This window comes from Salvelinus alpinus, chromosome 29 (assembly GCF_045679555.1).
Source record: "Salvelinus alpinus chromosome 29, SLU_Salpinus.1, whole genome shotgun sequence".
NCBI lineage: Eukaryota > Metazoa > Chordata > Actinopteri > Salmoniformes > Salmonidae > Salvelinus > Salvelinus alpinus.
The window spans coordinates 39,198,938-39,320,833 of record NC_092114.1 but is presented as its reverse complement, the minus strand read 5'-3'; the positions used below and the strand labels follow the sequence as shown (position 1 = coordinate 39,320,833).

Below are 121,896 nucleotides of genomic sequence, written 5' to 3'. Positions count from 1 at the left end.
AGACATTTATTTTCATGGCCCATTAATATTGTTTGACTCTAATTGATACACTCATTAAATTGTTTACAAGGCTTACGAACGGTGGGCTCATTGTGTTTCAGGCACTTACCTCTCAGGCTGTACTATTGCGTAATACGGTTTTCCCTCCTCTTCTGACTGGTGCTGGAGGCCCACCGAATCAGGGTCAGGATGGGGTCAGGAGGAAATAGTAAGCAGACAGGTTCTTGGGGGAAGTGGCAGCTGCTCCAGTGATCCCATTAGGCCTCAGTAAGCCTGTGTGTCAGTCACACCACACCTCTCAGGCACCAGAGCACGTATGGGTCAAACTCTCGCATCTGGACCTGTTTGGCTGGGGTGTCTGATAATATTCTGTGCCAATAAGTGTACTGTAATCCATCCATCCCAAGCCTATTTTGTCCCTCGCGGTAACTTATATCAATATTGAATTCTCTTTGAATTGTGTAATGAAAACATATGATTTTCAGTGAAAATAATTGGGAATGGCAGCATAAATATATCCAGACTTGGTAGTTTTATACCAGGCACTTATAAGTGATGTCAACAGCCAGAGTTCGCTTAAAAGAACAACACAGCCCTCTGCTGGTGAAAAACAAAAACAACGCGAAATAGCTTTTCAGCTCAACGTTCTCATTAACACCCTCCCAATAACCGTATGGTATTTTCCCTCAGACTACAATTATTTGAGCCAAATAGATTTTCTTCTCACTACTGTCCCATTTCCAATCACCTCCATGGTTCCCAGAAGTAACACTTGTCTGTCGCTGTGGCTGGCCCAAAAAAAGTGTTGCCATGGAAACACGGACAATGTAATTTTCGCCCTTGAGGGTCTGCCGGCGTTTCCCCCCTCTGTAATCTGTTTCCTCGGCCGTCTGTGAGTCTGTCTGCACATATCTGACTTGGTATCATGTTAACCAGGGCTCTAGGGCACACCTCACTAACCTGAGAGCAGACATGCTCCAATTGGAGAGAAAAAAATCTGGATGAAAACCTATTATAAAGGCCAGAGAATGTTATCACGACCCAGAGCCATATATGGATATGTACCCCAGAGGGCCGAAGTCTGAGTCATAGTAATATCATGGTGAATTGAAATGAAGCTTCAGCACACACGGGTGATCTTGATGCTCCATGAAATCTGTGAAGCTGTTGCGTCGAGATCCCTACTGTGCTAGTTTCTTTTCAATATAGTACCGTTTTTATCCAGGCACTTGGTAATTCAATAGCCCTTAGACGTGTTATACTTTCACAATAAGCATCATGGTGAACAGAACAGACTTGCGAACTACAGGTTGCAAAATATATTCCATCAATATATAAAAAAAATGTAATACCTTTTATTTCTTCCCTGGTAACTTTCAAGACAAATACCAATAATCGGAGACATCCAACTGGGACGTGCCCTTACGAGCTGATCTTCTAATCATTAAAGTGAAGACTGTTGTTATACATCTGGTGGAGCAAACCCTACTCCTGGAGATCAAATGGGTGAGCAGGCTTTTGCTCCAGCCCTGTTATATCTCACCTGTTTCAGCCGATCAAGGTCCTAAGGAGCAACTGATTACTACAATCAGGTGAGTTATAGGGCTTGAACAAAACCCTGCACAAGGGTAGCTCCACAAGAGTGTTGGTCATGCCTCCTCTACAACTTGATGAAGGTAAACTCCACCCACAAATCTTCTGGTATTTGTTTCATTAGTCCATTGTTGACATGTTTTGCTAGGTAGCCTAGTGGTTAGAGCGTTGGGCCAGTAACTGAAAGGTTGCTGGATCAAATCCCCAAGCTGACAAGGTCATTCTGCGCCTGATCTGTCGTTGTAAATAAGAACTTGTTCTTAACTGACTTGCCGTGTTGAATAAAGATTCCAAAATCATCCCTGTATGATTCATTTTGGAAAAAGCTGTATCATACGATGCTAAATGCATCATATGGGGATGATCTGTCATTAAAAAGTTACATATCTTGAAAACATGATTGCTGACAAGCAAAACATTTTGAGATTATGTCAACAATGGAACAAATACCAAAATAGTTTCTGGGTGGAGTTTCTCTAAATCTATGTGTGCTATGGACAGACATGCATACGGTACATACTGTTGCATACGGTACATACTGTTGCATACGGTACATACTGTTGCATACGGTTAGAGATGTAAATCAAAGTCATCAGCTTATGTTAATCAGAAGACAAAAAAACAAGTCAGCATGTCATAGATCTGAATTCTCAAATATCAAAACAGCCTTTTATAGAAGATTAAAACAACTACTAAAGACAGTAGGAACACAGAAAACCCATGCTCCTCCTTGCGTAAACATCTTTACTCAACGGGATAGAACCAAGCTAAGCAAATCCTTGCTCGATTCATTTTTTTGTGTGATGAGAGTATTGCAATGCATATTGTTACTGCAGATATGAATTCGGTGAATTCTCCAATACCACCTCCATTAGCCCCAATCAACAGCAGGTTATTCACAACCCGATATCAAAGTACTTAGCACATGAATTTATAAACCTGCTGTCTGTCACTGTACATGTACTTGTTTCCAGACTTATACTGTACACCAGAGAGTAGCCTTTGTGTAGCTGAAATAGTTCCAACACAGTTAATTTCAGTCCCCGGGGTTTCCACTGCTAACCCGAGTCCTAGCTTTCACTCTTCGCCAAACAGTTGCGCAACAGAGCGAGCGTGGATGAACACTTTGAAAAATGTCAGTTTAGGACAGCCTCTAACTATCACGTAGATGAGACCCACCCCACTGTCCATGACAGCCCCAGTCGCAACTAAAAACCTCCACAAACACTGTACAACATCTACTTTAAAAATCATACAATCCCCATTATACAACAGTCTTTTTTTTTCTTTCTCCGTAAACAAGCCCCAAATTCACTGTGGTATGATTAAGGCATTTAAGTGTGTTCTAGTTTAGGGGCTGTGACCCACTCCTGCTGTATCAGCAGCAGCCACAGTGGAAGTCTGCGTTGGGGTCCAGCAGGAGGTTCTTGCGGTCGCAGTGCAGGCAGTCCAGGTGGTACCAGGCGTCGCAGTCGTCACACTGGACCCACTGCACCGTGTCCTGCTGGGGCAGGCGGCAGTTTGGCGCGGCACACGGCTCCACCCCCTGGGATACTACCCCCTCCTCTTCGTCTTCTGAGGAGGACGAGGAGGAGCTCGAAGAGGAGGACGAGGAGGATGTGGAGGAAGATGAGGAAGAGGAAGGAGGGGGAAGGGAGGGCCGCGGAGGAGGGTGCTTCCTTGGTCGGCCCCGCCGCTTGCTGGAGAGGGGAGAAAAGCAAGGTGTGAGTGTCACATTTGACTTTCAATATATTAACTCGATTTCACAAAAAAGATCATTTGAGAATGTGAAGAGAACGGAGCATATATATATTTACAGGGAAGGAAAATGTACAATGAAAAAAAACACTAGAGAAATATCACTGTAGTTTGGATGCTGTCACATGGGGGCATTCTCACCCAGCCGTGACATGAAATCTGGCAAACTGCCCTGGCCGTCCTCTCTCCTCTTTGCAGATCCTAAGGGACGGGGACACCAGCGAGTAGCTCTCTCCTCCCACCACCATAGGGGAGTACACTGGGGAGCTGTGAGCCCGTCGCCTTCCCCGCCCAGAAGACGGCGGCGGAAAAATATTCTGCTGTCGAAACACAGAGACGTTCATATTTGGGCCAGTCCTTTGATGGTTTGGGTCGATCTCCCGCCTCTGATTGATGTTGAAGGATACGTGGTTGAGTTTGCCGTTAGCGACGATTGCGTGACAGTTTGCAATCGGTTTAGGCACAGGCTTCAGTTCAAACTGGCGTCGTACATCCTGGTCCGTTTTGACTAAAGAAGCGTGGAAACCCTCAGACTCTGACTTGTAGAGGCGTCTTCTCTTCGTCCCTCTCTGGCCGTCCTTCACGCTTCGGTGGTTCCTGGCCTCGTCCGAGCTGTCATCCTCCAGAAGTACAGTGTGGGCTGACTTGCGCCTGCTCTTGGATGACGCCGGGAGTGACTTGGATGAGACCACAGAGGTAGTGGGTGGAAAGGGAGGAGGGGTGGAGGGTGGGACCAAGGATGTAAAAGGCGGGGAGATGGAGTTTGGGTCTGTGATATTGCCGTCACTCCTCTTAAATGTCCAAGGACTCCCATTGATCTTGCTCAGGCTTCCAATGGAATTCAGAATGACAGTCGCCCTGTTGATTGACCAAGTGGAGAGATCCAAGTTGGCCACCGCCTTGCGGTCCAGGCTCGTTCTGATTCGGTTCTTCAGGTCGGAGGAGAAGGTGCCGGCCTTGGGGATGGTGATGGCGTCAAAGTCCAACGGCCGCACGCTAACCTTCTGGAAGAGAAAGTAGAACTCTGGGCTCCCTCGCTCTGATTGGCAGCCGAAGGTGAGTGTGTCACCATCTGAGAGCTCCCATTGGACACTTGGCTGCAGACGGACCTCATTCACCCAAGTACCTGGCATGGGAAGGTGGAGGAGAAAGCTCATTAGATGAAAGGCTTGTAGAATAGAGTTGAATGAGACCTAAGGAAACTAAACACAAGTGTGTGGAGTTGTAGAACATGTAGATAGTTTTTAACAAATAAATACAAAAGTACACTGTAATCATGTGGGATGATGTGGAACTCACCATGGCTGCTCCGGTCCTTTAGCTGCACCTTCCAGCCCCCCTCGGCCGCCCCCTCCACCTCCCTCTCAGCATGCAGCTCGGCATGGATCCGGGACACAGACGTAGAGTCCAGGGTGACATCACACAGCTCTGCCGCACGGCCCAGCCGAAACACTGAGTGAGTCAGCGCCGGCCGGAACGTGTACAGGTCCCGGGCCGAATCTGTGGAGGACGAGCCGATTCTCAGCAGCTGGAAACACGGCTGGACTCCGGACAGCATGGCCACGACACACCGATCCCCACCCCAGTCAGTGACAGATACTTTCTTACATAGAGCTTTCCATGGCTTAAATAGCACTTAAGTCAATAAATGTGATACAAAGCTGTCTGTAATGCTGGTAAAAGCTTTGTTCTTAGTATGTGGTGTTGAATGAATTTGAACAGAGTAAACATTCAAACTCTTGTTTTAACAGTGAAAGTTAAAACAAATGTTGTATACAATCTATAACCTGCACGGTTAGTTGCTGAGTAACGTCATCTAAATATCAGTTGTAATGCTAATGGTTACAGTTGACTAAGCTAACTAGTTCATAAATTGACACTAAAAGGCTGGGGGATAGAACTGGCAGCTTGAGGTAGTTCAATCTGAAAAGAAGAGGGAGATTCTAAGACAGCATGCCCACGATTCAACAAACTATATTTTGAAAGCGGAAGCAAAGTACTTTAAGCATATTTGTTCATTTCAGTCTCCTCCATCTCTCCTAACCGAAGTTATTTGTAAGGATTTTGTTTCTATTAATAACGTAAAATTAACAGTTGTACAGAAAGACTCATGTGAAGGCTAAATTACAGAGGAGGAACTTCTTGACGCAGTTAAAGCCTTTAAGTCCGGGAAAACTCCAGGCCTGGATGGCAACTCCAGGTCTACAACAAAATGTCACTTGTAGGCACCCCAAAAGGCTAGGGCCAGCTCTGACTGCATGTATTGGTATAGAGGTGGGTATGAGCCACTGTGGCCCCCTCATCATGAGTTCAGATTGTGGCCCCCACCCCGATCAAAGTTGCCCATCCCTGCCCCATCTAGTGCATTCATCTGGATCTGAGAAAAGTTACATAAATGAAAAATATGCATCAAAATAGACTTTTACATGTAGTTGAATAGTAGTAGGTGCTACCTTGGCGTTATGATCATTCACAAATATGATGCACATTGTTATATGAAAAACAAAAATTGCATGTAGGTAGCTAATAGCTAACGTTACTGGATGCCTGACAGACAGTGTTCGTGATTTGCTCGTGTAACTCAAGGCTCGTGCCATGCTATGGCACAGGGACAAAGCAGGGGACAGCAAGTGAATCACTTTTGTTAGCTAGCTAAATTACAACGACTATTTTTGCAAAGATGACTCTACAAATGTCAACAAACTGTAATATATTGTTACACCGATTAAGAGGTGCATATCATTAAGAACTCAAAATACACTACTAGGAAAAATTATTTCACAATCAAGGCGTAGACAGCTGGATAGTTCCTGTAATCCACATTGAAAGTCATAACGTTACCTCCACAAAAGTGGGTCGAATCCGGTGCACTTGAATTCTCTTCCACTGCCTAAATATGATGCTAAGGATGCCGATTGTTTAAAACTGTCGATATACTTTAGTATTTTGATCACTTTTGACTTATGTCCAATTTAATCGTCGTTCTTTGCTAAACAGAGGTTTTCGCGTTCTTTTCGCCAGGAAGTCCTTTGAAATTTGGCGCGCCAGCCGGGCTTTCTTGCGCGAGATTCCACGCCACTTCCGCCCGCCTCCGTGCTGTCACTCACAGCTATGGCACGGTTTTTAATGAAACTCAGTCACTGCACAAAGAGGTAGCTACCTCCCCTGCTACTACATATAAAACTTTCAGGTTAGTTAGTTAGAACAGTGCACTGCAGCACCTGCTGTAGCTACAGATTGTAGGCCTACTACACCAGATAATGTTATATAACCAAAGATTTTTGGTGTCCATTACTAAATGTCACTGGTTTAACTAAACAAAACTTCTCCATAGATCTTTCAACTAACCTACAAAAAAAAACTGAGAAAACTAAGAAAGGTTCCTCACCATTTTAGCTGCCGCACATCTAGAATTTCCCAGCATCTTTGCCGGAACTAGTCGTTTCTAGGCGACAGTGCAACTAAAATAAAGATACATGCAAGAGGCATATCTCACTCGATAAAAATCATGGATTTACTATTTGAGTTCTCTGGTGTTTGTAGAACCACCTGCAACTGGACACTGACATTTATAAGATACCTGTTTTCCTGAATCGAGAATGAAGACAGTATCGCCAAATGCAGGTTAATCGAACAATTGTTGGTATAGTTTTGTATATAGGCAAACCTGTAACATCTAGTAATGGACAACACAAATCTTTGCTTATATCACATCATCTGGTGTCACAATCTGTAGCTACACCTGCAGTAGGCCCTATGTCTACACATTACAGGAGGAAACTCGATTCACTTCCAGAATTTGACTTCATTATGGAAATGTCTTTCCCAATCCTGCTACACCAAGAAGGTTCCCTAGTGAGTTTACCTCAGCTTAATATTTTTGTTCCAAAAACGTAAATCATTATATTGGAAGAATATATTTCAGACATGGCACTGACACAAGACACAATAAGTCTCTTCAAAATCCTTTAATGGACATTGCTCATTCATTACAGAAAAAAACAACATATAAAAAAAATTCTGTGCATGATGCCAAAAGTATAACATTTTATAAATTGTTAATTATAGCATACAAGGGTATAGTTGTTTCTACATGATAGCGAAGTATTATAAAAGTCAATGATAATATAGCTGGGGAACCAACAGTAAGAATTCTGGACTTAAACCTAAGAGACAAGTTTGGAAAGTCATTCATTTTAAATTAAACAAAAAAATAAAATGCAATAATAACAACCAAGGTTAGCATGCATCGTTTAATTTGCAGAAGCAGTTTTCCTGAATATATCTGACATTTTCCCACCAAGGGATCTGAAATAAACCTGCCAGGTAGGTATAACATTCAGCTGATTTCAGCTATGTACTGCGGGCTAGTGAACTCAACCCTGAAGTAGGTAAACTGGACATATATTGCTGAATACTAAATACTACTGAGTCTTGTTTAAAGGATGCACATACATGGTAGGCTCAATAATGAATGGTCAAACTTTGTTGCCAAAATCACACATTATTTTCCTGTATATAGCATAAAGTCGCCCCAAGACTTACTCTCACCCCTGGGTGACCATTTGCTTGCATACCATGTAGGCTGACATCAATATTAAGAAAATAGAATTTAATGCAGGTGCAGGTCGACAAAAAACTTGACCTCTCTTTCTAGCATTCCGACACGTTTTCTCCCTTTATTCTTTATGTTTTTTCAAGACAAACATTTCCTACGTCGTCACATCATAGTAATGTACTACCCATTCCAATGAACCTCAAAAAAAAGAAACTGGTACACTTGAAAATTGCAGAGCTGATTTTGTAATGGCTTTTGCGGGCGAGGTGTACATTATTCCAGTCTTAGCCATAGTAATATTGACAATGAGAATACCTCATTGACTGCATGAACAGACACCAACAGGATAGGACCTACAGTGCAATTTAAATAGTACAGTATTCCTGCTGTCTCACAGGCAATATACAGGTCAGCATGCAGCAGTAGTTTTTGGGAATACTACAGCTATGACAGCAGTTATCTGCATAAGAAGACAAAATATTAGTTATAGTCGTGATACTAAGAGTTCTGACGAAATGTTCAAGCGCGTCAAGCATTTTTCCAAAAACATTCTCAGGCGCTGATACTATAGCGTGATAGGTAGATGATATGTGACGCAACAGAGAGCGGAAGAGAAAGGGAGACAGAAAAATAGACATTTTACTGCTCTTATGTCTTCTCAGTCACTCAGTCTAAGGCATCTCATATATTATGTGTATCAGTATCTATCTACTGTGAACTTAGTGAAAGGATAAATGACACAATTCAGGGATATAAAATGTTGCATAACTTTGCAGTAAGAAACAGTATTTGCTATGCACATGCAATATATCTAGGCTATATACAAGAGTGCTTGAAAGTGAGCTTTGGGTAATGTTTGTAAGGTATAGTATGTGTGTATGAATTGTAGATATACTTTTTTTTTACCCAGTTGAAAAAATAATACTAATTTTGGTGCTATAGCACGGATATTGCTCAAGATTCAATCAGAAGTAAATTATCTAAAATCGGAATGGGTCAAATATACCTCACCAGACCATGAATTCAGTAGCTTTGTTACCTGATATGGAAGGGATAGCTTTAACGATTAGGTGGCTTTTACATTGTCTTTAGTCAACGTTGTTATCCATCCTAATCTAATCAGTGCAAATTCAGCACCAATTTAACACATATCTATAAAATTGTAATACTCCACAAAACCAAGATAATAGCCGATAGAATATCAACAATCAAGTAGCTACATCATATATGATTCATTTATACATAAGATATTTATGCTGTCCAGTATTCTCATGTTGCATTAAAAACAATTAAACCTTCATTTTAAACAAAAAAGCAAAGTAGAATCATACTTGTATTTTGCAGGTATTATTATTTACAATAGCTGCAATAAAATAAAAAACATTTAAAAACATTTTTGTTACACGTGGACTTTTTCTCATGTAATTATATTTGTGCTTTTTCTTTCTGACACCAATCATGTTTGACTTACTCTCTTGAGTTCCTCTCATGGATATCCTAAATCGGTTACAACACGAGGTAGCGATATTGCTAGCAGATGCTGTCCCCCAACAACAACTACGCGTTACACCCCTTCATTACCTTTGCTTTGACATTTTTAACATGGTCAGCTATACACCCACCTATTATCGAATACAGAATGCCTTCGTTAATAATATGCAGAACCTGATTGGACTAGAGTTGAAACCAATGGGAGGCCTTAGTGGAATGGTTTGTCAGATGTTGTAATGGATGTAATAATATACTGTTTCTGAAGCGAATGGGCTGAGGGTGGATGTCTTTGTAATGTATATTTGCAGCAAATGGACTGATGTTATCTGAATGGTCGGCGAACGGTTCTGAGCAGATTGAATAGATCCGGGTTACAACTCGAATAGATCTTAGACAATACAATCATCACGAAATTGCTGGATAAGAATTATGTTCTGTTTTGCATTGTGACTTTGCCGCCTCATTGTAATCTAGTCATTCATCCTCGCCTATCTGGAATACAATGCGTTTACAAAAGATGCTGCACTGAATTGAGATTAAGTAGCTACTGTTATTCGTTTAGAGATTCTGGGTGGGATGTGTGGTTCAAATAAATGAATCTGGCAATATATATTGTGTTAAAAGAGAATGTGTAAAAACCTTCCCCCATAAAGACAGTGATGAATGCAGCAGCAAATACATTGAATCTTAATAACTTGCTGGCTTTGTGGGCGCTCCAGTCTCAGTAAGCAGTGTTTTCAGTCTGTCAGGAAAGTAAGTTGGCTTAATTGTTAGCATTTATCAATTCAGCAATCAGTTCCTTTTGGCTAACAGGGCCATGGAGTCAGGCAAAATAGGAATTAAAAAAGGACATCATGCATGTAATTCCTTCTCAATAGGTCTGCCTTACTTCCTTGCCTTTATTAAAGGGCAGCGATCCAAACGCTCAGGTCCCTTCCAAAAGGATCATTGTCATGTCCCATCCGTCAGAGAAGTTCTAGAAGCCTCTGTTCCAAGGCTTGTTCTGCAGTGGCTGCGGTTCTAATGAGAAACGTGTCCTGATGTGGAGGGGTTTAGAATGACCTGATGTGAAGTTGCCGTTGTATTAATTCCAGGTCATTTGTTTTGCAAGATGAGGGATGTAGTAAACATTTACTGTGCTGGGATGATGTCATCAAAAGTGGCAGAGATTGGACACCTTGTTACATGCCCAGGGACACTACTAGCCTTCTTGCATAGCATGGTGTTATTCAATCTACTAGCTTGTGTCAGTTAGCAAGAATGATGTAAGAAGATCTTGGGGGTTTTAGCTCTCCAACTCTGCTATTCTATAGAGGCTATATGCTCAGACAAGCGCTTTCTCTGAGTTGGTGCCAAAGCCTAATGCCATGCCTGTACTTTCTGTTCATGGTGTCTCTCTGGATGTAATGAAATTGTAGCGGTATAGGCCTATGTCAGATACTCTGGGCTTATGTTTGTCAGAAGCATTTTTTTACCGAGATTTATCTAAAAATAAAGTTGTCTTTATTTTGTTAATCTAGTATTACAATGTTATTCATATAATTAATTTGGTCTATTACCATATGTCATATATTTTGCTGCTATGTCCCCACATACAGCTGCTATGTCTATGTTCCCACATACAGCTGCTATGTCTATGTTCCCACATACAGCTGCTATGTCTATGTCCCCACATACAGCTGCTATGTCTCTACATACAGCTGCTATGTCTATGTTCCCACATACAGCTGCTATGTCTATGTCCCTACATACAGCTGCTATGTCTATGTCCCCACATACAGCTGCTATGTCTATGTTCCCACATACAGCTGCTATGTCTATGTTCCCACATACAGCTGCTATGTCTATGTCCCTACATACAGCTGCTATGTCTATGTCCCCACATACAGCTGCTATGTCTATGTTCCCACATACAGCTGCTATGTCTATGTTCCCACATACAGCTGCTATGTCTATGTCCCCACATACAGCTGCTATGTCTATGTTCCCACATACAGCTGCTATGTCTATGTTCCCACATACAGCTGCTATGTCTATGTTCCCACATACAGCTGCTATGTCTATGTTCCCACATACAGCTGCTATGTCTATGTCCCTACATACAGCTGCTATGTCTATGTCCCTACATACAGCTGCTATGTCTATGTTCCCACATACAGCTGCTATGTCTATGTTCCCACATACAGCTGCTATGTCTATGTTCCCACATACAGCTGCTATGTCTATGTCCCTACATACAGCTGCTATGTCTATGTCCCTACATACAGCTGCTATGTCTATGTCCCTACATACAGCTGCTATGTCTATGTCCCTACATACAGCTGCTATGTCTATGTCCCTACATACAGCTGCTATGTCTATGTTCCCACATACAGCTGCTATGTCTATGTCCCTACATACAGCTGCTATGTCTATGTCCCCACATACAGCTGCTATGTCTATGTTCCCACATACAGCTGCTATGTCTATGTTCCCACATACAGCTGCTATGTCTATGTCCCCACATACAGCTGCTATGTCTATGTCCCCACATACAGCTGCTATGTCTATGTTCCCACATACAGCTGCTATGTCTATGTCCCTACATACAGCTGCTATGTCTATGTTCCCACATACAGCTGCTATGTCTATGTTCCCACATACAGCTGCTATGTCTATGTCCCTACATACAGCTGCTATGTCTATGTTCCCACATACAGCTGCTATGTCTATGTTCCCACATACAGCTGCTATGTCTATGTCCCCACATACAGCTGCTATGTCTATGTTCCCACATACAGCTGCTATGTCTATGTCCCTACATACAGCTGCTATGTCTATGTCCCCACATACAGCTGCTATGTCTATGTTCCCACATACAGCTGCTATGTCTATGTTCCCACATACAGCTGCTATGTCTATGTCCCTACATACAGCTGCTATGTCTATGTCCCTACATACAGCTGCTATGTCTATGTTCCCACATACAGCTGCTATGTCTATGTTCCCACATACAGCTGCTATGTCTATGTCCCCACATACAGCTGCTATGTCTATGTTCCCACATACAGCTGCTATGTCTATGTTCCCACATACAGCTGCTATGTCTATGTTCCCACATACAGCTGCTATGTCTATGTCCCCACATACAGCTGCTATGTCTATGTCCCCACATACAGCTGCTATGTCTATGTTCCCACATACAGCTGCTATGTCTATGTCCCCACATACAGCTGCTATGTCTATGTTCCCACATACAGCTGCTATGTCTATGTTCCCACATACAGCTGCTATGTCTATGTTCCCACATACAGCTGCTATGTCTATGTTCCCACATACAGCTGCTATGTCTATGTTCCCACATACAGCTGCTATGTCTATGTTCCCACATACAGCTGCTATGTCTATGTCCCCACATACAGCTGCTATGTCTATGTCCCCACATACAGCTGCTATGTCTATGTTCCCACATACAGCTGCTATGTCTATGTCCCCACATACAGCTGCTATGTCTATGTCCCCACATACAGCTGCTATGTCTATGTCCCCACATACAGCTGCTATGTCTATGTTCCCACATACAGCTGCTATGTCTATGTCCCCACATACACTACTGGTGGTAAGAGCATTCAATGCTCATAAGAAAGATAGATCAAATATATTGTAGCTCTGTCAAAAATGTTTACATTTTTGTCATGAGAAGAATTCTGGGATTCATTTTTACAGGGGTATAAAAAAATGTACTCAGAAATCAGTGTGCTCTCATTCCTAGTAATCTTAATGTATTTTCATTAATCATCACAATGCATTTTCCCTTAGTCCACCAAGTTATCTTAGATATTATCTCTTAGGCCAAGAGAGGCATGCATGCACTATGCGGTCATTAATACTATCAATTGCCTCTTGGGCCAGCTAAGGCTAAATCCTGGCTTTTAAGTCTAATTTAAATGCATGTGTAACAGGGGTCAGTCTGCTGCTAACAGCTTAGCTTCCTCCACTGTCCGACTGCCCCATACTAGGCTCGAACCAGTGATCCTCTGCTTCGCAACACACGTGACCGCCCTGCGTGACAACGTTCCAACGTGTTGAGCCTCCCAAAAGGTATCAATTGGATGGCTCCATCCGCGACATTTCAAGCTAGCTGTGGAGGGAGCTTACGGTACGTTCTTAACTCTGTTTACACATGCATTTCCTGTATGCACAGAATTCATGCGTTCTAATGAGCTAGGGTCTTGTATTTTTTCTTTAGGGATTAAGTCTAGTGCATTTAGACTGGCAATTTTTACACCAAGCATTTTTGTGTCGTTTTAGTTTATAAAAGCAGTGATCAGGAATTGGGTTATGTCTGCGTGTGTGGGGGGGGGGGGGGGGGGGGGGGACGCTGAAGAGTAAAGGTTGTTAGGGTGTCCGGTGGTTTGTGTCTGTGCTTTTAGGAATGCAATGCCGGAGCTCTCAGGTGGTGGTGCTCTCTGCAGTGGCATTGGGAACTGCCGGGCTGATAGCTTTACCGGCTGCCTCAAGTGCTGCAGACAGCTCGGCGCCCCTGGATGCCATTTCTGGCGTGGTGACACCCATCAGGTCTTCTTCAGTGGCGTCGGCCTCAGACCGGGCCTGGGTCACGTAGCTGGGGCTCATGGCCGAGTCGGGGGTCCGGTTGGCACTCTGGTCTCCCTCGGGGATGATGGTGGCGGCCACGCTGTCAGAGTTGTTGAGGAGCAGCTTGTGGGAGGTGAAGGTCTGGGGCACGTCCGTCTCACATTCGCTGTCCAACGGGAAGGCGGAGGAGTTGAACTCTACCCCCGAGTCGCTCATCTCCAGGAAGTTCTTGTCCGAGGAGAGAGTGTGGTAGCGGCCTGCTTTGGATACCTCCAGACCCTGTGGAAGGAAAGTAACGTGGGGGGGAGGGGAGAGTAAAGAAAGAGTCAGCAAAAAAGGAACATGAATGATTAATTTTGTTTGTTTCTGCAAATGTAGTCTAGGTACTGCTTGGCGTGGAGACTGGTTATTTTCAGCCTTTTATAGAAACATTACCCCAGTATTTCTGTTTGTCTGTCTACAGTTAAAACATTTGCAATTATAATGGTGGGATGTGTTTTCCTCTTGCACCTTAACATGCTCACCGGTAGACCACTTCCCACCACATTATGTGTCCCTGAGCCCTGCTTACCTTAATGGTGACCTCCGTGCTTTCTGTAGCATTGCTGTTGTCCCACGTAGACGCCAAAGTGGATTCCTCAGCGAACCGTGTATAGGCCTCTTGAACAACCTACCAACGACAACACAAGAGGGTCGTATTTTAGCAGGAAGCCACGGAAAGCACATTACAGCAGCAATCACAAGTTCACTTCACCATGTACGCTGCGAATCATAAAGAATACTTACGGGTAAATAGGAGTTGGCACACAAAAAGCACATGTACTGCACGCTAAGCTCTTATATAGATTTATAAGATCATCAGGTGTATATATAGTGACACATTGAGAGACTGGAGTTGTTGGCTCGAAAATAACACCCTGGAAGTTTAGAGGAAAAGGCTTCAGGGAACCATCGTTCTTGAGGGACAGGGAATCGCATACTAGAGTGTGTCAGGAGAGAGATCGAGGTAGATCAATCGATTTTCATGTCGGAACACTCCGGAAACTGCTGTTGCGACCGCAAAGCCAATCAGACAAGCTGTCCAGGTTTGTCGCTTAGTCTCCAGAAATCTATGGCTAAATCCATAATGAAGAGGGACATGAAGCTTCGCTGCATTTGAATAGTTTCGTCTAAACCTCCAGAGGGAACACCTTACATAGGGATTAGAACAGTAGAGGCCCCTCACATCATGTCACAATATATTCAATACATGTAAATTATCTACGGTACACCACGTTCAAACACAAAAATGTACAGCATCAGGTGTACAAAAATTACACAGACACACACATAGACACAGACAAATACGAACAAACATAGAAACGGCACACCTTTGACACAAATTCTGCTGGGCTAGTAGCTGATTAAGCAATATAACCCCCCCCCCCCCCAAAAAAAAACAATGATTGTAATCAAGAATAAGATCTTACATGGATGTACAGTGTCGCGAACTTTGAATAATTACTACAGTGCTTGAATTGGCCCGGCTTCCCAAACCCAGATTAAGCCTGTAACTGGACTAAAAATCACCCTCAACAGAGATTCTCCATTGAGCATGCATTTTAGACCAGGAGTAACCTGTGTCCAGGAAACCCATCCAGTGTGTACACTTAAACTACATGATGTCATAATGCACAATGCTCTTGATGCAGTAATTGATGTGAAGGTCTATTCACTCATCTCCACAGTATTCCAATACTAGAGAACACTAATTGCTATAATACCAGAGTGTACGGCTGTGATAATCTTAGTCCAGGCGGCAACTTAATCCAGTGTACTATACAGCCTAATCCCACATTATGTCTGTATACTCTGCATGTACTGTAAGTGTGCTACTAACTACGTGTAACAAACTCCCTCACGACGCCAGGTCAGCGGAGTCAATCACCACCTTCCGGAGACACCTGAAACCCCACCTCTTTAAGGAATACCTAGGATAGGATAAAGTAATCCTTCTAACCCCCCCCCCTTAAAAGAGTTAGATGCACTATTGTAAAGTGGTTGTTCCACTGGATATCATAAGGTGAATGCACCAATTTGTAAGTCGCTCTGGATAAGAGCGTCTGCTAAATGACTTAAATGTAATGTAAATGTGTAAAAATCCTGCAATTCACAACGTATCCACAGCATATAATCAAGAAAACAAGTGGTAGATCTAGTCCAGTATCACCAAGCCGATGAATATGTTAATCACTACTGCCCCGATCTTAGACAAACGCACAGCAGATGCACACACATCAGCACATACTCGCACATACTCGCACATACTCACACATACACATAAATACATGTTTACCTTGTAATTCCGCATCCAACAACAATATATGTGGATGTGTGCTTGAAAAAAGCTGAATCGTATTGGACGGCTGCATCTGTATGCTTATTTGCACTGAGGCTAGGACTGCAGTTATCATGAATAAATAACTGCTGCAGTTATTTGTCAGTTTGGAGATTAGCGAAAAGAGGGAGGGGTGAGGAATGGATGGCACAGACAAATAATCACTGATGGTGGTAGGAGGCCCACACAACATAGTGACACTATGACCATCCCCAGAGCGTTAGTACAAACACCAATACAGATTCATCCACTTAACACTACAGAATGAAGCCAGAACACAGTTCTCTCACCAAGCAGAGGCTCCGTCGGAGGCTCCTTTAATAGGGAGAAACGTAACGCAAAGGCAAAACGTTAACTAGATTTCCCCCCAATTTGTAATTAGGCCGACATCTATTGTGTGGACCAATTGAGATAGAGATTAAGATGGGTGGACAATGGCAACATTGTGGGCTGCAGACAGAACACTTGAAATTACAACTATGATGGAATCTGCCATATGGAGAGAGTGATGACTGATGATATATGGATGATCTCATTTTGTGTGATTCAAAGCACCACACATCCAGGAAGCAGACATTGGGCAGACCGGTTTCGTTCCTTGGTGAATTCCAGCAAATTAATCAAAGTTAATTAGGACCTGAAGTTTAATTAAAGCTAATTATCTGAGGTTTATAGGTCAAGACTAAAGACTAACACAGGAACGCACACTGATGGAGGAAAAGAGAGCGGGACAGGCAAAGGTACACACAAACACACACAAATACAGTTATATGTACACTGACATCTTTCTTTGACCATACTTAAAAGGATAGTGCAACATTTTACAAAATTCCGTACTGGTTACCTTACCCTGTAAGCAGTCTATGGACAAGGCATGACAGCAACCCATGCTTTGGTTTTGTTTCACTTTTTAGCATTTGTGGCACAAATCCAATGCAAGTCAATGGGTACAATATTACAATTTTCACGCTTCATGTCCAAATCATCTCTAAGTAACTACATTCATTTACAAAACCAATTTTAAGATACTTTAGGATGAATTGGACATGAAGAGCGAAAATACTAATGTTGTTCCCATTGACTTGCATTGGATTTGTGCCACTGATGCTAAAAGGTTAGCAGTTTAAACAGTGGCCAGGTGAACAAAACCAAAGCATGAATTGCTGCCGTACCTTATCCATAGACTGCATACAGGGTAAGGAAGCCAATATGTAATTTTGTAAAATGTCTCACTATCCCTTTAAGAGGTCTTACCACCACCATTATTTCTCTTACAATCACTTTGCAATCTGCGACCTGTGTAATAGAAATATGGCATTATCATTTTGGAATCATATTGAGCCATTGTCGCAGTGTGCTATGGTCTACGAGTATATTAGGCCTGGAATCATAGTAACAGGATTCCAAAATACATGAAAATGGCCGATAATTGTAAACTAAGTAAACTAAGTGTTTCGGCGTGAGAATAGCATACATATATGATAAAGCAGATGCTGTTTAACTATAGTACAGGGGTTGGATCATGGTGTCTTAACGTTTTCACCCCCGTTGAGGAGGCGTTAGGGTGAGTTACCTTGACGAATGCGTCTCCATCCCCCTTGCCCGCCTGCTGGGCGATGAGGGCAATATGCCGCGCCTTCTCCGCCCGACGGCGCACATTTATCAGGCAGGAGAGCAGACACACCAGCAAGAGGAGGACCAGGAAGCCCAGTAAGGAGAGGATTGCAACATACAGCGTGGGTAACTTATAGGCTAAAAGAGAGAGGAAAGAAGAGAGAGGGGATGGAGAAAGGAAAGACATGAGGGTAGAGGATGGACAGGAATATGATAAGGAAGATAGGGGAAAGACAAGCAGGCAGAAAGGAACAAAGAAAAGAGGAAAGATGGATGAGAGGCGAATGTGGAGAGTTACAACATCAAAACAAGAGAGTGAAATATACAGTGCCATCGATGACAAGAAGAAGAAAGGGAAAGGAAAGACCATTAATAGAGGTGATAGATGGATCTATATGTTAAAGCCCTAGTCTCCTCCCTGACCCACGGTTTACCTTCCACCTCCAGGTAGATGTTGGTCACAGGGAACCCCAACAGGTCTGTCACTCTGAAGAGCCCCATGTCACTAACCCGGACCCTCTCCAGAATGCACATGGAGCCTTCTACAGTCAGCCTGCCGTCCAGTGATGGGTCCAATGGCACCACTAGCTCTCCTTGCTCTAGTATGACCCGGTCCTTCCGGTCCCAGTCTGGAGTGTACATGAGGTTGACTTTGGTGTGGTCCACAAACAGGTTGATCTTCAAAGTACTGCCATATGATAGGTGGACGAAGTTCTGGTGCTCTTTGGAACAAAGGGGAAAGAGAAAAGGTTGTCAAATAATTCTGGTTGCTCTTATTTTGACTTGTGTCTTCAAGCTTTGTCAATCCTATTTTACCCACACCACTAACCACAATTTCAAACCCCCTAGATCAAGTATTATCTCCCTCTGACATTGACCACTCCCTCTCGGACTTTGGTCTTCCTCATCTCACCTTTCACGTTCAGGCATGACCTCCTCCTGACTTTCCCATCGCGGTCCAGTACGGTGAAGCTTCCCTCGTCTGTCCCCCGCACCATGCTTAGAGTCACCCTTTTCTCGGACACACTCAGACGACCCTTGTACTCCTCTGGGGGGATGGAAGTCTGGTTGAGCAATACCACTGCCGGTGGCTCCGTGGTCTGATTGGCATGGGCTTGACTGGACCTGAACTCCAGGGTGATAGGGCCCAAGATGTCACCGAGTGGGATGTGGTATGTCTCACCGTACTTGACCACCTGCTCCAGCGCGCAATCTGCCAGGGAGCACACAACAGCACAGCACTATGCCTCAGAGCTCTGGGGGAGTATTTTCTTCCTATATAGTTGCATTCGCATCAGAACAATGATCGTAATCGATTGCAGACCAAATGCAACGACGTCAATAATGCCAAAAAAATACGCTCATTTCGATTGACGTCTGCCTCTAAGGGTTACACAGTTTGCGCAGAGTTAGGATACAATCTTAGATAGTGAATGTGTTGGATAAACAGTGGTTTTAAGAAGTATAGAAACAAGTCGATTGCAACGTTGAGAAGAACATTTTGAAGAATTAGAAGAGCTGAAGAATGAATTAACTGTACAGTAATTAGAAGAACAGTACCTCTGACGATGAGGATGATGTGTTTGACATCGGCAGGCACCTCAGTGTTCTTGATCACGTACATGCCCTCTTGCTCCTCCCCCACATCCTCCAGGATGAGGTGCTTGAGGGAGTTGAGCTGGGCCCGTTGGCCCACCACCCGCCCGTCCCTCATCAGGACCACCTCGGCAGTGCGGTTGGAGGCGGGCTTGAACAGAACCTCAGTGCTGACTAGGGATGGGAGTGGGATGTGCACATCCTCGCCGAAAAAAGCAATCTTGTGTTCTTCTTTGACTGAAGAGAGAGAATGTAAAAGAGGTAGAGATTGACAAGGGTATGCAGAGTTTAAGGAACAATATGTCAGAATCAGGGTAAAGTTACTGATGGTATTCATACTTAATCTTCAGGTTTTGACAGTCACTGAAAAAAATCTGTAGATCATGCGTGACTTTACCTTTCAGGGATGCAGTCAGAACTGTAAAGTAAAATATAGATTTATTTTAGCATTACTTTACGTTCTTTGTCAATGTTTACAAAGATCCTTCAAGAAGTTAGAAATCATTTGTACTACTGGATGAGAAACTACTAAACGTGGCAAATATCACAAAACCTTTTGCAATGTAAATGGCCTACATTCTCACTGTAAAAATAGAACTGCTGTCAACATCAAACCCTCCATAAATTAGTGAGGGAAAAAAAAGGAACAGATAATAAATGACTCAATTCATTTTGTACTCATTTGAATAAAATCTGATATAATCATGTGACTGTGTCAAACATTCTTTATGCTCTTTCAACCTCTCAACCTATATCACTGGTGAATAATTCGCCAATATGCTTACCAGTGCATAACACGGCTCCAAACACGGCAACACCAATTATTTTCATCTTGATTGAATCTCTGAAAACACACGATACATTATTATTTTTTTACAGCAGGATATTTCTCATCTAAATATGGATTTAATTATTGTACATGCATGCACAGTATACAAATACCTTTCAAACTAAATTGTAGAGATACAGTATGAAGATGAACAAAACATAATAAGGAATAGTTTAAATCTGGACATGCAGGGCTCAAATGTAATAATCTACTCCTAGTAAATTCTACTGTAACTGGGAGTCTGCAGTGGTAATGACATCATTTCCTGAGGTTAATTGACAGGAGTGGTGTGTAGTTCCTCAGGGCATTAGTCAGCTCTTTTGTGTGATGAGGCTGACCACCATTAGACTAGAGTGGACATGAGCCTAGGCTTGGGCCACCATTCTGCCTACAGTGACAGGAGATGGGGAGTAGGGGAGGGGGAGGATCTAAGTGGCTCCAAGGATCCTAGTGTACAACCATGAAAGAACACAGAGTGCTGTTTAATAAGCATTGCCTCTTTCAGCGGCACAAATGAAGAAATTACAGAACTGTCTATTTGCATCTCATATTCGGGACACAGGCTGAAAATCAAAGTGTAGCCACAGTTTTGAAGGCAATGGGTTTCCAATGGGTTGTATTTAGTACACTAAAAACTAGGGGTTCAACAAGGGTTCTTCTAAGATCCTCAAAGTTCTTTGAAGAACCTTAGGGTTCTTGGCATTGAAAATGGCCCAAATGAGGAGGTGGGGTTCATTGAAGAACCTCCTTAGTTGGTGGGGGTTCTTGCAGGAACCTAACAGCCCAAATGAAACATTTGGATTCAAGGTTGAAAGGACAGCAGGCACAGGTACTTAACTGAAACATTTTAAGATCTCAATTTAGGTAAGGTCTGCCCCTCGTATGATCTAAATTCATATTGTTTTATTATCTTTTCATATTTGTGCAAATCTTTCTAAAACAGAAAAAGAACACAATTCAATGGATATTAATCAACAAAGAGGTAAGACTATGTAGGCTATAAGAACATGTTGAAGGATAGCTGTATTGGGTGCAGATGACTGAACTGCTCACTTTTGTGTCTGTGTCTGCAGGTATACAGACGAGGAGGCATACAAAGGTATGTCAATTAGTACTGGTATGTTATGCATATCACATTTTCCATCCTCCTCTCTTACCTCTTCAATGAATATCCCAGAGGCCTCTACATTATGGACAAGTTATGCGTATGAAAACCATTATCAAAACAGTTTTTTCATTCACATTTACCACAAAAACCAAGGTATGAATACTGTCATGTGCATGTTTTGTTAATCATCTGTTTATTTACTATTTTTTGGATTCACAGACTTCACCCTCCCTACAACTCTGATGAATATAACAGGTTACCTGTTTGATCACCATGCACTGCTAAATCATTCTGGCTATGGATACGGAGAACATCAACACATTAACATCAACACGCCAGATGATATACCCATTGGACTTGGGGCTCTGCTGGGAGTTTACCTCATATTTTTTAATTTTAATTTTGCTTTGCCTCTAAAATCATAATTGACACTGACAACTAAAATATTGTGTTATTGTTGTTATTGTTATGCATATTATTATTATTAACAATAATAATAATAGGTGAGGGGAAGTAGTTAAAAAATTAACCCCAAAAGGTTCTTCAAATGGTTCTTTGAAGATTCATTAAAAGGGTTCTTCAAAGAACTTATAGCGGTTCCCCCACAGTTTCAAGTTGAAGAACCCCGAAAGGATACTCCAGGAACGTTTTCTTTCTTGAGTGTATCAGAGTTTAATAATAGTTCCATACAATATGCCATGCTAATTGAGTGTGAATGGTCGGCTATTATGTTGTACACTTACATTAGCTTATTGCATACTGACCAACTGAGTTGTGCACGATGAGTTGTGCACTTTTTTCAAACCTGGAAGTACAAAGGATGTAAATCAATCAACAAAAGGTTTTGCTTTTGAAGAATGATCAGCTGCTTTGGCCCATTGCCTGAAGGCCAAATAACTCATGGTCGAAAGTAGGCTGTGCTGTTTTCAGAACAAGCCATATATGGTTAGGTCACTCAATATTTGTTTTGTGGGATGTATAGGTGAACTAAAGGTGTTCACCCAAATTTATCGCACATACAGTTGAAGTCGGAAGTTTACATACACCTTAGCCAAATACATTTAAACTCAGTTTTCACAATTCCTGACATTTAATCCTCGTAAAAATCCCCTGTCTTAGGTCAGTTAGGATCACCACTTTATTTTAAGAATGTGAAACATCAGAATAATAGTAGAGAGAATGATTTATTTCAACTTTTATTTCTTTCATCACATTCCCAGTGGGTCAGAAGTTTACATACACTCAATTAGTATTTGGTAGCATTGCCTTTCAATTGTTTAACTTGGGTAAAACATTTTGGGTAGCCTTCCACAAGCTTCCCACAATAAGTTGGGTGAATTTTGGCCCATTCCTCCTGACAGAGCAGGTGTAACTGAGTCAGGTTTGTAGGCCTCCTTGCTCACACACGTTTTTTCAGTTCTGCCCACAAATGTTCTATGGGATTGAGGTCAGGGCTTTGTGATGGCCACTCCAATACCTTGACTTTGTCGTCCTTAAGCCATTTTGCCACAACTTTGGAAGTATGCTTGGGGTCATTGTCCATTTGGAAGACCCATTTGCGACCATGCTTCAACTTCCTGACTGATGTCTTGAGATGTTGCTTCAATATATCCACATAATTTTCCTGCCTCATGATGCCATCTATTTTGTGAAGTGCACCAGTCCCTCCTGCAGCAAAGCACCCCCACAGCATGATGCTGCCACCCCTGTGCTTCACGGTTGGGATGGTGTTCTTCGGCTTGCAAGCCTCCCCCTTTTCCTCCAAACATAACGATGGTCATTATGGCCAAACAGTTCTATTTTTGCTTCATCAGACCAGAGGACATTTCTCCAAAAAGTACAATCTTTGTCCCCATGTGCAGTTGCAAACCGTAGTCTGGCTTTTTTATGGCAATTTTGGAGCAGTGGCTTCTTCCTTGCTGAGCGGCCTTTCAGGTTATGTCGATATAGGACTCATTTTACTGTGCATATAGATACTTTTGTACCTGTTTCCTCCAACATCTTCACAAGGTCCTTTGCTGTTGTTCTGGGATTGATTTGCACTTTTCGCACCAAAGTACGTTCATCTCTAGGAGACAGAATGCTTCTCCTTCCTGACCGGTATGACGGCTGCCTGGTCCCTTGGTGTTTATACTTGCGTACTATTGTTTGTACAGATGAACGTGGTACCTTCAGGTGTTTGGAAAATGCTCCCAAGGATGAACCAGACTTGTGGAGGTCAACAATTTTTTTCCGAGGTCTTGACTGATTTCTTTAGATTTCCCCATGATGTCAAAAGAGGCACTGAGTTTGAAGGTAGGCCTTGAAATACATCCATAGGTACACCTCCAATAGACTCAAATTATGTCAATTAGCCTATCAGAAGCTTCTAAAGCCATGACTTTCTGGAATTTTCCAAGCTGTTTAAAGGCACAGTCAACTTAGTGTATGTAAACTTCTGACCGCTGGAACTGTGATACAGTGAATTATAAGTGAAATAATCTGTCTGTAAACAATTGTTGGAAAAATGACTTGTGTCATGCACAAAGTAGATGTCCTAACCGACTTGCCAAAATTAACAAGAAATGTGTGGAGTGGTTGAAAAACGAGTTTTAATAACTCCAACCTAAGTGTATGTAAACTTCCGACTTCAACTGTATCTCATCAGTTTGACATCCCGTGTCGCTCTACCTCACATATTCGCGCGCGGCATCTTTTTTTATTATTTTTATATCGCTCGGCGGTAAAACAGTGTGCAGTCTGTACACCCGTGGTGCGACAAGGGTGTGTCACGCTTCGCTGCATGGGCTATCCCAACAAGATAAAACACAGCTTTGGTAATGATGAGGAATATACTGCACTGAGGAATTTGGAAGACATGGGGAGACCCCTTCTCGTTCCAGCTACGATTTCTGTCATCCGTGTGGATTTTGGCAAAGCTCGCACTCTCTTTTTTTGCGCGCATCACACGCGCACAAAGGCTCCCTTACTCGCGTCCCCCGTTCACCCCTTCGCACAAGACCAAGTGCCATTGAAAAACCTGTATTCTCTCTTCAGTACATTGAGTATGTGACCAGACCAAACACTTACTTAGCGACTATGCAAAATTTGCCATCTGTCGTTCCCATTAATTACGTAGCCTAACGATTGGGTGTCCTGGCAGGGTATCCACGCATTGGGCAGGACGTCAAACAAATATTGAAGAATAACCAATTTCACATTCAACTACTTACCATTCGTTCATCAATTACATAAACGATTGAGGGGGAGGGTGGATAAAATATATAAAATATAATAGGCTTATGATTTGTCTTTTTTATTCCCAGCCCTATAATAAACTGCACCTTTGATGGGGAGAAGAATAGCCTAGAACAAACGAACCCGCCGCATATTGTTTGTACTGGTGTTTATTGTAAGGATATAGGCTAGAATCTGAAGATGCAGAGGCCGTTACAGCTTTCGAAATAGCATAAATAGCCTATGAAATGCTGCCTGGTGCCCAACAATAGTCATTGTCCCCGTTTCAAATGTTCTATTATTAGCCTTTGTTTATGGGAAGTGCTATACTTTACATGTAAAATAATCATGAGATGTTATGTTTTTGTAGGTGAAGATGAAGGTAATTACTGTCATCCTACCCGTCTCTGCTGCATTACCGGTATCACGCCCTAAATTACCCATATTAGATATAGCTGTTAGACATGCATAAAAAAACAACCAGATAACCTGCCAGCAAACGAAAAAACTGCAAAATTTAACCCATACATTTCTCGGTGAAATAAAAAACCAGTAGAACTGAGCAGATATAGATGCATCATAATTGCTGGTAATTACCTTTCAGACAGGCTTGGATCCGAAAACAGCAGATGGGACTTACGGGGTACAGAAAGTAAGGTTTTCTACTAAATGTAGTTTTTTTTCTTCTTAATATCTTCCCCCTCTCCCTCACCCCCAACCCGTCAAAGAAAGGGACTTCAATGGTGTTACGAATCGGGATTATCTGGAGAGCTTCGGTAGCTGTCGGCTTGTGGTCTGTTAATGATCGGTGGAGCTCGTACCATTCCGTTAGAATCCGGAGGTTCGGCTCTGGAATGCCGCCACTCATATTCATGTGGGATTATGATATGGTATTATGACTTCACATCTTGTTTGTCTTGATGTTTGATTTTAATAACAACAAATATAACAATTTTATTCCAGGAAAGTACCAACAAATTGAATATATATATATATAAATATAGTTTTACAACTTTAGATATCCTGTAGGATACAATATCTCACGTATAGGTGGGTTAGTTACATTGGTGACTGATGAATTAAACAAATTCAAAATGGCCCTCCATTTCACGACCTAATTAGTTTTTCATTTATCCGTTTTGACTCTTTCCCCGCTGGTGGTGAACTGTTTGTACTAGCATCAGTGGAGCCAAGGGATACTCCAATTCCATACCTGTTGTTTATGAAGCACAATGTGACAAATACAATCTGATTTGTCTGTCACTGCTTATGCCTTTTTGGGCCCCATCACAGATCCAGGCGGAGGATTCAACATATTCTAATCTAGTGTTGGACAAGGTAGCAATATTTTTGGAAGAGCATTTGGGGTTATCTGCTGTTCTCAAGTGCTTATTCATATTCATACTCTTCTCTAATCACGTTTTACTATTTTCTTTGCCTTTGCCCAACAGTTTATTGATTCAATATTTGTTTCTATTGACCTGATTTTCAAAATGTTGCAATGCAATGGTGTTACAGTAAGTGTTTCTAATAGATTCCTTGTGGGTGTATTATTGCTTCATTATAACACACTAATATCAATATTTTCCTTCCAATAATAACAACAGAGAGGTTTTCTAAAAATGCCTTTTTATTTCTCCCCGGAGGCACCTTGCTTTTCACTTTCTCACGGATCAAAACAATTATAATCAGAATAAAAAGAAAAGAAACATGCAAGAAAGTTGCAGTTTCAGCCCTTCATAGTGCAGTACAGATGTCAACAATACCGGACACTATAGCAGGGTGTGGACATATAGACGAACTGGCTTGACCTAAAATAACAATGGCTTCTATTTGAAAATTGGTTCAATGTGTAAACATTTACTGAAATGTTCGGTACACACAAATTTGCTGAGGTTCTTTCAGATAATCTTGTTACAAAACCTTGCTATGGTCAAATGGAATTAAATTCCTAGACCTCTCCCTATTATGTTCCAGTTCATTTTCAGATATGATCCTCCATTTATGGGTGTGCCTCCTCTTCTCAGCTACGTTCTATAGTATTCCTCCGGTTTTCTTTTGGTACTTTTCTTGTTTTTCTCTTTTTGTGGTATTTTGTTATTTTTTTCAGACTTTTTGTAGGACTTTTCTTCATTCTTCCTCCTCGCTCGTGTTGCTTCACTCCGTCTTTAAGCGTCCTCCTCAGCCTCCTCCTCAAACTCTCCCTCCTCCTCGGCGGTGGCGTCCTGGTACTGCTGGTACTCAGACACCAGGTCGTTCATGTTGCTCTCTGCCTCGGTGAACTCCATCTCGTCCATGCCCTCTCCGGTGTACCAATGGAGGAAGGCCTTGCGGCGGAACATGGCGGTGAACTGCTCAGAGATACGCTTGAACAGCTCCTGGATGGCTGTGCTGTTGCCGATGAAGGTGACGGCCATTTTGAGGCCTCTTGGAGGAATGTCGCAGACGGCGGTCTTGACGTTGTTGGGGATCCATTCAACGAAGTAGCTGCTGTTCTTGTTCTGGACGTTGAGCATCTGCTCGTCCACCTCCTTCATGGACATGCGTCCACGGAAGACAGCGGCGACAGTGAGGTAGCGACCGTGACGCGGGTCACATGCGGCCATCATGTTCTTGGCGTCGAACACTTGCTGAGTGAGCTCAGGCACGGTGAGGGCACGGTACTGCTGGCTCCCCCTGCTGGTGAGGGGTGCAAAGCCAGGGATGAAGAAGTGGAGACGGGGGAAAGGCACCATGTTGACGGCCAGTTTACGGAGGTCGGCGTTGAGCTGACCGGGGAAACGCAGGCAAGTGGTGACTCCGCTCATGGTGGCCGACACCAGGTGGTTGAGGTCTCCGTAAGTCGGCGTGGTGAGTTTGAGGGTACGGAAGCAGATGTCGTAGAGAGCCTCGTTGTCAATGCAGAAGGTCTCGTCTGTGTTCTCCACTAGCTGGTGGACTGACAGGGTGGCATTGTAGGGCTCCACCACAGTGTCTGACACTTTAGGGGAGGGCACTACGCTGAAGGTGTTCATGATGCGGTCGGGGTACTCTTCACGGATTTTGCTGATGAGCAGGGTGCCCATGCCCGAGCCAGTGCCCCCACCCAGGGAGTGGGTGAGCTGGAAGCCCTGGAGGCAGTCGCAGCTCTCAGCCTCTTTCCTCACCACATCCAGAACCGAGTCCACCAACTCTGCTCCCTCAGTGTAGTGACCCTTTGCCCAGTTGTTTCCTGCACCGCTCTGACCTAGAAACATCAGAGGAAAGGAGGGACATAAGACCTCAAACACCTGAAATGACAGGACTGTTTCATAATGACCTTTTCCCTGTGTTTCATTTTCCTATGTGCTAACTAAAAGTGAAATGTCTCTTCAATGTCCAAGCAGTGCTAAACCCAAACCCCTCTAGTTCCTTACCAAACACAAAGTTGTCTGGTCTGAAGATCTGCCCGAATGGTCCGGATCTGACAGAGTCCATGGTGCCGGGCTCCAGGTCCACTAGGACCGCTCTGGGTACATACTTGCCACCTCCATGAGAGACAACGATAGAGAGACACACACCAGCTCAATACTGCAGGGAACAATGGGTTATTTGATGTCAAGGGGAGTGGAGCTCCTATCTGTCCACCAGGGGGAGGAAAAAATACATCACCTCCTGTACACCACTAGTCCACAAATTGTGTGATCCTATCCAGTATCCCCTGCCACATTGAGATGTTCACCCATTACGTCACATTATAGATGGAATTTAAATTCATCTCAATTTCAATAGAATACATGCATATATGTATGCATGTTTGCATATATGTACATGTCTGTGTTAGCACCAAAGACGTTCTTCTTTTGAAAAGTTCTTTGTAACTGTAGAGGGTGGAGATGTGCTACCTGAAGCCTCGTTGTAGTAGACGCTGATCCTGTCCAGCTGCAGGTCACTGTCTCCATGGTAGGAGCCCGTGGGGTCGATGCCATGTTCATCGCTGATCACCTCCCAGAACTAAAGAGGTCGAGACATGTCAACCGAGAGGCTTGAATTGACACAGGCCAGGCCACAAGTGCAGGTTGCGCTCAGTGGCTGAACTACCAACAGAATGAGAGGTCAAGTGGTTGGGAAGCTGAGCTAGTGGTAGTATATTTGGTCATTGTTGTTACTATATTATTACATTAGAAATGTCATCAAAAAATGACTATTGCTGTAAAGATGAACAAGACCCTATACCATACAAGGTATCCTCTACAACACATAACATACAAAACATCATGCAAGACACACTATGTTAGGTTGAAACATAAACCGTATGGATATTCAATACATGAGATGATTCCCAAACTATTCAAAATGTCATCCAGTTGGGTTGTCTATCCTGGCCAGACGTGTGCTCCTGACCTCCCAGCTACCACAGGTGGAGGGGGAAAAATGCTGTCCAATTCTCTCAGGGAGTGTAGAAACCACAGGCAAATCCAAGAGATAATTGCCCTCGCAGTCACAAGACACTGAGCAGCACGTTCAAAATCGCATTTCTCTTCCCGAGTTGGTGCTTTTGTAGCTAGGCTACAGAGCCCCCCCTTGTGCAACGCACAGCGCAATCACAGTTGTGGTGTGCTCGGTGTATTCGTTAGCTCAGCTTCGCAGTCACACTATTTCGAAGTCTGAGAAGTGTGTGTAGATGCAAGTACACATCCACGCGCGCATGGTCGTGTCACTACTACTGATGTCACTTTTCTGACCTGGGAGGGCTGCATCAACAACAAGGGATTGGAGTAATGTGGAGAAACATCTCGCCTTGGAGTGGAAGACAAGCTCAAGAGATGGGCGTAAAGAGCTGCTTAAAACAACTCTATACGTACGTTAGAATAGCTACCGTCCATGAAGATGTGTTATAAACGGCTGAACAAGAGAGAGAGAGAAGCAATACTCTGTAGGCTAACACGTGAGCGGGCTAAGTGGAACCATCCCAGAGGAATTAGCCTACTGGGACAGATTGATGCAAACTCAACTGACCCTGATCTGAAATAGAGAGAGCGAGAACCTTGTTTAATATGAAACACCTCTTTGAGCTTTCACCCCACTTTACAATCTATTCTTGAACCCCTCTCAATATCAAGAAATATTAGTGAAATGGCCCATTCTTGTTCACTGTGCTGTCTGGTAATACACATTCGCATTTAACACATCAACAAGTTAGGGCTACCAAGTTAGCCTATTGACACACTCCATTTCCCATAAGAATTCCATTCCCTACAAAGGGTAGGCCTGAATAGACTTGTGTAGCTATTTGGTATAGACAGCATATTTAAAGAGTTATTGAGGCCTTGTGTATATTACATTATGTTGATGACATTTCGCTGGCCCACTGGACCCTCTATGGCTGGTGTTCCCAAATGGTGTTGTGTAAAATAACCAAGTTGTGGTTAAAAACATATAGGCTACACTAAAGTGTTTACTCGACTCCTTATCACAAGCATTGGTCATTTAAACGATGTCATGTGCTCTCATAGTCCACAGCCTGTTCATATCCCTCCACAGAAGTCCCCTTCACAGTTGCTGGCGTTTTATATTTATTATTTAACTAGGCAAGTCAGTTACAAACAAATTCTTATTTACAATGACGGCCTACCCCGGCCTAACCTAAACGACGCTGGACCAATTGTACGCCGCCCTATGGAACTTACAATCACGGCCGGATGTGATACAGCCTGGATTCGAACTAGGGACTGTAGTGCCTTAGATCGCTGCGCCACTCGGGAGCCCGTTCATTAATCTCTCCCTTGCCTGCTTCAGCAACTTTCCCCTTTTTTTCCCTGGACGTTGATTCCAAGAAATAGATTTTTCTTGGACGTTGATTCAGCTCCAATAAGACAACAGCTGTAGTGTCCCCGCTATTCTATTCAAATCCCCATCGCGTTAATAATGGTTTATTTTACTGGTCTATTATGCGTACTCAGCCAAGAGGCGACGTGTCAATGCGCAACAGGGCATGCGTTTTGTCGTAAAAAGACCATTACTCTTTAACAAGTTATGTTTAAAGTTTGACTCGTGCCACTGCCTAAAGATGACTAAATAATATGATAGGGGGCTATCTAGAGACATAGCCTACTTACCTAAATGTGTAATGCAAGGGAATACGCATAGTCTACTGAGACTAAAAGTCTAGGACATGTAAACTTGTCAAACCACAAAAAAAAAATTGTCTCGAAAATGCAATCTTTGCTCGTCAACATCTGTAAACCGCGGGGGGTGAACTAGCCTTTGTGAAGCTATAGTTTTTCCACCGTTTCATAACTTTAGGACTAAGTGTCTTGTGTATAAATGTCTAGTTGTTTTTTCATCTGTGTTTTAAAGTCTTCATTTTAGACATCTCTTTTTCGTAGTCTATTGAAGAAAATGTTATTCCAGACACGAAACAATGAGCGTGGCAGAAAGAGCAGACAGACGCCTAGCGAAATCACGTCTCAATAGTCCCGGGGATATCTTAGCAAAATAAAATAACTGTAATCGTTTTTCCAGTTGTGCTTTCTTATAAGACTAGTTTACATTGGCAAAAGATAAATGTATATCCCATAAAGAACAAAAACGACGTAGAAGCTTTACAACTGGACTGAAAAGCAGACAACAAAAGGCATATTCATTCCGGCACTCTTCATCCATTGAAAACTTTAAATGGCCTCATGTTAGAAAAAGAGACCATAACGGAATGTACTGCATTGAATGTTCATCATTTAGGCTAAGTGGATTTTTTAAAACTTTAAATACCCATAGCCTAGAATACAACTTTTTGAGAAGCAACAAATAGTTTGTACAATGCATTATTTATTCATTCCCAAATGTAAGCCTAGATATTGTTCGTTTTAGTTTTTAAGATTCTTACCTTGGCCCCAATCTGGTTACCGCACTGCCCGGCCTGAATGTGTACAATTTCCCTCATTCTGTAAACGTGAAGTAATAGAAAATAAAAGAGAATAAATTGAAGTGCTGTTATGTCGACGCTGTTGACACACTCACCACTGTGAAGTATGTGGATGCCACCTTTGAGCAAGGCGGGACAAAAAATGTTAAAGCCTGGACAGTGGCCAAACCGAAGCTTGCGCTAATGATTGGTCAAGGACTTCGGAAACACAATCTTGATTGGCTGAGGAAAGAAAATCTAAGGGGTTTCTCTACCGTAAAGAAAGGGGCCGGAAGTAGAGAGGGAGTGCCGTGACCCGTCCTGTCACACTGCCCTGTTGAAGCTGGCAGGACATGGAGTCAGCGCCATCGCGATCAAAGATTTTCTAATCTAGATGATCATGAATTATATGATTTGCCTCGAATCCTGTAAAACTCCTATAAAATTGTCTATTAATGCAAAAAGGTACTGTTGGAAAATAATTTCCCCCCTATTAGATGTGAAAATAGTTCCTAGAATAAAACAATAAAAAAAGGGATATTATGTACAGCAATTGATTCCCTGATATTAGATCAGCCAAGACAAATGACGTACATATTAATAACCTTACTACAATAAACCCAAAATTATGTTCATCATCCTACATTTTGAGTTTAAAACAAATATAATGATTATGCAGAATACTTTCTTCTGCTGTTTGGTTATAACATCCAATGGCCAAATGTAGCATGGTTACATATATATGTGTTGTGCTGATTACCCAGGTCACTGCGTCTGAGGCCTTAATAAGACAAACATTCAACGGGGTGGTTGTATGAAGCAACACATTTAAGCTCCACACCAATCAAATGTATTTATAAAGCCCCTTTTACATTAGCAGATGTCACAAAGGGCTTATACAGGAACCCAGCCTAAAACCCCAAACAGCAAGCAATGCAGATGTAGGAGCGCGGTGGCTAGGAAAAACTCCCTAGAAAGGCAGTGAACCTAGGAGGAAACCTAGAGAGGAACCAGGCTCCGAGGGGTTGCCAGTCCTCTTCTGGCTGTGGCGGTGAAGATTATAAGAGTACATGGTCCTTAAGGCTAGATCGTTCTTCAAGATGTTAAAATGTTCATAGACGACCAGCAGGGTCAAATAATAATCACAGTGGTTATAGAGGGTGGAACAGGTCAGCACCCCAGGAGTAAATGTCAGTTGGATTTTCATAGCGGAGTATTCAGAGGTTGAGACAGCAGGTGCGGTAGAGAGAGAGGGGTGTCACATCAAATAAATAACAAATAAAAAAGTGCAACTAAAGAGCATAAATTCAATACTTTTGTTGATCTAGCTAAGTAATTCGAAATTGTATCCTATCCAATTTGTAAGTCGCTCTGGATAAGAGCGTCTGCTAAATGACTTAAATGTAAAATGTAAATGTAAATACTGAAGTATTTCACACTGATCATTGAATGAAATTCAATTCACCACCGCAACACCAGATGGCGACAGCACATTTTGTAATGGGCGTGAGACGATGGATGGACGCTTTTGACGGGAAGGACTATAACAGGACAAACGCTTCATATTTGCATACAGTCATTGGACAGACGATAGCAAGAATAACGCTGCTATTTTGAGAGCAAAACAATTCTATACATCTATACATTTGCATTCTGCATTAGTTCATTCTGTCAAATTGGTAAGTGAATGGGACATACTTCGCCTAATCTTTCGATTGATTTGATTCGTCTCGGATTGCAATGTATGTAAACAGCAGTGGGGTCTGGCAAAAAGGATAGTGGAATTGGACATATTTGTATCATTTCGTAACGAGTTGCTACACCCTTGCATGTTTTATTTATATCTCATTTGCATGTGTGCTGATACATTTGTTGATACATATATGAGCTTGTCTTTCTATGCTCTTTATCAGCAAAATGTCCTGAGTGATGATGCGCAACATTTACGCAAATTAAATTAGATGCCAGTGTTGTCTCGAGAACTTTCTCAAGGCTCCTGTCCCCTTGGATTTTCATGGAGAAGATCACAATAGTTCTAATACTGACTACCAGCTCAAATTCGGATTAAATATTAATTGAAATATAGAAAACGTTTAGTCGCATTTGTTACTTACAGTAGCTATATGAAATTATTATTAGGCCTACTGTACAGATTTCAGTCAAAGCTGTCAAGCATGACTGATGAGTTAAGCTATAAATGCTTGAGCAATAGGCCAATGTACGAATCTTAAGTAGCCCACTGTCAGGCCCATTGCCAAGCATTGAAGCTTGGTATATGAAATTGTTGAATTAAATTGTGTGTGTGTTGTTTTTTGGCTTTCTAGAATCTGAGGGAGAAGATAACATGTTCTACACATGTGGTCCAAATGAGGCTATGGTGGTGTCAGGTCCATTCTCTAATCAATACAATTCTATTCTCCATTTACAAACATATTACATTAAAGAGCTGTAAGATGGTAGTAATACTCTCATGCGTATCTCACCATCCTTTCGCTCTCTCGCTCTCCCTCTCTCGCTCTCCCTCTCTCGCTCGCTCTCTCCCGCTCTCCCGCTCCCGCTCTCGCTCTCCCTCTCTCGCTCTCCCCCTCTCGCTCTCCCTCTCCCTCTCTCGCTCTCCCTCTCTCGCTCTCCCTCTCCCTCTCTCGTGCTCCTTCTCCTGCTCGCGCTCCATCTCTCCCTCTCTCGCTCTCCCTCTCCCCCTCTCGCTCTCTGTTTCTCAGGGCTCTGCCGTTCTCCTCCAGTAATGATTTCTGGAGGCAGAGTGTTTGTGCTTCCCTGTGTTCAGAAGATCCAGAGGTGTGGTCTCTTTTCCTGTTCATGTCTGCAAACACATATATTGGCCGTGCGTTGCCATTTGCCATTGTTTTTGGGATATTATACTACAGCATTGTGGAATGACTAATATCCCTCCTTTCCTCTCCTCTCTCCCAGGATCTCCCTGAACACTCTGACGCTGAACGTGAAGAGTGATAAAGTCTACACCCGGCATGGGGTTCCCATCTCGGTCACTGGTATTGCCCAGGTTTGTCTCTCCATCTTTCTCTGTCTCCATTTCTTCCTGCGCCAATGGAACTGCACTATTCTGTTACATCACTTTTAAGCCTTGTATCAATGACCGCAGCACAGCTGTGCTAAAAAGTGTACCTCCACAATCAGGTGGGCAATAATGGCCCTAGTTTTGAACACAAATGTAAAGGCTCTCTTTAAGTAAGTTGGTATCAAGTAGCTAATTAAAACATGCCAACTGTTTTGCTTATATCATTCATTTATACACTGGTATTAAATGATTCAATTCCTTACTCGCTTGTGCTTTGGACAGAACTGAGTAACCTTGCCTGTTGGAGTGTTAGTACAACTACTACTGCTGTGTAGTCGGGTAGGATACAGCAGATGCTTCTGTTTGTTTAGCAATGTGCACACCTGAGTCATGCTCATTAATCACCAACAACAGACTAAAACAGGGAGGGACTACCTGAACTTGCTCATAAAATGCACATTTTTGTTTTCTGTTTCAAAACATTTAAAAATGTTTTCGGTTGCGTGCCCTAATGAACTATTAACCTGTGTGCTCTCCTCCCTCCAGATGAAGATCCAGGGGCAGAACAAGCAGATGCTGGCCGCAGCCTGTCAGATGTTCATGGGGAAGTCGGAGGGCGAGATCGCCCAAATCGCCCTGGAGACGCTGGAGGGTCACCAGAGGGCCATTATTGCCCACCTGACTGTGGAGGTAAACTTGACCTTTTTAGCACAGCTGTGCTGCAGTCGTTGGTACAAGGCGAAGCCGAGTACCTGCCGAGTACCCAATCACAATGCTTGTTTTGACCAACCTGTTGTAGAACATCTGTTTTTCAAGATGTCACAAACAGATCTGGGATCAGGCTACATTATAGCAGCTCACTCATTTTAGTGCAATATAGAAACATTTCGGCACTATTTGCCTTCTTCATGGTTGCATGAGGTAAACTGGATAGCACCCTTACTGGCCACATCCACAGTTACAGATAAACAAACAGCACATTATAGCAGGTCACTGGTTTCAATGCTTTAAAGCCATGACCAAACCCAAGAGCTATGGCCAGAGATACACTCCCCTACCCATTTATTTGGACAGTGAAGCTAAAACTTTTAATTTGGCCCCATACTCCAGCATTTTGGATTTGAGATCAATTGTTTAATATGAGGCGACAGTACATAATGTTATCTTTTAATAGAGGGTATTTTTGTATGTACTCTAGTTTGGGAAACAGACGCCTCAAAGGTCCTCAATTGGCAGCTTGATTAAATAGTACGCACAAAACACCAGTCTCAACGTCAAAAGTGAAGTGATGCTGGCCTTCTAGGCAGAGTTCCTCTGTCCAGTGTCTGTGTTCTTTTGCCCATCTTAATCTTTTCTTTTTATTGGCCAGTTTGAGATATGTCTCAGAGTCACCTCTTCACTGTTGACATTGAGACTGGTATTTTGCGGGTACTATTTAATGAAGCTGCCAGTTGAGGACTTGTGAGGAGTCTGTTTCTCAAACTAGACACTCTAATGTACTTGTCCTCTTGCTCAGTTGTGCACCGGGGCCTCCCACTCCTCTTTCTATTCTTCTTAGAGCCAGTTTGCGCTGTTCTGTGAAGGGAGTAGTACACAGCATTGTACGAGATCTTCAGTTTCTTGGCAGTTTCTCGCATGGAATAGACTTCATTTCTCAGAACAAGAATAGACTGATGAGTTTCAGAAGAAAGTACTTTGGTTCTAGCCATTTTGAGCAGGTAATTGAACCCACAAATGCTGATGCTCCAGATACTCAACTAGTCTAAAGAAGGCCAGTTTTATTGTTTCTTTAATCAGAACAAAAGTTTTCAGCTGTGCTAACATAATTGCAAAAGGGTTTTCTAATGATCAATTAGCCTTTTAAAATGATACATTTACATTTAAGTCATTTAGCAGATGCTCTTATCCAGAGCGACTTACAAATTGGTGCATTCACCTTATGATATCCAGTGGAACAACCACTTTACAATAGTGCATCTAACTCTTTTAAGGGGGGGGGTAATAAACTTGGATTAGCTAACACAACGTGCCATTGGAACACAGGAGTGATGGTTTCCAGCTACAATAGTAATTTACAACATTAACAATGTCTACACTGTATTTCTGATCAATTTGATGTTATTTTAAAGGACCAAAAATTTGCTTTTCTATTCAAAAACAAGGATATTTCTAAGTGACCCCAAACTTTTGAACGGTAGTGTATGTACCATATGCAAAACAGCACATTGCATGTTAAAAATGGCTTGTGACATACCATAACAAACAGATCATAACAAACAGACCAAAATAAACAGACCATATCAAACAGGCCACAAACAGACCATAACAAACAGACCATAAACAGACCAAAACAAACTTACCATAACAAACAGACCGTAACAAATGGACCATAAATAGACTATAACAAACAGATAATAAACAGATCATAACAAACAGACCACAAACAGACCATAACAAACAGACCATAAACAGACCATAACAAACAGACCACAAACAGACCATAAAAAACAGACCAAAACAAACAGACCATAACAAACAACAAATCAAACTGTTTTATATATTTACAGTCGAACCATAGTCATATGGAAATCTATTTCTGGCTATGTGCTCAACTACATAGTAACATGATGGAGAGGGAGCACTGCATCTTTTCATTGTCAAATGAAGGTATATCAACATAGGCCCTAACTCTGTTATTTCCCCCCCATCAGGAGATCTATAGGGACCGTAAGAAGTTCTCGGAGGAGGTGTTCAAGGTGGCCTCGTCCGACCTGGTCAACATGGGCATCAGCGTGGTCAGCTACACGCTCAAAGACGTTCACGATGACCAGGTGTGCTTTCTCTCTCTACTTTCAATGGAGACTCCATTTTTTGCAGCTGCTCCAATACTAGGTAAATAATGGACACTAGATGGATGCCAGGTAAATAATCGACCCTAAACTAAAAGATTGTTGTTGTCTTCCTCTCTGTGGTTCAGGACTACCTCCACTCCCTGGGGAAATCCAGGACCGCCCAGGTGCAGAAAGACGCGCGCATCGGAGAGGCCCAGTTCAAGAGGGATGCTGTGATCAGGGTGAGACACCTCTCCCTTCTCTCTTGTCTCTCATTCTTTCTACCTTCTCTTCTTCAACCCAAAACAGAACATACCTTGCTCTTGTTTATTTCGGAATTCACCATCATATTTTCTTTTGCTTGGTTTCCCTTATCCGTTCTTACTTGATTTTTTTTATTTTGGGGGGGGGGGGTAGACCAACTTTAATATTGCAGATAGATTGTAGTTTCCATCAATGTAATTGTCTGCATAATTTACAATCCCCCATATATATATATATATATATATAGAAATATATATACATAGATCTCTCCTTCCAGACTCACATTAAGCATCTCCAATCCAAAATTAAATCTAGAATCGGCATCCTATTTCGCAACAAAGCATCCTTCACTCATGCTGCCAAACATACTCTCGTAAAACTGACTATCCTACCGATCCTTGACTTCGGCGATGTCATTTACAAAATAGCCTCCAACACTCTACTCAGCAAATTGGGGACAGTCTATCACAGTGCCATCCGTTTTGTCACCAAAGCCCCATATACTACCCACCACTGCGACCTGTATGCTCTCGTTAGCTGGCCCTCGCTTCATATTTGTCGCCAAACCCACTGGCTCCAGGTCATCTATAAGTCTTTGCTAGGTAAATCCCCGACTTATCTCAGCTCACTGGTCACCATAGCAGCACCCACCCGTAGCACGCGCTCCAGCAGGTATATTTCACTGGTCACCCCCAAAGCCAATTCCTACTTTGGCCGCCTTTCCTTCCAGTTCTCTGCTGCCAATGACTGGAACGAACTGCAAAAATCACTGAAGATGGAGACTCATACCTCCCTCACTAGCTTTAAGCACCAGCTGTCAGAGCAGCTCACAGATCACTGCACCTGTACATAGCCCATCTGTAAATAGCCCATCCAACTACCTTATCCCCATACTGTTATTTATTTTTCTCATTTGCACCCCAGTATCTCTACTTGCACACTCATCTTCTGCACATCTATCACTCCAGTGTTTAATTGCTAAATTGTAATTATTTTACCGCTATGGCCTATTTATTGCCTTACCTCCCTTATCCTACCTCATTGGCACACACTGTATATAGACTTTTTTGATTGTATTATTGACTGTACGTTTGTTTATCCCATGTGTAACTCTGTGTTGTTGTTTGTGTCGCACTGCTTTGCTTTATCTTGGCCAGGTCGCAGTTGTAAATGAGAACTTGTTCTCAACTGGCCTACCTGGTTAAATAAAGGTGAAATGAATAGATACATTACTTTTCTCTTTCCTGGTACTCCATCTCAACCTTTCCTTCTCCAAACTCCTCGTTTCTTTTTTTCCCCTCTCTCTGTCTCTCTCTGTAGGAGGCCCATGCCATGCAGGAGAAGATCTCAGCCCAGTATGTAAATGAGATCCAGATGGCCAAGGCTCAGAGGGACTATGAGCTGAAGAAAGCATCCTATGACATCGAAGTCAACACCAAGAAGGCGGAGTCCGAGATGGCCTACCAGCTACAGGTATGTCCATGATATTACACTAAGACATGGATGTATTGTATTGCACACCCAATCTCGTTATTTGTTTGTTCTCAAAATGGAAAGCAGCTCACCAAACCAATTGAAACAAAACAACACAAAAGTAAAATGCAGAATATTCAAAAAAATATATCGAGGTCAAACATAACCTCTTAAAAATGGTCATAAAGATCGCTACTGAGATCTTGGTCTTCCCGTTTGAACCCTCCCTGTCAGGTGGCCAAGACCAAGCAGCGCATCGAGGAGGAGAAGATGCAGGTCAAGGTGGTGGAGCGCTCTCAGCAGATCATGCTCCAGGAGCAGGAGATCACCCGCAAGGAGATGGAGCTGGAGGCTAAGGTCAAGAAGCCCGCTGAGGCCGAGAGATACCGCCTGGAGAAGCTGGCCGAGGCCCAGCGGTGAGTAACAGCCACAGGGTCTCCAAATGACCTTTCACAAATTATATATTGTATTTTGTGAAAGATGTATTGCATAGATAATGAAAATATACTAGATAATTAATGCGTTCTATGGAGTATGAGACAGACAAAAAAACACATATACAAACTATACTGAATATGTACAATGTACTTTATCCGTACTGTATACCTCACTGGTCAACCAAGGTGTAGGAGATCAAATAAATGTTTCTCTTCCCACAGTGCACAGCTCATCATGGAGGCAGAGGCTGAAGCAGAGTCCATTAGGGTGAGTGAGCATCACATTGTTCGAGATAGATTCTGAAAACTACATTGTTATTATAGGACTGTTACTGTTCCAAGCTTGTTTTACCCCTAAAATCAGCTCATCCTTGTGTCTGTGACTCATATAAGCAGAGAGAACTTTAATGGTAATAGGAGAAGTCCATGTTCACCACACTCCAGCCATTTTGCTTGTTCCATCAATACTACTAAATATTGCAGTTAACTTACGATAAGTTACACCCAAGGAAGCTGGAACAACATAGTATGACCGTCATAACAAAATGTTATTCTCTCTCTCTCTCTCTCTCTCTCTCTCTCTCTCTCTCTCTCTCTCTCTCTCTCTCTCTCTCTCTCTCTCTCTCTCTCTCTCTCTCTCTCTCTCTCTCTCTCTCTCTCTCTCTCTCTCTCTCTCTCTCTCTCTCTCTCTCTCTCTCTCTCTCTCTCTCTCTCTCTCTCTCTCTCTCTCTCTCTCTCTCTCTCTCTCAGATTAAGGGAGATGCGGAGGCCTTTGCCGTGGAGGCGAAGGGGAGAGCCGAGGCGGAGCAGATGGCCAAGAAGGCCGAAGCCTTCCAGCAGTACAAGGAGGGAGCCATGGTGGACATGCTGCTGGAGCAACTACCACTAGTGAGAAACAAACCTTTCAAGAGACGGAAGATATGCATGAAAAAGTCATAACACTGATAGAAAGTTCGTTCGCACACATAGTTGTAGAGCCCAAAATCGGATCACCGGGCATAGAAACTGGATGGACACCTCTCGTATGTGCCTGTGCCCTCCTCTAGATGGCGGAAGAGATCAGCAGGCCTCTGGCGCAGGCTCAGAAGATCACCATGATATCCAGCGGCGGAGGCGAGGTGGGCGCGGCCAAGCTCACAGGGGAGGTGCTAGACATCATGACCCGCCTACCAGCGGCGGTGGAGAAACTGACCGGAATCAGCATCTCACAGGTGAGACGGCCTAACCAACGATGTGTGTGGTGTACAGTAATCCCTCGTTTATCGCGGGGGTTACGTTCCGAAAATGACCCGCGATAAGTGAAATCCGCGAAATAGAAAACTTCTTTTTTTTTTACAATTAGCAACTATTACATGTATACAAATACAGTGACTCACGTGTAGGCCGTTTCACTGCTCTTCAGACTGGGCCGCTGCATCCTGACTGCGCTCTGCAGTGTTCTCTTCTTCTGAAGCCCGCGGTGCAGGTGTGTTTGTTCGGGAGAAGAGCATAGTGATAGGCAGCTGTTGTCGCTCTTTTTTCTTCTTTGCAAAAAGATCCTTGTACACCGACATGCCACCATCGATTACGTTGGAGAACTGTAATGAACGGCTCATCAAAGGGTCCCATTCCTCAGCTACTCGCTTAAGTTCAGTGGCCATTCGCACCATGGTTGCTAAGCGACCAAGCGTTAGTCCTTCCTTCCTTCCTGGCCAACTTAATGTAAATTTGCCAAGCTGTTTTATGTACGTACACATAACTGCACGAGACGACAAAATGATAGCACAATTCGTAGCATGTTTTGATACAAGAAGCGGGAGTGAGTTTTTAGCGAATCAGAATGCAGAGCACAATGCACCAAAAAAAAATAAAAAATGCATTATGAAAATCCGCGAAATAGCGAATCCGCGATAAGTGAACCGCGAAGTGGCGAGGGATCACTGTATTATATTACAAGATGACTTCTATTTGTCTGCGTAACAACATTCTCAGTCGGTCTCCAATTAATTATACCAGTTGTTACCCCCCAAAAATTATAATAATAATGCTTTATTGTCACATACACCGGAGAGGTGCAGTGAAATGTGTTGTTTTACAAGGTCCGTCATGGTAGTACAGCGCCCTCGGAGCAAATTAGGTTTAAGTGCCTAACTCAAGGATATATCAACAGATCGGGTATTCGAACCAGCGACCTTTCAGCAGCTGGCCCAACGCTCTAGAGTTATATTTCACAGGATAGGATATATGAATAACTTGCCAGATAACTGTGACAAACACGCGTGTACATGTGTAACTCTTCATTTGACGGTTTATGAAGAGTGCTAAAGGTTAATATGTGTCATCGTAAGTATCATGTACAAGATAGTATATCATGCCAATTGCAGGTTAGTAATGTTTGTATTGTTGGTAAACCTAGTTGGCTAGCTCACTGATCCTACTTTGTGAATCCTTACTCCTTCATTTTCTCTCTCTCTCCAAATCTCCCCCCAACCCCACCCTCTCGCTCTCTGTCTCTCTCTCTCCATCTCCCTCTCTCTCAACGTTGCCCCTCCATCCTCTAGGTGGGGACTCGTATGGGCTGAGGAGAGGCTCCGGGTGCTCAGGTAGACCTCTCATCATACCCCTGCCTGGCTGTAGTGTCTGCGTATGTGTCTACTGTCACAGCCTTACCTTCGTCTCCTCAAGGATGTTATACCAACGATATATCTGTTTCTATGATCAACCCTTTCTATCGACCCCCTCTTCTTTCCATGTGTCTTAGTGCCCCTTTTCTCTGCTTATCTCACCTTTCACCTCTAACCCGTTTTCTATTTGGCCCTGGATTCCTCCTCCTAACTGCCTGTGTCCACTGCCTTGCTGCCAAACCCAAAGTGCATCTTAACTGGCGAGTTCAATGCAAGCGCGCAATCAACTCGTCCCATCCAGTGTTGTCATTCGCAGCGCTCGTTCTTACTCATCAGGAGAAAAGGGGACCTGACCAAATCCATGTTTCAGTCTTTCATTGTTTTTAGTGTTACTGGTTGTCGTTTTAGTCTGACAAAATGTAATTGGTTAAGAGAAAATGTCATGGCTCTGTTGGCACTAAGTTTGAGTTACAATGAATGTAAAAAATATTCACCATTCAAAGTATCCAATATTCTAATCTATACCTGCAAAGGCTCTTGGGAGAAGTAGTCTGAATAGGCCAGTCAACTCAACTGTTGTTTCTCAATATATTATTATTTTCTATGGATTTCTATCTGCGAAATGTGTGCTTTCCCATTGATGTGTGTCTACAGTCACTATTACGATACGTAACTTGCGTGTTTTTGATGTTGTTTTCGTTGTACTTTCTACATCGCTCACAACTGAGTTATCCTATTTAATCGATATTCGTTAGAAAGGACCTTTTAGTCAAGCAGATTATGTAGCAGTTCTCACAAATGTGACTTGCATTACTTTTGTCCAGAGTGCTAGGGGACTGGTTTACTGCACTGTTATAGCTGTCAAAATGTAATATGACGTTATAACCATGGAATTATTGCACTTCCGCCTAACGCTACGTACTGTAATGTCAAGTTGTACTATTTATGTTAACTGATATGTACTGTTAGCATTGAAGCTACATTATTCTTAAGGTGGTCCTCAGGTCAACGGAAATAGAAGCTGTGATAATGAATAACAAAGGGAGTCATTTTCAGTTAGAAAAATGTTGATTGTCGTCAGGAGAGGAGGTGTCATGTAAAAAGAAGAAATTCTGAAAGCATGTTTTCTCTTTTTGGGAACCTTTTGCAGCCCAAACTAAAGCTAGCTGTGTCGTATTGTACTACTAATAGACATAACTACTAATGGACATAATAGCATGATATACAAGCATTGAGTACATGGCACATACAGAGTATACATCCATTGTTGCCCTCAGAACAGCCTCATTTCATCGGGGCATGGACTCTACAAGTTGTTGAAAGCGTTCCACAGGGATGCTGGCCCATGTTGACTCCAATGCTTCCCACAGTTGTGTCAAGTTGGCTGTATGTATTTTGGCTGGTGGACCGTTCTTGATACACACGGGAAACGTTTGAGTGTGAAAAACCCAGCAGCGTTGCAGTTCTTGACACAAACCGGTGCACCTGGCACCTACTACCATACCTCGTTCAAATGCACTTACAGTTTTTTGTCTTGCCCATTCACCCTCTGAATGGCACACATACACAATCCATGTCTCAATTGTCTCAAGGCTTAAAAATCCTTCTTTAACATGTCTCCTCCCATTCATCTACACTGATTGAAGTGGATTTAACGAGTGACATCAATAAGGGATCATAGCTTTCACCTGGATTCACCTGGTCAGTCTATGTCATGGAAAGAGCAGGTGTTCCTAATGTTTTGTATACTCACTGCATTTCACCAGAGGAAAGGCAAGTGGTCATTCCTCATCCCTGTATGCATTGGCTGGTGCAATCAAGTTTCCCCTCTGGGGGATTAATAAAGTACTATCTTATCTTATCATTCAATCAATGTCTCAGATCAGTATGTTCAATGGAAATCATCCAGATAGCATAGCGTGCTAGCCCTGTGTGTCTCATGGCATTGTAGGGTCTAGTGAGATGACTGATTCAGTATAGGAAGTGAGGCTGACAACCAACTTGCCTTATCCCCCACACACTGTCACACTTGACCTCATCGTCACCACACAAGATCGCATCTTATGTACTGATGATGTTACACAGAATAGTCTGTAATGTATTGAATTGTATATTTAATTTCATTGATTTTTTGTTGTATTTATTTATGTGTTTTTTTTTAAAATGTAATTTGTCAGGAGCCTGAAGGCATAACCCATAACAGGTACTACTGCTATGGATAAGTAACCAAACCAGAGACTGAACCAGAGGTTCAAAATATGGCCAAAGCATCAAAATAAGGGATATTTTGGATGTTGTAATTACTGTAGAAATGCCTCTACAGGACCTGTTTTAGTGAAGTATTTTAAGATGTGTGTTCAATTTAGCTTGAAACATGTTATACTGTACTCAAAGATAAGAAAATCTTATCTAAAATCAGCCATTTATGTCAAGTTGTCACATTTATCATCACATTTATACTCTTAAGAAACTTCTGAGCTCAGCTCTCGGCCTGGCTTTGTCAAAAAGGGTTTACCTTCAGTTGCATCACAAGACAAGAGTAATCAAACCTCCTTATCCTGACTAACACAATGTTACCCTGTTTCTGTGTTGCATCTTACTATAACCAGGACATAATCTACTTTCATGGTTCTCTTGTTTTACCAAGAAATAATACCAATAGTTGCTTATTATATATTCTTAAATGGCATGTTTCAGTGAAAACCAAACCAAGCTTGGGAAAAAGTTACTTACTATACATTTCATGAAAATAATGAGATGAATTCCATGGCAAGCAGATTGTATCCAGGACTGGTTTCATGTCGTTTTCTTTGAGTTATATTAGAAGTGTGTTGTTTACTTTGTTTTTGAAGACTTGCCAAAATTGTAATGTGTCTCTGTATTGTTTTCAAATTGCTGTGCACTGGTGTCATGAGGAACCTTAGACATTTGTATTTTGTAGGAAACATATACCCTTAAATCATATCAAATACAGAATTCCTTTGATTCCATTAACCACAACCCTCGTCTTCCCTCGTCTTCTTTGGTGCGTGTGTGTAGGAAGGTTGTGAAATGGGCATGGGACAGGGGACAGGGTATGGGAAATTAGTGTCCCAAACACAATATTCTATTTTATTTCAATGTATAATTTACCTGTGTACTGTACATTGATACAATACCTTCAAACTGACTGGCCACAGCATGCAGGAAAAGGTGAATCGGACAGAAAGATCGTCACCTCCGACTGTCTCACTTTATTGTCCTTACAAGGAGAAACAGTCTGTTCATATGAATGTGTACTGTGCATATACAGCGAGTGTAGCATAAGGGTAGTTAATAACGGCATTAGGAGCGATAACAATAAGAATAATGAGAACTGTGTTATTTCAAAAGACACATAATGAAGTACAAGGAGTATACATAAGATCACCGGCCAATCACAAGCCAGCTCAATAAATACAGAGCAGAATAGAGCTCTGTGATTGGACGGGTTACAAATACATGTCAACGATTCATACTTTTGAAGTTATTTTGTTTTCTTTTTCATATGTATTTAGATCTCTGTTTTTTTCTTTACAGAGGCAGTACATCATTCCCTTTTTTGAAAGAAAAAAAGTCACTTCTATATACAGTACCAGTCAAACGTTTGGACACACCTACTCATTCCAGGGTTTTTCTTTATTTTACTATTTTCATTGTAGAATAATAGTGAAGACATCAACAATATGAACTAACACATATGGGATCATGTAGTAACCAATAAAGTGTTAAACAACTCATCCCAAACCATCTCAAATTGGGTTGAGGTCAGGTGATTGTGGAGGCCAGGTCATCTGATGCAGCACTCCATCACTCTCCTTCTTGGTCAAATAGCCCTTACACAGCCTGGAGGTGTTGGGTCATTGTCCTGTTGAAAAACAAATCATAGTCCCACAAAGCGCAAACCAGATGGGATGGCGTATCACTGCAGAATGCTATGGAAGTTATTCACATAACACCTCCTCCTCCATGCTTTATGGTGGGAAACACACATGCAGAGATTATCCGTTCACCCACACCTCGTCTCACAAAAACCCGGCGGTTGGAACCAAAAATCTCCAATTTGGACTCCAGACCAATGGACACATTTCCACCGGTCTAATGTCCATTGCTCGTGTTTCTTGGCCCAAACAAGTCTCTTCTTCTTATTGGTGTCTTTTAGTAGTGGTTTCTTTGCAGCAATTCGACTGTTACTTGAACTCTGTGAAGCATTTATTTGGGCTGCAATTTCTGAGGCTAGTAACTAATGAACTTATCCTCTGCAGTAGAGATAACTCTGGGTCTTCCTTTCCTGTGGCGGTCCTCATGAGAGCCAGTTTCATCATCCAATTTGTAAGTCGCTCTGGATAAGAGCGTCTGCTAAATGACTTAAATGTAAATGTAAATAGCACTTGATGGTTTTTACGACTGCACTTGACTGACCTTCATGTCTTAAAGTAATGATGGACTGTCGTTTCTCTTTGCTTATTTGAGCGGTTCTTGGACTTGGTCTTTTACCAAATAGGACTATCTTCTGTATACCCCTTACCTTGTCTAACACAATTGATTGGCTCAAACGCATTAAGGAGAAAAGAAATTCCACAAATTAACTTTTATCAAGGCACACCTGTTAATTGAACTGCGTTTCAGGTGACTACCTCATGAAGCTGGTTGAGAGAAAGCCAAGAGTGTGCAAAGCTGTCATCAAGGCAAAGGGTGGCTACTTTGAAGAATCTAAAATATTAAATAGATTTTGATTTGTTTAACACTTTTTAGGTTACGACATGATTCCATATGTGTTATTTCATAGTTTTGATGTCTTCACTATTACTCTACAATATAGAAAAAAGAAAGAAAAACCCTGGAATGAGTAGGCGTGTCCAAACTTTTGAGTGGTACTGCATATCTACATAGATTACAGTATCTTCCAATGGATAATAATGAGGATAACATTGATAGTTGCGTACAATAAGAATAACGTAGGTAGTAATACTCCGTACGAAAGGTTTTTAAAAAAACAACAAAAAACTTGTTAAAAGTACCTAATTGTTTCAACACAATCCGCCTTTCTCCCCCGCACCCCTTGCTTTGCAAGAATGAGTTGGGAATATAGAAAATCATCATTCTTAAATACAAAATCTGCTGTTTCTAGATGTTTCTTCTCACTCACGTTCCTTGCACAATCTTTTCACTTTCCCACGCCGTTCGTTAACACATTCCAACGTTGGTAGAAAAATACATACATATGATAATATACATACAACTAATAAATGAAACCATGAGAAACCATGAGGGAAAAAATACAAGATTGATCAAGTGCCTTCTTTATATCAGCTCCCCCCCCCCATCTCTTTCCCTTTTCGATGTCTTCTCCTTTAAGTGCCTTCTTTATATCAGCCCCCCCCTCATCTCTTTCCCTTTTCGATGTCTTCTCCTTTAAGTGCCTTCTTTGAACCATTCATATATCATCTCTTCATTCAATACAGGACTACATATCCCATACTTCCTCTTCATCTCAGGTTTCCTCTTCACGCCCTCCTTTCCTTCTCTGATTGGGTCTTGCATCGCCAAACCTCATTCTTCCATCCATTCCTTCGCCAACCACAAGGCAGTGTTGCTTTTACTTAGTCCTTTCTCCCTGTCAGTGGAGGCTGGTGGGAGGAGAAATCAGAGAACGGCCTCATTGAAATAGCTGGAATCAAACACATTGATCGTGTTTGACACAGTTCGGTTCTTTCTATTCCAGCCATTACAATGAGCCTATCCTCCCATTTAAAGTGACACCAGCCTCCAACTTCCTCCCTCCCTCCCTCCCTCTCCATTCTGTCCATCTGCCGCTCTGTCCAAACTCCTCTCCTCCCCTCTGTCCATCCTCCCGCTCTATGAGTTCATGTGCTCCACCTGGATGGCTGAGGTGGACACGGTCAAGCAGAGGTCCTTATGGGCCGACAGATCAGCCACGCTGACTGGCTTGTACTGGATCTCGCCGGCCGACACCATCTTGTACTGGTGCAGGTCGAAGGAGCATGGCACGCCCTCCGTCTGTGGGTAGCTGCCCTGCTGGGGGTTGTTGGGGTTCTGGGAATGGTTCTGCCCCGGGTTCTGGCCCGCCCCTCCAGGACCACCCACTGCATTTGCCCCGCGTCCTCCTCTCCCACGGCCCCTCCCCCTGCCCCCTCCTCCAGGGGTGTGGCCCTGGGCCTGCTGTGCGGCGACGGCGGCCGCCACCGTGAGGGGGTCCGGGTTGTGCTTCCGCATGTGTTTCATCAGGTAGGTCTCCTGGAGAAGAGGAGTGGGGAGAAAGATGGTGAGGGAGGTGGACAGTGCAGTGAACTCTTACCATGCAGTGGGTCTTGGGGACAAAATGCAAGGGCTTGGCAGCACCTACAGTTGAAGTCGGAAGTTTACATACACTTAGGTTGGAGTCATTAAAACTCGTTTTTCAACCACTCCACAAATTTCTTGTTAACAAACTATAGTTTGTCAAGTCAGTTAGGACATCTACTTTGTGCATGACACAAGTAATTTTTCCAACAATTGTTTACAGACAGATTATTTCACTTATAAATCACTGTATCACAATTCCAGTGGGTCAGAAGTTTACATACACTAAGTTGACTGTGCCTTTAAACAGCTTGGAATATTCCAGAAAATTATGTCATGGCTTTAGAAGCTTCTGATATGCTAATTAACATCATTTGAGTCAATTGGAGGTGTTCCTGTGGATGTATTTCAAGGCCTACATTCAATCTCAGTGCCTCTTTGCTTGACATCATGGGGAAATCTAAAGAAATCAGCCAAGACCTCAGATAAAACATTGTAGACCTCCACAAGTCTGGTTCATCCTTGGGAGCAATTTCCAAACGTCTGAAGGTACCACGTTCATCTGTATAAGCAATAGCACGCAAGTATAAACACCATGGGACCACGCAGCCGTCATACAGCTCAGGAAGGAGACGCGTTCTGTCTCCTAGAGATGAACGTACTTTGGTGTGAAAAGTGCAAATCAATCCCAGAACAACAGCAAAGGATCTTGTGAAGATGCTACGGAGGAAACAAGTACAAAAGTATCTATATCCACAGTAAAACGAGGCTTATATCGACATAACCTGAAAGGCCGCTGAGCAGGAAATAAGCCACTGCTCCAAAACTGCCATAAAAAAGCCAGACTACGGTTTGCAACTGCACATGGGGACAAAGATCGTACTTTTTTGGAGAAATGTCCTCTGGTCTGATGAAACAAAAATAGAATTGTTTGGCCATAATGACCATCGTTATGTTTGGAGGAAAAAGGGGGAGGCTTGCAAGCCAAAGAACACCATCCCAACCGTGAAGCACGGGGGTGGCAGCATCATATTGTGGGGGTGCTTTGCTGCAGGAGGGACTGGTGCACTTCACAAAATAGATGGTATCATATGGAAGGAAAATTATGTGGATATATTGAAGCAACATCTCAAGACATCAGTCAGGAAGTTGAAGCTTGGTCGCAAATGGGTCTTCCAAATGGACAATGACCCCAAGCCTACTTCCAAAGTTGTGGCAAAATGGCTTAAGGACAACAAAGTCAAGGTATTGGAGTGGCCATCACAAAGCCCTGACCTCAATCCTATAGACAATTTTTGGGCAGAACTTAAAAAGCGTGTGCAAGCAAGGAGGCCTACAAACCTGACTCCGTTATACCAGCTCTGTCAGGAGGAATGGGACAAAATTCACCCAACTTAATGTGGGAAGCTTGTGGAAGGCTACCCAAAACATTTGACCCAAGTTAAACAATTTAAAGGCAATGCTACCAAATACTAATTGATTGTATGTAAACTTCTGACCCACTGGGAATGTGATGAAAGAAATAAAATCTGAAATAAATCATTCTCTCTACTATTATTCTGATATTTCAAATTCTTAAAATAAAGTGGTGATCCTAACTGACCTAAGACAGGGAATTTTTACGAGGATTAAATGTCAGGAATTGTGAAAACTGAGTTTAAATGTATTTGGCTAAGGTATATGTAAACTTCCGACTTCAACTGTACATACAAACTCAGTAATATGTAGTCTATGCAAATTACTAGAAGGAAATATGGGCCTAGCGTAAATAAACTACAGTAGAGGGGGGAGAAGTGTTTTTAACTACATAGCCAAACGCCTACCTGTACAGTCCTATACAACACTATAGGTTACCATCAAGCCAAACTACTGCGTGTACTTGTTCATCTACTCTTCTACTGGTTGTTCAACTGTTTTCACTACCAACCAACTTACAGTAACCTGAAGTACTGTAGTCCTTCAAGTAATCTAATATTGCAGTTACTGAAAGAAGTACATACAATGAATTAATCTCCACCCTCACAATGCTCTAGCTCCTCCCCTAAAATATGACATTGCTGAACACCACTTTCATGCAACAGGCCCCTCACAAGCGGGGAGGCCCCGCATCTGGAAAGCAATAGTGGGTGTGACTCTTTTAAAAGGGGTGGGACTTCATGTAGTTGAGGAGGAGGTAGAGGTTTTAGGGTGATTGGCAGGCGTACCGAGGTGTAGGCACGGTTGCACAGGCCACAGGAGTAAAGCTTGGCATGTTTGACCGTGTGAGTGGTCAGGTGCACCTCCAGACTGGCCGCGTCTGTGTAACCGCGGTTACAGTTGTGGCACTTATACGGCTTGTCTTTGTTGTGCTGCCGGCGGTGAGACTGGGGTAAGCAATGTAAGAGTTAATACATTATGATTATTGTGACTATAACGTTATCATGCCTACATCATATCATTATGCTTATGTTATTAACTGTACAGAATGAATTTAAAGCTAAGTGAATTTTTGCTATGAGAAACTTACAACCAAATAAATTTAAATTGAGATGATTATTCTCCAAATTTGAGATCTATTGGACTTGTGAATTGGATGTAGAAATCCTGCCTACCTGTAAGTTGGACAGCTGAGTGAATGCTTTCTCACAGCCAGGATGGATACACTTGTAAGGTCGGTCCCCAGTGTGGATCCTATGGAAGTGAAACACAGTCTGTAATGAACTACAGCTCCCAGAAAACCTGGTGGAAAGAGAGATCCAATCCCAAATCAACCACTCTATCCAATGGTCTTTCTTGACGGCCCCTCATAGATAGAGTTTCCACCATATTACTTACTGGTAAATCCAACCAGTCCATTCAGATGTCAAAGTGTAAGGGATACGTATATTGGCAACAGCCTCATGTCCAAACCGATGCGGACATGAGGGAGGAGCTAGAAAACGCAGCAAACTTTAATGACACTTGTAATCACATCAATTTATCCTAAACGCTTTATTAAATAAGTCTGTGGGTTGTTTTGAAATTGAGCAAGAAGATAAGAGGATGAGAGACAACGAGTGAGAAGGAAAGAGAAAAAAGCAAAAAAAGAGGAGTAGATGGAACTAGAGAGGGTGTGTGATGACGTGACTGCCCACTGTCCCTGTTTAGTAGTGTTTACCTGTGGTGCTGCTGTAAGTGACTGAGCTGCCTGAATGTTTTCTGGCAGAAGGAGCAGGTGTAGGGCTTGGACCCACTGTGGATGCGGATGTGCTGGGCAAGGTAGCTGGAGTTGGAGAACGATTTGGAGCAGTGGGGACACTTGTGCGGTTTGCCCTCAGTGTGGTTTCTAACAAGGGGATGGGGAGATGGAGAGAGAGAAAAAGAGAGAGATTTATAATGTATCAAATCAGTGACAAATTATCCTGAGATCAAATCATAATCAAATCACCCCAAATCAAGTTGAGAGCAGTTTGATTGACAGTGTGCACTTTTTGTTGTTGCTGTGTCTGAGTTGCAAAACACAGTACGAAAACAGACAGCAGGCAGTCCCCCTTTCCTTTCTCTCTCTCTCTCCACCTATGGTGTGCTACCGATATTGTGTGGTAATTCTACAGAGGCCTACAACTTAGACATTTGAGTGAAGGCGTGTGCTCGCCTTTCTCTTGAAACATAAGGCAAAAAATTGTGAGGGGCATGTGAGGGAGGAAATGCAATAGAGAAGGCAAAGGGAGCACTTTATTCTAACAGAACCGTGAGGGTGGCAGGAAGGGAAAAGCAATTTATTTAATTCCTCAAACATTCAAGAAACCAAAGACTGGTTGAAGAGATGGTGCACAGATAGAACTGAAAGTGTCAGGGAAAGGCAACCAAAGAAAATGAAGAAATCAATATGGAAAGATGTAGTCTTTGTATAGCTAAATGTACAGATAGAGCCATATTATTTGTCTGAAATAAAAACATTTACGTTATGATACTCTTTCAGGGATAGTTTACCCAAAATGACATCCTTTCCCCAAGGATGGACGTGACTTATTAGTCTTTGCCGTGGTTCTCCAGCTATCTAAAAGGAAGAATGCAATCTGTCACTTTCAAAGAAGTTAACCCCCTCTTCAGATCAAATGTGGTGTTCCACAGGGATCGATGCTTGGACCTCTATTATTTCTAGTTTACCTAACGCATAAAAACTACTTTTTCAGATTTTGTTTGTCAATAACATAAGCAACTTTAATTCCCCCAAAAATCTGCAAACTACACATAAAAACTATAGCCTCCAAGATAGCAAACAACGCATACACTTAAAAATGTGATCTCTCTTGAATACAACCACGGCACTCAATCTGTACTACACTTGAAGCCTGAACTGTGCTTTTTGACCTCCCCTACACATTTTGTTTTTAACCTAGCACTGAATGTTGTGTCAAAAATCTTTGTCTACATCTCTGGTAATGGTTATATACGGTATCACTGTCTTCCGTATGTTCCTGCTTGTATGTACAGTACCAGTCAAAAGTTTGGACACACCTACTCAATCAAGGGTTTTTCTTTATTTTGACTATTTCCTACATTGTAGAATAATAGTGAAGACATCAAAACTATGAAATAACACATATGGAATCATGTAGTAACCAAAGAAGTGTTAAATGAATAGATAGATTTTGCAATGATGACACTCTTGGCATTCTCTCAACCAGCTTCACCTGGAATGCTTTTCCAACAGTCTTGAAGGAGTTCCCACATATGCTGAGCACTTGTTGGCTGCTTTTCCTTCACTCTGCGGTCCGACTCATCCCAAACCATCTCAATTTGGTTGAGGTTGGGGGATTGTGGAGGCCAGGTCATCTGATGCAGTACACCATCACTCTCCTTCTTGGTCAAATAGCCCTTACACAGCCTGGAGGTGTGTTGGGTCATTGTCCTGTTGAAAAACAAATGATAGTCCCACTAAGCCCAAACCAGATGGGATGGCATATCGCTGCAGAATGCTGTGGTTGCCATGCTGGTTAAGTGTGCCTTGAATTCTAAATAAATCACAGACAGTGTCACCAGCAAAGCATCCCCACACCATAACACCTCCTCCTCCATGCTTTATGGTGGAAAATACACATGCAGAGATAATCTGTTCACCCACACCGCGTTTCACAAAGACATGGCGGTTGGAACCAAAAATCTCCAATTTGGACTCCAGACCAAAGGACCAAATTTCCACTGGTCTAATGTCCATTGCTCCCGTTTCTTGGCCCAAGCAAGTCTCTTCTACTTATTGTTGTCCTTTAGTAGTGGTTTCTTTGCAGCAATTTGACCATGAGGACCTGATTCACACAGTCGTGATGTTGAGATGTGCTTGTTACTTGAACTCTGTGAAGCATTTATTTGGGCTACAATCTGAGGTGCAGTTAACTCTAATGAACTTATCCTCTGCAACAGAGGTAACTCTGGGTCTTCCTTTCCTGTGGTGGTCCTCATGAGAGTCAGTTTCAACATAGCGATGGTTTTTGCGACTGCACTTGAAGAAACGTTCAAAGTTCTTGACATTTTCCAGATTGACTGACCTTCATGTCTTAAAAGTAATGATGGATTGTTGTTTGTCTTTGCCTATTTGAGCTGTTCTTGCCATAATATATTGACTTGGTCTTTTACCAAATAGGGTATTTGACCAAATATCTTCTGTATACCACCCCTACCTTGTCACAACACAACTGATTGGCTCAAACGCATTAAGGAAAGAAATTCCACAAATTAACAAGGCACGCCTGTTAATTGAAATGCATTCCAGGTGACTACCTCATAAAGCTGGTTTAGAGAATGCCAAGAGTGTGCAAAGCTGTCATCAAGGCAAAGGTTGGCTACTTTGAAGAATCTGTTTAACACTTATTTGGTTACTAAATGATTTCATATGTGTTATTTCATAATTTTGATATCCTCACTATTATTCTACAATGTAGAAAATAGTAAAAATAAAGAAAACCCCTGGAATGAGGTGTATCCAAACTTTTGACTGGTACTGTAAGTGAACGTGTGGAACCGAGAGTAGGGAAGCAGACAGTCAGAAAAGTAAAATGAGGGATAAGGATGAGATAGGAAGAAAAGATGGATACCACAAAATGAAGAGGGTACACGCAAAGAAATCAACAGAAACAAGGACATAACTGAACAAATTCATCAAAGTTCACAAAAAGCAATTTGTCAAGAAAAAACATGTCAAAGAGTACACACTCTGCTTATAAAAGCTGTGACATTTTGACAAGAGAGAAAAAGGTGGTGCTGCTTTGTCACACGTCACCAGAAATATAAATATTGGGCTTGTTTATTCTAAATCTGCAGTCATAGAAGAAGTACAAGAAGACATTTTTAAATCAGTATTATTGGGAGTAATAATGTATTACTTGCATTGTCAAAATAAAACCCCATGTATCTAATGCAGAGTAGTTACTCATATCGTAATGGTCAAATCCAAAGCCAAATGTAGAAAGGTACATTGGTATCAATATCCCTGAATTTGTAGTGATAGTCTTTACTACCAGCCCTTCATTCTTGTGTGACAGTCTATACTCTGCAGTCACACACCTATTCCCTGAAATCAACCATCACACACACTCACACACGCCAGGGCGGCAGCAGTACCGTGTGTGCTGCTGTAAGTGACTGAGCTGCCTGAATGTTTTCTGGCAGTAGGAGCAGGTGTAGGGCTTGGCCCCGCTGTGGATGCGGATGTGCTGGGACAGGTAGCTGGAATTGGCGAATGACTTGGAGCAGTGGGGGCACTTGTGCGGCTTGGCCTCCGTGTGAGACTTGGCGTGGATCTGCATGTCCGACTTGCTGAAGAACGTCACCGCACACATCCGGCACCTGGAACATGGGTACGAGAGTGGCAGGTGGTGGAAATGGAGAGAAAACAAGAGGAACAGAGATACTGTATAGACACGGGGATACGTTGAATGGGGAATACATTACAGGGTCAACTTGGGTAACAAATAGTGAGAGTTAAGGGGTAAAAAGTATGTAAGCACAAAGCCTCTAATCTACCTGTATGATTTGGTCCCATCTTTGTTCCCATGCTCATCCTCATCATTTGATAAGTCATAATGGTCGGCAGTGTGGTGCTGTAAACAAACACAAAACAAAATTTGTTTCACTAATCCTGAAATAATGACACTACAATACGTAGCCTTAACATATTTTATCACTATGGATTGGATTGACTGGGGAGTTGATCTAAACACAACATAATACTCTCCAGATGAAATCTCGCGTCTTGTGACGGCCGGCCGCCCAACAACCTGCCCGCTTGACCCTATCCCCTCCTCTCTTCTCCAGACCATTTCCGGAGACCTTCTCCCTTACCTCACCTCGCTCATCAACTCATCCTTGACCGCTGGCTACGTCCCTTCCGTCTTCAAGAGAGCGAGAGTTGCACCCCTTCTGAAAAAACCTACACTCGATCCCTCCGATGTCAACAACTACAGACCAGTATCCCTTCTTTCTTTTCTCTCCAAAACTCTTGAACGTGCCGTCCTTGGCCAGCTCTCCTGCTATCTCTCTCAGAATGACCTTCTTGATCCAAATCAGTCAGGTTTCAAGACTAGTCATTCAACTGAGACTGCTCTTCTCTGTGTCACGGAGGCGCTCCGCACTGCTAAAGCTAACTCTCTCTCCTCTGCTCTCATCCTTCTAGACCTATCGGCTGCCTTTGATACTGTGAACCATCAGATCCTCCTCTCCACCCTCTCCGAGCTGGGCATCTCCGGCGCGGCCCACGCTTGGATTGCGTCCTACCTGACAGGTCGCTCCTACCAGGTGGCGTGGCGAGAATCTGTCTCCGCACCACGTGCTCTCACCACTGGTGTCCCCCAGGGCTCTGTTCTAGGCCCTCTCCTATTCTCGCTATACACCAAGTCACTTGGCTCTGTCATATCCTCACATGGTCTCTCCTATCATTGCTATGCAGACGACACACAATTAATCTTCTCCTTTCCCCCCTCTGATAACCAGGTGGTGAATCGCATCTCTGCATGTCTGGCAGACATATCAGTGTGGATGACGGATCACCACCTCAAGCTGAACCTCGGCAAGACGGAGCTGCTCTTCCTCCCGGGGAAGGACTGCCCGTTCCATGATCTCGCCATCACGGTTGACAACTCCATTGTGTCCTCCTCCCAGAGTGCTAAGAACCTTGGCGTGATCCTGGACAACACCCTGTCGTTCTCAACTAACATCAAGGCGGTGACCCGTTCCTGTAGGTTCATGCTCTACAACATTCGCAGAGTACGACCCTGCCTCACGCAGGAAGCGGCGCAGGTTCTAATCCAGGCACTTGTCATCTCCCGTCTGGATTACTGCAACTCGCTGTTGGCTGGGCTCCCTGCCTGTGCCATTAAACCCCTACAACTCATCCAGAACGCCGCAGCCCGTCTGGTGTTCAACTTTCCCAAGTTCTCTCACGTCACCCCGCTCCTCCGCTCTCTCCACTGGCTTCCAGTTGAAGCTCGCATCCGCTACAAGACCATGGTGCTTGCCTACGGAGCTGTGAGGGGAACGGCACCTCCGTACCTTCAGGCTCTGATCAGGCCCTACACCCAAACAAGGGCACTGCGTTCATCCACCTCTGGCCTGCTCGCCTCCCTACCTCTGAGGAAGTACAGTTCCCGCTCAGCCCAGTCAAAACTGTTCGCTGCTATGGCACCCCAATGGTGGAACAAACTCCCTCACGACGCCAGGTCAGCGGAGTCAATCACCACCTTCCGGAGACACCTGAAACCCCACCTCTTTAAGGAATACCTAGGATAGGATAAAGTAATCCTTCTAACCCCCCCCCCTTAAAAGAGTTAGATGCACTATTGTAAAGTGGTTGTTCCACTGGATATCATAAGGTGAATGCACCAATTTGTAAGTCGCTCTGGATAAGAGCGTCTGCTAAATGACTTAAATGTTAATGTTAAATGTTAATACTCAACATAACTTCTGTAGAGGCTTAGTTCTTATGTGACATCACTTAGACTCTCAATCACCTGTCCCCCAGCAGCCAGGTGTGCCAGAATCAACGCATCACTTCCTGGGGGGAGGGTGGCGCCCGCCCTCGGCATCATCGACTTCTTCTTCCTGCCCCGCTTCCCGGGCGTTGACATGACAACAGGAGGGATGACCAAATCCTCTTTCTTGTCTGAAACAGGTACAAAAAAACGGGATGGGGAAAGGAGGGAAGGGGAGTGAACGGTGGGTGGGGGGGGGATACAGCTTTGATTAAAAGACACCAAACACCACACTACATATCCCATGGGCCTCTTCTTGGTGAGTATCATCCAAAACGGTGTCTCCTGGTATGCAATGGTGAAAGCAACAACGTGTGAGTGGTATATAACCCCATAACAGTGAGGCATTTTAATCTCTTCACCCATGTCATGACTGTCCTGTGAGGATCCGAATGGGTCATATCAGCTTGGCAAGGGATGACAGTGACCACAGAGGGGGAGGAGGGAGCTGGTGGGTGGTTGACACCTCACACACTGTTGTAAATTAAAGGAGAGGAGATCTAGAGTCTCCCTCTCCAAAATTCACACAGGAATGTTCATTTGTCTCGAGACAGTTTCCCCGCTGAAACTCTTAACACGTTCTAAAGCGAATACTGGAACAATATTTCTAACATAGAACGTGTGGAATGGTCATAGATGATCTAAAGAATAATAATGTCATATGGGTTGTTATTTTGTGATGTCATTAAAAAGGTTATAAAGGAAATACTGTAACTTGAAAAGTATATACACTACATGTACGAAGTCTCCATCCTCTACTTTGTATATGAAATATGAACAATTATGAAGGTATTTTTATTCAGATAGGAATGTGATTTTAGGAGCCATAAGAGATCATTTCTTCTCTTCTAAACTTTGCACAGTAAGTAGCCACGCCCCGAGTGAGGTCAGAGAGCATGTCAGCTTGACAGAACCATCCCTTTCGACATGAGTGCATAAAAGGATTGGTAAAGAAATGAACATTTAGTCCAGGAAAGACCAGGAGTTGCAACCCACATCTAAAGTGGTTTGAACCCTGAATCTCAACACGAGGTTGAAACAATAACGTCACCCTCCGGACAATCACTGGTACCGGCTGATTAGCTGTCCGAAGTAAAATCTCTTCGAAAGTGAATTTAAGTGGGACCATTCAACTATTCCGTCAAATCACCATCGTACGCTACTCTCATCACAGCACTGGAACCATCGACACGGCTGGCTAGCCTATCTTCAAAGAAGCTTCAGGAGAAAATGAGAGAACAGAGAAACACCCTTTGGACAATCAGAGCCTTACAAGCGTGCCGAGGAAAAGCCCAACACCCTTCCTAAGGAGGCCTGGTTCAGACAGAGAGATAAACGGCAAACGAAGGCATTCACACGTAAATATATTCATGATTTCTTACTCCAAACGGGCGGCAGTTCGTGTGCAAAGTATATGATTACTGTGAGAGTAGTTCCTAAAATGTATTAACGATAAGTGTCGCTTTCTCTCTCTCCCCCTCCCTTCTATCTCCTTTGTAACAAGCCACCATAGGTTGTGTCAGTCCGCTAGGGACCTTTTCCTAATGCAGTAAGTGTGTATGTTTATCCTGTGTTATTTATTTACCAGCTAACTTAATGATAATTAAACCAATTTGTGTAGTACCGAATCATAAGTAAGGCTGGGGTTTTGCAGATGCAGGAGGTTACGACTGTTCAGAATTACTTTTTTATTTAACCTTTATTTAACTAGGCAAGTCAGTTAAGAATAAATACTTATTTACAATGACGGCCTACCGGGGAAGAGTGGGTTAACTGCCTTGTTCAGGGGCAGAATGACAGATTCTTACCTTGTCAGCTCGGAGATTCGATCCAGCAACCTTTCGTTTACTGTCCCAACGCTCTAACCACTAGGCTACCTGCCGCCCCTGGCTAGCCTGTCTTCAAAGAAGAATGATGACATGATATGAGGTTATGATTAATACGTTGACTGTTTTATGGATGTGTTAGGTAAAGACCTTTAGAGTTTAATTCGGGAGATGGTAACTCGTTAAACAACCGCTCTCGTGGTACCCCAAATTCCTAATGAGTTAATTGTGACATGATTAATTTAAATCGGGTAACAATTAAACATAGTTAGTTGATTCGATAAATAACAGTCATCAGATGAATGAAAGTAAAGTCACAACACCCATATACTGAAAAACCTGACAGACTTCATCGCTGCAAAAATAATAGTTTACACTCAACTGCCTATTTCGACAGCATTGCACAGTTACACAATTAAACAGAATTGATTTTGCTTTTTGAATGGGCCAGATACTGTAGTTTATATATTTTGGACATTAATCCAAGACAATGGTTTTCATCAATCTTTGGATGATCACATTCATGGATGGAATAGCACCACCAGAGAACATGGCGCTGTACTCCAGATCACTCCATTGGTCCTCCAGATAACTTGCTTGGGCCATTAGTGGATGTGCATCAGATCATATTCCTAGACTTTCAGATATCATTTTTGGAGTCTTGGACTTACACACTCAGATAACTCTACTAGACCATCAATAGGTCGCAGATCTGATCATCTTCATAATATGTTGTGAGATTTATAGTGTGAGCTAAAGTCCAGTAAAACATTACATCCAAGACATTTTCTTTGCAGCTTATAACAGGCCTTTCAGCAGCGTTTCCCAAACTAGGGGGTTGCCTGATTTGAAAATGGTGTGGCGAAAGAAACTCTGAACAACTGCACTTGGTTCATAGAACTGGGGTTACGTCAGTAACCTCCGATAGCCGCTAGATGCGGTTGTAATAAACAGAGTGGTTTCTGTTTTCTTCTTACAATTGTGGCTCTATCTTTTGAACGATTTGAGCTACAACATATGACCCCATCAATGAAACATAAGACGTGCAGTGGTTCCTCCATTAAAAGTTGCAAGCTTACACCGCGGGACTTAGAGGTAATTTGTGGTTTAGTACGGTACCCTGAAAGAAACTGATAATTGTGCACGACTTCAGTATTACTTACTAAAACTGTTGCTACACTAAGGTTTTTATTATTTTATTAGGATTATTTTGCTCTTACTGTAGTACTGTAGGCCACTCCCGACCAGTCACGTTGTACAGTACCTGAGTGGCGCAACAGTCTAAGACACTTCATAGCAGTGCAAGCTGTGTTGCTACAGATGCTGGTTCAACATTCGTGCTGGCCTCGACTGGGAGTCCCATGAGATGACAGTAGGTTTTGTTTTTTCTCCTTCAAAAACAGAAATAAATCATTCTAAACAACAAACTGGCTTTATTTACAAATTAGTAACAATGTCACACCCCATGTTCAAGAATGGCCTTTTTCCTCGCTCATTTTACGTCATTTGAAAACAAAATCATCTCCAAAATATTTTATTGGCATTGCACTAATAATGGCGCTGACTCGGGAAGCGTTCCCGCTGTTCTGTTCTTAGTGACAGTCTGCACGTTCAAACTAAAACAATGTAACTAATAATGGCATCTTTATGCTTTCGTTAATAAAAATACTCTTTCAAAATGCCGATGTTCATTTAGTTATGGATCCATAATGAATTACTATGGGAATAAATATCACTGAATTACAGAAATATCCCCCAATCCTCTATATGTAATTATTGGCGGAGAGTCACGTCATATTTTTCAATATACTGTAGGCCTACCGTAGGCGACATGAGTCTCACTAGTGTAGGTCTTATTTATTTAAAGAGCATATTGAAGTTAGAAGCAATAGCCTATAACTATTTTAGCACCGTTCCGCGCTGCTCTGAGACAAGCATGGGGACCGGTCTTGATAAATCAATTAGATTTTTATTTTCACTGAATCTCTGTTTGGGTATTGGTTAGACTAGAATTAGAAAATTAGGGTGTAGACATGTTATGCTCTTAGTGTAACCTTTATTTAATTAGGCAAGTCAGTTAAGTACAAATTCTTCTTTACAAGGACAGCCTACTCCTTCCTCCCCGTCTGGGAATTAAACCCCGGTCTCCCGCGTGCCGCATGACACTGGATTCTTTAGCTAAATAGCCCAGTACTGTACTCCCGACCGTCACATTGTACAGCGCCATATTTTCCTCCCATCCTAACGGAAACCCAGAGGGTTTTTAGTTTTCCTTGGAATAGAAACACCATAATATTAATCAAATTAATCCCAAACTCTAAAAGTAATTGTAAAGGTAGATACAGATTATTTGTGACATTGTGGTTACAATAAAGAACGTAAACAAGATGCAGTGTTTTTATTTACAGTAGCGATGGACAGCTGGTGGCATTTTGAAAACAGGTTTTCAAACACTTGTAGCCCGATTAGCAGTACAATAGACTCTTTATAGCCCGGCTACTGTAGATGTGAACATCCCACTACCTGCAATTTATTCAATGCTTAAGTACTCTGAAGTATTACATTTCCAACTCAAAACAGCAGAACCGTATTTCTTCATCAATATCTTTATGCTTTCGTTAATAAAATGATAAAAATAGTCTTTCAAAATGCTGATGTTTATTTAGTTATGGATCCATAATGAATTACTATGGGAATAAATATCAGTAAATTACAGAAATATTGGAACAAAGTTGTCTAATGAAGGTAAACAAATTGTTGCTTACTGGAAAATACTCTTTCAAACACACATGGTCACGTTGTACAGCGCCATTATAGCTATTAACAGGGCTATATTTTGGCCTTTATAAATATTATTTTGGCCTTTATTCAGATTACAATCGCTCAATGTCGTTTTTTTTTTTTACGAAATAATCTCCAAAATATCGATATATATATAGCCTTCCCGCTGTGGACGTCTATTTCAGCACCGTTTCGCGCTGCTCTGAGACAAGCATGAAGACACTAAAATGTTCAATTATATTCCATGACATTCTTAAGAAATATGTGTTGACTGAATGAATATAAGTGATGTCTGCTAAATAATCAAGTTAGGTTCCTCCAGAAATAAATAATTCTAAATAACAAACTGCCTTTATTTACAAATTAGTGAGAATGTCTCACCCCATGTTCAAGAATTGCTTTTTTCTCGCTCACTCTAGATGAAATGAAATCTCCAAAATATCGTTACTTTTTAAACAAAGTGGTTATTATTATTTAATTTAGAATTATATAAAAGCCCCTTAGATATTCTCACAGATCCTAATGGAAAATGCCCCTTAGATATTAATTTAGAATCCTCCAATCCTCTAAAAGTAATTATTGGCGGAGAGTCACGTCATTGAAAAACATATTTTTAGATAAACTGTAGGCCTACCATAGGCAAAATGAGTATTGGTTAGACTACAATTAGGGTGTGGAAATGTTATGCCCCTTAGATATTAATATAGAATCCTCCAATCCTCTTATGCTGTAGCCTACTCCCAACTGTCACGTTGTACAGCGCAATATTTTCCATTCCATCCTAACGGAAACCCTGAGGGTTTCGTTTTTCGTTTTCCTCAGAATAGAAACACCATAATATCAATCAAATTAATTAAGCAAATATCTTAAAATCAATCCCATGTACTATGTTATGACAAATAAGGTTAAAAATTCTCTAGTAATGCCAATATGGGAGACTATCAAATGCTTCTCAAAGATGCCCTCTGGTGGTCAAACTAGCACTAACTTGCATTAACGTAAAAAATGGCTGACAATTAAATAACTTGCCATAGAATGCTGCAGCAGCCCGCAAGGTGTGCTGCAGAGTGACACAACTTTTAAAGGAGGAACCAATGTATGTGTCTTCTATTTCCCTCTACAATGCCCACAAGCCACACAGTACTCATTCGAATAGAGTGGACAAGAACAGGCACTAAATCAGACTTGGAAGGAAAATAACATCTTCAATAATGATGCTCTCTTCTACATACTATAGAAGATGATACAACATTATTGACGATCTTCAGAACTTTCCAATATCTTTCTAATGCATTTCAGTCAATTCAAACCATACTTCCTTCAGATTGACATACTGTCAGACTGATTTGTAATAAACTGTCATAGCACCAATTAAAAAAGTAAACATTGGCTGTTGATTACATCACCATTTTTTTAATCAAAATGGGGTCGTGGGCCAAAAAGGTTTGGGAACCCCTGCCTTACAGTATCTCCACGCAGACAAGTCATCTAGAAAGCAACTCAACTGCACATCCAAACCAGCAATCAAATAGTTCAGAGTGCAAGTAAACACAACACAACCACAAGACTGAACCTGTGCTAAGGTTGCAGGGCTTTGCTGCTAAGCAGTAGGGATGGTTGATGGCATATGGGGAGGGAGTAGTCAGCTAGGTGGGCCAGGGTGGAGGGGAGATGGAGGTGGGTACTCACTGTGGCTGTAGAAGTAGAGAGAGGAGTGCTGGCTGCTCTCTGACAGAAACCGAGAGAAGAGAACACACTCAACACACGGAGCTCACTACCCGGCTCGCTCCCTCTCTCTCTCTCCGCAGAGGGTGGGGGGGCTGGATCAGGTCAAGGGTTAGTGGTTGGCTGCTGGCAGCGCGTTGCAGGGGTTAGCTCAAGCAGCAATGAGTGTGTTACTGTGTGTGTGTGTAAGTGCATGTCTGTGAGTGTTGAGTCTAAAAGACTTTAGAAGGTGGTGCCCCCCTTGCTGGGCAAGCCCATATCAACCATATTTTTTTAATGCTCCAATGAATGTACAGTATGTGTGTATGTGAGTGTGTGCCAGTGAGTCTGCTACGGTTGTTGATAAGCCAGGACAGGTTTGCAAGCTGCTCAGGCACACAATCTATCACAATGTGGGGGGGAGAGGTAAACAGGTTTTGGGGAACGGGGTGGAAGTTTTACCTGTGTTTGTGGGGTGCAGTGCGGACACTATCATGGTGGTGGCAGGGGGTCCGGACACAAAAGATTGTGTGGAGGTGGGTTGAGAGACCAGGGTGCCTTGGGGAGTGGTTATCACTAGCCCCGCTAAGAGGGAGAGAGAGACGGTGACCTGACTGCACCATGCCCCTCCAAGAGAGAGCCGAGGCACACACTAGACACCCAAGGAAATACAGAGAACGTTTGACAGACATCACTAAAACATGATTAAGCCAGACAGAAACAGGGAGAAGAGATACACATAGAACAACCACAGAGGATTGCCAGACAAATGGACACTGGTGTCTTGTCTTCTCACCTGCCGTCATGATGCCCGTGGACTGGACGGGCACCACCGTGATATTCTGTGAGGTGTGCGACTGGTGCAGGTGCCCACCTACGGCGTTCAATTGGACGCCTCCGCATTCCTGTTTGGGCACCACCCGGCCTCCAGCGTCCATGGTGAGCACGGCGGTGGGATAGTGCGAGGAGTGAGGGAATGATGGAGAACCCTTATTGTCCGGACTCAACTGCTCCTTCATCTTGTTCAGGAACATGGCGTTTTCAATCTATAGTGGAGGGGGAAGGTGGATAGGAAAGGAGGGAAAGAGAAAGACAGGCAATAGAGAGAATGGGTGAGATGCCAAAAGAAAATAAGTAAAGGTGGTAGAGGTTGATAAGGAAAGTGGGAGAGAGGAGGGGCAGAAGTTATCATTTGGGGAGGCTCGTTGTTTTGTTACTTACACATGAATTACAGTGAATTTTATGTTTTTCCATCTTCACCTAAGGTGTAAGCTCATTATTAGTGCAAACTAAAATGTATTATGTACAATTCAAGATAAGGTCCAGTAATAAGGTTTCTACCTGTCCTTGTACTGTAGGAACGGGAGACCAAAAGTATGATGAGTTGAAATGGGAATCTTCCATTATTTCTGTAATTGAAAAGCAACATAACTTATAAACACCTGCTCGCTCGTTGTCGTCAGTTGAAATGAGACCATGCCCATCTCAATTGATGTCTGGCCAAAGTTCTTGGTCTTTTGCAACTGCTAAGCATATCCAAGAAGTTGAGTAAAATAAAGAGTTTTCCTCAAGGGAATGGGGAACATTGAATGATACAAATGTGTTTTCTTCACTGGTATGCATTTTTCCCACTGCCAATATTTTAACTAAGATAAAAAGTGTGAGCCATATTGTATGAAGCCATATTGTATGTAAGAGTCCATGGCCCCCGGACAGAGTGTTGCTGTTGATCAGGATTGTAAATGGCATGTTATTGTTCACATACAAATAAATGCATGCAGAGCACAGTAGTGGGGGTGAACAGAAAGTATGTTTCATCAATGGCTACTTAAAACGTATAACAGTCTACAGACGAGATAACAAAAAATTAGGGATACATTATATTGCATACATAATAGAATATTTAACAGAAATATATAAATATGCCATGCATGGAGTGGGCACTATAAATATTAAGGAACAATGTCAAGTCTGTCATTGAAAACCATCCAGCTAGTAGGTGTATAACAGGGGAAGTTATTTATTGTAGATTTGTAACTCAATACACCAGCAACAGAGGTGTCTGCTAACCATTCTGATGTGGAACATTGAGTTCTGTCAAGTTATAGTATGTCCTATCCCAGGCCAGGGCACACACACAAGACAGCTTGCCAGCCAACGGGATAGCCGCCGCCGTTACCCAACGTTACAATAAAACACTCGCCTACCCTTTCTTTCAGCTAAATAGCTGGTGGCAAGCTTGATAGACTGCTGTTGGTGTTATCTAGCTAGTTAATTATCTAGCAACAACAGCGGAGTGAAATCTGAGCTAGTTAGTTAACGTAGAAGCTAGCTAGCTCCTTGAGGTTAGCTAGCTAGCTAACTTGCCTCCATTAATTGCAGCTTTTGTTAGCTAGCTTGCTACTATGCGGCCTATTTTTAAAGTCGACAATAAACAAATAAACTCCCGCTTGAAAACAACAATGCCACAACCCCTTACGCCTCCATCCCTCTCCCTGTTCGTCACACTGAGAAAATAAAAAAAACAAAAAAAAACACGAATAAAAAAAACACAGAAAAAAAACGTCGACGCCAATGCCCCTGTGCGAGACGCAGCTTCATGCAGACTTCCGGCTGTCCAGATAGAGGAAAGCAGCAGCTCGTATGAGCTGCTCTGTCACACAGAAATAATTAACGATTGAGTAATAACTCGATGTTAATTACCGGTGTTGTCGATTCCCTCTCAACCCCGGGGGTCCCGCGGGTCGGGACAGTTCGGAAACTCAGTCCAAATCCGCCCGAACCCTCAGATTCGCCGATTTTTTTCCACTAGATTTTTTTTCTTTTTCCCTCTTGTGGGTCTGCTCCGCTCTACACTTCCGGTGCCGATACATTGATTTCCGGTCTTTGGGGTCCTGTACAGAACTCTTCAAATGTATATGATCATATATTATATGATTATTTAGTTTAATTTATGACGATATGGAATTTACTGTTGGTAGCCTTCCACTATCAATGATGGCTAATACAGGTATGCCACAGTACAGGCGAAGACACTGGTCCCCAAACTGGAATCCCAGTCCAGTTTCCAACAAGGTGCAAGAAAAAAAGATATGCTCCCCCATCAGATATTGTTCCCCCACTATATTGTAGCGAACAGAGGGAGCGGGAAGTGCACCCTGGTCTCCGCATCGCGTCAATAGGTTTAACCCACTTGGTGGGAAATGTAATGTGGCTCATATGGCGAGGATTGCTACACTGCCCTCTCCGAACGGGAAGCCATGTCCCCTTAATTCGACTAGACTCAGCCCCCTCATGTCCCGGACTGTATGTTACGATGACCCAACGGCCACCATCCCACTTCTGACACCAATGTAGCGAACGCAAAGAGCAGGAAACAAACCCTGGTCTCTGGCATGAAAGTCAAACACCCTAAGCATCGCCCCAATATGGTTAACCCACTTGGTGGAAATTGTACCATTGCTCATATAGCGAGGATCGCTACAATATACTGTTCTCTATCGGATACTGCTTTCCCATCATATAGGCCTACTGTTGTTCTCCCATCATGGCCATAATTGACATTGCTGCCTGTGAAATGAACAACAGCTGAACATGATGGCCTTAACCTGCTTAATTCCTGCTGAGACATTACCACGCACCAGGCAACCCTAAATAGCCTGGGATACATGGGTCCAAGTCAGCAAAATATCACTAAACCCATCCAAATGCAAAACCACCTTCACCAAAAGACCTCAACCCATAATAACCTTACTGAGTAGGGAATACGTGCCCCAGGTCACCCACCCAAGGACCAACCCTGCTTAGCTTCTGAGGCAACCCAGCAGGTGGGATGGTTGGCTGCTGGCAAGCTATGGGAAACCAACTCCAAAAAAAAAATCCTCTGATGGCTCAAAAGACTAGGGAGTTTCCAGGGAGGATCTCACCAATACTACTCTGGGTGCATCCACCCGACACAGTGCGTATGCAAGCCAAACAGTACATATGCAGTCCCAGCTGGTCTTTTATCCCTGTTATAGCTCCCTAACAACAGCTCTAACAGAATGTGATAGGAAGTGAAAAGTTGTTATTGGGTATACAGGTGTCGTAAACAATAGTAGCCTATCTGATGGGGGAACATAAATGGGTGAACAGTATTTGCTAGGGAACAGTATATGATGAGAGAACAATGTATTTTAGGTCCAGTAGGTTTTGATGAATGTGAAAATTGATAGTATTAATGTATTTTATCCATAACATAATAGTCATAATCATAATAATTAATTCCCCCCCCAAAAAAGTTTGCCAATGTGTTGTGGAAATATTGTGGGTAAAAAAGCTAGATTTTAATGAGTTCAAACAGATAATGAAAACTGGTTTACATAATAATTCAAATGTAGATTAGAAAGTGATCGTGTGAATCCATCTTTGTTTTTGTTTTCTCTCAATTCCTTCTTGACTGTATCTGACCGAAGTTCCATATTCATTTAGCTCATATGTCCATATTTAACTGAATATTGTTATTTTATAGAGCCATGCTGATGATTCAGAGCTATATTTCTATTTTATATTCGATATCAGAATACATTTCATTGATCCAACGACTGACCTGATCAATGGATTTTCTGTATTGGGAATGGAATTGGCAGAAAATTGCCCATCCCCTAAACGACTATCATTTACGTTGGATTGGGTAGTAAAGCAAAAAGAAGGCGGGATTGTGTTTCCTTCAACGGGATGTTCTAAAGTCAACCAATTACATCGGACGGTGTGATATCAAATGGGTGTGGTGTCTGCAGCGAAACCAGTGTGAACGCGCGGATTGGTAAGTAAATATTGCTCAACTGAAATTTGTGAAATGTCTTGTTTATATGTTTGTAAGGCTGTTGAATTCTGTATGTCTGCTATGGCTTTGCCGTTCCATCAGCTTTATCACGACTTGCTGGGTGTGTAAAGTTAGCCAACTAAGATTGGCTTGTTAGTTAGCTACTGTACAGTAAGCCAGTTAATTTTAGTTACTCTAACCACATATTATAGTAAACTACACTCCTGCTAGCTTGCTATTTTCACACAACTTAAACATGGATATCTAGCTACAATCTATACGAAGTTGCAGTTCGTAATTCAAAACACCATTCTAGTTAGATTGCTAACGTTAACTAGCCAATGGTTTCTTTTTAACTAGCCCTTTGTCATGCCATTGATTCCATTATGGTTAACGTTACATGTTGACCCCTCTGTTTAGGTACATACAAATGCAAGTCATATGAATAAAGAGGTGAGTGGGACTCTGATATAACTAGCTAGCTATCAACCTAACGTTAGCTGTCAGTCTGAATTGGGTGGTTTTGGATATCATCAAGCTTAGGCCAGGAACTAGTCAGTTTACTCTCACTCTCTCTGTTGACAACTACAGAAAAACATGTAGCTAAATGGAGTGCCTTCTGCAATCTGTTATCACTTTGTAACGTTAGATAAAAATATATATATTTCACTAACAAATATTCCTCCCTCTGCAGAACACCTCCCGCCTACCAGTCATGTCTGGTAAAAAAGTCCTCCTCTAGCAACAGCAGTGAAAGCATGAACTCTGACCAACAACCTGTTCAGGTGTGGCTATCTTCTGCAAAACTGTAATACAGGCACTGATGACAAACATGTTACATTCCTTTATACATCACAAACAGTTAGATGTGTTCGGTTTCCAATGTGTCCTTATTTACAAACACTTAATTGACTGGCTTGGCCAATGTCATCACCTCTTGTTTCTTATAGTTTTAGCAAAGTCTTTCTGTAATTCCTGTATGTGTTTTTTATTTTTTTTTATTAGGTCTCTTGCTCCTTCCCTTCCTCTCTCTTAGCAGTCAAACTGATTCGGCCTACAAGAGCAGCCACTATAGCTGCTGCTCCGTCTAGAGGTGAGGTACGGTGTATTGAGAAAGATATAAATATATTTATAGCTAGCCGTACCAGTCGACTGTCTTGTTTGTAGGGCTGACCCAATTTAGTCGACTGGTGATTGTTTGGTCGATAGGCTGTTGGTCGACCGAGATTTCTTTAGTCGAGCAGTAGGGGGAAAAATCTCATGGTGTACAAGAAACCTGAGTGGACTGATCCATTGTGGAGGCCGTGGGGGTGGCACAGGCCATCAGTCTAAGACATGTGCTTCTGAAATTGTAAACTCAGCAAAAAAATAAACGTCCTCTCACTGTCAACTGCGTTTATTTTCAGCAAACTTAACGTGTGTAAATATTTGGATGAACATAACAAGATTTAACAACTGAGACATAAACTGAACAAGTTCCACAGACATGTGACTAACAGAAATTGAATAATGTGTCCCTGAACAAAGGGGGGGGGTCAAAATCAAAAGTAACAGTCAGTATCTGGTAGAAGTCGACCGATTATGATTTTTCAACACAGATACCGATTATTAGAGGACCAAAAAAAGCCGATACCGATTAATCAGCCGATTTTTAAATGTATATTTGTAATAATGACAATTACAACAATACTGAACGAACACTTATTTTAACTTAATATAATACATCAATAAACTCAATTTAGTCTCAAATAAATAATGAAACATGTTAAATTTGGTTTAAATAATGCAAAAACACAATGTTGGAGAAGAAAGTAAAAGTGCAATATGTGCCATGTAAAAAAGCTAACGTTTAAGTTCCTTGCTCAGAACATATGAAAGCTGGTGGTTCCTTTTAACATGAGTCTTCGATATTCCCAGGTAAGAAGTTTTAGGTTGTAGTTATTATAGGACTAATTCTCTCTATACCATTTGTATTTCATATACCTTTGACTATTGGATGTTCTAATAGGTACTTTAGTATTGCCAGCCTAATTTCGGGAGTTGATAGGCTTGAAGTCATAAACAGCGCAATGCTTGAAGCACAGCGAAGAGCTGCTGGCAAATGCAGGAAATGCAGTGCTGTTTGAATAAATGCGTACGAGCCTGCTGCTGCCTACCACCGCTCAGTCAGACTGCTCTATCAAATCATAGACTTAATTATAACATAATGACACACAGAAATACGAGCCTTAGGTCATTAATATGGTCAAGTCCGGAAACTATCATTTTGAAAAGAAAACATTTATTCTTTCAGTGAAATACGGAACCGTTCTGTATTTTATCTAACGGGTGGCATCCCCAAGTCTAAATATTGCTGTTACATTGCACAACCTTCAATGTTATGTCATAATTATGTACAATTCTGGCAAATTAATTACGGTCTTAGGAAAAAATGGTCTTCACACAGTTCGCAACGAGCCAGGCGGCCCAAACTGCTGCATATACCCTGACTCTGCTTGCATAGAACGCAAGAGAAGTGACACAATTTCCCCAGTTAAAAGAAATTCATGTTAGCAGGCAATATTAACTAAATATGCAGGTTTAAAAATATATACTTGTGTATTGATTTTAAGAAAGGCATTGATGTTTATGGTTAAGTACACATTGGCACATTGGTGCAATAGTGTACCAATAATAAATAATAATAATAATAATAATAAATAATAAAAATAGTGCTTTTTTTGCGAATGCGCTTGTTAAATCACCCGTTTGGCGAAGTAGGCTGTGATTCAATGATATATGAACAGGCACCGCATCTATTATATGCAATGCAGGACAAGCTAGATAAACTAGTAATATCATCAACCATGTGTAGTTAACTAGTGATTGATTGTTTTTATAAGATAAGTTTAATGCTAGCAAGCACCTTAACTTGGCTCCTTGCTGCACTTCCATAACAGGTAGTCAGCCTGCCACGCAGTCTCCTCATGGAGTGCAATGTAATCGCCCATGATCGGTGTCCAAAAATGCAGATTTACCGATTGTTATGAAAACTTGAAATCGGCCCTGATTAATCTGCCATTCCGATTAATCGGTTGACCTCTAGTATCTGGTGTGGCCACCAGCTGCAATAAGTACTGCAATGAATGGACTGCACCAGATTTGCCAGTTCTTGCTGTGAAATGTTACCCCACTCTTCCACCAAGGCACCTGCAAGTTCCCGGACATTTCTGGGGGGAATGGCCCTAGCCCTCACCTTCCGATCCAACAGGTCCCAGACGTGCTCAATGGGATTGAGATCCGCACTCTTCGCTGGCCATGGCAGAAGACTGACATTCCTGTCTTGCAGGAAATCACGGACAGAACGAGCAGCATGGCTGGTGGCATTGTCATGCTGGAGGGTCATGTCAGGATGAGCCTGCAGGAAGGGTACCACTTGAGGGAGGAGGATGTCTTTGTAACGCACAGCATTGAGATTGCCTGCAATGACAACAAGCTCAGTCCGATGATGCTGTGACACACCGCCCCAGACCATGACGGACCCTCCACCTGCAAATCGATCCTGCTCCAGAGTACAGGCCTCGGTGTAACGCTCATTACTTCGACGATAAACGCGAATCCGACCATCACCCCTGGTGAGACAAAACTGCGACTCGTCAGTGAAGAGCACTTTTTGCCAGTCCTGTCTGGTCCAGCGACGGTGGGTTTGTGCCCATAGGCGACGTTGTTGCCGGTGATGTCTGGACTTGCCTTACAACAGGCCTACAAGCCCTCAGTCCAGCCTCTCTCAGCCTATTGGGGACAATCTGAGCATTGATGGAGGGACTGTGCGTTTCTGGTGTAACTCGGGCAGTTGTTGTTGCAATCCTGTACCTGTCCCGCAGGTGTGATGTTCGGATGTACCAATCCTGTGCAGCTGTTGTTACACGTGGTCTGCCACTGCGAGGACGATCAGCTGTCCGTCCTGTCTCCCTGTAGTGCTGTCTTAGGCGTCTCAGTGTACGGACATTGCAATTTATTGCCCTGGCCACATCTGCAGTCCTCATGCCTCCTTGCAGCATGCCTAAGGCACGTTCACGCAGATGAGCAGGGACCCTGGGCATCTTACTTTTGGTGTTTTTCAGAGTCAGTAGAAAGGCCTCTTTAGTGTCCTAAGTTTTCATAACTGTGACCTTAATTGCCTACCACCTGTAAGCTGTTAGTGTCTTAACGACTGTTCCACAGGTCGTAGCATAGGAAACAGTGTTAAAATCTTTTACAATGAAGATCTGTGAAGTTATTTGGATTTTTACGAATTATCTTTGAAAGACAGGGTCCTGAAATAGGGACGTTTCTTTTTTTTGCTGAGTTTATTTGGTTATATTACATAAGAAATGGTGCAACACTAATAGAAACAATATTATTTGTGCCTGGCTTTATAAATCATCAATATATCTACAGAAAATAAGACAGATCCTGCCTCTGTTGCCTGTTTAACTTGGTTTAATAGCCTACTGATTTCGTGAGCACCAAGCCTCGTGCAACGACATGTCAAGTAAACAATTTCACAAATTCAGCTGTTTGTAATCTTTGCTTTGCTGTAATAAAGGCTTTTGTTAGAACAGCTTCACTGCTATTATTAATAATTATTTAGTGTTTACACTGTTCAAAATTGTTGGGAAATTAATATTTATAAAAAATAATGCTCCTTTTTCTTGATCGCCTTATTGTTATTACTTTATTATTATTATAGTAATGTCATTGTCATTAGTAGGCAGCCTTGTATAACCACCATCGAGCTGTAGGCCTAAGAGCACATCCTGTCTAGTCTTAATACCGTAACTTACTTAGGCCTACATTTCAATACTTCTATAGGCTACTGTATCAATCATTCCTTCGTTCACGTCATCACACAGCATACAAGTCATTCATCACTTTGAATTGCAATCAAGCATTTTAGTTTTAATATAAAGTCAACCTTGAATAATTCGTTCCATTTCGGAAATTGCATTCATAAATGAATGCGACTGTTTTTAGTCTTTGCTGTAATTAAGGCTTAACAAAACAAAATGTTACAACAGACTCTCTGGTATACTTATACTTTATTTAGTGTTGTGTACATTGTTCCAAATGGTCAGAAATGATATTGTAATCTATACAGCACCTGTTTCGCACACATAATATCCACACAGCGCTTGCTCCTTACCTTATTTCTCCAGTATTTTCTACAACTAGTCAAATGTATTCCACACATCTGACTTTACCTCCTGAGCAATGTGTAAATATTCCCCCGTTTCTAGTTTATTTGTCACGTTCTCTGCATGAATTTGGCTCACGTGTTACGGTGTTTAGAGTTTATAACCAATTTATTGATGTGATTATGATATGCTATAAGAACGGCTTGTCCGCACATTAGGCAGGATTAGGCGACCGCCTGTGGCGGCAGATTGACAAGGGCGGCATTTTCTGTGTTAAACTGACCAAGACACACCAACAACACATAAAACCTACCATTTTACATCATGCAGGTTTTTCCGATCAAATAGCCTAACCTAAATGGTGCTCAGTCAAATAAAAAATGAGCTGGCATGTTTTAACAAAGCAATATATCCTAAAAACAGGACAAGTCAAAGTAATATGGACGTTATGGAATGGACAATCACAACTGTTGACCAGGAGTTTCACCCCATTGTAATGATCAGTGGTTAGATGTTTAGTATCTGTACATTTTTTGACAAAGTGATTATAGCGAAAAAGGAAATACTTCTGTGTAAACACATTGCAAACATGCTCGTGATATTTCCTGATGTAGCTGATATTCAGTGCTTAATTGGCCAAATTGATTAGTCACAAGAATCAGGACTAATAAAGCCAATGAAATGGCCTGTTTTTACAAATGGTGGAGCTACTACATGGATGGGCATTCATAAAATTCCATTCCGGGCCGACATGGCAGGGTACACCCTAGTAAGCAAGGGCAGACTTCTTTTGAATATCTTTTTTTGGTCCTGTCTGGACATAGTTTTTTTGGTGTTTTACAAACTGTAGGCTAACCACATAGATGGGCATTCATAAAATAACATTTCAGGCAACACTGTAAGCACTTACCAATGTCTTTTTTTGGTGCAGTTCCGGACCGGCCTTGATTTCCACGGACATTGGTTTTTGGTCCGGACCAAATCTGAACCAAAGATAGACATCTATGATTGGTTAAATCTTGGTGCGGTCCAAACCGGCCTTGATTTTAATGTCCACGTACCAGTCAAGTTTGGACACACCTACTCATTCAAGGGTTTTTCTTTCATTTGACTATTTTCTACATTGTAGAATAGTTTTGATGTCTTCACTATTATCTATTAACACATGGAATCATGTAGTAAGCAAATAATTGTTAAACAAATCAAAATATATTTTAGATTCTTCAAAGTAGCCACCCTTTGCCTTGATGACAGCTATGCACACTCTTGGCATTCTCTCAACCAGCTTCATCTGGAATGCTTTTCCAACAGTCTTGAAGGAGTACCCACATACAGTGGGGAGAACAAGTATTTGATACACTGCCGATTTTGCAGATTTTCCTACTTACAAAGCATGTAGAGGTCTGTAATTTTTATCATAGGTACACTTAAACTGTGAGAGACAGAATCTAAAACAAAAATCCAGAAAATCACATTGTATGATTTTTAAGTAATTAATTTGCATATTATTGCATGACATAAGTATTTGATACATCAGAAAAGCAGAGCTTAATATTTGGTACAGAAACCTTTGATTGCAATTACAGAGATCTTACGTTTCCTGTAGTTCTTGACCAGGTTTGCACACACTGCAGCAGGGATTTTGGCCCACTCCTCCATACAGACCTTCTCCAGATCCTTCAGGTTTCGTGGCTGTCGCTGGGCAATATGGACTTTTAGCTCCCTCCAAAGATTTTCTATTGGGTTCAGGTCTGGAGACTGGCTAGGCCACTCCAGGACCTTGAGATGCTTCTTACGGAGCCACTCCTTAGTTGCCCTGGCTGTGTGTTTCGGGTCGTTGTCATGCTGGAAGACCCAGCCACAACCCATCTTCAATGCTCTTACTGAGGGAAGGAGGTTGTTGGCCAAGATCTCGCGATACATGGCCCCATCCATCCTCCCCTCAATACGGTGCAGTCGTCCTGTCCCCTTTGCAGAAAAGCATCCCCAAAGAATGATGTTTCCACCTCCATGCTTCACGGTTGGGATGGTGTTCTTGGGGTTGTACTCATCCTTCTTCTTCCTCCAAACACTGCAAGTGGAGTTTTGACCAAAAAGCTCTATTTTTGTCTCATCAGACCACATGACCTTCTCCAATTCCTCCTCTGGATCATCCAGATGGTCATTGGCTAACTTCAGACGGGCCTGGACATGCGCTGGCTTGAGCAGGGGGACCTTGCGTGCGCTGCAGTATTTTAATCCATGACTGCGTAGTGTGTTACAAATGGTTTTCTTTGAGACTGTGGTCCCATCTCTCTTCAGGTTATTGACCAGGTCCTGCCGTGTAGTTCTGGGCTGATCCCTCACCTTCCTCATGATCATTGATGCCCCACGAGGTGAGATCTTGCATGGAGCCCCAGACCGAGGGTGATTGACCGTCATCTTGAACTTCTTCCATTTTCTAATAATTGCGCCAACAGTTGTTGCCTTCTCACCAAGCTGCTTGCCTATTGTCTTGTAGCCCATCCCAGCCTTGTGCAGGTCTACAATTTTATCCCTGATGTCCTTACACAGCTCTCTGGTCTTGGCCATTGTGGAGAGGTTGGAGTCTGTTTGATAGAGTGTGTGGACAGGTGTCTTTTATACAGGTAACGAGTTCAAACAGGTGCAGTTAATACAGATAATGAGTGGAGAACAGGAGGGCTTCTTAAAGAAAAACTAACAGGTCTGTGAGAGCCGGAATTCTTACTGGTTGGTAGGTGATCAAATACTTATGTCATGCAATAAAATGCAAATTAATTACTTAAAAATCATACAATATGTTTTTCTGGATTTTTGTTTTAGATTCCGTCTCTCAAAGTTGAAGTGTAACTATGATACAAATGACAGACCTCTACATGCTTTGTAAGTAGGAAAACCTGCAAAATCGGCAGTGTATCAAATACTTGTTCTCCCCACTGTATAGTGAGCACTTGTTGTGATTGTGGAGACCAGGTCATCTGATGCGGCACTCCATCACTCTCCTTCTTGGTCGAATAGACCTTACACAGCCTGGAGGTGTGTTGCCTCATTGTCCTGTTAAAAAACAAATTATAGTCCCACAAAGTGCAAACCAGATGGGATGGCGCATCGCTGCAGAATGCTGTGGTAGCCATGCTGGTTAAGTGTGCATTGAATTCTAAATAAATCACTGACAGTGTCACCGGCAAAGCACCATCAAACCTCCATGCTTCACGGTGGGAACCATACATGCGGAGAGATCATCCGTTCAAATCAAATGTAAATAGTCCTGTGGCCATTTGATTTAATTGTTCAGCAGTCTTGTGGCTTGGGGGTAGAAGCTATTGAGGAGCCTTTTGGTCCTAGACTTGGCGCTCCGGTACCGCTTGCCGTGCAGTAGCAGAGAACGCCTAATATATAGGTCCTGGATGGAAGGAAGCTTGGCCCCAGTGATGTACTGGGCCATACGCACTACCCTCTATAGCACCTTACGGTCAGATGCCGAGCAGTTGCCATACCAGGCGGTAATGCAACCGGTCAGGATTCTCTCTGGTACAGCTCTAGAACTTTTTGAGAATCTGGGGACCCGTGCCAAATCTTTTCAGTCTCCTGAGCGGGAAAAGGTGTTGTCGTGCCCTCTTCACAACTGTCTTGGTGTGTTTGGACCATGATAGTTCGTTGGTGATGTGGACACCAAGGAACTTGAAACTCTCGAACCGCTCCACTACAGTCCCTTCGATGTTAATGGGGGTCTGTTCGGCCCGCCTTTTCCTGTAGTCCATGTTCAGCTCCTTTGTCTTGCTCACATTGAGGGAGAGGTTGTTGTCCTGGCACCACACTGCCAGGTCTCTGACCTCCTCACTATAGGCTGTCTCATCGTTGTCGGTGATCAGGCCTAGCACTGTTGTGTCATCAGCAAACGTAATGATGGTTTTGGAGTCTTGTTTGGCCAAGGAGTACATGAGGGGACTAAGTACAGACCCCTGAGGGGCCCCAATGTTGAAGATCAGCGTGGCAGACGGGTTGTTGCCTACCCTTACCACTTGGGGGTGGCCCATCAGGAAGTCCAGGATCCAGTTGCAGAGGGAGGTGTTTAGTCCCAGGGTCTTTAGCTTAGTTATGAGCTTCGTGGGCACTAACGCTGTGCTGTAGTCAGTGAACAGCATTCTCACATAGCTGTTCCTTTTGTCCAGGTGGGAAAGGGCAGTATGGAGTGCGAATCAACATCCCAGTTTTTTGAGTGAAATGTCTGAGTTTGACAGGTGTAAGCTTACATGTAGCCTATAAACTTTCACAGTGAATGCTATTGTTTATATGTTTTGTGCGTATGAATTGAATATTACCAAATGTATCAGAAAATAATATTGAGCCTATTTAATGCAATCCTTGCTGTTTAATAGATTGCAAAGCAGAAGAATACAACTGACCTAAACGTTTGGAAATGATAAGTTAACTTTCTCATCCATAGCCTTAAAATGCATCTCAAGTGTAATTGCACCGTTTAGCTCACATCTGAAGGCTGGGGGGATATTTAGGACGTACTGTAGGTCGCTAAAATATCCTAATGATTATGACCACACTTCCTCAATTCAAATGTTATGGCGACACTATAGGAAAGATGGTTTGGTTTAGATTAGAAACTTGGGATCCAAGCTAGAGTTATCAGTGTGGCCCCATCACCTGAAAATGTTGAAATACTGTATCTTCACACCTAGAATAAAAACCTCCAGGCTTCCGTCATAACTGTCCATTTATTGGGGAAAAATAAAGGATTACATGGGGCAGTTTTGGAGAAGAAAAAACACTAATCCCGTCCAAATCGTCCTATGGAATAACGGACATTCTGGAGTAATAATGACAACCAACGTTCTCTATTAACACTAGTCCCGTGTGAATAGGTCTTTGGTCTCGTGCATGCGATGCATACATGTGTCATGTAAAAAGAGAGCAAGGGTTGAGGGAATAGGGAATGTTTTTCCTAAACAAATGAGGGATTTCGGAAACAGAACTTTCCAGTTGAAATGGCTGCAATTATGTTGCAGCTTCAGCAAAATGGACAGGTAGCGATAAACACTGATGTTCTGTGGTGGTCGCTGCAGCACAGAGAGAGAGACAACAGGTGCTAGTCACTGTCACTCGCTGTGTCTTTTTACATTTAAATACAGCGCAGCTAGTCTATGCCTGGCCCAGCACAATCAAATAAATTGCTGTCCTGACTCCAGCTAGTCATTTGTGTGTCTTTTTTAATTATTTAATCAGACTGTTTGCTTAAAGCATCAGACAAACTCAGTGAATATAGTTGACTTGATTAAAACACATAGGATGCCTACAGTGAGGGAAAAAAGTATTTGATCCCCTGCTGATTTTGTACGTTTGCCCACTGACAAAGAAATTATCGGTCTATAATTTTAATGGTAGGTTTATTTGAACAGTGAGAGACAGAATAACAACAAAAATATCCAGAAAAATGCATGTCAAAAATGTTATAAATTGATTTGCATTTTAATGAGGGAAATAAGTATTTGACCCCTTCTCAATCAAAAGGATTTCTGGCTCCCAGGTGTCTTTCATACAGGTAACGAACGGAGATTAGGAGCACACTCTTAAAGGGAGTGCTCCTAATCTCAGTTTCTTACCTGTATAAAAGATACCTGTCCTCAGAAGCAATCAATCAATCAGATTCCAAACTCTCCACCATGGCCAAGACCAAAGAGCTCTCCAAGGATGTCAGGGACAAGATTGTAGACCTACACAAGGCTGGAATGGGCTACAAGACCATCGCCAAGCAGCTTGGTGAGAAGGTGACAACAGTTTCTGTGATTATTCGCAAATGGAAGAAACACAAAAGAACTGTCAATCTCCCTCAGCCTGGGGCTCCATGCAAGATCTCACCTCGTGGAGTTGCAATGATCATGAGAACGGTGAGGAATCAGCCCAGAACTACACAGGAGGATCTTGTCAATGATCTCAAGGCAGCTGGGACCATAGTCATCAAGAAAACAATTGGTAACACACTATGCCGTGAAGGACTGAAATCCTGCAGCGCCCGCAAGGTCCCCCTGCTCAAGAAAGCACATATACATGCCCGTCTGAAGTTTGCCAATGAACATCTGAATGATTCAGAGGACAACTGGGTGAACGTGTTGTGGTCAGATGAGACCAACATGGAGTTCTTTGGCATCAACCCAACTTGCCGTGTTTGGAGGAGGAGGAATGCTGCCTATGACCCCAAGAAACCATCCCCACCGTCAAACATGGAGGTGGAAACATTATGCTTTGGGGGTGTTTTTCTGCTAAAGGGACAGGACAACTTCACCGCATCAAAGGGACGATGGACGGGGCCATGTACCGTCAAATCTTGGGTGAAAACCTCCTTCCCTCAGCCAGGGTATTGAAAATGGGTCGTGGATGGGTATTCCAGCATGACAATGACCCAAAACACACGGCCAAGGCAACAAAGGAGTGGCTCAAGAAGAAGCACATTAAGGTCCTGGAGTGGCCTAGCCAGTCTCCAGACCTTAATCCCATAGAAAATCTGTGGAGGGAGCTGAAGGTTCGAGTTGCCAAACGTCAGCCTCGAAACCTTAATGACTTGAAGAAGATCTGCAAAGAGGAGTGGGACAAAATCCCTCCTGAGATGTGTGCAAACCTGGTGGCCAACTACAAGAAACGTCTGACCTCTGTGATTGCCAACAAGGATTTTGCCACCAAGTACTAAGTCATGTTTTGCAGAGGGGTCAAATACTTATTTCCCTCATTAAAATGCAAATCAATTCATAACATTTTTGACATGCGTTTTTCTGGATTTTTTTGTTGATATTCTGTCTCTCACTGTTCAAATAAACCTACCATTAAAATTATAGACTGATCATTTCTTTGTCAGTGGGCAAACGTACAAAATCAGCAGGGGATCAAATACTTTTTTCCCCCACTGTATATATGGAAAAATACACCTTTAAAAATGTCGACCACATGATTGGTAGAAATAACAGACGACTCTTGGTCGACCAAGATTTTTTTAGTCTGGGACAGCCCTACGTATTTTCTATCATTTCTTCACAATGTATGTGTGTGTGTGTGTGTAATATATATATATATATATATATATACTGCTCAAAAAAATAAAGGGAACACTTAAACAACACAATGTAACTCCAAGTCAATCACACTTCTGTGAAATCAAACTGTCCACTTAGGAAGCAACACTGATTGACAATAAATTTCACATGCTGTTGTGCAAATGGAATAGACATCAGGTGGAAATTATAGGCAATTAGCAAGACACCCCCAATAAAGGAGTGGTTCTGCAGGTGGTGACCACAGACCACTTCTCGGTTCCTATGCTTCCTGGCTGATGTTTTGGTCACTTTTAAATGCTGGCGGTGCTTTCACTCTAGTGGTAGCATGAGACGGAGTCTACAACCCACACAAGTGTCTCAGGTAGTGCAGCTCATCCAGGATGGCACATCAATGCGAGCTGTGGCAAGAAGGTTTGCTGTGTCTGTCACGCGTAGTGTCCAGAGCATGGAGGCACTACCAGGAGACAGGCCAGTACATCAGGAGACGTGGAGGAGGCCGTAGGAGGGCAACAACCCAGCAGCAGGACCGCTACCTCCGCCTTTGTGCAAGGAGGAGCAGGAGGAGCACTGCCAGAGCCCTGCAAAATGACCTCCAGCAGGCCACAAATGTGCATGTGTCTGCTCAAACGGTCAGAAACAGACTCCATGAGGGTGGTATGAGGGCCCGACGTCCACAGGTGGGGGTTGGGCTTACAGCCCAACACCGTGCAGGACGTTTGGCATTTGCCAGAGAACACCAAGATTGGCAAATTCGCCACTGGCGCCCTGTGCTCTTCACAGATGAAAGCAGGTTCACACTGAGCACATGTGACAGATGTGACAGAGTCTGGAGACGCCGTGGAGAACGTTCTGCTGCCTGCAACATCCTCCAGCATGACCGGTTTGGCGGTGGGTCAGTCATGGTGTGGGGTGGCATTTCTTTGGGGGGCCGCACAGCCCTCCATGTGCTCGCCAGAGGTAGCCTGACTGCCATTAGGTACCGAGATGAGATCCTCAGACCCCTTGTGAGACCATATGCTGGTGCGGTTGGCCCTGGGTTCCTCCTAATGCAAGACAATGCTAGACCTCATGTGGCTGGAGTGTGTCAGCAGTTCCTGCAAGAGGAAGGCATTGATGCTATGGACTGGCCCGCCCGTTCCCCAGACCTGAATCCAATTGAGCACATCTGGGACATCATGTCTCGCTCCATCCACCAACGCCATGTTGCACCACAGACTGTCCAGGAGTTGGCGGATGCTTGTTGCTTGTTTGTTTGTTGTCAGCACATTCAACTATGTAAAGAAAAAAGTATTTAATAAGAATATTTCATTCATTCAGATCTAGGATATGTTATTTTAGTGTTCCCTTTAGTTTTTTGAGCAGTGTATATAATATTTTTTTTATACCCTGAAAAGGTTTTCAGAAGCCGCCCATTGCATCCATCGCTAAAACAGATAACTAGCCTAGTCTCTGTTTTTTCCACATGGTCCTTAACATTTTCTGTATCTTGTATCCACAAACATTCTCTTCCATATCTTAAGACATGAGGGTGTTGAATGTGTTTCCTTCGCACCAACACCAGCTGTTGGGTGGGGGGGGTTCACGGCTGCCTGCATGGGACCTCAAAGGAAAACGTTAGTGACACGGAGGGCAAGATTTCCAACTACCAGAGCAAAGTCAAAACGGTGGCCCAGGAGAACAAGTCTGAAGGAGTCTGTAGCTAAAAGCAGACAGACGGAAGCACAGATGACTTCAAATCAAATCAAGTTTATTTTATATAGCCCTTCGTACATCAGCTAATATCTCGAAGTGCTGTACAGACACCCAGCCTAAAACCCCAAACAGCAAGCAATGCAGGTGTAGAAGCACGGTGGCTAGGAAAAACTCCCTAGAAAGGCCAAAACCTAGGAAGAAACCTAGAGAGGAACCAGGCTATGAGGGGTGGCCAGTCCTCTTCCGGCTGTGCTGGGTGGAGATTATAACAGAACTATGCCAAGATGTTCAAAATGTTCATAAGTGACAAGCATGGTCAAATAATAATCATGAATAATTTTCAGTTGGCTTTTCATAGCCGATCATTAAGAGTTGAATAGCAGGTCCGGGACAGGTGGCGGTTCCATAACCGCAGGCAGAACAGTTGAAACTGGAATAGCAGCAAGGCCAGGTGGACTGGGGACAGCAAGGAGCCACCACGCCCGGCAGTCCCGATGCACGGTCCCAGGGCTCAGGTCCTCCGAGAGAGAGAAAGAGAGAGAGAAGGAGAGAATTAGAGAGAGCCAAGATTTTCAAAATGTTCATAAATGACAAGCATGGTCAAATAATAATCAGGAATAAATGTCAGTTGGCTTTTCATAGCCGATCATTAAGAATTGAAAACAGCAGGTCTGGGACAGGTAGGGGTTCCATAACCGCAGGCAGAACAGTTGAAACTGGAATAGCAGCAGGGCCAGGCGGACTGGGGACAGCAAGGAGCCATCATGCCCGGTAGTCCTGACGTATGGTCCTAGGGCTCCGGTCCTCCGAGAGAGAGAAAGAAAGAGAGAAGGAGAGAATTAGAGAGAGCCAAGATTTTCAAAATGTTCATAAATGACAAGCATGGTCAAATAATAATCAGGAATAAAAGTCAGTTGGCTTTTCATAGCCGATCATTAAGAGTTGAACAGGTAGGGGTTCCATAACAGCAGGCAGAACAGTTGAAACTGGAACAGCAGCAAGGCCAGGTGGACTGGGGACAGCAAGGAGTCATCATGCCCGGTTTGCCGTGACGTATGGTCCTAGGGCTCAGGTTCTCCGAGAGAGAGAAAGAAAGAGAGAACGAGAGAATTAGAGAGAGCATACTTAAATTCACACAGGACACTGGATAAGATAGGAGAAGTACTCCAGGTATAACCAACTGACCCTAGCCCCCCGACACATAAACTACTGCAGCATAAATACTGGAGGCTGAGACAGGAGGGGTCAGGAGACACTGTGGCCCCATCCGATGATACCCCCGGACAGGGCCAAACAGGAAGGATATAACCCCACCCACTCTGCCAAAGCACAGCCCCCACACCACTAGAGGGATATCTTCAACCACCAACTTACAATCCTGAGACAAGGCCGAGTATAGCCCACAAAGATCTCTACCACAGCACAAACCAAGGGGGGGCGCCAACCCAGACAGGAAGATCACGTCAGTAACTCAACCCACTCAAGTGACGCACCCCTCCTAGGGACGGCATGAAAGAGCACCAGTAAGCCAGTGACTCAGCCCCTGTAATAGGGTTAGGGGCAGAGAATCCCAGTGGAGAGAGGGGAACCGGCCAGGCAGAGACAGCAAGGGCGGTTCGTTGCTCCAGAGCCTTTCCGTTCACCTTCACACTCCTGGGCCAGACTACACTCAATCATATGACCTACTGAAGAGATAAGTCTTCAGTAAAGACTTAAAGTTTGTGACCGAGTCTGCGTCTCTCACATGGGTAGGCAGACTATTCCATAAAAATTGAGATCTATAGGAGAAAGCCCTGCCTCCCGCTGTTTGCTTAGAAATTCTAGGGACAATTAGAAGGCCTGCGTCTTGTGACCGTAGCGTACGTGTAGGTATGTACGGCAGGACCAACTCGGAAAGATAGGTAGGAGCAAGCCCATGTAACGCTTTATAGGTTAACAGTAAAACCTTGAAATCAGCCCTTGCCTTAACAGGAAGCCAGTGTAGGGAAGCTAGCACTGGAGTAATATGATCAAATTTCTTGGTTCTAGTCAGGATTCTAGCAGCCGTATTTAGCACTAACTGAAGTTTATTTAGTGCTTTATCCGGGTAGCCGGAAAGTAGAGCATTGCAGTAGTCTAACCTAGAAGTAACAAATGCATGGATTAATTTTTCTGCATCATTTTTGGACAGAAAATTTCTAATTTTTGCAATGTTACGTAGATGGAAAAAAGCTGTCCTTGAAACAGTCTTGATATGTTCGTCAAAAGAGAGATCAGGGTCAAGAGTAACGCCGAGGTCCTTCACAGTTTTATTTGAGACGACTTTACAACCATCAAGATTAATTGTCAGATTTAACAGAAGATCTCTTTGTTTCTTGGGACCTAGAACAAGCATCTCTGTTTTGTCCGAGTTTAAAAGTAGAAAGTTTGCATCCATCCACTTCAGAGCTACATGAACTCCACACTCAGCTCGGGTACATGGAGCAGTACCACAGAGCAGTACCACGGAGCAGTACCACGGAGCAGTACCAAGGAGCAGTACCATGGAGCATGCATAGGGTAGACAATTATGTGAAAATGGGTGTAGTGGCATGGGAAAGGGCATTGTAACCACATAGGAAAGAGTGACTTATTTTGCATAAGGAAGTTAAGAGGTAAGTGTTGATTTAGCAAAACAAGTGGGTGTATAGCTGACATGATTTCTCACCTTTCTTGAGTCCTATACCAGTCATAACTTTATGCATACATTTAGCCAGTAGTGCAGTAATAATAACATGATAGTGTCACTACATGTTACTCTTTAGGTCCCTTTGGTGTGCTTGCCAATCTTACCCAGTTTTGTTCTGTGTTGCAACCACTATGAGCAGGAGCTGGCTACCCTGTTTGGCGTCAAAGAGCAGCTGACCATTGTAGCCAGTGAGAAGGCCTCCCTGGAGAAGACCTTATGCAACCTCACTGAGGAGCACAACGTTCTTCTGGGCTTGAGAAAGAGCATGGAGGCCGAGCTTCACAATGTGCAGGTCGAGCATCATCTTCTGTGGATTTTTATGGCAGACTACAACCCAAAAAGGTGTAATGCCCCGACCAACTGCACAAGGAAAAAAAAAAAATATATATACAAATCCCATACATGATAGGGGAAACAAACTTAATCCAGCCAAAATAAAGCTTTCAAAAAAACACATTGACAGAACATGTTCTCCCACACAAGAAGTGAAATAGCACGCAGGCCTACTCATTGTGACAACTGATCACCTTGACTGTTGTGACATGAGATGAATGGTGTATAGCTGTATTGAATGAGGCAGTCTTGCCTCTGCTCCTTGGTCAGAAATATCAGAGGAAGTCTGGCATAGTCGTTTTGTCCAGCCTCATTCAAACCCACTGCCATTACGTCTCTTTGCCAGAACCCCCTTTGCAGCCCAATATATATATATATTTTTAGGTGCTTCTGATGGATCAATGTCTGGCTTTTCTCTTCTTACCTGACCCAGCTCTCTGCAGGGCTCCACTCTTTCCCGTTGCCAGACCACCCTGAGGGAGACCCAGGACATGGTCCGCAACCTGGAGGAGAGACTGTGGTGTTTGGGCCCTCCACACGGCAACAGGATGTGTTTGAGGAGATTTCCCTCCTGGTGCAGTCAGCCCTGGACGGCTACAACGTGTGCTGCTTCGCTTACAGACAGTGGCAAAAGCTACACCATGAAGAGATGGAGGACATGCGTGGGGTCATCCCCGGGCCGTGCAGCAGATCTTCCAGGCCTCCAAGAAATTGTGGGAGCAGGGATGGCAGGTAGTGATGATACCATTGGTTTTCATCGGTATGCGTGGTAGCTGTCCCTTCAGCTGAAACAGTTCTATTACACTGAACAGGGAATTTAAACTTGTTTGTTTGACGTTTACTGTGTCAATGCGTTTTTGTTTTTCTGATCAGATTATGTATTTCACATTGAAGTGGAATGAGTTGAATCTGGTGTGACTGCAACATTTCACTTTTTGGTGAAAATGGTACTTGCAACATTTCACTTTTTGGACTGGATTCTTGTTCGTTTTTCCCAGTTTACACTTAGCATACAAATTTGATTATTTCTTGATACATTTGAAACAAGGTCTAGTTTTGGCCGCAGCCGGACTATATTGTGAACCACTCTTGGCAGAATGCATTGCTCGTGAAAAGTAACCTCACGACTCGCACTAAAATATTCTGCTGCTCTGTCATTCTCTACATGCATCTCACGATGCCGAAAAGAAACTAGCGTCTGTGGCGTAGCATTTGGCCGGCGCAAGGAGTCTGGGCAGCCAGGCAAGGTGATGGACACAGTCATTTGCGAACTGCAGCCCCTCCAGGGATTTGTTTTGAGTTTGTTGAACGGAGTTGTATCCATTTATAACATTCAATAATCAATTAATTGCAGTCATCCTTACACCATTCGATCCATTACCAGTTCTAAACATGTATTTTTTCTTCTCTACGCTCATGATCTATTTTCCTGCGTGCATATGACAGAATGTTAGTTGGTGGTCGGAGCACGTCTTGAGCCTCTGAGCTGGAGGAGGGTGTATTATTAACCCTGCTGTAGGAGTCGCTGCGGCCAGTACTAGCAGGTCAAACGAACAACTAAAATGAACGAGACAGTCAGAAAAAACAAATCATGACTCAAGTCTGTGAAAAGTAGTTAAAACTGCACATCACTAGTGTGTACAAATGCATACCAGTATTGCTGTAGGGATGTTGTACTATATACCATGGCTAACCCTGTAAAAACCACACATTTCACTGCACGTATCTGGTGTATGGGACAAGAAAACATATATTGCAGAGTGATTTGAACCTCCACTACAGGTTTATCAGAGAACTGCTCTACCTCCCGTGTTCGACATGTAGGACACTTCAAATCCTAAATGGGCAAAATAAAAGGACACTTTGAATCATTACCACTATTGAGGTAATTTATATATATATATATATATATACACACACACACACACACACACACACACAGTTGAAGTCGGAAGTTTACATACGCCTTAGCCAAATACATTTAAACTATTTTTTTTCACAATTCCTGACATTTAATCCTAGTAAAAATTCCCTGTCTTAGGTCAGTTAGGATCACCACTTTATTTAAAAAATGTGAAATGTCAGAATAATAGTAGAGAGAATGCTTTATTTCAGCTTTTATTTCTTTCATCACATTCCCAGTGGGTCAGAAGTTTACATACACTCAATTAGTATTTGGTAGCATTGCCTTTAAATTGTTTAACTTGGGTCAAATTTTTCGGGTAGCCTTCCACAAGCTTCCCATAGTAAGTTGGGTGAATTTTGACCCATTCCTCCTGACAGAGCTGGTGTAACTGACTTGGCTTCTAAAGCCATGACATCACTTTCTGGAATTTTCAAAGTTGTTTAAAGGCACAGTCAACACAGTATGTAAACTTCTGACCCGCTGGAACTGTGATACAGTGAAATAATCTGTCTGTAAACAATTGTTGGAAAAATGACTTGTGTCATGCACAAAGTAGATGTCCTAACCGACTTGCCAAAACTATAGTTTGTTAACAAGAAATGTGTGGAGTGTGTGGAGTGGTTGAAAAACGAGTTTTAATGACTCCAACATAAGTGTATGTAAACTTCCGACTTCAACTGTGTGTGTGTGTGTGTATAAGTATCCTCTATTCAAAAGGCTAATATAATGTGTCCATTTTGACCAATTGTCCTTCCAGGTCTGCAACCTGATCGCACTGGCCAACCAGAATCGATCCACAGCCCGGACCAACATGAATGACCACTCCTCGCACTCGGTGTTCCAGCTCGACATTGAGGGCGAGAACTCTGGGAGAGACGTCACGTACAAATGTAAGCGTGTTCACTGGTGGTCTACGTTTTGTACATCTGCAACTACACAAAGGCTGAGATCTGAAATGAGAACAAATAATAATCCTGTCATCAAATGTTATTTGTCACATGTGCCGAATACAACAGAGTGAAATGTTTACTTACAAGCCCTTAACCAACAATGCAGTTTTAAGAAAGAAAAAAAGATGAAATATAACATCATGATTGATTGCATTCTGGTATGAGAATCCTGACTGTTTCTGTGTCTGTCTGGAGCCTCTCTGTGTTTGGACCTGGCTGGCAGTGAGCAGGTGCAGAAGAGCCAATCCCAAGGGTACCACTTCAGTGAGATGACAGCCATCAACTGCTCCTTGACCAACCTTGGGATTGTTATCGCCGCGCTGGCCAATAAGGTTTCTGTTTACAGCCCAATGCCTCTAAGCTTATGGAGTAATGAGTGCTTTGTAAGTTATAGCTTGATTGCGTTCGCTTACCCTCCCTCCCACTCTTTGTCGGTGTTCCAGGAGAGCTTTATCCCGTACAGAAACTCAAAAGCTGACGTACCTCCTCCAAAGCTGCCTCGGAGGATTGAGTGTGGTTGTCTGTACATTGTGATTTTTAAACTCATGCCCTTGTATTGGTTGCTTCATTTCATATTATTCATTTTTAATCAATTGGATCCGATGTACAAAGATCAATAAAAGCTAATTTTGTAAGGCTTGTTGTTTGTCTTGTACTTTACCTAATGGATGTTTTCAGTAGTGTAGGGTAAATGCAGTTTACCCACCTTTTTTCTTTGCCTAAAAGTTTACTCACCTTTTGCTGAAAAATGCATTTTAAGTATAGGAAGCGTGATCAGGGTTGATCCACCTCTTTAAAAAATCACCATAACATCACTGGATGTTTTACCACCAGCTGACAGTCTGCTTTTAATATGCATCTGTAAACTGAGGCTGATTTTATAGCCCTTCTAAGAATGAAGGTTATTTGGTCTGATAATGTTGCCTTCCAGATCTGTTGCGGATGTTAAGCTGAAATACTTCATTACATGTTTTTATTTAACCTTTTATTTAACTAGGTAAGTGAGTTAATAAGGATCAGACCCTTTTTTTCAATTTTCACCTAAAGTTACATACCCAAATCTAACTGCCTGTAGCTCAGGACCTGAAGCAAGGTTATGCATGTTCTTGATATCATTTGAAAGGAAACACTTTGAAGTTTGTGGGAATGTGAAATTAATGTAATAGAATATAACACATTAGATCTGGTAAAATCTAATACAAAGAAAAAAACATGCCTTTTTTTTTGTTCCATCTTTGAAATGTTATAGAAAGGCCATTTAAATCACATAGTAGTTTAGGCTCAATTTAGATTTTGTACACTGCTGCCATCTACTGTATGCAACGTTTTAGACTGATCCAATGAACCACTGCATTTCTGTTCAAAATGTTGTATCAAGTCTGCCCAAATGTGCCTAATTGGTTTATTGATACATTTTCAAATTAATAACTGCATGCTCCTCAAACAATAGCATGGTATTCTATCACTGTAATAGTAACTGTAAATTGGACAGTGTAGTTAGATTAACAATAATTTACATTTTCTGGCCATACCAAATATGTCTAAACGCTGGGAAATGTTCTTGTTACTTACAACCTCATGCTAATCACATTAGGCTATGTTAGTTTAAGCGTCCCGCCAAGCAGAACGCCGATCCCAAATTCTTATTTTACAATGACCGCCTACTCCGGCCAAACCCTGACGACGCTGGGCCAATTGTGCGCCGCCCTATGATACAATTTAATCGGAGTGGAAAAATCAAAGCGAGCGTTCACTCTCGCCAAATTATGTCTAGAATATGCCCAATACGTTTCTTTGGGTTTAAATGCAGTCCTAAACTTGTCGCCTACCTTCCCATCTATGGTGGAGACATGAGCATCTCGTCATTATATACACCTCTCTGGTTTAATAAACATTTTACCAATTTGACTAAACGCCACAAGAGGTCGTATTTGTCATAGCTTGGTTTTAGGCGGCTGGTCAGTATGTCTGACATTTCGTCAAAGGCGGTGCATGACGGGTTGTCTGCCAAATATGATGGGAAACAAATCATATCATTGGAAATGTATATGTAATCAACGGAGAGAAGATAGCTAGTCAGGATAGAGTCTGGCTTTACGTAATTGTTTCAAAGGTGCACATTCTAAAACGGTAAGTGGTGTTTAGCTTGCTAGCTTGATACATTTTAGCAGGCTAACGTTAGCTAGCTAGAGAGACATAGTTGTAGCTAAATTATGCTCTCATGATTGAGAGCTTGAAGCTACCTAGCTATGCTTTGTCATGAGAGAAACTCACAACACTGCCTTTTCAACGGATGTCCACCGGCGCAGACTGCTGACAAACCAGCTTGCTTTGTTATTAGCTATATTTGGCTACAACTCCTGGCTTGTTAGCAGGATTGATTGACTGCAAGCCTGTGCTAAGCTACCTACCGTTAACTAATTGCATTACAATATGCTATTTTGCTATGCATGTGGCAAAATAAAGACTGCTACTCATCACGTTTTAATTGTCTACTGCCAGTTGCTGTAGGCTGTTGCATTATTTATCAACAATATTGTTTTTTTCCACAATGTTCGTAAATGTTTTTGAGTCTCAAGCAAGGTGGTGTCTGTCATTCAGATACATTTGAGTTAATGCATTATAAGAGATTTTTAAAGCTTACATTGAAGGGGTCTTGATTGGTTGATTGACCACCTAGGGCAATTTCATATGGCTGTTTTGGGAATGTGGTTGACTTTTTTTTTGTAGGCAGTAATAAGCACTAATAAAGGGTTCATCTCAGGAAAACTGTTAACGACTTGTAAGTAAATGAAAGGATATACACCATTCATCCACTACGTCATGCAATGAATTATTCCTTCACAAACTACATTTTCCATCTCTTCAAAAGCCTAGATGCATTCTCTGTCCATGGGGCAGGGCTGTAGCAGCAGCAGCTCAGGTGCCCCCTCTGGCTCGGTGGTACAGGTGTGCTTCCCCAGCTCCCAGGCGTCTGTACTGGACAGCCTGAACAGGCAGCGCGAGGAGGGCCAGCTCTGTGACCTCTCCATCCAGGTCCAGGGGCAGGTGTTCAAGGCCCACCGCTGTGTGCTGGCTGCATCCTCACCCTACTTTCACGACCAGGTGTGTGTCTGTTGTTCTGTTTGCTGGTGCATTGCATAGCCTGACTGAACAAAAATATAAATGCAACATGTAAACTGCTGGTTTCATGAACTGAGGAGGGGTGCCAAAACTCTGATTGGCTAGGAGGGGAGCCATGACGCCCACCCACTTAGGAGCCAGGCCCACCCATGGCTCCGCCCCTGCCCAGTCATGTGAAATCAATAAATTAGGGCCTAATTAATGCATTTCAATTGACTGATTTCCTTATATGAATTGTAACTCAGTAAAATCTTGTAAAATTGTTGAATATTGCATATTTTTGTTCAGTATAGTTTAACTCTAACAGCTACTGATTGTGCTACACTGAAGTGAGAGTTTACATCAATAACTTTGATCCTGTGCATTGGATGTCGCCAACCATCATTAACTGTCTCATCAACCCCCTCCTCCCCCCAGGTGCTCTTGAAGAACATGTCCACCGTCTCCATCCCTGCCGTCATGGACCCGCTGGCGTTCGAGAGCGTCCTGAGCTGCGCCTACACGGGCCAGCTGCGCATGCTCCGCGAAGACATCGTCAACTACCTCACCGTGGGCAGCGTGCTGCAGATGTGGCACATCGTGGACAAGTGCACAGAGCTCCTCAAAGAGGGGCGGGTGACGGGGAGTGGGAGTGCAGCCCAGGGCGTCATTGGGGGAGCTCAGGGGAACCATGGATGCAGTAGCAGTGAAAGCTCCCTCGGGGCTGGGAGTGCCCAAGCTGGGGGAAGCAACACCCAGCCGGCCACTCACCCTCCCAGCCGCCCGTCCCTGAGTGAGAGCCAGTCTCCCAGCAGCACCAACTACTTTAGCCCCAGAGACACCAACTTCGGAGGGGGAGTGGCGGCCGCTGGAGCTGCAGGGGAGGGAGGCGTGAACTCAACCCCCAGCTACTGCACCCCTTCTGGGGGTGAGGAGGCTTTCCTCATCGAAGAAGAGGATGAAGAAGAGGAAGAAGAGCTCCTGTACCATAGGAAGCGAGGGAGCAGCAGGAGGAAGCCGACGGCCTCTGTCTCGGACCAAGAGGTTGGAGTCAGCGATAGCTTCGGGGTGTCGTCCTACCAAGACGGGGATGCCTCCCCTCTCCAGAAGCGGCCCACATACAGCCAGCCCAGCATCATGCCCCGGAAGCAGTGGGTGGTGGTAAAAACAGAGAGGCCCCAGGACGATGACCTGATCGTGGTGTCGGGTGAGGAAGGGCCAGATGAGGAAGAGGAGAGAGAGTTGGAGATGCTGAGGGAGAGGGAGAGGACGTTCAACATATCCAACATTAGGACTTTGTCTGGAGAGTTGAGCAGCAAAGCGGACCATGAGATGGAGACACAGGTTAGTCAAACCCTTGATGCAAAATATGTTTGTCAGTGGATGTGGCTAATTACCATTCTAAACTTATCAGGAGGACAACTGTATTAGGTTGGTGCATTTGGAATGAGTGTCAGTTTCTGTATTTTTGGATCGTTACCAAACTGAATCACTTTCTCTCATAGATGGATTACTGCCAGTCTTCTGAAGACTACCTCAAGTTTGACAGTGGTTTAATGGACCAGACTCTCCCACAGCACCTTCATGACAGCGCTGGTCAGAGTGGTGGCAGAACCGTCTCAGCCCTACTAGGCCAAGTCCAGTCTGCTGCTGCTGCCAGAGCTCAGCTCTTTCCCATAGACATGCAAGGCAACCAGATCCTCATGTACAGACAATCCTCTCTAGATTCCTCTCAACCCATAGGAATGGGAGGTGGTATGGCCGGGGCACCATTTAAAGGGCCAAATCTGGAGCATGGAGCAGTCCATTTGTCAGCACAGGGGGGTTTGGCCGGTGGCTTAGATGGACTGGACGGGGGTGGTGGCGGGAGTTCAGGGAAGGTGTTCATGTGCCACTGTGGAAAGACCTTCACCCACAAGAGCATGCGCGACCGTCACATCAACATGCACCTGGACCTGCGGCCTTTCAACTGCCCCGTCTGCGCCAAGAAGTTCAAGATGAAGCACCACCTGACGGAGCACATGAAGACCCACACGGGGCTCAAGCCCTACGACTGCCACGGCTGCGGCAAGAAGTTCATGTGGCGCGACAGCTTCATGCGGCACCGCACCCACTGCGAGGGACGGAGCGGGGCGGCTGGCAGGAGCGAGGATGGGGGAGGGTCCGACCGCACTGATGGGATCTCCCCACAGCATCTCCCTCATGTCCCTCTCTCGACCAGCGAGTCCGGTCACGGTGTCGTTGGTGGCAGGAATGGGATCTCTGTCTTGTCCCCACATCATTCCAGTACAGGTAGCAGCAGTAATGCTGTCTCTTGCCTGACCATGGCCAGTTCTGGAGTGCTCTTAGGGGTCAACTCTCAGAACGTGATGCAGGTTCAAGGTTCATCTGTGTTTGGTCTGGGGGTCAGCCGAGGTGGGTGTGAGGAGGAAGTGTGTGAGGTTGGTGCTAATGATAGTGTCACTTAACCAAACGGGTGAACAACACGAGTGTTTAAGACAAGAGGCTTTGGAGAGGCATTCCAATGACCATTGGAAAGTGCCCCACTTTGGCAAATGGCTCGGGACCATTGTACAGTTAGTTCAGTATACTCTTAAATGTCAAGTTTATTCTCTGTATGACTTTTGTGGCACATTCTATGTCAAGAAAACCAAAAACCAAGAGACAATGACTCACCAATGACAGCTTTGGCAAAATGTTAACTAGAGTTCGAGAGGAAAGTTGCTGTTGTAAGTGATGTGTACTATGATATTATACGCCTTTTCTGCCAGAGAATGTGCATTTCAAGTAAAAGTGTCTGAAGAAGACACTTGCAGTACTGCCATCTTGTTTCACACTGGTGATGTGTCCACTATCCAATTGCAGTGCTATGGTACAGTATTACAATCCTATTATCAGTTACTAGTCTGTTACCATTATGATAGGTGCAAAACTATACACTGTATAGTGCGTTTTACAAGTTATCCTCATAAGTATTGATGGTAGACAAAGCAGTAGTCTGGAGATGAGGTTTCTTACAGATCTTTCCTCACTCAAACTGCCAAATTCCAATGCATGCCTTGTGAGACATTGACTACTATTAACAGTAGGGTGGCTAAACAAAGCAGTATCCACCGTGATTCTGTGTGTTTTTAACCGAGGTTTTACCTTCTATGAAGGCTCTGGATGTATTTTTATGCAGGAGAAAACTGGTCTGGATCTAAGAGAAAGACGTGTTGTCTTTAGTCTATACTTATCTGTTAAGTCAGGATTGGTAAAATGTATGAAAGATGTAGCTCGTGTTTGCAGCAGTTTGATGGATGAAATTGCATTTGAAGTGAGCTTAAACTAAGTGTATATAATAGATATTTATGCTTAGATTTATCAAATAGGGAATATAGAACTATTTAATACTAATTTGTCATTTGACTGCCTTACTATAGCGTACAGTGGGCGTAAGGTTAGAAATTGACACCTTTGATAAAGATGAGCAAAAAATGACTGTATAAAATAATTTAAATACTGAGCTATATTGTATCCCCAAAAATTATTGGGAAGTGATTTTTATACTAATACAATTGCTCAGAGGGAGATTTTGTTTAACAAGTAATATTCTCAAGAGGTAGGGCTCAATTATTGACACCCCTGTTTTCAATACCTTACGAGGATAACGGCACTGAACCTTTCTCTAAAATGTTTTATGAGTTGGAGAACACGTTACGAGGGATCTTGGACCATTCCTCCATACAAAATCCATCCAGATCCTTTGTCTGTGCTTATGTCAAGTCCGGAAACAGACTAAGGTAAAACGCGGCATCATGAACTTTACCCAGAACCAGGAAATGTATGCCAAAAACCTGGTTACCTCCAGTGGTGTAAAGTACTTAAGTATTTTTTTGTGAATATCTGTACTTTACTATTAATATGACAACTTTTACTTCACTACATTCCTAAAGAGAATAATGTACTTTTTACTCCATAAATTTTCCCTGACACCCAAAGGTACTCATTACATTTGGAATGCTTAGCAGGACAGAGAAATGGTCAAATTCACACACTTATCAAGAGAACATCCCTGGTCATCCCTGCTGCCTCAATCTGGCGGACTCACGAAACACAAATGCTTCATTTGTAAATGATGTTGGAGTGCGCTCCTGGCTATTCGTACATTAAAAAATGGTGCTGTCAGGTTTGCTTAATATAAGGAATTTGAAATTATTTATGCTTTTACTTTTGATACTTAGTATATTTTTGCAATTACATTTACTTTTGATACTTTATATTTAAAACAAAACACTTTTACTCAAGTAGTATTTTACTGGGTGACTTTCACTTTAGTCATTTTCTATTAAGGTATTTTTAATTTGACTAAAGTATGAGTATTGGGGACTTTTTCCACCACTGGTTGCCTCTGCCAGGAATATGAAACTTGGCCACAAGTGGATTTTCCAGCAAGACAATAACCCCAAGCACACATCAAAATCCACAAAGTAAGGGTTAATTGGACACAAAATAATTTTTGGGCAACAGCCATCTGTCTCCAGACTTGAAACCCATTGAAAACCTGTGGTTTGAATTGAAGAGGGCGGTCCATAAAATGCAGACGAAGGATCTGGAAGGATCCTGTATGGAGGAATGGTCTAAGATCCCTCCCAATGTGTTCTCCAACTCATAGCATTTCTTTGATAACGGCTCAGTGCCATTATCCTTACAAGGCGAGGTATTGAACACAGGTATACATTTTTACCCTTACTTTGAGAAAATAAAGTATTAAACAAAAAGCACTTCTCTGAGCAATTGTATTAGTATAAAATAATAATTTCCCTTTTTTGTTGCATACAACATAGCTCAGTATTTGAATTAGTCATTTTTACTGATCTTTATCAAAATGGTCTAATTTCAGACTTCACTGTATATAGAGATAAAGTGCTTCTGGTCAATAGTCAGTTTTGTATTGACAGGTGTGAGCCACAGGCTCAAAAGAAAGAAGTCTAGACTCCCTTTTAATACTCAAGTTGGCTGCTATTCATGTGGGATTGAAAGGGAATTCCATTGACTGTTCAATAACTTGCCTGGCTGCATTTCATAGCATTTACACCACATAATAATGAATTCAACTTCATGTACTGTAGCACCTTTTCATCAAATCTCAAAGTTCGTACCATTGTATGAGGCTTAGCAGCCGGTATTCAGCTGTCATCTTTATGGCAGGACAAATATCTTTATTCTTTATTATAGGAAAATTTGGAGGAAAAATTAGAACGCTTGTAGCTACTGCACACTAGGTCTGAAACAATGATACTGTTCTTTGTATCTTCTGAATAGTGCATATTTTGGGTTACATTTTATTTGATATTGAACACACGATTGTTGTTGCACATGCTTATAGAGCCGGAGTTGTCTTTCTTAGACATTGTTACCGTAGGCCAAGTACATCAATGTTATCTTTACTAATCTGTATCAAAAGGCAAAATAAAACTGGTGTAATTTAGCAAGCTGAGCTCGTGTTCATGTGTGATCTATTTCAGAAAAAAACATGTCTCAACTTCTCTTAAAGCCCTTCAGTTCTCTTGATACAGTCTTATACTCAGCTGGCCCATCCTCAGATTTCGTGTTGAACGCTCTACAACAAAGCTTTCTTAGTCTCCAGCAAGCTTTCGCTGCCTTTAACTTTGTTCTAAACACCTCCAACAAAGGTCATGTGGTTTGGTAAGAATGCTCCTCTCCCCACCGGTGTGATTACTACCTGAGGGTTTAAAGCTTGACAAGTACTTGAGAGTATGGCTAGACGGTACACTGTCCGTATCTCAGCACACATCCAAGCTGTTCTTGTCTATTAATGTTCTGTATTATGTCATGTTTCATGTGGACCCCAGGAAGAGTAGCTGCTGCTTTTGCAACAGCTAATGTGAATCCTAATAAAACACCAAAAGCTGCTAAATCAAGACTTTGTTTACTCTATAATAAATCACTCTTTCACCCCAGCTGACAAACTAACCCTGATTCAGATGACCATGCTAGATTACAGAGACGTAATGTTCTTTGCCTTTCAGCCTATCAGATTTGCCACCAATGCTCCTTACAGGACACATCACTGCACTCTTAACTCCTCTGTAAACTGGCCATCTCTGTAAAACCCTTCTAGGCCCCCTATCCGAGATACCTACTGCAACCCTCACCCTCCTAAAAAAAACACCTGTTCTACCAGTGACATTCTGTTAAAGGTCCTCAAAGCACACACATCCCTGGGTCGCTCCTCTTTTCAGTTCGCTGCAGCTAGCGACTGGAACGAGCTGCAACAAACACTCAAACTGGACAGTTATCTCCATCACTACATTCAAATCATGGACACTTACTGACACTTGTGGCTGTTTCCCGTGATGCGTTCTCTACCTTTTTGTCCTTCGTGCTTAACAATGTTTGTGCTGCTGCCATGTGTTGCTACCATGTTGTGTTGCCTCTATGTAGTGTCACTTTTGTTGTGATGTGTCCTACATTTTTTATCCCCATCCTCACAGGAGGCATTTTGGCTCTTGGTAGGCAGTCATTGTAAATAAGAATTTGTTCTTAATTGACTCAATAAAAATTGTCTTCAAAGTTCATTTCTGTAATCTGTTTTAGCATGTGTCACTATTCTTGTTTCCCAAATGTACAATTCATGTTTTACTTTACCTTAAGCCTTTACCCACAAAGCACCTGGTGAGCGTTCAGCGGACGAGGTTTATCACAAACCGCTTTAAGTTATCAAAGTTTATTTAAAAGGAAGTACACAGCCCTTCTCAGTGTACTAAAAGGAAAATTGGATAACAATTATGCGGCCTTTCCCCGTAATCTTATTGAATTGGTAAAAACAAGGGAATCCAACCAAAGCGTCTTAGGGAGATTTGAAAAATATTGAGTTTGATTAATCATTACCACTATTTGCAGTCTCAAGCAAGAGGGGTTCTGAACGTTCCTTTGATGCAAACCAACCCAAACACCTCCTTACTTCATGCTGAGATGGACTACACCTCCAACAATGCCCATCACCCTGAACACACCTATTTCTGCAAAGTCAATGTGGGGGTTATGTCTGCATTAAGTAGGACACCGCTCTACAGTTCACGTTAATGCAAAGCTGTACCTGGTCATTTATGTCAACGCATCTGCTTAATTGTATTCGTTTGGCATCTTGAACACAATTAAACTGACGGCCAGTCTGACAAGTTGCGATTGCATATTACTTGGGTGAAATAGCGGCCTTCAGGCCACTAGGTGTCACTATGTGGACACAGCAACACCAAACGCACAACAAATGATCCATGATCGCACTGACAAAGTTGATGTATAGATCCTGTATTGGCCTTGTATAAATCTAAGTTACAGTACTCCTGTGTTCAACTTGTTCATCTTCTATTGCCAGCATTCTAGCATACTAACACAGGCACCCATTCATTCACCCATCTAAAGTAATAGACAACAAAAAAAGAAAAAAAGTCAAATAATATCTAATTGAACTCATTTTTACAGCTAAAATACAAAAATAACCTGACGTGATGCTGCTCCCTCCCTGCTTAATCCAGACACTGAGGGGGAAAAATTGGCATATAAATATGAATGTAAACATTGGCGGTAAACTACCACGTCCGTCGCCAGTTTAAATCTGTAGTGAAAGGTTTGCCCTCTCCCGTCTGAAAATGTGTACATTTTCAAGAGTTCACATTAGCAGGCACTAGTTTGGAAGTCAAGTGGGATAGCCTGGTCTCAGATCTGTTTGTGCAGCATAAACAAGACCTGGTTTCAGACTAGTAATGGGAAGCGTGAACACCCAGTACGGTGGGGGCAGACGTTATTCCGAGTCCGATAGGACGATCACTTCGTCCGGGTCACACTGGGTGGCCACGTTGACCTGAAAATGACACAAAATGGACGTTGGTAAGAGGTCTGCATACTGTACAAACAAAGGTTTTTAGTGACATGTCATGGCTGCAGAGCATGTGCATGACACACAGAGGTGACAGATGTTTAGGGGTTTTAGAGGGGTGAGACGTGTTTCAGTGCAAGGGTATGATGTGCTGAGCATACGTGGGGAAAAACGTGTCGTGATATCATTTACTCTCACCTTGTTTTTCTTCGGTGGCGGGGTGGACTGGGAGCTGGTGACCATCTCCTGGGTGGGAGTGTCTGCCCTGGTGGAGTCTGCCTGCAGGAGGATACTGGTCACCACGCCCATGTACAGAGGGATGTCGCTCTCACTGCAGATAGAGAGAGAGAGACAATTCAGTAATCAAGTCTCCACAGTTGAAGATGGATAGATATTTTCCATGGACTTTTTTAAAACATAATTAAATGTGGGTGCTAGACTCACCTCCCATTGTGGTGCCTTAGATCCCCGTTGTGAAACTTCCTGGATTCCACCTCATCTTTCCTCCTTCTCTTCCTGCCTCTGGAGGTGTCTTTGGGACTGGGTGGCCTGGGGCTGCAATTTGCTGACCTCGTCTCAGTGATGACCGTGCAGGAGTCCTCATTGGTCGAAATCAGCACCGGTGACGGAGGCAAAGAGACCTGATTCGCCGCCATGGGGGAGGCTGAGGAGTCCTTAGTTTCCACACTAGTGCTTACAGACACAGCCGAAATGTGATTGGAGGAAACAACGTCTTCCTTTATGAAGTTGGTATGGGATGATTCGTTCCCCTTGTCGGCCTCCATCGCCTCTGATTGGCTGGGGCTGTCTGTGGGGGATTGGTCGACTAAGGAGGAGATCCGCGGGGTATCACCCTGGGAGACGGGGCTGATTCCTCTCGTCACAGAGTCTGTGTCCTCAGCGTTCTCTTCTTTCTCTCCTCCGTCCTGGTCTCCGTCACTCCCCCCATCCACCTCGGTTTCACTCTCGTTTGCAGCCTCTACCTTGTTGTCCTCCTCCTCCTCTGAAAAAAATAAAACTCAAATCAGTTGAAACTAGATTTTTATTTTATCCATCTATGTTGTCGCCAAAACCCAGGCCAAACCATGTTAAAAGACAATTTGAGAACGGTGCTATGTAAATGCAAATTATCATCATCACCTGGTCCTGCTTGTGCTTTGCTGGCCTGGATCTCTTCCTCGATGTCTGGATCAGACGACTCGTCGTCTTCATCATCCTCTTCCTCAGCTTGTTCCTCACCCTCATCCTCTCCCTTCGTCAAGGGATTGTCATCGGCTGTGGTGGCCTCCTGCGCCAATGACTGACACACAGAACAGACAGACAGTGAGTGGTGACACAAGTCCTTTATATACAGTTGAAGTTGGAAGTTTACATACACCTTAGCCAAATACATTTAAACTCAGTTTTTCACAATTCCTGACATTTAATACCAGTAAAAATTCTCTGTCTTAGGTCAGTTAGGATCACCAATTTATTTTAAGAATGTGAAATTTCAGAATAATAGTAGAGAGAATGATTTATTTCAGATTTGATTTCTTTCATCACATTCCCACTGGGTCAGAAGTTTACATACACTCAATTAGTATTTGGTAACATTGCCTTTAAATTGGTTTAACTTGGGTCAAACGTTTTGGGTAGCCTTCCACAAGCTTCACACAATAAGTTGGGTGAATTTTGGCCCATTCCTCCTGACAGAGCTGGTGTAACTGAGTCAGGTTTGTAGACCTCCTTGCTCGCACACACTTTTTCAGTTCTGCCCACAAATTTTCTATAGGATTGAGGTCAGGGCTTTGTGATGGCCACTCCAATACCTTGACTTTGTTGGTCTTAAGCCATTTTGCCACAACTTTGGAAGTATGCTTGGGGTCATTGTCCATTTGGAAGACCCATTTGCGACCAAGCTTTAACTTCCTGACTGATGTCTTGAGATGTTGCTTCAATATACCCACCTAATTTTCGTTCCTCATGACGCCATCTATTTTGTGAAATGCACCCATCCCTCCTGCAGCAAAGCACCCCCACAACATGATGCTGCCACCCCCGTGCTTCACGGTTGGGATGGTGTTCTTCGACTTGCAAGCCTCCCCCTTTTTCCTCCAAACATAATGATGGTCATTATGGCCAAACAATTCTATTTTTGTTTCATCAGACCAGAAGACATTTCTCCAAAAAGTACGATCTTTGTCCCCATGTGCAGTTGCAAACTGTAGTCTGGCTTTTTTATGGCGGTTTTGGAGCAGTGGCTTCTTCCTTGCTGAGCAGCCTTTCAGGTTATATCGATATAGGACTCGTTTTACTGTGGATATAGATACTTTTGTACCTGTTTCCTTCTGCATCTTCACAAGGTCCTTTGCTGTTGTTCTGAGATTTATTTGCACTTTTCGCACCAAAGTACGTTCATCTCTAGGAGACAGAATGTGTCTCCTTCCTGAGCAATATGACGGCTGCATGGTCCCATGGTGTTAATACTTGCGTACTATTGTTTGTACAGATGAACGTGGTACCTTCAGGCGTTCGGAAATTGCTCCCAAGGATGAACCAGACTTGTGGAGGTCTTGGCTGATTTCTTTTGATTTTCCCATGATGTCAAGCAAAGAGGCACTGAGTTTGAAGGTAGGCCTTGAAATACATCCACAGGTACACCTCCAATTGACTCCAATTATGACAATTAATTAGCCTATCAGAAGCTTTGACGGCCATGACATCATTTTCTGGAATTTTCCAAGCTGTTTAAAGGCACAGTCAACTTAGTGTATGTAAACTTCTGACCCACAAATTGTGATAGATTATTTCACTTATAACTCAATGTGTCTGTAAACAATTGTTGGAAAAATCATTTTTAAAGCAGATGTGGAAAAGCTTTGGCTGATAATAACAGGTGACAATTACAGAATTCCCACCACTTTTCTCCTTCTAGGTCTCTTACCTCTTTCTTCTGCCTGTCTCTCTCTATCCGTTTACTCCTCTCCTCCTCCTCCGTGTCGTCCTGCTTCAGGGCGTATTTGGAGATGACCTGCTCCAGGCTGGAGAGAGCCACCTCCCGGTTAGATCGCAGCTTACGGGCCAACGTGGGGTCCAACAGGGCAGGGTCAGTAGCTGGTAAGAGTGGGCAAAATGAAAGAGGGACAAAAAGGGTGGGAGTTAGTAACTTTGTAGTCAATCTTCCTAAATAGTTTTCCACGTTCGACCTGATATGCAATTTTTTTTTTAACTTTTATTTAACTAGGCAAGTCAGTTAAGAACAAATTCTTATTTACAATGATGGCCTACAAAAAGGCAAAAGGCCTCCTGCAGGGACGGGGGCCTGGGATCTTAAAAAAAAAAATAGGACAAAACACACATCACAACACTACATAAAGAGACAACACCATAGCAAGGTAGCAACACATGACAACACAGCATGGTAGCAGCACAAAACATGGTAGTAACATTATTGGGCACAGTCAACAGCACAAAGGGCAAGGAGGTAGAGACAACATACGGGTGCATACTGCTGTCACTGTATCAACTACCAGGTTTTCACAGCTTGGTGAAGTGTGTTACAGCAATTTTTAAATATATATATTTTTTTTTATCGATACAGCAACGTATCGGGATATTATATATATTTTTTACGTTATATCGTATCATTTTGACAATATCACAATATTATTTTTGCACTAGTTGGCTGTACCTGCACCAAAACTCCAGTATTTTTCCTTCATAGCTTGTTCTCCATCTAAATAGGGAGCCAATTGGTTTTCAGCACTTATTTCCATGACTGATCAAAACTTTCTCGTGGCTCTCTCTTGTCCCTCTGCAGCAGACAGATGGTGAACAATATGTTTGGAAAATCGGATTGTAATAAAATCACAGTATCTAATTGCAATACATATAGCATCGTGAGAATCACAATACATATTGTATCGACACCTAAGTATCGTGATATCGTATCATGAAAATGGATATTTGTAAACAGCTGGTGCACGAAATCTAAGGAAGTCTCTAGATTTTGCTCGCCTGAAGTAGAGTATATTGTGATAACTTGGAGGCCACACTACTTGCCTAGACAGTTTTCAGCTATACTTTTCGTGGCTGTTTATTTACCACCACAGACAGATGCTGGCACTAAGACCGCACTCAGTCAGCTGTATAAAGAAATAAGCAAACAGGTAACCACGCACACAGAGGCGGCACTCCTAGTGGCCGGAGACTTTAATGCAGGGAAACTTAAATCAGTTCTACCAAATTTCTATCAACATGTTAAATGTGCAACCAGAGGGAAAACAATCTAGATCCCCTGTACTCCACACACAGAGACACGTACAAAGCTCTCCCTCCATTTGGTAAATCCGACCACAACTCTATCCTCCTGATTCCTGCTTACAAGCAAAAATTAAAGCAGGAAGCACCAGTGACTCGGTCTATAAAAAAAGTGGTCAGATGAAGCAGATGCTAAACTACAGGACTGTTTTGCTAGCACAGACTGGAATATGTTCCAGGATTCTTCCGATGGCATTGAGGAGTACACCACATCAGTCACTGGCTTTATCAATAAGTGCATCGAGGACGTCGTCCCCACAGTGACTGTACGTACATACCCCAACCAGAAGCCATGGATTACAGGCAACATTCGCACTGAGCTAAAGGGTAGAGCTGCCGCTTTCAAGGTGCGGGACTCTAACCCAGAAGCTTACAAGAAATCCTGCTATGCCGTGCGACGAACCATCAAACAGGCAAAGCGTCAATGCAGGACTAAGATTGAATCGTACTACACCGACGCTCATCTTATGTGGCATGGCATGCAAACTATTATTGACTACAAAAGGAAGCACAGCCACGAGCTGCCCAGTGACACAAGCCTACCAGACGAGCTAAATCACTTCTATACTCGCTTCGAGGCAAGCTACACTGAGGCATGCATGAGAGCATCAGCTGTTCCAGACGACTGTGCGATCACGCTCTCTGTAGCCGACGTGAGTAAGACCTTTAAACAGGTCAACATACACAAGGCTGCAGGGCCAGACAAATTACCAGGACGTGTGCTCCAGGCATGTGCTGACCAACTGGCAGGTGTCTTCACTGACATTTTTAACATGTCCCTGATTGAGTCTGTAATACTAACATGTTTCAAGCAGACCACCATAGCCCCTGTGCCCAAGAACACAAAGGCAACCTGCCTAAATGACTACAGACCCGTAGCACTCACATCCGTAGCCATGAAGTGCTTTGAAAGGCTGGTAATGGCTCACATCAACACCATTATCCCAGAAACCCTAGACCCACTCCAATTTGCATACCGCCCAAAAAGATCCACAGATGATGCAATCTCTATTGCACTCCACTCCACACTGCCCTTTCCCACCTGGACAAAAGGAACACTTATGTGAGAATGCTATTCATTGACTACAGCTCAGCGTTCAACACCATAGCACCCTCAAAGCTCATCACTAAGCTAAGGATCCTGGGACTAAACACCTCCCTCTGCAACTGGATCCTGGACTTCCTGACGGGCCGCCCCCAGGTGGTGAGGGTAGGTAGAAACACATCTGCCACGCTGATCCTCAACACTGGAGGCCCCCAGGAGTTTGTGCTCAGTCCCCTCCTGTACTCCTTGTTCACCCACGACTGCATGGCCAGGCACGAGTCCAACACCATCATTAAGTTTGCAGACAACAGTGGTAGGCCTGATCACCGACGAGACAGCCTATAGGGAGGAGGTCAGAGACCTGGCCGGGTGGGGCCAGAATAACAACCTATCCCTCAACGTAACCAAGACTAAGGAGATGATTGTGGACTACAGGAAAAGGAGGACCGAGCACGCCCCCATTCTCATCGACGGGGCTGTAGTGGAGCAGGTTGAGAGCTTCAAGTTCCTTGGTGTCCACATCACCAACAAACTAGAATGGTCCAAACACACCAAGACAGTCGTGAAGAGGGCACGACAAAGCCTATTCCCCCTCAGGAAACTAAAAAGATTTGGCATGGGTCCTGAGATCCTCAAAAGGTTCTACAGCTGCAACATCGAGAGCATCCTGACTGGTTGCATCACTGCCTGGTATGGCAATTGCTCGGCCTCTGACCGCAAGGCACTACAGAGGGTAGTGCATACGACCCAGTACATCACTGGGGCTAAGCTGCCTGCCATCCAGGACCTCTACACCAGGCGGTATCAGAAGAAAGCCCTAAAAATTGTCAAAGACCCCAGCCACCCCAGTCATAGACTGTTCTCTCTACTACCGCATGACAAAAGGTACCGGAGTGCCAAGTCTAGGACAAAAAGGCTTCTCAACAGTTTTTACCCCCAAGCCATAAGAGTCCTGAACAGGTAATCAAATGGCTACCCGGACTATTTGCATTGTGTGCCCCCCCCCCACAACCCCTCTTTTACGCTGCTGCTACTCTCGGTTTATCATATATGCACAGTGACTTTAACTATACATTCATGTACATACTAACTCCATTGGCCAGACCAACCAGTGCTCCCGCACATTGAATAACCGGGCTATCTGCATTGTGTTCCGCCACCCACCACCCCCTCTTTTACACTACCGCTACTCTCTGTTCATCATATATGCATAGTTACTTTAACCATATCTACATGTACATACTATCTCAATCAGCCTGACTAACCAGTGTCTGTATGTAGCCTCGCTACTGTTATTTTTCACTGTCTTTTTACTGTTGTTTGTATTTCTTTACTTACCTATTGTTCACCTAATACATTTTTTGCACTATTGGTAAGTAAGCATTTCACTGTAAGGTCTACACCTGTTGTATTCGGCGCACGTGACAAATAAACTTAGATTTGACATCGTATCGTGAGGTCCCTGGCAATTCCCAGCCCTAGTGTGTAATTCTCTTTATTCTTAGACACAGACACAGAAAGACAGACTAACACACACACACACCTCCAACCAGGAATGTAGAGATGTGTGTATACTATATTCTCTTACCGGGTTTGTAGAGGTCTGTGAGGTGCGAGCCGAAGTTGTAGACCATGTCGAGGTGGCGTCTCTCCTGCAGTCGGTTTCCAGTCTCGCGGAAGGCGTCCTGGGAGATCTGGGTCAGCTGCCTTCTGCTGAGGTTGAGGCCGTGGCGCTCGTTGGCCCGACGCACATGCTGCAGGATGTCCGTGTAGTCGGGGGGATTCAGCTGGGCCTCGGGACTATTGATGAAACGCTCAATCTGGAGGTGGGGAGGGGTCAGAGTATATCGTCATGTTTTCATGTATTTATTTCCTAGTTATACTTATTTCCTTGATTTCTCTCATACTTTGGTTGGTTATAAAACTCATTTTCACCCGTAGTCTATTTAACAAAATGAGCAGTGGTCAAAAAGCATTGGGTTGTCAATAAACAATGAGTCGGTTGATTATGTCACGTGTTGGTTACCTTTCTGTTGACCTCAGGGTAGCGTGTCCCTTTGTATTGGATCCTCTGCTCGATCACTCGGCCTGTCAGACTGCTGCAGCCCTTCAGCTCACAGAGCTTATCATAGATCTTCATCATCTATACGAGAGAGATATTTTCAGTGGCTCAAAAAACAAAGTTGTTCCGCAGATACTTCTATCAAAGCCACGTACAGTTAACACATGTATTACTATGTGGCTCATGCAGGAATCAAACAAACCTCTGGTTTTACAAGCACCACACTCCAACCAACTGAGCGATTGGCCTTGGTGATCTGACCTTTCGTTTTAGCTTGTGCTCCTGGATATAGCTGGAGTCCTCCTCCTCCAGCTCGTTGACGCTCAGCTCCTTCTCCTGCAGTCGCCGGATCTCATCATTGTACATCTTCAGCAGGTTCTCCAGGTACGCAATCTGAGAGACCGAGAGTGATGGAGATATGCCTGGTATATTTCATCTAGACCAATACAATGCTTTTAAACCCTTGAGGGTGACCAAGTGCACACTTTCAAAAGAAAAGGAATGGGGATAAAGCTATAGAGAACTCATGGACACTGTCCATCTATGGTACTGCTGACCTGTCTCCGGGAAGCCTTCTTCGTCTTCTTCTCCTTCTCGTCCTCCTCCTCCTTCTCTTTCTGCTGCCCCGAGGTAGACGGTAGCTCCTCCGTCAGTGCCTCCTCTTCCATCTCCTCCTTCTTCTCCCCAGCGGAAGGCTCCACCTTCACGACACTCTGCCTCCTCTTGTCCGAGTGCTGTTTGAGGACGGTGCACAGCTCGTTGATGTAGACGAAGGTCTTGGTGCGGCTGGCCTGGGCGCGCGTCAGGCAGCGGCCCAGCGTGTTGCGGAACTCCACCGAGGACAGAAAGTCCGGTGAGGCCTTGGAGTGCTTTGCGTGCAGGAAGGTCATGACCTCGGGGCAGTCCTGCGTTTGGGCCGAGCAGTACTCTACAAACTGAACAAAGCGAGGCAGGGGAGTGAACGAGGGGGAGAGGTTTAGAGGAGTGTTCTTCAATCTTTGCACTGGATGGGACAGGGGGGTGGTGCCAGAGCGGGGGGCCCCAGGGGGAACTGTTCCAGCTCAATACAAGGGCTTAAGGTTAGTGGATTTGTTATAAATCAGGTGTGTTAGTGCTGGCCTGGAAAATAAGCTTACACACACTATGGGATTCGAAATACACTGATTAAGAAGTTCCAAATTTGAGAGTTTCATGCACAATCACGTTATGATTTCAGTGATCTGACAACATTGTGATGGACTAATAGCCAGCAAAGACTCAAAGCCACAGCAGCAATGTTGCTTGCCAGTGTTGCAGCGCAACTCATGTATTGTAGTGTGACCTTACCAAACATCCCCACCATCCATGTACCCTCTTACCTCAGTAAAGAGCTTCTGGTTCTCTGCTTGAAGAACGTGGCTCTCTTTCTTCACCGTGGCGAAAGGAGATTGGGTGATGTGAGTAGGAGAGGGCTGCTGGATTTTGGGGGGAGTACGCTGATTGGCTGAGAGTTTAGAGGAGGTGGTGGAGGAAGAAGGCTGAGGCCTCTCCTCCTCTTCATCATCATCAAGGATTACAATACTGTCCATCACTGCTGCTGAGGCAACCGCCATCAGATAGGGACTATTCTTTGCTGAGGAAAGGCAAAAACAATGGTGTCAAAATGATGCCTTGGGCAAATTCAAAAGTAACATACCACTGTTATCACTGTCATGCCATCTGAAACCTAGGCCTATATCCTGCTCTGTTTAGTGACTCCTACTGTAGTTCAAATAACAAGCTGTTGGTTTAGTGAGTCTATCTAATACAAGGCCTACGCCCTTCAACGTTTTGTTATATTTATGGTCAACCATTTTTACAATATGAGAATGACAAAGGATCAGGCGCAGTCACAAACACCCCTGGATAGCTCTGGCTAGGCCAGGGCTTGCTACACATTATCCAATGTAATCTCCACCCCTGTCCTTTTTCACAAGCACGAATCACAACAAATATAACAAACATTGTTTGTACGCTTACGTTATCTACAACGAAAATAGACTGGACACGGACCACCATCTCAGAGTCAGTAACGTTAACTAACTTAGCTAGGTAGCTAAACGTAAGGAACTCTTGCTAGCTAACCTAATTACTTAGCGCGTAACGTTAACTAGCTGAAGTGGAGAAGTATTGTGTGATTAAACGAGAAGGCGCTGATTGAAACCTATCAGGAAAATACCACATTTACTAGATTGTTTACTGTCAACCTCAACAACACTCCAAAAACCATTGTTGTGTGTGCTGTTGACTAGCTAGCTAGCATGCTAACGTCAGTTAGCAACAAGCTAACTTTAGCTGGCTGGTCAGGAAAGCGCCAACATCTCTGGGTAAAATGGTAGGGGTGTGACAAAGGCAACATGGAAACAAATACTTTGACTATCTTTATGTATGAAATGCAGATGTATATAATACAGCTACTGTTTTCAGACAGTGGTTAGACGGTTAGCTACGGACAAAACAATGATAGTCAACTTACGCGCTCGACACCGAAATTTCTCCCAGCTCGAGAACATTCATGCCTACCATTGGTTGGTTGTCATTCAGTAACGTCGTCGATCATTGGCTATTCACTTGAGTTTTGTCCAAATTGTCTGCATTTGCCGGTCAGCTTTTTGTGTTTCTGAAGACTGACAAGATACATATTGATAGCATTAACATAAAACATTATAATAATATATATATATATATTCCTATATATACTACCGGTCAAAAGTTTTAGAACACCTACTAATTCAAGGGTTTTTCTTTATTTTTACTATTTTCTACATTGTAGAATAATAGTGAAGACATCACAACTATGAAATAACACATATGGAATCATGTAGTAACCAAAAAAGGAAAACCTGGAATGCATTTCAATTAACAGGTGTGCATTCTTAAAAGTGAATTTGTGGCATTTCTTTCCTTATTAATGCTTTTGTGCCATTCAGTTGTGCTGTGACAATGTAGGGGGGTATACAGAAGATAGCCCTGTTTGGTAAAAGACCAAGTCCATATTATGGCAAGAACAGCTCAAATAAGCAAAGACAAACTACAGTCCATCATTACTTTAAGACATGAAGGTCAGTCAAAACAGAACATTTCAAGAACTTTGAAAGTGCAGTCGCAAAAACCATCAAGTGCTATGATGAAACTGGCTCTCATGAGGACCACCACAGGAATGGAAGACCCAGAGTTACCTCTGCTGCAGAGGATACGTTCATTAGAGTTACCAGCCTCAGAAATTGCAGCCCAAATAAATGCTTCACAGAGTTCAAGTAACAGGCACATCTCAACATCAACTTTTGATAGCGTGCAAAGCTGTCATCAAGGCAAAGGGTGACGATGTGAAGATATAGTATCTCAAATATAAAATATATTTTGATTTGTTTAACACTTTTTTGGTTACTACATGATTCCATGTGTGTTATTTCATAGTTTGATGTCTTCAGTATTACTCTACAATGTAGAAAATAGTTTTTTTTAAATAAATTTAAAAAAGGGGTTCTAAAACTTTTGACCGGTAGTGCATGTATATATATTATTATTATAATGTTTTATGTTAAGGCTATCAATATTTATCTTATCAGTCTCAGAAACTATTTGGACAAAACACAAGTGAATAGCCAAATATGTATACATTTGTTATCTTTATTTGGGATCAGGGAAGGCCATGTAGCTTAAAGTGATACGGCCACTGGAGATAGAGGGGAGGGCTGGTGGGTCTGGGCAGCTGTTGATGTTTGTATGATGTCGTCGTTTGTATGTGTATTTTCTGTATTGTTGATAAAATATCAAATAAAATAAATAAATAGGGATCAGGGATTAGGCAAATACAGTTGCGATACTTGCAACTGAGAGTACAACCATATGGTAAAAACTAGCCAAGAACTCATCTCCACGATTTACAATGAGGTTGAGTAGCGGTGAGTAGGGGCTGATTGCACCGGTCAGTCGATACTTGTAAAAGTGTCCATTCTTTAATGCCTACCTTGTACCTATATATGTCCTGTGTATCCCCGTTTTTTCCTTTGGGCACTACAATCCATAGTTTTTGATAAAAGTAGTGTTTTACAGGACCTCTGCCAAGGGATCCGTTGTTCGTTAAAATCCTCAAGAGTCTATTACCGCACCTGTGCATCAATCTACGTAATAAATTTAAAAATCCCCATCAAAATCCATAAATTTAAGCTAGAAATATGTTTTTTTGTTGTTGCATGGGCTGCGTCTCAATCCACCAGATCCGGCTATCCCCATCGGTGGTGGAAGGTAGCCGAACTACAGGGGTTTTTGTCAGACCATGAGACATCCCGAAAATAGGTCTTCTCACGAAAACATCTGAAAAGTCCAAACGGGTCGGCCTACAAACTATGACCACTCTATGGAAAGATGAGACTCGCAAGAATACGATGTGTTCCCTGTTTTGCTCTACGGTGTTCTCCGTTTAGCTCTACGACCCCCACAAGTCTGAAATTGGTAATACTGATGTGCCAACTTCTGTCTCTAGTGTCTGAACCGTTTTGGGGCTACTTAAAGGCATACTTAAACTCAGAGCAGCCCATCATTGCGCGGCAGATTTCTTTTGTGTTGGAAGGGGCTGCGTTTATCAAAAACTAGGAATTACAGCAGCAAAATTAACGCAGTTACACAGGACCAACAAATGTACAAGGTATGCATTAAAGAATGAACGTTTGTACAAGTATCGACTGACAGCAACTTGATGTCCACACTCATCGCTGCTCAACGCCATTGTCGAGTTGAGTTTAGTCAGCTGGGTTAAAACCAAAGAAAAACATCAAGTAAGTATGTGGTGGCATATTTCTGCTTTACCAAATGAGGAGAGTTACAAACTACACACCAGTCTCCAGAGCCTCCCGTCTGTCCTGAGCCGCCTGAGCCGCCCGTCTGTCCTGAGCCGCCTGAGCCGCCCTGAGCCGTCTGTCCGGAGGCGCCTGAGCCGCCCGTCCGTCCGGAGGCGCCCGTCTGTCCTGAGCCGCCCTGAGCCGTCTGTCCGGAGGCGCCTGAGCCGCCCTTCAGTCCGGAGGCGCCTGGGCCGCCCTTCAGTCCGGAGTCGCCTGAGCCGGTCCTTCAGTCCGGAGGCGCCTGAGCCGGCCTTCAGTCCGGAGGCGCCTGAGCTGCACTTCAGTCCGGAGGCGCCTGAGCCGCCCTTCAGTCCGGAGGCGCCTGAGCCGCCCTTCAGTCAGGAGCTCCTCAGTCCAGTGGTGCCCTTTATTAGGGTCCCCAGTCCAAGGTCGGCGGTGAGGGTCGCCGCTCCAAAAATGCCACTTAAGCGGGCTAAGACTATGGTGGAGTGGGGTCCACATCCCGCGCCAGAGCCGCCACCGCGGATAGATGCCCACCCAGACCCTCCCCTATAGGTTCAGGTTTTGCCACACCTTTGGGGGGGGGGGGGGGGTACTGTCACGCCCTGACCACAGATTGCTTTGTATGTTTCTATGTTTTGTTTGGTCAGGGTGTGATGTGGGTGGCCATTCTATGTTGTATGTCTAGGTTGTCTATTTCTGTGTTTGGCCTAGTATGGTTCCCAATCAGGGGCAGGTGTCAGTCGTTCTCTGATTGGGAGCCAGATTTAGGTAGCCTGTTTTTCTTTGTGTTTTGTGGGTGGTTGTTTCCTGTGTCTGTGTTATTCACCATACGGGACTGTTTCGTTTTCGTTTTGTATTTCACGTTGTTATTTTGGTATTTCTTAGTGTTCAGTTAATAAACCGAATATGGACACTTACCACGCTGCGCATTGGTCTTCCTCTTCTCATCACTACGACGATCGTTACAATGAAAGATATCTATAAAACATAGCAGACAGTTACTGCTGTGTCAACAGTTCTCATTGTAAAGACCAGTGTCTGGCCCTCCTACTCCAAACTGGAACCCGTCTCACCCTGGTACAGTATAGCACAGAACCATTAGCTCATGTTCTCTGGAATTCTCTTTAGGCTTTATTACCCAAAGACATTGTAAATCTCCTCCGTCAGTGCTATCTCATAGAGGCCCATCCTCAATGAAACACACACACAATACTCTATTCTGTCAAATAAAACAACCATTATAATGCAATACAAGCATTATAACATAATCTTGCAATTTTCCACGACAAGTATTCACATCCTCGAGTCAAGTTGTGTAGAAGCAGAAGCACCCCTAGTCAAAAGGTCCTAGGATTTTCATATGATACGTACTTCTTATCTACTTATCACATGACCAATAACACAGCAAAACTGTCCTGAAGATGAACAAAGGCTTTATTACATCCCATCACAAATAGTCTTCATTTACTCAAAGTTGTTGCTCATTCCTGACAACACATTAATCTAACAACTCTGATGTGATGGTAGGAACATCAATAAGAAAAAACGATTCACAGTAGCCTATACTGTCTATACAAGGCAAGAAATAATGAAATATTACCCAAAACAAACAAAATGAAAACAATATATAAACACACTTCCATGATGAAAAAAATCTATATTCCAATTGAAAAGATTACCTTCAGAATGCATAGAAAGCAAATAATGATAGGGTTCAATCTTTAAATACAGGGTCCATTAACCAATTAGAACCACTAATAACACAACATAAAATTATCTGCATCCACATGTACACACGCTCATATGCAAAAGTCTCTTAGTCTCCTAGTGGTTAGAGCATTGTGCCAGTAACCGAAAGGTTGCTGGATCGAATCCCCGATCTGACAAGGTAAAAATCTTTTGTTCTGCCCCTGAGCAAGGCAGTTAACCCACTGTTCCCCAGGCGCCGAAGATGTGGATTTCGATTAAGGCAGCCCTCCGCACCTCTCTGATTCAGAGGGGTTGGGTTAAATGCAGAAGACACATTTCAGTTGAATGCATTCAGTTGTACAACTGACTAGGTATCCCCCTTTTCCCTTCTTCGAGAGATTAATTCTCACACTGTTGTAAAACAGTATTTTAATTTGTCAATATTTAAATCAGTCATCTATTAAGATATGTTTTACAATGAAAATATTTTTTAACATATTCTTGTAAGATAAATTAATTGGCAACTGCTGTCAGAAACTAAATATCTTATTTACATGTACCACCTTCCACAACCTTCCACAAACTGTACACATTTATTCCTGAAATTCCATCTTTGTTCCATTACATACTCACCTGGAAATCCCAGGTGTTTCCACATTTACTTCACTTTCTGTAATTGAGAGAGGATAAGGATGAGCCCAATGTGTGTAAACTAACAGACAATGGGAGGAATCCAAAGATCGAATTCAAAATTCACTAATACACAAAAGATAATGTCATCATATTATATAGTAATCCAGGGGCTGGACTTTTAACTAGAGGGATACAGCTTGAGATAAAAACATTTTTGGGCAAGACAGTGTTAGTTGGGAAATATACATAGATACAGTGCATTCGGAAAGTATTCAGACCCCTTCCCTTTTTCCACATTTTGTTACGTTACAGACTTATTCTAAAATGTATTAAATAAAAAAATGTCCTCATCAATCTACACACAATACCCCATAATGACAAAGCGAAAACATGTTTTTATAAATTGTAACAAATGTATTAAAAATAAAAAACAGAAATACCTTATTTACATAAGTGGTCTCCATCATTCTTAAATGGAAGAAGTTTGGAACCACCAAGACTCTTCCTAGAGCTGTCCTCTGCTTGCCTGGCCAAACTGAGCAATTGGGGGAGAAGGGCCTTCGTCAGGGAAGTGACCAAGAACCCGATGGTAACTCTGACAGAGCTCCAGAGTTCCTCTGTGGAGATAGGAGAACCTTCCAGAAGGACAACCATCTCTGCAGCACTCCACCAATCAGGCCTTTATGGTAGAGTGGCCAGACGGAAGCCACTCCTCAGTAAAAGGCACATGACAGTCCATTTGGAGTTTGCCAAAAGGTACCTAAAGGACTCTCAGACCATGAGAAACAAGATTCTCTGGTCTGATGAAACCAAGATTGAACTCTTTAGCCTGAATGCCAAGCAACGTTGCTGAAGGAAACCTGGCACCATCCTTACAGTGATGCATGGTGGTGGCAGCATCATGCTGTGGGGATGTTTTTCAGTGGCAGGGACTGGGATACTTGTCAGGATCGAGGGAAAGATGAATGGAGCAAAGTTTAGAGAGATCCTTGATGAAAACCTGCTCCAGGGCGCTGAGGACCTCAGACTGGGGCGAAGGTTCACCTTCCAACAGGACAACAACCCTAAGCACACAGCCAAGACAACACAGGAGTTGCTTCGGGGCAAGTCTCTGAATGTCCTTGAGTAGCCCAGCCAGAGCCCGGACTTGAACCCAATCGAACATCTCTGGATAGACCTGAAAATAGCTGTGCTGTGACGCTCCCCATCCAACCTGACAGAGCTTGAAAGGATCTGCAGAGAAGAATGGGAGGAACTCCCCAAATACAGGTGTGCCAAGCTTGTAACGTCCTATCCAAGAAGACTCAAGGCTGTAATCACTGCCAAAGGTCCATCAACAAAGTACTGAGTAAAGAGTCTTTTTATTTTATACATTTGCAAAAATGTTTGCTTTGTCATTATGGGGTATTGTGTGTAGATTGATGAGGGGAAAAAAACAATTGAATCCATTTTAGAATATAGCTGTAAAGGAAACAAATGTGGAAAAAGTCAAGGGGTCTGAATACTTTCCAAAGGCACTGTACATAGTAGTTACATGTAACTACAAAATATGTCTGACAACATTTATTAAAGCGTAATTACCTTCTCTTGTGCGTTAGCATCATCGAACCCTATAAAGACAAGAAAAGGACAAGCATTAGATTGACAAATCAGATCCAAATTCATTCTTTGGATGGACACAGTCGCTTTACGGCTTCAACATCTTACGTTACATTAGTGTAGTTTTTGTGTATCTTAGTTCAAACTGATTGTAGTTACCAGAGCCAAAAGTCCAGGAGACAACCTTGATCAAACCATAGATCCCCAGGGCCACAGCAACCATCGCCATATAGTCCTCAATGGAGGGAGCACTGACACCTGATTGAGGTGAAGCGAGAGGGAGTCAATTTAAGACATACGCATGAGTGTTGTATCAAGTCAAATATATTTGACTTTTCAGATCAATATAATTGCATATCAGTAAATATACTAGTATGCCTAGAGACACTGACCATAACCACAGATCTAGGATCAGATGACCTTACCCCAATCCTAACCTTTGCCTTTACGGGGATAGAAATATCTGGCTCTGAATCAGTGGATAGGGGTAACATCCATAAACTTAATGCAGCTCTATTAAATTCTCTCACCAGTGATATTGAGGGTGACGCTGGCCCGCCGGGTGCCTCCACGGTGGACAGCCACACAGGTGACCTCCCCGCCGCGGTCCAGGTCCAGCTTGGCTGAGTCCAACTCCACACGGCTGGTCTGGCTGTAGGTGCTGTCTGGGCCCTGTCTGTGGCCCGTCACGCTGCCCTGGCCCAGGGGCCTGACCCTACCGTCTGGCCCTGTTAACACCCAGCGGAACTCCAGGGAGAGGGGGTAGAATCCTGACGCCTCGCACTGCACCGTCACCACCTGGCCGGGCACGTAGAGAGGGAGCGGGGAGGGGAAGATGGAGAGGGAAGGAGGCTCTGGGAGAGATAGAGGGAGAAAGAGGAGGGAGAGAATGAGGAAAGATAGGATAATACACACGTATGGCATGTAATCTAAGGACATTTAGTTGACCATGACATACCATTATAAGACTGTACTGTATAAGGAGTTGCAGTAGTTATTTCAGTGAATAAATATGTAAAGACAAAAGGGGTTGAGATTCGACCAAACAGTTCTGAAACAAACATTGCAATGGTTTAGTATTGGCCGACTAAACAAGCGTATTCATCTCTCCTCACCTACAATCTCCAGCTCCACTGCCACCTGAGCCAGGAGATAGGGCAAGTACACCGTGCAGATGTAGGTTCCTGAGTGGCGCACTTCAGCTTCCTGCAGGATCAGTGATGCATTTCCTGTCTCGTGCAGAGCCGTGAAGTCTAGCCTCGCTCCCTCTTCCTGGGTCTCTGCAAATCGGTCACTCTTGCCGTCGTAGGCCAGGACCAGACGGCCATCGCCCCTGAACTGGTAGCGCCACTCCACGGCGAAGCCAGAGACAGAGAGAGGAGAAGAAGCATCCACCCAGAACCCACAGTCTAGAACAACCGGTTCCCCGAGTCTGGAACGGATCATGAAGGTTCTACTGGAAACACTGAGCACCACTGAGAGAGAGGAGTAGGAGAGAGACGTTACACTTTAATACTACATTACCTGTGATATTACGTGGTAATAAACATCACAGGTTGCTATACTTCCTCATGGTGTATGACAAATTCATTTAAATTATGGTTAATAATAAGTCATTATCACTGTGGTGAGTCATGTTGATTAGAAATCCATCTTTATCACTTGTAATGGTTATATATGACAATCTGTCTGACGTTTACAACCCTTGCTCAAGAAGAATGTCCTTCCTTTTCAATCATACCCTTGGGTTCCTTGGTTGCCGTGGGAGCACGCATGACATTGGAGAGGCGCAGCTGTCCGTCAAAGCCCTGCAAGGCAGCAGTGTACCAGTCGGCTTGCAGGTAGATCGGACTGTGGGCAGAGTCCGTGAGTGAGGCTGTCCATTGGACGGTGGATGGCTGGGGCATGAAGGGGTTGATCTCACACTGTGGCTTCTGGACTGAGCCTTCTGGTGGGTGCAGAGAAGAACTGCAGAGAGTAGCTGCTGGGTCTGAGGAGAGAGGAGGAGATTTGTCTATTGAAGTTATCCTTTCAATTAAATAACATGTCTTTTTCTGAAAAGCTCTGCCTAAAATGGCAACGCTCTTGTAGCCTTGTATAATTTAAATTACAGGCTTGGTGTCACACCAAACTGACTGACTGCACCTGTAACAGCCACTGGTTTGTCACTCAAATCAGGCATAATTTCTAAAGAGATTGTCCTATTTAATACAGTTGAAGTCGGAAGTTTACATACACCTTAACCAAATACATTTAAACTCTGTTTCACAATCCCTGTCATTTAATCCTAGTAAAAATTGCCTGTCTTATGGCAGTTAGGATCACCACTTTATTTTAAGAATGTGAAATGTCAAAATAATAGTAGAGAAGGATTTATTTCAGCTTTTATTTCTTTCATTACATTACGAGTGGGTCAGAAGTTTACATACACTCACTTAGTATTTGCCTTTAAATTGTTTAACTTGGGTCAAACTTTTCGGTTAGCTTTCCACAAGCTTCCCACTTTAAGTTGGGTGAATTTTGGCCCATTCCTCCTGACAGCGCTGGTGTAACTGAGTCAGGTTTGTAGGTTTCCTTGCTTGCACACACTTTTTAAGTTCTGCCCACAAATTTTCCATAGGATTGAGGTCAGGGCTTTGTGATGGACACTCCAATACCTTGACTTTGTTGTCCTTAAGCCATTTTGCCACAACTTTGGAAGTATGCTTGGGGTCGGTCATTGTCCATTTGGAAGACCAAGCTTTAACTTCCCTGACTGATGTCTTGAGATGTTGCTTCAATATATCCACATAATTTTCATTCCTAATGATGCCATCTATTTTGTGAAGTGCACCAGTCCCTCCTGCAGCAAAGCATCACCACAACATGATGCTGCCACCCCCGTGCTTCACGGTTGGGATGGTGTTCTTCGGCTTGCAAGCCTCCCCCTTTTTCCTCCAAACATAATGATGGTCATTATGGCCAAACAGTTCTATTTTTGTTTCATCAGACCAGAGGACATTTCTTCAAAAAGTATGATCTTTGTCCCCATATGCAGTTGCAAACCGTAGTCTGGCTTTTTTATGGCGGTTTTAGAGCAGTGGCTTCTTCCTTGCTGAGCAGCCTTTCAGGTTATGTCGATATAGGACTCGTTTTACTGTGGATATAGATACTTTTGTACCTGTTTCCTCCAGCATCTTCACAAGGTCCTTTGCTGTTGTTCTGGGATTGATTTGCACTTTTTGCACCAAAGTACGTTCATCTCTAGGAGACAGAACACGTCTCCTTCCTGAGCGGTATGGCGGCTGCGTGGTCCCATGGTGTTTATACTTGCGTACTATTGTTTGTACAGATGAACGTGGTACCTTCAGGCATTTGGAAATTGCTCCCAAGGATGAACCAGACTTGTGGAGGTCTACAATTTTTTTTCTGAGGTCTTGGCTGATTTCTTTTGATTTTTCCATGATGTCAAGCAAAGAGGCACTGAGTTTGAAGGTAGGCCTTGAAATACATCTACCGGTACACCTCCAATTGACTCAAATGATGTCAATTAGCCTATCAGAAGCTTCTAAAGCCATGACATCATTTTCTGGAATTTTCCAAGCTGTTTAAAGGCACAGCCAACTTAGTGTATGTAAACTTCTGACCCACTGGAATTGTGATACAGTGAATTATAAGTGAAATAATCTGTCTGTAAACAATTATTGGAACAATTACTTGTGTCATGGACAAAGTAGATGTCCTAACCGACTTGCCAAAACTATAGTTTGTTAACAAGACATTTGTGGAGTGGTTGAAAAACAAGTTTTAATGACTCCAACCTAAGTGTATGTAAACTTCCGACTTCAACTGTATATAACAATAAATACTGACCAGTGACGTAGTAGACTCTATCATGGTCTGTAGATGGCCCCTGCTTTGACCTGGTTTCTTCACTGTCTGGGTCTGTATTGATGTAAAGTAGTGACTTCTCCTGGCTCATAGCAGCATGGAAGCTCCCACCTGGTTTCTCCTGGACAAACCAGCACTCCAGAACTGGACAACTTGCTCCATAGACTGGAAGAGAGAAGGATGAGGGAGTTGTGTGAATGTGGGTATGTGAAAAAACAGAATTAAATAGAACAAAACTGTATCTCTATGGGTGAAGTGATGTAGACTAGTGTAGAATAAGGATGGGTATGAAAAGGCAATCAGAATAGAAACAGGTTATTGACTAATGATACATGCTTAGCATTAAGACTGTGAAAATAACTATAAATCTCTATACAACTGCATGTAAATGAATATGCCAGCTTTATGTAGGGCTGTTTTGCCCGTGTGCATTTTCTACAAGGTATATGTTATGCAAAGTATCTATTCTTAAATCAGCAGTTAAACCAATAACAAAGCGACCTCCCCACCACTGTTTCAGGGGAATGGGGCTGGAGAAATGCGACCACTCTAGATTATATTTTGTGTTCTGATGGGATACGACATTTGAACTAAGCTCATGATCCATTTATAAATGATATTCTTCAAGAATCAATGGGTACATATCATTAATTTATAAGTCCAAAAATGGATGTAGCAGCTGCTGATTGCCCCTTTAACTCAAGAAAGTTGTTTTCACTTATTGTAATTAGCTACAACCTAAGGTTAATTGGGTATACAGAAGATACAGTAACCGTGCCACCAGTAACACATCCACCACCAAATCAAATGTGCCGTAAGAAAAGCTGACCAATTTACCGTGCATGAAGTAACTAAAGGCAAGGAAGGATTGCAATATTGTTGATATATTGGTCATGTTAGTTTTCGACAGTGTCCTCGACTATTCTGTAGTCTGATGGATGAGAAAAAATATGGAGAAATATGTCTTCAGTCTATGTCTTGAGTTCCACTGTAACTCCCCACAGCAAACTCTACTTTCACTTTCATTTTGCAGACAGACACTGACATGCGCATAGCCAGACGAGGCATAGACAAAGCACCATGGTATTCAGTAAAAAAAATTGTCCAGTATGTACGGTTTAGAAACTACGGAAGAGTATTAGGGCCAAGTGAAGATTTTAAAAATTAACAGTGACAGGTGGTACTTGGATTCTTATTTTTTGCACTATAGTACTTTAAAAAATGAAAATATTTCTAGAATAGAGTGGCAATATTTCAACTTCGAGAATAAAGTCGAAATTACATTTCGTGAATAAAGTGGCAATATTTCAAGCATAAACTCGACATTTAATTTCGTGAATAAAGTCAAAATGTTTAGAATAAAGTCGCAGTTCTATTTCAATATTAGCATAGGGTATTTGGTTCAATGCATGTCTCCCTGGCTGCCTTTTGCTGTGCGCGCCACCGTTGAAATGCCTGAGGTTGTCTCTTTTAGCACATAATAACCATATTATTATAAGTAGGCCTATTAGGACCTGGAAGAAGTTGTGAAGAAATAAACAAACTCCGTGGTAAAACTAAGTCAATACACTGATTTTATGAGGGACAAATGCAAAAACGTGAAAAATAAATTGAGTTCCAAACTCAGAGAGCTTGTGCACACATTGCAGAATGCACAATCAACACAAGATGGCGCTCCAACACTACACCGCTCACCAGAATGGTCAAGATCACACGATTTCTTAGAAACAAGGATTTACGTAATCTGAGGACAACAAACGGAACAGTACATAGCTCAAGAGAGCTATTTCATGTCAGGCACGCATGCACACACAGATTTGTGATGACAGGCAACTTCTACGTGACGGAGTATGGTGAAGTTGCCTTAAAAACGCTGATTTTAGGGCAGTTTATAATCTTCCCCACAATGGTTAAGATTAGGGGGGAGGAGAAGCTGATCCTAGATCTGTACCTTGAGGAAACTTTTCCACGGAGCTACAAAGACAACCAAAAGTCAACCCAAGTGCTATATACTAACTGAACCTGATTGGTTATCCCCTTCACACACATACCAGAACACACTGTGGGAGTGGCAAAAAATTCCAGAACACATTTTAATTGGGGAGAAAAAAAATGAGAAAATATGACCATAGATTACTTGTGTAGGCCTGTTACTGTAGTTATGGTCAAAGAGTTTCAGCTAGTATCCACTGGCTCTGTTCTAGTTCTTTCAGTCACCTGAAGTCGTTGTGACACAAAAATACTGAAAATAATGTAGGCTAACAAACAAATAATGTGTCAATGTAATAGTCCAACATCCCACACAGCAGTTTGGGTATGAAAAACCATGTACTGTACAGGCTCCTAGAACTAGATGATGTGGCAGTGTGTCGGACATCTCATGATGGAGGATAGATAGACACAAGATGGCTGCTTCCTGACGCTCTTACAGGAAAGGGTGTAGGA

The 121,896-nt window shown here is 43.0% G+C and overlaps 9 protein-coding genes across 28 annotated transcripts; 3 read left to right on the top strand and 6 right to left on the bottom strand.

Moving 5' to 3' along the window:
* Window positions 1-1,335: 1,335 nt before the first annotated feature.
* Window positions 1,336-6,432, bottom strand: LOC139558696 (transcription factor 19-like). Its single transcript, XM_071374017.1, has 4 exons — window positions 6,193-6,432; window positions 4,651-5,274; window positions 3,493-4,477; window positions 1,336-3,293 (listed from the first exon to the last, which is right to left on the bottom strand). Exons 2-4 carry the CDS (start codon window positions 4,907-4,909, stop codon window positions 2,972-2,974), a joined length of 1,566 nt encoding a protein of 521 aa, XP_071230118.1. The 5' UTR covers window positions 4,910-5,274; window positions 6,193-6,432; the 3' UTR covers window positions 1,336-2,971.
* A 6,379-nt stretch (window positions 6,433-12,811) lies between these two features.
* Window positions 12,812-25,470, bottom strand: LOC139559000 (uncharacterized). Of its 2 annotated transcripts, XM_071374587.1 has the most exons (10): window positions 25,313-25,470; window positions 22,243-22,304; window positions 20,348-20,406; window positions 19,960-19,980; window positions 19,527-19,799; window positions 18,880-19,179; window positions 18,401-18,688; window positions 17,926-18,104; window positions 14,547-14,645; window positions 12,812-14,254 (listed from the first exon to the last, which is right to left on the bottom strand). In XM_071374587.1, exons 3-10 carry the CDS (start codon window positions 20,391-20,393, stop codon window positions 13,832-13,834), a joined length of 1,629 nt encoding a protein of 542 aa, XP_071230688.1. In that variant the 5' UTR covers window positions 20,394-20,406; window positions 22,243-22,304; window positions 25,313-25,470; the 3' UTR covers window positions 12,812-13,831. The 2 variants fall into 2 exon arrangements, with proteins under 2 accessions (XP_071230688.1, XP_071230687.1); XM_071374586.1 differs by lacking the exon at window positions 22,243-22,304.
* Window positions 25,471-26,325: 855 nt separating this feature from the next.
* On the bottom strand, window positions 26,326-31,772 carry LOC139559001 (tubulin beta chain). Its single transcript, XM_071374588.1, has 4 exons — window positions 31,560-31,772; window positions 28,579-28,687; window positions 28,111-28,221; window positions 26,326-27,941 (listed from the first exon to the last, which is right to left on the bottom strand). The coding sequence occupies exons 1-4, from the start codon at window positions 31,614-31,616 to the stop codon at window positions 26,884-26,886; spliced, it is 1,335 nt and encodes a 444-aa protein (XP_071230689.1). The 5' UTR covers window positions 31,617-31,772; the 3' UTR covers window positions 26,326-26,883.
* A 1,327-nt stretch (window positions 31,773-33,099) lies between these two features.
* Window positions 33,100-45,222, top strand: LOC139559002 (flotillin-1). Its single transcript, XM_071374589.1, has 13 exons — window positions 33,100-33,256; window positions 33,902-33,964; window positions 34,298-34,373; window positions 34,509-34,599; window positions 35,161-35,304; window positions 37,326-37,445; window positions 37,592-37,687; window positions 39,030-39,182; window positions 39,417-39,598; window positions 39,842-39,887; window positions 40,370-40,507; window positions 40,666-40,830; window positions 42,160-45,222. Exons 2-13 carry the CDS (start codon window positions 33,922-33,924, stop codon window positions 42,178-42,180), a joined length of 1,275 nt encoding a protein of 424 aa, XP_071230690.1. The 5' UTR covers window positions 33,100-33,256; window positions 33,902-33,921; the 3' UTR covers window positions 42,181-45,222.
* A 213-nt stretch (window positions 45,223-45,435) lies between these two features.
* LOC139558999 (zinc finger protein 384-like) lies at window positions 45,436-66,682 on the bottom strand. Of its 6 annotated transcripts, none has more exons than XM_071374579.1 (12): window positions 66,542-66,682; window positions 65,180-65,247; window positions 64,635-64,884; window positions 64,301-64,423; window positions 63,824-63,862; window positions 57,507-57,658; window positions 55,525-55,601; window positions 55,123-55,347; window positions 51,680-51,847; window positions 51,135-51,213; window positions 50,748-50,906; window positions 45,436-48,498 (listed from the first exon to the last, which is right to left on the bottom strand). In XM_071374579.1, the coding sequence occupies exons 2-12, from the start codon at window positions 65,240-65,242 to the stop codon at window positions 48,100-48,102; spliced, it is 1,734 nt and encodes a 577-aa protein (XP_071230680.1). In that variant the 5' UTR covers window positions 65,243-65,247; window positions 66,542-66,682; the 3' UTR covers window positions 45,436-48,099. The 6 variants fall into 6 exon arrangements, with proteins under 6 accessions (XP_071230680.1, XP_071230683.1, XP_071230681.1 ...); XM_071374582.1 differs by lacking the exon at window positions 66,542-66,682 and adding an exon at window positions 66,046-66,414; XM_071374580.1 differs by lacking the exon at window positions 66,542-66,682 and adding an exon at window positions 65,909-66,047.
* Window positions 66,683-68,513: 1,831 nt separating this feature from the next.
* LOC139558695 (carboxy-terminal kinesin 2-like) lies at window positions 68,514-89,080 on the top strand. Of its 11 annotated transcripts, none has more exons than XM_071374014.1 (9): window positions 68,514-68,642; window positions 69,063-69,095; window positions 69,337-69,427; window positions 69,648-69,740; window positions 85,395-85,547; window positions 86,022-86,320; window positions 88,252-88,384; window positions 88,640-88,776; window positions 88,888-89,080. In XM_071374014.1, the coding sequence occupies exons 3-7, from the start codon at window positions 69,401-69,403 to the stop codon at window positions 88,262-88,264; spliced, it is 585 nt and encodes a 194-aa protein (XP_071230115.1). In that variant the 5' UTR covers window positions 68,514-68,642; window positions 69,063-69,095; window positions 69,337-69,400; the 3' UTR covers window positions 88,265-88,384; window positions 88,640-88,776; window positions 88,888-89,080. The 11 variants fall into 11 exon arrangements, 7 of the variants coding, with proteins under 7 accessions (XP_071230115.1, XP_071230114.1, XP_071230112.1 ...); XM_071374011.1 differs by having other exon boundaries at window positions 68,515-68,642; window positions 85,395-85,597; XM_071374013.1 differs by having other exon boundaries at window positions 88,252-88,776.
* A 1,357-nt stretch (window positions 89,081-90,437) lies between these two features.
* Window positions 90,438-94,353, top strand: LOC139558995 (zinc finger and BTB domain-containing protein 22-like). 2 transcript variants are annotated; one of them, XM_071374570.1, is made up of 4 exons: window positions 90,438-90,574; window positions 91,317-91,549; window positions 91,985-92,890; window positions 93,052-94,353. In XM_071374570.1, the coding sequence occupies exons 2-4, from the start codon at window positions 91,322-91,324 to the stop codon at window positions 94,012-94,014; spliced, it is 2,097 nt and encodes a 698-aa protein (XP_071230671.1). In that variant the 5' UTR covers window positions 90,438-90,574; window positions 91,317-91,321; the 3' UTR covers window positions 94,015-94,353. The 2 variants fall into 2 exon arrangements, with proteins under 2 accessions (XP_071230671.1, XP_071230672.1); XM_071374571.1 differs by having other exon boundaries at window positions 90,462-90,574; window positions 91,322-91,549; window positions 93,052-94,152.
* A 4,491-nt stretch (window positions 94,354-98,844) lies between these two features.
* Window positions 98,845-109,469, bottom strand: LOC139558994 (death domain-associated protein 6-like). Its single transcript, XM_071374569.1, has 11 exons — window positions 109,332-109,469; window positions 108,196-108,449; window positions 107,395-107,772; window positions 107,099-107,230; window positions 106,802-106,918; window positions 106,364-106,595; window positions 102,355-102,524; window positions 100,569-100,728; window positions 99,873-100,431; window positions 99,627-99,759; window positions 98,845-99,413 (listed from the first exon to the last, which is right to left on the bottom strand). The coding sequence occupies exons 1-11, from the start codon at window positions 109,366-109,368 to the stop codon at window positions 99,354-99,356; spliced, it is 2,232 nt and encodes a 743-aa protein (XP_071230670.1). The 5' UTR covers window positions 109,369-109,469; the 3' UTR covers window positions 98,845-99,353.
* A 3,607-nt stretch (window positions 109,470-113,076) lies between these two features.
* On the bottom strand, window positions 113,077-120,466 carry LOC139558996 (tapasin-like). 3 transcript variants are annotated; one of them, XM_071374573.1, is made up of 9 exons: window positions 120,289-120,466; window positions 119,434-119,616; window positions 117,323-117,571; window positions 116,697-117,056; window positions 116,112-116,435; window positions 115,741-115,839; window positions 115,564-115,592; window positions 113,983-114,019; window positions 113,077-113,647 (listed from the first exon to the last, which is right to left on the bottom strand). In XM_071374573.1, the coding sequence occupies exons 1-8, from the start codon at window positions 120,344-120,346 to the stop codon at window positions 114,008-114,010; spliced, it is 1,314 nt and encodes a 437-aa protein (XP_071230674.1). In that variant the 5' UTR covers window positions 120,347-120,466; the 3' UTR covers window positions 113,077-113,647; window positions 113,983-114,007. The 3 variants fall into 3 exon arrangements, with proteins under 3 accessions (XP_071230674.1, XP_071230673.1, XP_071230675.1); XM_071374574.1 differs by having other exon boundaries at window positions 113,625-113,760; XM_071374572.1 differs by having other exon boundaries at window positions 113,077-114,019.
* Window positions 120,467-121,896: the final 1,430 nt, after the last annotated feature.

Excerpts from the sequence above, each read along its gene's own strand:
- LOC139558996 (XM_071374572.1), bottom strand. The coding sequence starts at position 120,346 with ATGACCAATATATCAACAATATTGCAATCCTTCCTTGCCTTTAGTTAC. Across the intron at positions 119,617-120,288 it reads CTTTAGTTACTTCATGCACG|TCTATGGAGCAAGTTGTCCA; the intron begins GTAAATTGGTCA and ends TCTCTCTTCCAG. Across the intron at positions 117,572-119,433 it reads TAGAGTCTACTACGTCACTG|ACCCAGCAGCTACTCTCTGC; the intron begins GTCAGTATTTAT and ends CTCTCTCCTCAG.
- LOC139558994 (XM_071374569.1), bottom strand. The coding sequence starts at position 109,368 with ATGTTCTCGAGCTGGGAGAAATTTCGGTGTCGAGCGC. Across the intron at positions 108,450-109,331 it reads GAAATTTCGGTGTCGAGCGC|CAAAGAATAGTCCCTATCTG; the intron begins GTAAGTTGACTA and ends GCCTTTCCTCAG. Across the intron at positions 107,231-107,394 it reads AGAAGGCTTCCCGGAGACAG|ATTGCGTACCTGGAGAACCT; the intron begins GTCAGCAGTACC and ends TCGGTCTCTCAG.
- LOC139558695 (XM_071374011.1), top strand. The coding sequence starts at position 69,401 with ATGAACTCTGACCAACAACCTGTTCAG. Across the intron at positions 69,428-69,647 it reads CTGACCAACAACCTGTTCAG|GTCTCTTGCTCCTTCCCTTC; the intron begins GTGTGGCTATCT and ends TTTTTTTATTAG. Across the intron at positions 69,741-85,394 it reads CTGCTCCGTCTAGAGGTGAG|GAGCTGGCTACCCTGTTTGG; the intron begins GTACGGTGTATT and ends CACTATGAGCAG.
- LOC139559000 (XM_071374587.1), bottom strand. The coding sequence starts at position 20,393 with ATGAAAATAATTGGTGTTGCCGTGTTTGGAGCCGTGTTATGCACTG. Across the intron at positions 19,981-20,347 it reads TGGAGCCGTGTTATGCACTG|TTCTGACTGCATCCCTGAAA; the intron begins GTAAGCATATTG and ends TTTACTTTACAG. Across the intron at positions 18,689-18,879 it reads GTCATGCCTGAACGTGAAAG|AGCACCAGAACTTCGTCCAC; the intron begins GTGAGATGAGGA and ends TTTGTTCCAAAG.
- LOC139559001 (XM_071374588.1), bottom strand. The coding sequence starts at position 31,616 with ATGAGGGAAATTGTACACATTCAGGCCGGGCAGTGCGGTAACCAGATT. Across the intron at positions 28,222-28,578 it reads CTACTACAACGAGGCTTCAG|GTGGCAAGTATGTACCCAGA; the intron begins GTAGCACATCTC and ends TCTCTCATGGAG. Across the intron at positions 27,942-28,110 it reads ACCAGACAACTTTGTGTTTG|GTCAGAGCGGTGCAGGAAAC; the intron begins GTAAGGAACTAG and ends TGATGTTTCTAG.
- LOC139558696 (XM_071374017.1), bottom strand. The coding sequence starts at position 4,909 with ATGCTGTCCGGAGTCCAGCCGTGTTTCCAGCTGCTGAGAATCGGCTCG. Across the intron at positions 4,478-4,650 it reads AAAGGACCGGAGCAGCCATG|GTACTTGGGTGAATGAGGTC; the intron begins GTGAGTTCCACA and ends TTCCCATGCCAG. Across the intron at positions 3,294-3,492 it reads AGATTTCATGTCACGGCTGG|CAAGCGGCGGGGCCGACCAA; the intron begins GTGAGAATGCCC and ends TCCCCTCTCCAG.
- LOC139558995 (XM_071374570.1), top strand. The coding sequence starts at position 91,322 with ATGCATTCTCTGTCCATGGGGCAGGGCTGTAGCAGCAGCAGCTCAGGT. Across the intron at positions 91,550-91,984 it reads CACCCTACTTTCACGACCAG|GTGCTCTTGAAGAACATGTC; the intron begins GTGTGTGTCTGT and ends TCCTCCCCCCAG. Across the intron at positions 92,891-93,051 it reads ACCATGAGATGGAGACACAG|ATGGATTACTGCCAGTCTTC; the intron begins GTTAGTCAAACC and ends TTTCTCTCATAG.
- LOC139558999 (XM_071374579.1), bottom strand. The coding sequence starts at position 65,242 with ATGGAAGATTCCCATTTCAACTCATCATACTTTTGGTCTCCCGTTCCT. Across the intron at positions 64,885-65,179 it reads TTCCTACAGTACAAGGACAG|ATTGAAAACGCCATGTTCCT; the intron begins GTAGAAACCTTA and ends CCTCCACTATAG. Across the intron at positions 55,602-57,506 it reads ACCTGGCTGCTGGGGGACAG|CACCACACTGCCGACCATTA; the intron begins GTGATTGAGAGT and ends GTTTGTTTACAG.
- LOC139559002 (XM_071374589.1), top strand. The coding sequence starts at position 33,922 with ATGTTCTACACATGTGGTCCAAATGAGGCTATGGTGGTGTCAG. Across the intron at positions 35,305-37,325 it reads TTGCCCACCTGACTGTGGAG|GAGATCTATAGGGACCGTAA; the intron begins GTAAACTTGACC and ends CCCCCCCATCAG. Across the intron at positions 37,688-39,029 it reads AGAGGGATGCTGTGATCAGG|GAGGCCCATGCCATGCAGGA; the intron begins GTGAGACACCTC and ends CTCTCTCTGTAG.